This window comes from Lissotriton vulgaris, chromosome 9 (genome assembly GCF_964263255.1).
Source record: "Lissotriton vulgaris chromosome 9, aLisVul1.2, whole genome shotgun sequence".
Taxonomy (NCBI): Eukaryota; Metazoa; Chordata; class Amphibia; order Caudata; family Salamandridae; genus Lissotriton; species Lissotriton vulgaris.
The window spans coordinates 1,139,282,684-1,139,426,862 of record NC_141697.1 but is presented as its reverse complement, the minus strand read 5'-3'; positions in this window follow the sequence as shown (position 1 = coordinate 1,139,426,862).

Sequence of the window (144,179 nt, the reverse complement as noted above, 5' to 3'; positions counted from 1 at the left end):
GACTTGACTGCTAAACTGAGGTTAATTCACCAACAGGTTTACGACGCACTGCCGACGCAGACGGAGGGTCCAGGCCACCAGCTCCAGCCCGGAGACTGGGTGGTGACAAGGAACTTTTCACGCAAAAATAACCTGGACCCGAGGTTCACCGGACCCTACCAAGTGCTCCTGGCCACGAGGACTGCCGTTCGTCTTGAGGGACGTAAGAATTGGGTGCATGCCACGCACACCAAAAGAGTCCCCATCCCTTTGCCAGCAGACCCGTGGGTAAGGAGAGGCATTGCGTCATCTGAAACAGAAACATTGCCGGCGTTTGTGCCTTTTAGCGACGCACAGCTTGTTGAAGAACCCTCAGCGCAGCAGAAAGACACTGTTGAACGATTAGCATCAAAAGACTCAAGACCAGAACACTCAACTAATCAGCAGGACGCTGTCTCTTCAACGGATCCTTTGTTTGACGAGCAGACACGTCCTGGGAAAACCCGATACTTTTTGCGATCTCGCACTAAGGACAAATAAAAAGATCTTGCTTTGCTGTATTGACGATTGCATTACCCCGTTTTCCGTGATCAGTTTTTGAACCTTCGTGTTACTGTAATTATTTTGTATATATATTGAGCTTCATTCCTTGTATTTTTGCTTTTACAGCTGAGAGACTTTGTTTTTGCATATATACATACTGTGCATTGAAGGCCGTAGGGCCGCGCGCGTACTTCCTTCTGGATAGTAGGTCTTGACGCTAGGTTAAAGGCCGTCGGTTCCTGGGAACTCCTAGGGATTGACTATTGCTGCACAGAACGAAGTGCGTCAAGAAACGTTGCGGACGGTCGTAGGGAATGGCATTCTCGAAGCTGAATGATTTGGAGGGAGCTCAAGTCCACAGATTCAAGCTGCAGCAACTCAGTCGTACCAAATGTTTTATATTCCAACTGTTTGTATTGTTCTTGACTGCTTCTGCATTATTGGCGGGTGGGGTGTATTACACGATGTCTTACTTCTTACCTGCTACCCCTACTCCTACTTCTTACCCTAATCTTACCTCTACTGCTTCTCCTCATTCCTTTCATATGTTACCGGAACACGAACAGGCTAGACGTGTAGAATTCCGCAACAATTCCTTTATTCAGCTCCTCCATCAGCATCAGTTAGTGGTTAACACTACCAATTGTTGGGTGTGTGGGTTGATGCCACATACTACGGATAAGGGAATTCCATATCTGGTGTTACCGTATAGTTCCCAAGGGTCAGCTCGAGCATTTCAAACAATGTTTCGAAGCGCACTGGGTTTCCACCCCATTCGAGAACCACGTTCCCCCTACTCTGGTCCTACCTCGTATCAAAAACCTTTGTCGATGGCAATAGAGGATTTAGATAGTGATATCTATGATCCCTCGCTTATTCCCGAAGAAGAGGTACAAGCCTATAGAGTCCTAAGTAGAGGTGAATATAGTGCGTTCACTAGCGAAAAGCAGCTTAAAAGCTCACCTCCGATATGGGTCGTACCCCACACTGGTAATTTTTGTCTTATGGGTCGTGGCCGAAGATCGCAAGCCCGACTTGGAGCAAGTGCTTGCACTGAAAATTACATTCTGCCGATGTTCTCGTCCCCTGTGTTTCTGGCTGCCAAGGGTACATACTTTATCTGCTATGATCGTGCATACACATGGTTGCCCGCAGACTTTATGGGCTCATGTTTCATTGCAAATCTGTTGCCTCCGACGTTCACTGTAGATGCCGATTATCATAAGACTAGAGTTGTGCGAGGTGTAATTAGCGAAGAGGATACTGCCGGTCAAGAGGCAGGAGACTTTTTCAAGGGTTTCCTCCCGTTTTGGGGACCTATGGTCAATAGTAGGAACCTGAGACAGTTGACTCGAGTGGTAGAATCAACAGCTAATATTACTGCCAGTGCCCTTGGTAATATCACCACAGAACTTCAGGCGGAGAGACTTATGACGTTACAAAACCGTATGGTTTTAGATGTCATCTTAGCAGATCGAGGTGGGGTATGTAAGGTGATCCATTCGAGCTGCTGCATTTTCATTCCAGATAATGCTCCTACTGTCTATCAAGCCATCTCGAGGTTGCATAAGATCTCCGAATCCATACACGTGGATGTGGGGGATTGGACGCTACTTGGATGGTTTTGGGGCCTGATGTCGACTTGGGGTTGGAAGATTCTGATGATCATCGGAGTCGTTGTAGTGTTCCTGTTCACGTGTTGCCTTTGTGTGCAGTGTGGTCCTGCCTTATGTGGCCTCTGTGCTACAACGTGTATGAGACAACCATCTGTTACCAAGGGGACTCGGTTGGACAGAGCTATGCTACAGCAACATCTCGATGGTCTGATGAATATCGAATATGATTCCGACTAGTGCTTGCCTACATGAGGGCAAAAGGAGCGTCGGAGGTTCCGTGACAATTGTAAGTGGTGTTTTCGACTCGCACGAATATGGTCGAGTCTGGTATCTATGAACCGCAAATGACGAGTTTAGTAAGTGGGCGCAGTTTCGCTGTGCTAACTTAAACCGTTTGTTTGTTATGTGGGTTTTTCATCTGTACCCACGGGTTCCATCTTAGATACGGCATCCATTTTGTCTCTTGCCCTCAAGTAGCCAGCGAACGGACGATGTCCGCTTCGCGACCCTGGGACTCCCAAGATATTTGCGGAAGACACATGTTCTTTGTGAGTATCTTTATGACGAGGGGGATGCTACTGTAAGGCAGATGGCGCCGCTCGAGGCTCATCTTGCCGCACGGACTTATTGTCTCAGCCGTGCATCTCATTAGGCACGTCCCTTTGAGGCCTGTATATCGTGTTTCCTGATACCTCCCCTTTTACACCCTTTCCGATCTCCCCACTGTCTCCGTCTTCCTCTACACCTGTCCTTGTTCCTATTTCGATCTGTTTTACTGCTGATTGGAATTCACTAATGGTGGGAAGATGGTTTTTACAGTTGGGAACCGCCAAATGTTTCCGCACTTATGTTCCGGACCTCATGTGTTTCAAAGTGACCAAAGCGACCCCTCTGAGGGATAATGATGGGAACCGGGTTGTAAACTTTTGTGTTCAATGTAATCCTATGGGTAAAAACTGTATAAAAGGAGCGATCCACAGAACCAATTTGAAGCAGTCTCCCCAAGTTGCACGCTGTGTACTTGTCGTGATCTCTGTGTTCCCTGCAGCAAATAAACCTTGAATCTTTGACGTCGAAGGAAGTGTCCCGTATCTCTGTGATTCGTACGCCGGAGCAGGTTACCCACGAAGGTTTCAGGTGTTGTGCCCTGGCACCGCTGGGTCTTAAAGAACCCAGTCCTTCAATCCTGTTGCCTCCTACGTATACAGCTGCGGCAGATTAGCACAAAACGAGAGTTGTTAGAGGTGTCTTCAGTAAGGAAGATACTGCAGGACAAGAATTAGGAGATTTCCTGAAGGATTTTCTGCCGTTTTGGGGACCTATGGCTAACAGCAGGAACATTCGACAGCTGACGAGAGTGGTTGAGTCCACCATAGTTGAGACTGCCGGTGCCCTTGGTAACTTGACTGCTGAGCTCCAGTCGGATCGCCTTATGACTCTTCAGAACAGAGTTGCGTTAGATGTCATACTTGCAGATAGAGGAGGAGTATGCAAATTGATTCAATCGAGCTGCTGCGTTTTCATTCCAGACAACGCTCCAACAGTTTTCCAAGCTATTTCCAAGCTACATAAGATCTCCGAGTCTGTAGATGTGGACGAAGGAGATTGGTCATTAATGGTATGGTTTTGGAGATTGTTATCCACCTGGGGATGGAAGATTCTGATGGTTATTGGGATGATCTTAGCTATCCTTTTCCTGTTCTGTCTTTGCGTACAGTGTGCTCCTGCTATATGTGGCCTTTGTGCTACTTCGTGTGCAAGGAGATCTGTCCAGAGAGAGCTACTAAGTAATAGGATGATGGTACAGCAACATCTTGATGATCTGATGAATATAGACCTGGATTCAGACTGACATGAGTTTGGGTTTATTGCCTATGTAAGGGCAAAAGGAGGGTCTGAGGTTCCGCGATTCTGAACCCGTTCAATAAAGGTCGTCGTATCAAGACGATTTTGGTATAAGCGGACCGCAAATGACGAGTGCGGTATGTACAAGTGTTTTCGTCATGATCGATTGATGGATACACTGCATATTCAGGGATTTCGTTCGAACCTTCGGGTTCCATTTTGTGTACGGCAGCCATTTTGTGGTTGCCCTCACATAGGCCGATGACTGCGGGCGAACGAGTCTTTGGGACACGTACACCTTTAGCTGACTTCTAGATGACCTGAGCGAACTGACTCCATTGCCCGAAGCTGACCTTGTTGAGCCAGTTCCTTGTTAGGCAGCTGGTCAGATAGAGATCAAAGAACAGGACATTGCTGAGTTTATGGTACACGCATACACCCTTCTATCTTGCTTCTCATCTGTTTCTGTTCCTTCTTTTATGGCCTATTTATGGTTTGGGTTGAGGTCCTTTTATTATGGGTTTGTCCGGCCTGTCCGAGCAAGAATGTTGGATTTTGCCTTGTCATTTATGGTCGGCTGGACAACTGAAAGTGGGCTTGTCGTTATGTGATATTTTTTGAAATGTCACTGTGTGATTGGACAGTTCGTAAGTAATTGATGCTAGTCAGGAATGTGATTTTTGGCATAAAAGACCAATACGAAAATTGTACAGTCTCTGACGAACCACCCGTGTTGTGCTTCGTAGACCTCTGTTCCTGGTTGCAGCCAATAAATTTGGTCTTTGACGTCACCGAGAAGTATCCCGTGTCTCTGTATTCTAAGACAGGTGAACCCGAAGACTTTGGGCATGCCCCTGGCGCCGCTGGGTTCTAAAACCCGGTTCTTCACCATCACCATTCTTTAGCTCACTCAGCCACCTCAGTTCAGACACGGCCATATGCAAATCAGTCTGACCCTGTGCCTCATGGGAACAGTCCAGCCCGAACTGCCTAGCCATGTCTTCCCTGGAACGGAAACAAGCATCCTGGGACCGGTTTCGGATTCATAATCCTCATCAGCCAGGGTATCTTGAATCCAGTGGCCAAGTGAGCAAGGGACTCACGTCTGAGCATACCCTGCCAACTTAGGGCGAACAAAGCGAAACAAAAGGGGATGATGGACGGAGCGTTTGAGCAAATCAAACACTCACCCCCAGTCAACTGATCTGGGTTTAATCCATCACCATTCTTTAGCTCACTCAGCCACCTCAGTTCAGACATGGCCATATGCAAATCAGTCTGACCCTGTGCCTCATAGGAACACTCCAGCCCGAACTGCCAAGCCATGTCTTCCCTGGACCCGAAACAAGCATCCTGGGACCGGTTTCGAATCATAATCCTCATCAGCCAGGCTATCTTGAATCCAGTGGCCAAGTGAGCAAGGGACTCACGTCTGAGCATACCCTGCCAACTTAGAGCGAACAAAGTGAAACAAAAGGGGTTGATGGACGGGGCGTTTGAGCAAATCAAACACTCACCCCCAGTCAACTGATCTGGGTTTAATCCATCACCATTCTTTAGCTCACTCAGCCACCCCAGTTCAGACATGCCATATGCAAATCAGTCTGACCCTGTGCCTCATGGGAACAGTCCAGCCCAAACTGCCAAGCCATGTCTTCCCTGGACCGGAAACAAGCATCCTGGGACCGGTTTCGGATTCATAATCCTCATCAGCCAGGCTATCTTGAATCCAGTGGCCAAGTGAGCAAGGGACTCACGTCTGAGCATACCCAGCCAACTTAGAGCGAACAAAGCGAAACAAAAGGGGATGATGGACGGAGCGTTTGAGCAAATCAAACACTCACCCCCAGTCAACTGATCTGGGTTTAATCCATCACCATTCTTTAGCTCACTCAGCCACCCCAGTTCAGACATGGCCATTGCAAATCAGTCTGACCCTGTGCCTCATGGGAACAGTCCAGCCCGAACTGCCAAGCCATGTCTTCCCTGGACCGGAAACAAGCATCCTGGAACCGGTTTCGGATTCATAATCCTCATCAGCCAGGCTATCTTGAATCCAGTGGCCAAGTGAGCAAGGGACTCACGTCTGAGCATACCCTGCCAACTTAGGGAGAACAAAGCGAAACAAAAGGGGATGATGGACGCTTTCAAAGAAATCACCTGTTTATTTGTTGAGAATATAAACAGAATTTTTCCCATCGGCAGTATGAAACAGACCTCATTCTACCTCCTCTCCTATGATGTGACACCATGGGACACACCGGAAATGTCAATTTTCTTGCCACTTTCAACTATATTTTGACAAATAGGTTACATCTAAGTAAGCTTTAATGCCTAATAATAAGGCATTCAAAAGTAGGATATCTAAAGGTTTCATGTAAAACATGTCCGTACAGTGACACGCCCCTGAATGTTATTTTCACTGTATCAGGGTTATCTGTTCCATAGAAAAGGATCAGGGCTAATTATTAAAATTAAATAATGTTATCTCCATTTAGGAACCAGCTAAAAAGTTTTTACTTGTACTTTAAAAAAATATTTACTTCAAATCCCAGTCATTGGTAAAGTTGGTTATATAGTAACTATATTAGAAAGGATACTTTTAAAAAGTCACCTTTAGCATGTCTAAAGCATCTAGAGGCCCATTTACAAGAGTTTCCAACTGTCACCCAGGAGCAGAATATCTCCTTCAGGAGATGTGATGTTGCTTCCAGGGCTGAGACATAGGCTTTGATAAGGAGAGGTGTTCTTTTATTCTGACAGGATGACCATCTGGGCTGTGCTCAGGACCCTTATTATTTTCAAAGAGGCCTTAAGGTCAGTAGCTAACACCTGGGCTGACCCCCTCTTTTGTCCTGTTAGGAGCCAGGAACCAATCCCAGATGGAGCAGAGCTGTCCAGTACCAGATCTGAGTGACCAGAGAGGAGAGGATGCTCATTTCCTGGACACAGTGGTCATGGAAGCTTTGCACAAAGGAAGAAAGGTTCTGCCATCTTGGTATTAGGTGGGGGGGGGGGGCACTGTGGAACTGTTTGCAGTACAGCACACAGTAAATGCTGCAAAAGTTGGCAGCGTTACCTGTGGGAACTTTTTCCTTATTGGTTAGGGAGAGGCTTGGAGTCAACCCCTCCCACAGGATAGTTCAAAACCTAAATGTGACACTCTTGGGCACCCTCTTCAGATCACTGCTGGACCGGTGGAAGATAAAAGAAGAACTGCACCTGCAGTCCAAGGTAACTCTTTGACCGGGGCCAACCTAGTCATTGTATTCAACCGTGGTCAGCCTCAACCCTTACCCTTGTCCCGGTCCAGCGCAACCAGTTACCAGCAATTGTCGCTTTGTGTTTCTTTATTCTAGTTAAAACTTTTTTTTAATTCATATCTTCGGTTCCACTTATTGGACTTTTTCTGTTTTGGTGTCATTTGTTCATTAAAATATTCTCAAGTGTTATAAATTAGAGTGTGATTTTTATTGTGTTGTGTTTTTGACTTTTTAACTTTTATTTTGGTACTTTTACATTTTCTGCACAATTTCTTAAGTTAACCCTGCCTGCTCTGTGCCATTGCTACTGGGGGCATAGCTGAGGCTTAAATTACTGAACCCTTTACTGTACCTCACACAAATAGTGCTATTATACCTTGTGTACCTTGTGGTGGACTACCATCCACTCCAACTAATACCCACTTTCTCACACATGTCAATGTGTGATTACCTAGGCATTTATTGCGTAAACGATTAGCCACCCCCTACAAGAAAACAACAGCTTGTGGCTGCTTTGGTCTTACCTGAACAGGGTAAATGGAAGTAATCATAGGGTGATGAAACTTCTTGGTAGACATCAAGCGTACTTCACACCCTGAATTTACTCAGGAAAACTGTTTACAGTAATTAGGCACATGATGAATCATTAGCCTTCCATCGTAGAAGGTAGCCCCGTAGACGTAACACGTGGGTCTACGCCAGCCCTCAGCCAATGAGAATCACAGAAAACAATACCGAGACCTAAGACACTACATGACAATTTCCAGATGTTTTTGGTGAGTTCACTGTGCTGTAAAATAAGTTGTAGCCTGATGTAGGAGTGGCCTATTGATGTTGTACTTGAGGCCAGTAATATTTAGTGGTTGTATCTGAGTGTTCTTCTACTTATAGCTTTTGTTGGTAGTGGACTTTATGCAGTCTTAGATGTTCTGGTTGCATAGTAACTTAGATGATACATGTTCTCATGTACAATACTTATGGTGGAATTGAATTGCTTAAAATGAGTGAGGCTCATCCAGCTTCTCTACTGACCCCCTCTGACTAGTGGGATACTGTGATCGCCTACTCTTGCAGATGCAAGTGTTTATGGCCTGGTCACAGATGGACCAAAGGAGTATAAAGAAGTATCAGACTGCACTGTAGATTTCTGATGATCTTGGTGTCTTCTGCTCCCTGCTTGTCCGGCAATGTGCAATAAGAAGTGAGAGGCTTTTGCTTTGAAATGTCTTCCTGTTTTGAGGGAATCTAAGTTATCAAAACTCTAATTAAACATTTCCTGTGGCCAAATATGGTAGCATTGTATTTTTAAACATAGCTGGTAAGGAGCATTGAAAAAATGCGGCATCCATTGGAACACCATGGTGACATTTCGGCAATGATCTCACAGAGGCGCAACCTTATTAGCTTGTTCAGTGTCATTCTTTTCGACCTCTGTTGAAGTGCTCCTTTAACAGAGACCGTTGTGCCTGCCTGGCCTGAGGTTGCTGACTGTTCCCTTTGAAGAGACAGCGAAGCTCAATAGAAACCTCATAAATATGGCTGAGCAGTAGAAATCACCCATCCAATCTGACTGGCTGAGCTTCATCCACCATCAGATGCCACCAGCCTCCTTGAGTTGTTTCATCTTTGTTGTTGCTTGGTCACCGTGAAGGGCTAATAGCCTCAGGGAGTCTCCAGTGGATGAAGCTTTGGGACCCAATCCACTTGTGAAGTGTTTCTTTCGAATCAGAGATTATGTTAAAGGCACTTAATTAACGTAACTCACTCCCACATCTAGCTGTGCTACACTCTTGGGTCCAATTACTTCATATCAAGGTCCTGCTAAAATGATCTATAAAAATATTAGAGGCCCTCTTTAGAGCTGGGTGGTAATGGAAAACAGTTCAAGACTTGATGTATGTGCTGCTTTTTAAGAAAACACATGTTTAGAATGTAATCCACCTTAGACACCTATGACGGAGAAGATTCCACCTGCGGCTACTCTTCTAACAGAAGTCAAAATCACGGCTAATCCAACTCAATTAAATTGCTTTAGAGACTTCAGACAGATTAATGATGAGTAAATGTTTTAGACTTGAAGGTATGACCTTTTGGTTCAACACCTTCCAGTCCAGCTACACATTGACCTCTGTGGACCCCTGTTGAATCATGATTGGAACCTACGGACCCCCTCTGAATCATTATTGCAACTCGGGTTACCCCGGCTTAAGCAATTTCTATGATATGAACCTCAAAACAATACACAAATATACAAACAAGTATAAATCAAAGAAATGCACACATTTTGAAATACTTAAATTATTTCAAAACTAAATATAGTAAAATCGAAATTTTAATTTTAATGGGACGGTTGAAGCGTTTCTAATTTTTTTTATTTTTTATTTTTAAAGTCAGAGACATATCCTAAACTCTAGCATATCACTTTGTCTATTTTTCTCTTAATACATGTTCTCTTTTTGTCAGTTCTTCAATTAGGCCACCCATCATCAATACTATATCCAGTTTCTTGCGCCGCTCCAACAAATCAAGCTAAGTATACCAACTGAATTCTCAGCCTTCAATTTAAAATTCGTTCACATTTACAGAACATTTTAACATTTTCAGTTTTCACTTTGGCCTATTTATTTGTATAAAATTTCTTGTTTTTAATACTGTTTACATTTTGAAACAGTCAGGGACCCCTGAGTAGGCATCGCAGTTGCAGAAGATGTCGCTCCCTGTTTCTGTACATCAGATTTCCTATTCTTTCCTCAGATCCTGACATAGTTGTGACTCTGCAAACCCTGTTTTGATTTCAGCAAGTGATTCCCTGCTTGATCATGCAGCCGGCACTCTCTCAAGCTGGGAGAACAAGATGGCTGCAAAGGGGATCTACTCTAAGTATAATTGCAGGAATTAACACTAATTTTGTGATTATTTACGCATTCTTCCAAAGTATACGGTGCAGGAGCCTCATAGCATCTCGGTGGATGAGCAGGCCTGTCTGAAACAGACAAAAGGTCAAGTGAACCGAGCAGCTCTCTGCACCTCAAAGCCTCTCTCAGGGGGTGTTTAGACAATGATGTCTTCTGTGGGAGTCGAAGGCTCAACATGCTTTCAGGAGGGCTTACCTCCCTCAAGTGCAGGTTACTGGATTATGTATAAGACAGACAATTGGTGATGGCTGCTTCAGCACTGTTCATGATGCTCTGAAAGAATACAATTCCATAACTCTATTCTCCTTCTTTCCTAAAATGTTGTTTATTGTTTCTAAGGCCCTGCACAAACGATATTGTGTGCTGCTGTGGAGGTTTAAAAAAAATAGGAATTTGTCATTATTGTACATAGTTCGCAACCTGCTGCATAACTTGCAGATTTTATCTGAATAATACTTACTACTTTAAACAGATCAAAAGTTATTCATTTTGCTGTATACAGGTTGGGAACGACACCCAAACCACTTTGTGGATGATAATTGATCATTCGAGCTGTTGGATTTATTTCAGGCATATACAGAGGAGACGATGTTGACCTAACAGTGTAAACTATGATAAATTGGTCGACTAAGAGAAGGGCTTTTTGTCTGCAGCTTGAAAAAATCTGAAATATCAAAATCGTACTTGAAACAGGGAGGGAAAACATTATTTCTCCTTTGTCATGAATGTATCCACCACTCACACAAATTAATTTTTATATCACAGATGCAGTACTCGAAGTAGCAGCTCTTTCAAGAGGAGTCTCAGGTTTCAGAACAATTACAAGCATGTATATATTTACAAGATTGTGGGCCCGATTCACAGAACTAACTTAAGACAAAATCCTAAACTTACTACTTTTGGTATTCACAGAAGGCACTTAGTAGTAGTAAAGTTAGGATTTTGTCTTAAGTTTGACTTAAGACAAACTTAAGACAGATTTAAGACAGACTTAAGACAAATTTAAGACAGACTTAAGGCAGACTTAAGTTAGGATTTTGTCTTAAGTTTGTCTTAAGTTTGTTTTAATTCTGTCTTAAGTCTGCCTTAAGTTTGTCTTAAGTCTGCCTTAAGTCTGTCTTAAGTTTGTCTTATGTTTGTCTTAAGTCAAACGTAAGACAAAATCCTAACTTTACTACTACTAACTGCCTTCTGTGAACACCAAAAGTAGTAAGTTTAGTATTTTGTCTTAAGTTAGTTCTGTTAATTGGCCCCCTAGTGTCTTGAATTCTTACCTACCTCCTAGTGACAAACTTGTGTTGTATTTACAACATGTACTAGATTACACTCTGGGTTGTTTCTTATTTGAAAGTGCTGCTTTCTGAGGCCCTTGTGTGTATTCAGATATGGTAAATGGAAACTGAAGACAAGATTAACCCCTTTGCAGCAGGGGTAATTACCCCGCTGTGCTGGGGGGGCGCGCACAGCACCCCCTTGCTCATGACAAGCTCAGCTCAACATGAGGCACAGTGCTCGTGTGCTCATCATCATGACCACACCTGTTTCTGTGGAACGCTCAGCACAGCAGGGGAATTATCCCCACGTGTGAGCGTTCCACAGCTCACGACGAGCTGAGCTTGTCATGAGCACCGGAGCACCGTGTCTCATGACGAGCTGAGCTCGTCATGAGCATAGATGGAGTTAAGAACATAAATAGCATATGGTGAATTTATGAGACAAGGCGTCTAAAGGTATATGCTTGGTTTAGTTGACATTAATGCTGCATATGTTTACATTATCTCTTTTCCTTGGAGGGAGTAAATACAACAAAATGGTGAACCTGTGCTACCATTCAAGTCAAAAAAATTACATTTTAGTCAATAGTATTTTGTGTGGCATTTGCTGAATGCATACAGTTTGTTTTTCTAAAGAAACATATATTTCTATTGCTTTGGTATCTCTTTTATATCAGTGTGTTAAAATGTCAAACTATCTAGACATTAATGCCACACAACACATTAATTTGCCTCTTGTTTTATAATATGCACCAAAATGTCTGAATTACTTACCCACAGGGATTTAATTGGAGTTTGTCTTGCCGGTCCCATATTCAGCAGAAATTAAAAACTGATTTGAAATGGGTCCTTTTCGGGCCGTAAATTCATGTGCTTAACGGTCCAGGAAAAACACTGCTTGACTTCTTAACGATGACTGTTGCTTCGATTTTCATTTCTAAGAGTATATGCTTTACCTAGATGCTATGTTTCTTTTTTTTGTGTTCAAATCATTTTTATTGAAAAAATCGCACAGAAACAAAAGGAAAATACATACATTAAATAAAGAAAATTTGAAAACAAATGGGGAAGAAGGAAAATAGCAACACAGATGGTATCTCGGTACATAATACAAGACAATCATTGTATGCAAACTAGCCAAAAGATACAAGCTCACAAAATAGAATACGGACTATACAATACAATACAATACTAATAGATGCTATGTTTCTAATGTTTATCATGAAACTTATGACTCTTGAGTTGTGCATAATGCGAAATGAGACACCCGTTGGTGTCTGGGAGATTTCATGGTGTCAATGGGTCTTCATGATGCTTAGGAATTTTGGATTTATGGCTCATGGCAGTGTGAGTTTCTTACAGGGCCAATTAGGATATCATAAAGATGTTCAAACGTTGTGCTCATCCAATCCTTGGCCTCTGCACAGAGTGCACTGAGAGACGCACACATATGTGTCAACGTTAAGTGCCATTTTATGTGAGTGTGTGACGTTGGTACGCACATTTGTTGAAATATTGGCAATGCTAAGGGAGATGAAAATGCTGTTCTTCAAGTAAGGAGAGAGAGACTGCGTGTACACAGAATAAAAAGGCCTTGATGAAGAAGGAGGTGGCGTGTGTTAGATGCAGATGGAGGATTTCAGAAAGATGTGGAGATAAAGAAAGTGTAAGTGTCTAACAGACTGAGAGGCCGCAGAGTTAAGTGGAGTGAAGGGGTGATTGGAACACCCCAAAGAGTCTTAGCTCTTTAACTGACCTTAGCAATATTTAAATCACAGTCGCATATTTTCTGAATTGAAACTTTTTCGATTCTGGTTATTCACAACAAAATCAGTGTTACTAATTTATTTTATACTGCAAATACCATTGGCAAAGCCTGGAGGTCTGGCATGTTTTTGGTGTGTGCTCATTTTTGTGCCATATATTTAGATACAATTACAGAAATCTCACAGAGGTGCCCGCGTGATGGTGAAGCGGCATGCTGTGTGGCGCATGGGATTCTTGCTTCACATAGTTTAAGTCACCCTTTTAAATACATGATCCACACCTCTTGGAAAGGATTCCTGGTTTTGAATCCATGATCACGCCCCTTCCATAGACCTCCCTAACTTTTTCATCCCACTTAAACCACTGCATATTGATAATCTCCATTACCCCTGGGGTCGTCTTCCTCCTCCACTTCCTTACTGATGAGGTGAAGAAGGGAAGAGAAAGAGGTACCAGGAGATGACAGGAGATGACTTGGATCCTTCATCAATGCTCTTGGGCGATCTTTCTCAGCTCATCCCTTCAATTCAAAGCATAAGGAAGAAGACGAGGAAGTGGCCCCAGGGTGTAATTGGTCTTTTCCTGCCATTACCCGACACCTAACTTGGGCCACTTGTACAAATTCTGTGTAATTCCAGTGGTGCTGATATTTTGCACCGCCAGCACAAACATTTTTAAACTGGGGCAGTCTGGTGATGGGCTCTGCTGGTGCAGAGAACGGCTGAATTCCAGTATGAGGAGCCCGCAGTGTTTAACCCCTTCGATGCTTGTGGAAGGGCGAGATTTTGATCGATACCTTATCACTATTGATCTAAAACCCCGATCTGGTCGACTGAACCTTTGTTACCTGTCATTGAGGGAAGAAAGTGCATCTCTTACCAAGTTAGTTCACCCAATAAAGGACTCCGCTCCAAAAGATCACAAACAACTTCTAGCTTTCAAAGGTTTATTATAAGGTTAAGATAAGCTGCAAGTACAGGCATCTCAGGATGAGATTCACAAGATACACAGGCCCAACTACATACATGTGCTCTCTGAAAGCCCTCAGACGAGCAACGGAAACTACGAGTACAAGTTCTAAGAATAATAAAGCTATCAGCATTGACACGTACTGGGATCTCTCCGTCATTTAAGTTGGAGGAAAAACACAAGTTAGGCTGTCCCTACCCTGCTCTAGATGGTATCCCTACTTAACCAGGTCCCAACCTAACAAAAGGTGTCAGCGGTGAATGACCCCCAAGGGAAGTCACCCACTCTTAGTCCCTTGGTGAAAACCTATAGTTCTCCAGTCATGACCCCTCTCTGCCTACCCATCCGCTCTCTAAAGGGTCCTCAGGCATCTGCTCTAACTCCACCCAGGGGTGCTGTCCCTAATACAAAACACACAACAGCATTTGGGACGCCCCTCGTGAGACGCCCTTCACGTGGTGTAGCTTCTGGCTTTTTCCATGATGAGGCCTCGTGCGTTAGAGTTGACCTTGCTTCTCAGACTCTTCTCCGGCCCGCTGATACCCCTTAAAACATTCCGGAACCCTCCTCCATGTCTGGGCCGTCTCCTGAACAAACCTCTATTCATTCCATTTATAATTGGATCCCCCCTTTCTCTTGCAGACAGACACCTGCAGCCAAGATCCCAATTCTCATAGACTTCCAACAAAAGTTTGCAACATTTCTCGGCCCAGACCAATACGTGTAAATCAATGGCTAAAACATTTCAGGCCTACAGCATTTCTCATAATGATTATAGCACCCAACTCCTTCATTAATTAATAGCATGTTAGTACTCTTATTCTATTATTCGGTAAACACATCTATAAATCATGGCCCATTAACGTTATTACTAAAACATTAGTGCAATCCATGTCGTGAAATGAACCACCTTCCCCATCCCTTCCATCTCTGGCCCTGAGGCCTACCACGTTCTACGTTTAACCGTATGCCATCTTACATTTTAGCAGCTACACGACATGGATTCAGGAATAATCACGTCTAATAAAGTCATATAGTTTCACACATTTCTGCATTAGTTCCACTTCTACTTAAATCTCTACATTAACTACACATTTCAGAATATAGATGTAGGTACTATCAGCACTCATGGCATTTCTCTTCATGACTTGTGCTTACTACGTGTAAGTGTGGTGTACTTATACATTTAGGTCAGTTTGCGCTCTCTCAGTTCCCCCCTTTGATGACCTCTCGGGGTCATCACTAACATTTAAACTGCAGTGATTGCTAGCATAACTCGTTTCTGCGTTTCCAGAGCCCTCAGACTCCTGTACTGATTATCTTGTATGGCAGCCAATCTCTGCAGCTGTTCTCTCTGGGCCCTCTCTGACCTTCTTGCTCTGTACCATTTGAATACCCTCACCAATCCCCATAATATGATCCCACAGATCAATATTATGATGATAGGTTTTAGTATATACCACACAAAGCTTTTGCCTAAGGTGGTGAGCCAACCTCCAGCCTCACTCATTCCATGGCCCACCTTTTCCCAGACATTTTCTCTACTCAGGTCTTCGATCTCCTTGTGAATATCAGTTATGTTCCTAATAACTTTCTCAAGGGGCTTCGAATTGTCTGGAATGTAAGTGCAACATTCCTGGACCTTCAAAGCCTTACAGACTCCGCCCTCTTTTGCTAATAGGACGTCTAATGCAAGACGGTTCTGGAGAACCATAGCCCTTATCGATTGCATCTCTCCTTCTACCAGCATTAAGGACTGAGCAGTGCTGGCAGACAACCTGTCTACGACTGTTGCAGTCGTCTAATTTTTACATCAATAAGGATTAATCCCAAAAGAGGGAACACAGCTCCAAATACATCTCCAACCATTTCTGCATCTCCTATATCTCTCCTTCCTCTCGATGATGTCTTGCCCTCGATGATCTCTAAGTCTTGGGCATGATATATTTTGGGGAAGATAATTGCCAAGTAACATGATCCATACCAGTTGTCAGGTAGTCTCACGTAGGCATTTCTTCCACATACAAAATACACATTTGGAATCACTTGCATTCCCTTCAGGAAGTCCTTAGTGTAGTACTCTAGATTGAAAGCATGTTCACAGCTAACTTCTCCCACGTATACATTTTCATAATACGTTTTGGCTCTATGAAGACATAACTTTCCTCTCTGCGTTCTATCTAAAGCTATTGGACCACTACTACCCTTTCTCTTGTGTGCCTTCTCTTCCTCGGTCCAATCTGTTTTCCATTGTCCTGATTTTTTCAAAAACTTTTGTCTCCTGTTTCGATCATCCACCTGCCCTATGAACTTCTTCTCGACTTCTGACACCTTGCATGTCAAGTTATTTCTGCGGGCATGTGAAGTATCTAAGGTAATCCAAGGAATGAAGAACTTGGCCAATCTGTCTTCACTCTTCCAGTAGTCCCATTTGTTCATTTGCTTATAATTTGGGACCTCTGGCAGCACTGAATCGTAATTGGAGAAATAGTATTCCAAACTATCTCTCCCATAAAATATACTAAGCAACAAGCTACATGTAATGCCATATGTCAGCGGGAGGTGATGATATCGAATGCCTTCATCTACAGACGCCGGCAACTGCATGCAGACATAGCAGTCCTTAACCTCCATGGCATCCACGTATTCATATAAAAGTTTAGCATAAGCATTTGACCTAAAGTCGCCTTGGGACTCATCTACATGTAACCTGCGAGCTTCTGCAGCTAATAACGCTTTCTCTTGAGTGTTTTCCCCTTTCTCACCAGCAACGGTGGGTGTAAGCGTCTCTACATATTTCACATCGGTTACCTTTGCCTCTTCCTCACGTCCCTTTACATAAGAAACTGTTACTACTAAAGCTATTAATATTATCACTCCTACTATTAGTGTGCCTATTATACATTTAGCTCTGCGGTTCTGGGTGCCGGCTTCCATTTCGTCAGACAGTATGGCTCTCTCGTATCCCAACACAAAGTTCTCTCCTTCTCGTTCCTTTACAGTCTCTTTTGCTCCTTTTGTCCTTAGAACCACACACCTGGAAGCTGACAACCTTCTTCGCAAAAAGTCCTTTAACAGTTCAATACAGACAACCCTAGCCCTTCTCCATCAACTCAAGGGAAGGTCCCTAAGATTCTCTGCTTCCTGGGCGCTAGGTAATCTTCTTTTCTTCTCGCTTATTTACAAAGTCTTTTAAGCATCTACTATCAGGCTTGTGCCTGCAGCTTCGACAGCAAAGTTCAATATTTCCAAACGAAGATTGTGCTCTTCATGGTCTGTTATCCTTGTACCAAAATCGGGGAATTGCAATTCTGTGAGAAACATGTGCTTTAACTTGCTGAGGCGGGGAGGTCTGGGGAGCATGAAAGTTAGTGACCCTTCTTGTTCGACTCCGGGTACTAACAGTCGTATTTCCACTGTGACGATGGGCTCAGAACTGGACACCACCACCGCTCGGATCCTCCCTGTCTCCGGTTTCAAAGACATTTGTCGCCAGATATGTCCACTCAGGGGTGGAGTATCTTCTGCTAGGCACACGCACTCTTCTTGACCTCCTCAAGTCCGGTGCTTCAGCGCCCTGAGCACCTTCTTCCGGGTCTGAGTCCTCTGATATCGGAGGAAGGGTTCTCTCTGGAGTTGACCTCAGGCTAGAGCTCCTTCTTTGCGGCCAATTAGCTTCTCCACGTACCCTTCTACTCCTTCTCCTTCTTGTCGGTTCACACTCTCTGTCAGACCTGTCAGTGTCTGACTCGTACTCCCAGCTACTTTCTCCTTCAGTAGCGTCGTCTGTTTCGCTGTTGTACTGACCGTCCTCAGCTTGGTCAGACTCGTTCCCTGCTTCTGCTGGCACCTCTACAGCTTGGCTGGCCCCCTCTATGGCTTCTCGGTCCTCAGCGGGACGTCTATCCGAGAGAGGAGCTGTTTCTTCCAGAGGTGCTGGAACCCTCCGCGTATGTGACGCGTGGATCCAATTGGGCAGGCCACCCACCTTCACAGCCGTGTTCGTGATCAGGATGATCTGGAAGGGCCCACGCCAACGAACATCCAGGCAGCTTCTTCTCACGTGTTTTTTCACCAGGACCCAGTCCCCAGGATACAGGTCATGACACGGGCCCTGGCACGATGGAACCTCGGCAGCCTGCACCTGAAGGGACACAGAATGAATGGCGTCAGACAGCCCCTTACAATAGTCCAGGATCATATCATCTGTGATATTTAACAGTGCAGCAGTTGGGACAGACGGCAACCTCATTGCTCTCCCCATCAACACCTCATGTGGTGACAGCCCCGTTCTTCTGTCTGGGGTACTACGAAGGCTCATAAGGACCAATGGCAGAGCGTCAGGCCAACTCAGGGACGTTGATGAACACACTTTTGCAATTCTGGCCTTAATCGTGCTATTAATCTGCTCCACAATTCCTGAGGCTTCTGGTCGGTAACTGCAATGCAATTTCTGATCTATGTTCAGAGCCGCACAAATCATTTTCACAAGCGAGCTGTTGAAATGCGTTCCCCTATCTGATTCCAAAGAGGCCGGCACCCCGAAGCGCGGAATGAGCTCCCTAAGCAGTAACTTGGCTACTGTGAGGGTGTCGCACCTACGTGTAGGGTATGCCTCAACCCATCTGGAGAATACGCAAACAACCACCAGGATATAACGGAGGCAGTTGCACCTTGGCAGTTCGATGAAATCCAACTGCATGCGCTTAAAGGGACCCCCTGACCTCCCAATGTGGCTCAGTGCAACTGGTGTCTTTTTCCCTACATTCAACTGCTGACAAGTCACACAACGCTGGCACACTGCTTCGGCTGCTACTCTGAACTTAGGGTTGTACCAGGTCTGTCTAAACACTCTCAGCATGGCGTCTCTTCCTAAGTGTACGGGACCATGTATTTGTCTGGCCATTGGGCTCACCATCTCATTGGGCAACACTGCTCTGCCATCTGCTGAGATCCAGAAATGGGCCTCACCCACCACACATCCTGCCTTTTGCCATGTTTCTTTTTCAAAATCAGGAGCATTTTCTTGCATGCATTTCAGTTCGTCCCAAGTATCAACAGTTTCTAATATCATGGCTAATTCAGTCCTTACATTTATTCCACCCACTTCCACCTCTGTGAAAGAGTACCCTTGTTCCGCGCAATACCGCGCGACTTCGTCGGCATATCTATTGCCTTGTGACACGAAGTCCATATTTCTGGTATGTGCGGTGCACTTCACAACTGCGATACCTGCTGGACATTGCAACGCCTCTAACAACAGGCGCACAAACTCTCCATTGCGAATGGGGGAGCCTGAAGAGGTCATGAAACCTCTTTGAGACCACAACTGCCCGTAATCATGAACTACCCCGTAACCATATTGGCTATCGGTGTATATGGTGACTCGGATTTGATTGCTTGCCAGGCAGGCACGCGTCAGGGCAATAATCTCGGCTACCTGAGCGGAGTGTACTCCTTCCAGGCATCCAGCTTCTACAACTCCAGTGATTGTACAAACAGCGTAAGCTGCTCTCAACTGCCCAACTTCGTCTCTTACACATGAGCCATCGACAAAGAAAATTTCGTCTGGGTCAGTCAGTGGCTCATCTACGATGTCGGGTCTTGGTTTGGTGCATAGTTCAGTCACATCGAGGCAGTCATGGTCTGTACATTCATCATCATCCTCAATATCGTTTGGGAGTGGCATCAAGGTAGCAGGATTTAAAACAGAGCATCTCCTGAGGGTCACATTCTCTGCAGCAAGAATAACTTGCTCATAGCGCGTGAGCCTGCTGTTGGTCAGATGCTGTGTTTTGGTCCTGGTCATTAACAATTCAACAGAGTGGGGCACATGCACCTCTAACGGATGCCCCATGACAATATTCTCACACCTCTCAATGCTGACACCTGTTGCGGCAACGGATTTGAGACATCCGGGCAACGCTGCGGCTACTGGGTCCAAAGTAGCCGAGAAATAAGCGACTGGTCTACGGGCATTCCCATGAATTTGGACTAACACAGACAGCGCGCAACCCTCTCTCTCACAACAATAAAGCAAGAATGGTTTATCGTAATCCGGCATTCCCAAAGCCGGAGCACGACACAGGTCCTCTCTCAGCTGTAGGAACGCCATCAAACAGTCTTTGTCCCATGGTACCGGATCGCTCACCTCCTTGTGCGTCAGTTTTTGCAAGGGCTTTGCTTTCAGTGAAAAGTTTGCAATCCACTGTCGGCAATAACCCACCATCCCTAGAAACATCCTGACTTCTCTCTGTGTTTTAGGCGCATTCATCTTCATGATGGCCTCTATCCTGTCTGGTGACACTTTTCGTTTACCTTTCTCAATTCTGTGTCCCAAGTACTGCACTTCTGTCAGGCAGTACTGCAATTTTCCCGGGGACACCTTGTGCCCATTCTCAGCTAGATGATTTAACTAAGCAATAGAGTCCTCCCTGCAAGCTTCCTCTGTTTCTGACGCCACAAGGAGGTCGTCTATGTACTGGACCAGAACTGACCTCTGGGGCAGCGCTAGACTTTCAAGATTTTTCTTCAGAAGCTGGTTGAAGATCGATGGGCTCTCTGTATACCCCTGAGGAATACGACACCATGTTAGGACGCGACCTTCCAGCTTAAATGCGAAAAGAAAATGGCTCTCTTCGTCCAAAGGGATCGAAAAGAAAGCCTGGCAAAGATCAATCACAGTGAACCATTCTGCTTGGAACGGTATCTGAAACAGTATCACTGATGGATTCGGTACCACTGGACAACACGAAACGACTATATTATTAATCTTTCGGAGGTCCTGCACTATCCGGAATTTCCCATTTGGTTTCTGCAAACCCATACTCGGGGAGTTACATGGACTACCCACGATTTCTTTCAGTATTCCCTGCTTAATCATGGACTCGATCACGGGTTTTATGCCTGCAATCGTTTCTGGAGTCAATTTATATTGAGGTGTTCTTGGAAACTCAGCATGCGGTTTCACTACAATTTTCACTGGGTCCACCCCTTTCACCAACCCAATCTCTTCCCCAGTGAAATCCCACACTTCTGGAGCTACTGTCTCTCTCAGATCCCAGGGGAGCTCGTCTACTGTCAGAGTGGGATACAACTCCACACATATTCTGGAATTTGCGACTTTAAAGTCCGCATCATCGTCATTAGTCAATACCTCCACTCCCTGTGGTGTGCAGTATATGGTGCAATTTAGTTTGCACAAGAGGTCTCTTCCTAGCAGACATACAGGGCTAGAATCGCAAACCACAAACTGGTGCTCATCACTGTACTTCCCTATTTTCACCTGCACGGGCTCAGTCAGTGGGCTGGTCATTCTCCTGTTAGCGACCCCCACCACTTGTATGGTCTCTCCAGACATGGGCAGGCCTGGAACTGCGGCGGATCTGATCGTGGATCTAGTGGCTCCTGTGTCCACTAGAAATGTCGTGGGGAACCCTGCCACTTCGGCCTCTACATAGGGTCCCCTCTGGTCTACCTCCAAAGCTGCCCCGAGGGTGCAGTCTTCCCTTTCCACTCTCTGTCCAGTTAGTGGGTCCACATAATAGCATTCCTCTCCTCCGACAAACAGGGGCATCTGTCTATATGCCTTACCCATAGTCCCTACTCTGGGGGGCTGCGGGAACTGGGCTCGGGGAGGAGGGCCCCCCCCTTTGAGCACCTTTCCCTGGTATTGCGTTACCCCTCTTGTAGGCGCACTCTGGGTCTCTTCCTCCTCTACCTCTTGTTCTCCTATCTCAACATTATAGGGACACTCGCGTTTCCAATGCCCCACCTCGTTACACTGGTGGCACCTAGTCGTTTTCTTTAAGGCAGCTATATCTATCCTGGGTCTAAAGATGGAGTTCTCCTCATTGCCCTTGTTCTGACTGTACTGTTTCTTTCCTCCAGTACCTGTTCCTGGTTGCTGTTGCTGCTGTCCCCCCTTCCCAGCTGCCTGCATCTGTACCACCATCAGTTTCTCCTTTAGTTTCTTTGCCTTGGAGTCTATCTCATCACAGCAGTACCTGGCATATCTCAGTATTTCATCTAGGGGCTTATTTTGCCAACAAATCAAGTGTTGCTGAATCATTAAACTAATATCCGGTCTCAGGCCCAAGACGAATTTGGACACAAATTGCCCTATGTCTTTTGGATCCATTACATCCAGACCGCTATACTGTTTAAACGCCTTCAGCAATCTCTCGTAATATTCGTGAACTGTCTCTTTGGGTTCCTGTCTGGTTCGGTCTATTTTGACCCAATCTATGTCTTGCATTGGTACTTTATCTTTCAGCCAAGTCATCACTCTCTCGAATTTTGCCATCACAATCTCGGACGGCCCATTAGTCTTAGCATCTCTCTCCGGCTCAGTTGTGGGCCACTCAGCGCTAACCTTGCATGCGGTCCACAAATCTCCAGGCACTACAATGTCAAACAGCGTGTTCAGATCTATCCATAGGACCTTTGAGATTTTTACGAATCTCTCAACTTGCTTATACCACTCCACTGGGTTTTCCCGCAATTTGGGGAAGGAGGTGGTAAAAGCAGCTAAATCTCCCCTACTCCAAGGGACGTGGACATAGGTCCCATTTGCGACTTCACGCAAGGGGTATGCCTCTACTCCCTGCAGTCTTCCTGGTGTCATACCAAGTGTGCTTCTCCTGACGGTCCCTTTCTTGGACCACCTCTCTTCCCACTTATCTAGTGCCCTCCATGTCCTTATTCCAGTGATCAGTTCCCTTATGTGCGTTTTCAATCCGATCGTTCTCCTCTCATCTAGGTCTCGATCTGAGTAATGTAGCCTGTGGTTGCCCTGTAATGCTTTGGTCCTTGACAGGTCCACCATATATTTGCCTGCTAGTTCGACTAATTTCTCATGGATTGCTCTCGCCTTTCGAGTTACGTCCTTTGCCATGAACAGAATTTCATCCTGCTCATACATTTCCATTCTTTCTAAGGGCAGGGTACCATCTACCATGTCATCCAGATCTGACCTTAAGCTGGAGACATCGAGTCTCTTGGCTTTTATCTCAGCTCGCAATATCTCTTTCGAGGGAGGTTCACAGGTTTCTCTCCCATCCCAACTCCGAGCCCTACGTTTGGGTTCGGGAGAGTTGGGGAGTGTTCTCCCTTGCTCCCATCTCTCCAGGTCCCATGCTCGGCCATCCGATCTTGGAAGGTGATGGAACACGGGCCTGTTACCCCCTATCTTACTTTGTCCATTCTCTCTCTCTCCTCTCCTTTCACAGTAGGACTCTCTGCTATTCTCCCTTCGGTCTCCATTCTCTCTCGGCCTAGTATCACTCAATATCCGATATGATCCTTCCTGGTTCCCCATATTCCCTGGACTGCGCTCATGTCCATCATCGCAGGGACTGTGGTGCGACCTCTCGCAACTTCCATTCTGTTCTCTGTTGCCGGGCACACAGTGGATACACTTAAAGCTGTCTCTGTACTCCCGAGTCCTCCTGTCTTCTTCACTATGTATTGGGCGAGACACCCCCCCGCTCTCTGGGCCCCCGTTTTCCAGGTCTGATCTACCTCCACTCCGGGCCCAATGGGTGACTCCCCTACTATCCCTCTCCCTCCCGTCCCACTCCGGGCTACTCTCCTCAGCCCCGCAGTGAGTCCGGGCTCTGCTATCCTGATCCTGACTTTCTCTTCCAGCTTCCGCAGCTTTGATGCTCTTGTGAGCCTCTACTGCTTCATCCCACTTCTTCATGTACTCGTTTAACTCCTGAAAGGATTTTCGTCCTGATCCCCTCATATCCACTGGCCATCTATGGTCCCCCGGATCCCCTGCTGTGTGCACTGGGGTGCTCCACTCTCTTGGTATCGGCAACTGACTTGGGGAGTTAATCGTATCATTCCTCCTTGCCATCTCTGCTCTTTCCCTGTCCCTCCATACCCGTTCTTCCCCTCTAGCTCTCTCTGGGTCATATATCGATACTATAGGACCTATGGTAACAGGTACCTGTAGTGCATCTGGTAATGCGTAGGATGTGGCACACTCCGTTTCCGGCGCCCTTTGTACCACAAACCTCCCGACTACCTGCTGCACCTGACTAGGCTGGGACAGTTCTTTCTTCGCAGCGGGATCCCAATCGGAACTGGGAAGCGGCCCATGCTCTCCTGCATTGCCCCCCCCTTCTCCACTATGCTCTACATCCCCCCCTGCTCTGTTATACGGGGGTGGCCTATCTGTCAATAATCTGTTTATCAGGCTGTCCTCTGTCTCGCTCTCATCATCTTCTTCTAGGGGGCTTTTGTTCCCGGGCATCTCTAACACTGGATACAATTTATTTACTTCCATATTATGCACTCTCCATCTTTTAGCATCCGCATCCCACTTGGCATCCTGCACTGCCCTTACCGAACGTTTCACCCTTTCTTGTCGTCTGTTCATGTTCTTTTCGTGCGCTGCCCTAATCCACGCATTAAGGGCTTCAAACTGGGTCGGTCTAGGCAAGGGTCTCGTTGAGGTCATAACTGCTTTTAATCTGTGTAGCACCTCTAATCTGAACGTCCCGTATTTCGGGAATGTCAGTTCCTCATTTCCTTCTGTAATCTTACTCCACTCTGAGATCCACAAAATTGTATGCAGCCCAACATGTACCGCCATGTAACGAGCCGGCGTACCCTCCGGCGGGGCTTCTTCCCCTTCATACGATCCCCGCCGCTCTTTCCTAAACATCGCTCTCAACCATTTAAAACACTTCATGATTATGCGCACAATTTCCAGCCAGAATACTCTGTTTACTTCCTGATGACAATCCACCAATCCTAGCGCGGCTTTGCTAGCTGGCCTATCGCAGCGCGGTCTTTCTCCGGCCGGCCAATCCCAGCGCGGCACTTTCTGACGTCACTAGTCTCCGCTTCGCAGCAGCACCCCTCCTTTCTCAGCTCTCCTCGCGGTCATGCATGCGTCCCATTCATACCCTGAAAAATGACTACTTCCGACCAAGCGGTCACTTCCCTCGACTGTACGTCCACAGTCTATCTGTAATTGTCAACACAACTGACGAAATGTCTATCGTCTCTCTGATAGGTTCTTTACACACACAGTAACCTCCGACCAGCGTCCGTTACTCACGCACTCACTCTTACGTTCCCCCTATCTCGGTCTTTCGGGTGATCAATGGTACCTCATGACCCCCTTCACACTAGTTAACAATTACACTGGGTGTCCGATACACCCGAACCACTTAAGCTCTCCTTGAACTTAAGATTTCCACCGGTTGCGCGCGCTCACAACCTGTTCCACAGTCTCTCTACAGGCATTCAACTCCGCCAGACATTACAACATAGATACAACACAAAAACACCGCAATCTAGCACGCATGACCCTTTATACTCACTCTCGACCGATACTGCTGCTTTTTCTGTCTCACGTCATCCGGTCCTTCTTCGGCGGGCGGTTCTTCCGATCATCGATCTCTAGGGGCCTTGGGGTAATCTAACCTGGCCTAGATCACCTTCCTCAAGAAGGCAACCATCCTCTATAGCTACCAACTGGATGGGCGAGATTTTGATCGATACCTTATCACTATTGATCTAAAACCCCGATCTGGTCGACTGAACCTTTGTTACCTGTCATTGAGGGAAGAAAGTGCATCTCTTACCAAGTTAGTTCACCCAATAAAGGACTCCGCTCCAAAAGATCACAAACAACTTCTAGCTTTCAAAGGTTTATTATAAGGTTAAGATAAGCTGCAAGTACAGGCATCTCAGGATGAGATTCACAAGATACACAGGCCCAACTACATACATGTGCTCTCTGAAAGCCCTCAGACGAGCAACGGAAACTACGAGTACAAGTTCTAAGAATAATAAAGCTATCAGCATTGACACGTACTGGGATCTCTCCGTCATTTAAGTTGGAGGAAAAACACAAGTTAGGCTGTCCCTACCCTGCTCTAGATGGTATCCCTACTTAACCAGGTCCCAACCTAACAAAAGGTGTCAGCGGTGAATGACCCCCAAGGGAAGTCACCCACTCTTAGTCCCTTGGTGAAAACCTATAGTTCTCCAGTCATGACCCCTCTCTGCCTACCCATCCGCTCTCTAAAGGGTCCTCAGGCATCTGCTCTAACTCCACCCAGGCGTGCTGTCCCTAATACAAAACACACAACAGCATTTGGGACGCCCCTCGTGAGACGCCCCTCACGTGGTGTAGCTTCTGGCTTTTTCCATGATGAGGCCTCGTGCGTTAGAGTTGACCTTGCTTCTCAGACTCTTCTCCGGCCCGCTGATACCCCTTAAAACATTCCGGAACCCTCCTCCATGTCTGGGCCGTCTCCTGAACAAACCTCTATTCATTCCATTTATAATTGGATCCCCCCTTTCTCTTGCAGACAGACACCTGCAGCCAAGATCCCAATTCTCATAGACTTCCAACAAAAGTTTGCAACATTTCTCGGCCCAGACCAATACGTGTAAATCAATGGCTAAAACATTTCAGGCCTACAGCATTTCTCATAATGATTATAGCACCCAACTCCTTCATTAATTAATAGCATGTTAGTACTCTTATTCTATTATTCGGTAAACACATCTATAAATCATGGCCCCTTAACGTTATTACTAAAACATTAGTGCAATCCATGTCGTGAAATGAACCACCTTCCCCATCCCTTCCATCTCTGGCCCTGAGGCCTACCACGTTCTACGTTTAACCGTATGCCATCTTACATTTTAGCAGCTACACGACATGGATTCAGGAATAATCACGTCTAATAAAGTCATATAGTTTCACACATTTCTGCATTAGTTCCACTTCTACTTAAATCTCTACATTAACTACACATTTCAGAATATAGATGTAGGTACTATCAGCACTCATGGCATTTCTCTTCATGACTTGTGCTTACTACGTGTAAGTGTGGTGTACTTATACATTTAGGTCAGTTTGCGCTCTCTCACTTGTGACTGAACCATTCTGTCATGCCTCAGGGTTGAGCTGTGCGGATGACGGAATGGTTCGGTCACGACCACACCCGCGAATGGAATGTTCAGCACCGGGGGAGAATCGGCGCTGCACGCAAGGTGTTAAAGGGAATTCATAAAACTCAATATTTGTCAGAAGTAATGCTTTATTTTTGAACTCATAAACTGAAAGACGCAAACCACACTCACTTGTTGCCAAGCTGTATTATCTGGAAAAAAAAAACACTAACTCACTTTACGCACAGCAGGTGCAAAAGAAACAGGGGGCCTGATTCACAGAACTAACTTAAGACAAAATCCTAAGCTTACTACTTTTGGTATTCACAGAAGTTAGGATTTTGTCTTAAGTTTGTCTTTAAGACAGACTTAAGACAGATTTAAGACAAAATCCTAACTTAAGTCTGTCTTTATTCTGTCTTAAGTCTGTTTTAAGACAGATTTAAGACAAAATCCTAACTGTGAATACCAAAAGTAGTAAGTTTAGGATTTGGTCTTAAATTAGTTCTGTGAATCGGGCCCAGGCAATCTGCTCTGCAAGGTGCCTGTAAACCCATCATAATACGCAGGACCATTGTAATTTAGCCATTTTGCGGCTGCAACATTTTCTGCATTATTATGAATGTGCCACATATGCCACATGGTCCATCATCTGCTGCATAATCTGTTGATTTTAGCCAAAATAAATCCTACTAGCTAAAACAGATCAAAAGTTTTGAAAAACGAGGCAGTACGTATTTCCCCGCAGTTGAGGGCCCTTTGCAAAGGTTGACTGGTCCCCATTCTGTTGCTCTTTGCTGTATTTAGGTGTCAAACTGGTACTAATTAGGTAAAACCTTTGCCCAGAGAGCATTAACATGATAAAGTGACAAAATAATGAGGACATTCTATCACAAAGTGTGCCGCGCCTTGTCTCATAATTTTCCTTTTCGAGTTAAGTCAAACCTGGCGCATAATTTGGCCCTTTCCTGTCACATAATTCTAGTGGCCCTGGTGATAGGGCCCCGAAGAACTTCGAGAGTTTCCCTCCATATCAAATTGCGTACATTCCACAATAAATGCAGTTTCAGCTGGTTTGCAGCTACATGATTCAGTTTGAACCTGCAGCCGTCGAAGCACCAGCGTTTCTAGCTCCATCTGAGGTTTTACAATTGGGTTTATTGAATCTGAATTCAGCTCATCCGGCCCGCAGCGACCGAGGGAGATTCGCTGTTCCTGATATAAAACCGCAGGGGCTTTGTCTCTGTCAGTGCACCCCCTAGTGGAAGCAGGCGTTCCTGCACCGGGCGCATCGCGCCCTTCGGATGCACGCTGCTGTATGAGGACTATGTGGGAGGGCGCCATCCCTTTCAGGTGCATGCTTCCCGTCTTAAACTCTCGCAAACACGCACCTGATGCGACCGAGCCTCCTCAAACTCTAAGCCTATTTAAGTCTGTTTCCCCACCGGCGCGCGTTAATCATTAATGGCTCGTACATCGAAAGTGTAGCTATAAACAAAGGCTCAGAAAGATACTTACTATTCGTAGCCACTGATCCAAGGGATTGCAGTGAAACAATGTATCGGTAACTATAAACACACAGCAGCCTGGTGGCGATTGCCCAATGCACAGAATGAGCCGGGAGGCGCAGCCAGGGCCCCTCCCCGGCCGCGGAGGTTTGCAGCTTCCTCTTGGTTGGGTAAGAGGATTTCTGCGGATCTGAGCGACGGAGCCCCCATCCTTGTGGGCAACGTGACGCAACGTTTTACAAACATGCAAGCGTTTAGCTTAGCATTCCTATGCTGGGCTCAGCTGCGTCCGCTGTTAGAGTGAGCATTGCCACTTTAGGCGAAGTATCGACAAGGCCATTTTTTAATCTCAATTTCAATTTCAAATCAAAACACAGGGGCAACCCTAGCACAAGAGCCAGGGGTTATAATGATATTTGGCCAAACAATGGCTCTTGAGCAATACTCATACACAGATTAAATTAGGTACCCATAAATGTGCATCATGCATACAGAAAAAAATGAAAGAAAAAGAAACAGATAAAGAGAGGCCAAAGAAAACCATAATATCAAAAGAAATCATGTACAATGTATAACCCCTTCACTGCGGGGGTTATTCCCCTGCTGTGCTGGGGGGGGGGGTGGGGGGTAGGGGGGCGCGCACAGCGCCCCCCATGCTCATGACGAGCTCAGCTCGTCATGAGCTACGGCGCTCTGGTGCTCATGACGAGCTGAGCTCGTCACAGGTGTATTGACTCCTGTGGAATGCTTAGCACAGCAGGGGAATTCTCCCCGCACCTGAGCGTTCCACGGGCCATGACAAGCTCGTCATGAGCACCGGAGCGCCGTGGCTCATGACGAGCTCAGCTCGTCATGAGCGACGAAGGTGATAAAGAGTTTTAATCATACCCAAAAGTCATGAAAACAATTACACTCCTACACAATATAAAAAAAACAGGACATGTGAAAAAGATCATAAAACACACACAATGGCAGAGGAAAAGACTTATACGACAAACAACACAAAAAATAATCAAAGTATTGATGTCCTCAATGATTTAGGCCATGTTGGAGGCGTCCAGCATGGGCCACATCACTCACAGGGTTGGTAGAGTGCCCTCAAACACTACTGGCAGTGTTTACCCTTTTCAAGTGTTGGATAAAACACATACAATGGATATGATTGGGTGAGAGGGCTGTCAATCTTGCTCATGGCAAGTTAATGCTTAGATGACTTGCTGGCAGTTTTCATGACCCTGATTCTCATTCCTTGTCCTGGTTCTTACTGCACGAGGTGTGAGCTTAATTTGAGGTGGTGCTTTCCGGTGCTCGACACCAGCACTTAATTGTCAACATGGCACTTCTGACATTCTGCCACATGGTGGCGGTGTTGTCTAATACAGAGAAGAGTAGGATAACAGTTGTTTATTAATTTAATATACATTAAAATGACTAATACCTTCTGCCCAAGTCACTCTTATAGCTTTGGAAGTCTGAAATAGTCTGAATTGTCACTCTTGTAAAGATGGTTAGTAGTTGTGTTGGTTCTGTCATTGGCAGCGCTGGCAGGGACAATGGGTGGTGCAAGCTGCAGTGGCCTTCTGATGAGTGCCCTGGCACTTATTTTTTCCCATAAATTAAGCACTGTAGTGCTTAATTAGTAGAAAAAAAGGTGCAGGGGCCCAAATTTACTCTTAGGAGCCCTCCACTGGACTGCTGAATGCAGTGGTTGTGAATACCAAGGCTGCCTAGTTTCCATTGCACCTCATGCCTTGTTCTTCCGCCACCCTGCACTTCTCTTGTAACTTCTTTTTTATCCCTGTTTTCTGACTTTGTCACAGTTTTCCTATGTTTCTCCTTCTTCCTCTATTTGCCGTCTTTTTTCTCTCGGTGGCTCTGGGTCAAAATCTGATGAAAAAATTGAGTCCTGGTGACCAGAAATGAGTGCGCTTGCCCACCACCTGCAACCACCTGTGCAAATGAAGCCTTCCTCCTGATGGACACTGGGGGTACCTGGGGAAGGGCGTGCACTTCACTTTACTTTAGTACATGTTAGCTTTGGTCACGGAGGGTGGCAGTAAGAGATGCCCCCACCTTTCTTCTAACCCAGGATCTGGACAGAAAACCTCTTCGAGAGACGGTGGCTGGTAATGAGTGGGACGAGGAAGGAGAATTGGAGCAATGGAGACTGGTTGCAAAAAATGCAACCATTGCCTCTTTTTCACTGTACTTCTCCCAGCCCTCCCTTCTCGAGAATATAACAAGGCGGCTTGTTTATTGTCTCGATGGGCTTCATCCAACAAAAACCAGGCCACCAATCTAAAAGCATGCTCTAACCTCTAATGTCAAGCACACCATCGGTAAAGATAGGCCCTCTAAGTCATCAGAGAAGGAACACTGAGCGATCATCCTCTGAGGCTTCCTCTGCCATGTACCGTGATGCAGCAGTTGACTTCAATCGATGAAGCACACATGTCAAAGTCTCCGTATCCTGAGCTAATAGCAATGGTATTAATAGAGAATCCACCAACACACACATCACTCACCTTGAAAGTATGCAGGGCTAATTAGATCAAGATTCATACTAGCAAAATGAGGTTGTACGAGGTTTCAGACGAGCAGTACGCAAGTCCTGACATTGGCAGGGTATCGTGTTTACCCACTGAAGATTCAATAGGTAAAGTGATACCAGACAGATGAAGCGTCATCCTCCCAAACCATTTCCATCTATACCATGAGCAAACTACTAAACGTATACAACCCAGTCACCATAGTCACTACAATGCTGCACATGAGAGAGAATCCCAAAGCCTAGATAGAAATCAGAACTCAAGAATAGGGTCTTTATCCTGCCCCAGCTGATAGTCTGATTCGCATCCACGAGTGTCTGGGATATAAAAGACCACTGAGAACGCCTCTCTCGCCCCCCAACGCCCCAGTGTAAGTACACAATTAGCTCTCAAAACATCTGAAACAGCAGAAGAACATAGGTTTATAACAAGGATATTAAATGAGCTCTGAGCCCAGCAGGGGTCATCAGAACCGACCAGCCCTCTACCGCCAGGCAGAGAGGGCCCCAACGTTCTACTTAATTGCCAACTAATTCCAAAATTCACCTCCAACACTACCTTCTACAATTAAAGTCATCAAGGCAGGAGGAATATACAGAGGTCAGAAGCAAAGTCTATTGTCTGCCCCAAGCATGTTACCACTTTCCCAACACTGCTTTTACATAGCTTTGATATTCTTGTGAAAGTCAAGGAAAGCCCAATGTTATTATTGAATTTACCATGACTGGTCAATCTCACAGTCTACTCTCAGACATCTCACCACTAAATCCGTGTTGACCAACCTTCCGGCTATCTACCAGATGAAAGAGGAATGATGGGGCACCATTGTATGGCACCTACCAGAAATGGAGGGTGGAATCTAAGCAACAACATTTAGTCGTCTTTAAGGTTTATTAGTTTTAGCAAATAAGTACATGTTTGCTCAATTAATAACATGGTTTGAAGTAAGGAGTGACAATAGGAAGTAGATTAGGAATTACTTATGCAAATTAAAGATATAATGTATTCACAATTTAGAGGAAAATAGGTGAACAATTAATTGGGTCTGAACAGGTACTGGAGAAAGTGATCAAGAAAGCATAAGTATGCAGTGCTAAAATGTCACCAAACTGAGCACAGGATACATTAACATTGTGACATCTAGATTTAAAAAATGAACTTTGACTCCCTTCTCTATTGGAAACCCCAATAAACTTTAGTTCTTGCATTTTTGTCCTACGTTCTCCTCCTGTGAGAGATACTTATCCAGTTTTCTGTGGCATTAAAAATGAGCTAAAGGTATTATATATGTGTGTTTGAGCGTGCATACATGCGTGCATGTGTGTGTGTGTGCGTGTATAACAGCATTAACCAATCTAATCATTCCCTCACTCGCTCTTGATTCTAAGATTGAGGTCAGGAATCTTGGTTCAATGTAACCAAGATTGTCCATGAAAATGTAATTAACCCCTTCGCCGCGGGGCTAATTCCCCCGCAGTGCGGGAGGAGGGGGGCCGCATGCGGCGCCGCTGTGCTCGTGATGAGCTCGCCTCGTCATGCAGCATGGTGGCGCTGCTCCCATGACGAGCTGAGCTCGTTATGACCACGCCCGTTTCTTTAGAACGCTCAGCACAGCAGGGGAATAATCCCCGCGTGCGCTCCTGGGTGGTGGCACGGCGGTGTGAGGTCACAATATGCTTGGCGGGGCAGCTGCAGCCTCGCCAAGCGTATTATGAGTTTCCTCACTGCCAACTGTCTCATGGCGCTGTTCATGCCATGAAACTGCTGGCTGTTAGGAAACTAAGGAGCCCCTAGAGGGCACACTGTTGCCTCTGGCCATGGAGATACATGCAGGAGGCACATAGTGTGCTCCCTGTCTGCACGAATGCTGAGTTCCTGCATGGCATGGACTTAACAGTCCATGCCGTTCAGGAACTTGCTTTGGCTTTTCCATTGCAGTGCCAAAGGCACCGCTGTGGGAACTCCAAAGGACCGCCCGCCAAACAACGAGAATACTCGTAATCTGGCCGGCAGCAGCAGTGGAGTTTGGCAGTGTGGTTGGTGGTGTGCCACCCTGCTCCCGCACCGCCAAACTCGCAATCAGGCCCTTACTCTTGTAGTGCTCCTAACTTACTCTTGAATTCCAGGAGTAAGACACGAGTAAGGCTGAAGTACATCTTTACTCCTACTGATTTCCAGGTGTAAGCCAGTAGAACTACAAGAGTAAGTAATGTCAACTCATAAGGTAAATCTATTCACATCCACTATTTTTATTTTTATGAAAATTCAAGAGAGTAAGTGTTTTTGTAAGCTTGTGTAAACATGTTTTCTATAATGTATTTGTTCTATGTGTTGTGGCGACGTGATTTGCTGGAACTGTTTCTAATATGTAGATGTTAAATAAAAATATCTGAAAAAAATCGTGTTGATTATTGTTTTTTCATCAAATCGCTCACTCATTAATTGTGCCTGTCCGAGTTTCTTCTTGTGATGCTTAAAGGAGACAATTTTGAGCATGTCTGTAATTGTGACTAGAGATCATGCATAAGAAGTTGCTTTTATTTGTGGCCTAATTTGAGGGAGGATAACTGGTGCAATTTATTTCCTGCCCCTAAGCCTTTTGCTCCTTTTATTTATAATTAGAACACAAACCTTGGCATGCACACTTAAGCTTTTGTAAAATGTGCATGAAAATTTAATTATGTCCTCTGGCCTTTTTCCTTCTAACTTCAGCAGCTCCTGCAAAACTGACAGATCAAACTACATTACAATATTCACTCTGCCAATAACCACCTATCCCACATGCAGCCTGACTTCATGATCACCCCATACAACAGCAACTCACAGCAGCTCCCGTCATTAAAGTTCATATTTGCTCCATCATAATTAATTAATACATGTATTTATGTGTTTTTTATTTATAAGCTTGTAATGCTTGTCCCGGCCTTAAGTGGGTGACAGGGTGTAGGTGGCATAGAATTGCGTATATGTAGGTGATGTAAAATTCCCAAAAATGTGGTAAACATAATGGGGGCTATACACCAAGGTATATTCAACCATCAGCATAAGTTTATGTCAGAAAATACCTCTTTTATGAATGTCAGGAATTCATAAGGGGATTGCTAGAAGGCAATTACTACTGCAGATTTATCTGCCATAAATGAGAGGGGAAATCGTCAGTAATAAATCCCACTCGACCCTCGACCTTGTGAAGTGAGATGTGGGAACTTCCACAAACATCCATCTATCTATCTATCTATCTATCTATCTATCTATCTATCTATCTATCTATCTATCTATCTATCTATCTATCTATCTATCTATCTATCTATCTATCTATCTATCTATCTATCTATCTATCATCTATCTATCTATCTAGCTATCAAAAAACAGTGCTAGTATTCTTATAATGGAGAGGGGGAGCATGGCTCCCTCGTATAGCTTTGTAGAGGTACTGGAGACCCCATCTGCCGGGCCAGTGTATTTTTTTAGGAGAGGGAGGCATGGTGGGGCCTACCTACCTGAATATCTTCTCCGGGGACCCCATCCCCTAGGACACTGCAGTTCAGTGCCTGGGAGAATGTTGGCATACCCAGCCAGCATTCTCCCGAGAAAGGAGCACTAATTTGTCCCACCTAGGTGAGAGCAGAGAAAAAGGCTGCTCCCACAATGGGTACTGGCTGGGGAGCCGGTGCCCCCAACAAATAGAAGACATGTAGCTGTCCTGTGTTGGCACCTGAACACCCACTACAAGATAAATAGTGTCCAATTCTCGCCAGTGGAACTGACAGGGGCTGCGGGGGTCCTGGGCTCCCGTCAGAGCTCCCAAGAAATAGAAGCCATGTGGGTGCCTCGGGTGGGCACTGAGACACCTACTACCAAATAAAAGTTTGCAGGCACGCCCATGAGAGCTGGTAGGGGCTGTGTGGGCCCTGGGTATCCCCCTGTTTCCTTCAATGAATAGAAGGCATGTGGGTGCCCCCCGGTGTGAACTGATGATACCCACTACAAAATGACCAGGGTCCAGCTACTGCCACAGGAGCCGGTGGGGCTGTAGAGGACCATGGGGGGCTGTATTTCCCCTTCGTGGCCCCAAATGAATGGAAGGCATGTGGGTGTCCTGAGTGAGCACAGTGGTACCCACTACAAAACAGGTGGCCGTCTCCTATCATGGGTCCCAGCAGGGGCTGCCTTGACTGTGGGGCTCTTTCCAGGGCCCCCAATGAATTGAAGGCATGTGGGAGCTCTGAGTGGGCACTCGGGCAATATCTACTAAATAAAAAATAACCAGCTCCCACCACGGGAGCTGGCAAGGTCCACAGGGACACTGTGGCTCTCCCCATGGCCTCTAATGAATAGAATGCAAAAGAAGGCTGAGGAATCACCGCAGTCTTGATAGAGCACAGCAATGGACAAGAATGTCTTCATCAGTTTAAAACAAATGTATCCAATCTTTGTAAAAAATATTTCAACGCAATAATCACTAAATCATACGTTCTTTATATTTCAAAAAGAAACATTATCTGCATCCTTATGCACATTCTTGTATATGTCATCATGCTTTAAATGCATATGAAAAAGCAAACATCTACATAAGCAATATTACATCTGAAATTCATTATACATGTTTAAACAAACAAACAACGACATTCCCAATGCATTTCGGGTTCAGATCTGAACCCTTCGTCAGGGGATAGATGTATAGTCCGTTGTATGAAAGAATATAGATGATAGTGTGATCCTCCAGAGTCATTTATAACACAATCACAGATTTACACTGTAGTAAATTACAGAATTTGCACTCTAGGAGAAATTGCAAAAAAAAAAATTAGAGTGAAAGCTAGCCGAATCAGATGTGAGGTAATGGGAGCCCCCCTAGCCGAACACTTTAAGATCAACCTACACCCACCAGACAGCTTTAGGTGGGTCATCTTGGAGAAGGTCACATTAGGTCCCAGGGGTGGCAACCTTTCCAACATCCTTAACACCCGTGAGGCGAAATGGATGTTCCTTTTTGATTCTGTGAGGTCAGGACTCAACGAAACGGAAAGCACCTTTGCACAAATGGCCAATTTGTGAGTCCCACAATTTAGTTAAGAAAACACGTGTCTGGCATTTGTGACTATAGGGTAATTGATTCTCCATACGGCCTTTACCATCATGTCTGATAGGTACGCTGTTCTTTGCTTTTGGGGTATCCCTTTTAGTCTACTATTTGAACATGTATAAATATGTCACAATCTGTATCCCCTACGGCTTTTACCATCGTGTCTGATAGGTACGCCGTATTTGCCTCCCAATGTGGTTGAACATGTTTTTTAAGAACTGCTATGACCGACCCGTGATTGAGTTGTATATCACTGTTTGGAGCATCAATGTTGCAATAATGATTCTGTACTGGTCTTATTGAGGATTTACCCTCTCTTTATTGAAGTGTCCGGTATCAATTTAGACCTTTCACATAGACTTATGCCATCCAACGTCTGAAACAGGATATATTTCGATTTACTGGAGTATACTCGGGTGTCTAGCTGAACTCTAAGCGATTCGTTTTGAAAACGCATAAGGCTCCACTTCAGTGACCATCGGTATTTAAAAATCCAATGGTTTCCATGGCAGCACCATAACAATTGATTTGCCATCTATACACACCTCTGAAACTAGTCCGTTTTCTATTACTATGTCCCCGTGTAGATCACGTGACCGGGACGTTTCCCGGAACTTCTAACATAACAGTGTATGGCGTCTGCCCTCACTGAGGACTCCCGCTCTCAGCCACTTCATTTACTTTAGCACTAACAGGTACGTGCAGCGCGGCGTCCACACACCATCCTGGATCCTCCGTATACGTCTTTTGGAACCAAATTAATACTCATTGGTTCTTTCACAGACCCTTCCGCATTACGTCTGCCGATTCATTCCGCCACGGCAACGCTTTACTGCCAGTGACTCTTGCACCGGAACCCCACCCGATCAAGACGCCTGTTTATTTAATCCCAGGTATGTGCCTATGACCGGCATGTTTATTAGCGACAACTGTTATAGCATGCTTCTTTCTCAGGCGATCAGATATACCAATACCTGCTACTCCTTTTTTGTATAGTGTCCGACTGATCACCTTGGACATCTTGCCCAACTTCAGTGACACCTTACCAAGTGTGATAATACCGCGCCCAGGTATGTGCTGTGCCCATTTCTTTATCCAATCTTTCGCACTCCTTTGAACACTTGAGTACTTATAGGGCTATAATATATGTTTTACAGATTTCACTCTGTATGTTCCACTTCTGATCAGATCGACCATCTGTCGGCAGAGCAATTACTACACTGAACCCCACCTTATCAAGGTGTCCACCCGTGGACCACAGGTATGGGCCGCTATATACAGGGTGTACACCAAACGTACCTTGTGAATGTTTCGCTGACCAATGTATGTACGCCTCTCCGATGCAGTATACATATCTAGACTAGACTGCCTCTTTTAAAACTATAGACACAGCTTCGCCTCAAGGTATATATTTCCATTGTCTATATCCTTGTAGCGGTTGTGGTACCGCATGGTACGTTATTATGGTGGTTGTGTTTGATATTGCATAGACTTCTCCACCTCCATGTATTTGTATATGGCTTAGGACTCGACATCCACCTCTTCATGCATTGATGTGATATTCCATATCATTCTAGATGCAGTTACTTTCTGAATTCTGCTGAGAGTGCCTGCACCCTACCGTGCCTCTCTTTACAACTACAGGTAGGCACCTGTGTGGAAAATAAATACAAACTTGGTGAACATTATCGGCGCCATCTTGCCCCTTTTCCAAGCCCATTCGTGCGCGTAAGCGGCAGCCATTTTGAGCACCATGGCCTCCCTGCCCCTCGCTGATAGCCAGCGCGTCTCTCTCTCTCTCTTAACCTCGCAAGCATTCCCCCGCACGCTGACAACCCCCGCTCTCTCATGCCTTGGGTCATAAACCCCTCTTCAGCGCAGCTTCACCACGGAATCCCATCCTGTTCCCAGCGCGACACCTCCCCTCATTCCTTTCATGGCCTCAAACCCTTTTGATGCAAACCCCCTTTTCCTGTGTCCCCGTTTGTCTTCCTTGTTCCCAGGCCGCCACCTGGCCCTGCGGATACTGTTTATTACCCCGTACAGTAGGAAGTTTCCCCTCTCCATCAAAAGACCCCCGAACCGATCAAAGCCCCCACCCCATGAGATCCGATCAACCCCATGCATTCCGTGAATCGGCGGAATGCCCTGCTGTGCGACAACCATCACCTGTTGTGACCGGGGTGGGGAATCCAACTGTAAATGTATGTGGGAAAGGGTCTGAAGGGGAGATTCCGAGGATGTTCTTTCAAGTACTAAAGTATTGCGAGAATGTGTTATGTGCAATAAAGGTCATAAACCCTAGTATAAGAGGCCAGGCCTCAGAGATGTGGTTAGAGCACCTCGTGACGATACTTGCTGTCTGAATTGATGTGTTCTCCTCCGGAGAGAATAAAATCCTCGTTTCCTGCCTTCCAGTCTCCAGCGCCTGCTTCTTCATTGATTAATATTGGTGGGTCATAGAGGCGATACCGCCGGGCAACATAAAAGGGTCTTTGGTTACCGGTTGTCTTTGGAACCCTTTTTAACAATTGGCGTCCCAAACGTGGAGCCCATCAGCGACTCGTGGATCCAGTGGGAGAGGTCCCGACGACAGAGTGAACGACTGCAACGATCGGAAGGTACCCTGTCCGATAGACCCTCGTCTGACAGCCGATCATCCGAACTTCACTGGTTCCGAACAGACCTCTCTCGAGTGATCTGCGGTCCTGACTGGGAACCATCAGGAGTGCCACGAGAAGTACGAAGAGAAGAGGACGATCGGGCGCTGGATTCGGAAGACGAGAAACTGTCCATGCGGTCCGGGTAAGGTCGTGTAAACACGACGAATTGCGAAAGTGATAGATAATTGAAAGTAATTGATAATTGTTGAGAAAATACTAGTATTACTTTTTGTTAATTTATTGGAGATTCACTGTCTACAAACGGAGAAACAACAGGCTCTCCCTTTATAAACAGCGAAGGATAGGTACGCACCCGTCGGACCTATCTTTCTCCCCCATTGAACAATTGCCCCCTCCCCCTACATTGATTAACTGTTATAGATTGTTTTCTGGAGATTCTCTGTCTGCAAACAGGGAAGAATAGGTCCCCTCTTTGCAGATAGTGAAAGGGTAGGTGACGCGAACCTTTGCGAGCCTACTTATTCTCCCCATTGACCATATTGATTTTTTATTTTTGACCTAACGTTGATTGATTGCTCAGAATTGGTTCATGAGGTATTCACTACGTGCAAACAACGTAGAATAGAAATATTCTGTCTAGTCTTTGCGCGCAGTGATAAGATAGGTAGTGCTGACTATTATCCCATTGTGATCCGTCATGCCTGTCTTCTCCCCACTGGTTAGTAGCCTGTTTAACCCGGACCGCTTATTAGAGATGAACCATCCGGCTCCGCTGGAAGGCACCCCTAATAAGGACATGTTCATGAAGCATGGATTAATTGCTATAGCCTATAGTGAGCTGTGGCATAAATATACGAAAAAGGATCGAGAAAGACAGTGGCCACTGAGAGGATCCTTTGATCTTGACAAAATAGAAACGGTAGAAATAGCCCTTCGTAGGAATGAAACAACACCTATTATGCTCGATAGTCTCGGTATGTGGCGCAAAGAAGTCACGCAACGAAGGGAAGGCGACGAATTCAGAAAAGGTGAGGGGACACGACGGATAACCCTCCAAACGTCTAGTAGGCAAAGGGAAGGGCCAGCGATGGCACAGTCCCGAGGAGTAGACATGAAAAGCGAACGGTGTAAAGGGATGTGCCGACAAGCCAACCCCGGAACACAACGACCCGAAGGTAATCCCCCGACATTACGCACAGGACGGACAGATTTAAAACAAAACCAATGTGCTTTCTGTAAATGTCTTGGACACTGGAAAGCCCAATGCCCGACTCTGCAAAGCATAGGTAAGAATGGAGGGTTGACAGAAAGGACGGACCGACAGAAAGGAAAAAGACGTGAGATAAAAACCAATCAGACTAGTGCAGACAGAACAGACAGGACCACCCCGTTTGATTATGCTCGGTGGCACAGATTTCGTCAGACCAATTTTAACGACATGTTAGAGTTCTGGGACTGATTGCTCTCTGTTGCTCCCCCACTCTGAAAAACAAACACAACTGCAGGTCAGTGTAAACAACCCCCCGTTAGAGAAAAGACTCAAAAAAAGCCAAGCGTCTATTATATAACTTAGGATTTAATTACGGTAAAACACACAACCAACAGTAAATAGAATAACTAGTAGAACTCTCTAAAAAGCAAACTTGACTAATAGGAAAAATACAAAACATGTTATGCTCACTCCGGAAGTCCTCGGAATGTAACAGTTCGATGGTCCCGCCCATCCGAAACACATAGCACGTGTGGGGCGGGGCCTGCCAGCAGCCATGAGCCAAAAGGGATCGCCGGCGAGAAGGTCCTGGAGGCTCCGCCAAGCAGGCAATGAAATGGTCTTCCCATACTACCCTTCCAGGGATGGCGTCCCCCGGACCGCGAGTAGGGAGGGGACGGATGAAAATGACCCCCTCCCTTGTATCTCCTGGTCCGGCCATCACGAATTTCTCCATCGAACGGATGCAGGGTGGGCAGGGAGGAAGAGGCGACGCGGACGAGCCTCTTCCACCTCCACAGGTAGGAGGCTTCCCTGCCCTGGCCCGACGCCGATGTCCTCCAGCCGGGCGACGGCCATATACCTACGCTGCTCAGGAAATATAATGCCCGGCTGGTATATTTCCGCAACACAGGACATACAATGCCCGACTGGTATACTTTCTCAGAACAGGACATACAATGTCCGACGGGCATATTTGCGGAGCACCGGACGTACAATGGTCCCCCAAGAGTCGGAATCAGGGGTGTAGGGTGGTCATCATGTGCGCCCCTGATTCCAAGGGACGGTGTAGGATGCGCCGGGAGAGGGAGACGGCACGGGTGAGCCTCCCTCACCTCCCCAGATGAAGGCTCCACTGCTGCACCCTGGCGCCCCGAACCAAAATGTCCTGCTCCAGCAACATGATGCTCCGTCTTTCGCCATCACAAGAAGTTTCTTCCTCTCCTGATAGATACAACGAAGGGCGGTTGCTGCAGGGTCTCAAAATGGCGTCTGGGCCCTCGAAAGGCGGGTCTAGGCCGCTGGAGTAACTTTGTCCGAAATTGCAACTCGGGCACTTGCCCACCTGGGCGCAAGCCCCCACCATCGACAAACATCCCCTCGACTTTGAAGATTCTACCAAAGTCCCAAGAGCCCTCGGCCCCTTCAGGCTTCCGGTGAGGAACAGTTGCATTGATCTCAAATGAAATAACCACGGCACAGCAACAAGATGGCGGTGCTCTCGTGTCTGCATCAGCTTCCGTCTGAACCACCCAGGAACATTATGGGCTAACGAACCCGAGCAAGTTCCGGCTGAACATCAACATGACCCGGTAAGAGAGACTCTACCCCCTCCCTCTCTTGATTGACGGTCCACACCACCAGCCCCTCTGTTAGCACAGTTTTCTTTTGAACTGCCGAAAGGGACTCTGGTCCAACCGCCAATTGTCGGGGATATTTTGCCCCTGATGCTACTTCCGGACTAAACCGGCCTCGCCCAAAATGGCGCTGGTATCAATGGAAACTAAAGGATGCCTCGTGGTGTTCCTTAGCTAATGAAACTTGATGTACTAAGATATATATATATATATACGAACCATTGCGCACTCGATGTTAAAGGGAGGAGGGTTCACTTGGCGAACATTTAAGAAGGGTTCCGTAAAATGTTGATTTCAATGAACAATTTATTTTTGATATTTGTTGTAACTGATACATAACGTCGCTCATGATGCACACCCGCGGTTTACATCTAGGAAATGTGATTACGATGAGCTTGACTGTGTTTCCATTTATGAACTGAAATGCCCCTGATTCCTTCGTCACGCAATGAAATGTTTTTGGTTACTTGCAAATAATTAATTAGACCTTTTTACATGTTCTTGTGCTACAAAATAACCCCCTACTGTATGTGCTTCCATCGACGACATGTCAGGGCAAAATATGAATTGCGCTCTCACATTTCACGTACTGAATAATTCTACAAATAAAGGTCTTAAAAAGCTATGGATAGGCATCGCATACTTTTGTAAATGCGGGTATCGGTGGGAGGGTTTTTCTGTGCGCAACTGTTCTGCTCTTTTTTTAAGGTTATCCGAGAAATGGTTGTTCGGCCCTGGGTTGATGGTCGAATCAAAGGTATGATACGCTGCCTCCAAGATATGCGACTAAGCTCAGGAACTGACGTATGAAGAAGGACCTCGACTTCTGAGAATGGGTAAAGTAAAACGGTGTGATTGATAAAATGTTATGAAGATATGGTGATAGAAGGTACTAAGGTACAGGGTTGAACGAAGAACTGATATGCCTTAGAACATCACAGCTTTGGGAATGATTCAGGGATCCCGATGGCCGGATACATCTACAAAACCGGGTACCTCACGCTAGGCACCTCTGATTCCTCTTTTTAGCGTTTTCACTACACACGATCCTTAATGCCATCCTCGAACCTCCCCATGAACAACCTATCACATTGCCTGCCCCCATGACTTTAGGAAACCAGAACCCTAAGGGATTATATCCCGAAGAGATAAGTACGAGTATGTGGTAAGTAAAGGACTTTCGTGCCCATACATTTGATGTGTTCGAATGTTGTCCCCCTACCTCCCCTTTTTCCCCCTTTTTCCCTCTGCAGGTTACATTAGAATCCCGATTAGAGTATCATAAGGGATCTGAAACCACGTCACGCCCGATGCATGAAGACGGACTAGCGCTGCAAAACGGCACAACAAGGACGCTCTACCCAATGCATGACCTTTTTTACTAGATCTAATGCTTTTCTGTCCCAAAACTGCATGCTTTTTACATCCTAACACAGACCCGAAACGTCTAACGTTGGGTAACGCACTGAATAGCCCAAACAATACACGGTCATTCTCTATGTCCCATGTGTACTGTTTTGCCTATTCTCTCTCTCTCTCTCTCTCTCTCTCTCTCTCTCTCTCTTACTCTCTCTCTCTCTCTCTCTCTCTCTCTCTCTCTCTCTCTCTCTCACTCACTCTTCCACCCCTCCACACTTTCCCTCTTCCTAGCAACTGGCACCTAATTGGCGAACCTGGTGCACCTCCTGATTGGCCCCAAATACCACAAGTATTTGCACAAATTTGTCCTAAATAAAATTGTATCGGTACCACGTTACTACCTCTCCTTTTCTACTAAAATATGGATGAAATTTAAATTGGCCGATAGGAAAGGGACAGGTAAGACGACTAAGGTTCCCTAAATTTGACCCACTCTCAGGGAACTATTTGTCAGTGGCTTCTATGATAAAATGTGTCTGTGGTAATGCGACCATCCCCATTGAAAATTGTCTCCGTACCCCAAGCTGTAAGAAATGATCGAGACACCCCCATCTACCCAAAATGCCCCCAGTTTGGTATCAGCCGCCCTGAACGAGAACTTGAAAAACGCCCCTTGCTCCGATTCGCTGTGTTCCTAATCGTTTTTCATAAGATCCCACCTTCCCCGAGGATAAGTTTAATAATTATCGCAAACCACCCCCCCCCCGAGTTTTTGTAGTAACCAGGTTGCGAGGATTTATATAGAAAGTTAGAAAGATGTATGCAAAGTTAAAAATTAGATCGAAAATCGAAAGACCTTGTTGCTGTAAGCCTTGCTGAAAATAGGATGTTTTGATGTAATGAAGACTTGTTTAGCCTATGTTCATCCCTCAGAAGGATGCCTATCAGACCATGGTGAATAGCACGTTGCACTTTTTGTAAAATACAAGGCCCTGAAGACCAGCCTAGCCTTTCAAGACTCGTACTAGGGAAATGGGTCTCTGCCAGAAGAACTGACATCTACTATAATAGACATATGACAAATGAACGTAATAATCATCAAAGCGTCAAAGAATTAGCCAACAAAAGGAAGTTGTAAGGAATCCAGCAAATCCATCATCAATTGTTTATACGTTAGCCGCAAAGATCTCAAATGTAGCGAGTGCTTACCCCAGTTGCTTGGTGTTGGGAGAGAAAATAGATTTATGTAATTACCTTTTTCTGCAAGATCTCTAAAGACTGTCTTTTCAACACTCATTTAAGGGTATCACTGTCGGAGGGGAAAGAGACCGGATGTGGGAGCACGCGGCCTGACTGCGGATGGTGGAACATCAGCGACGGAGGCCGAGGCGAGACCACAGCAGTAAGGAGTCGCAGGACGGGGCACTGTTTCAAACAAAGCTAAGGAAAGGGCTGACCTGAAGCCCCTGCTCTATGATCAACGTGTGCCAAAAAGTCCCCGCTCTCTGAACATGGTTACGGACCCGCCTGTCGCAAACCCTCCGTCCCCCTGATCTGTTCCCGACTTGGCCTTGCTCCATCCCCTCCTCCTCCGACCTACCATAAGGACTGGTCACACCCGCACCTTTCCACCCGAACTCCCAAGTTCCTCCAAATCCTACTGAGCTACCCAGAGAAGAGTACTCCCTGCGTCAGAAGGGAGGGAGCTCCGACTAAGTAGACCACGAACTATGTTAAATCCCAGAACGGTGACCTAGAACTCCACCAAGGGTCGCCCCCGAAGAAAAGATAAACAAAGTCTGTGGTTCTGCCCGCTACCAAGCACCCTGAAGATGATGGAAGCAACAGGAAATGCCCACCACAGAGACTCAAGAAACGAACAGATCTCACAATTCTGGAACAATTGCATTTTCCATTGCAAAATCTATGCTCTGCATTACGGAAGAAGATGCACCTGCTCCAAAACCGTAACGCATTTCTCCTACGAGGTCTGACGAAAACCAAACAGAATGCACCCCTACCCGCAGACCCCCAACAACTCAATCCACATGAACATTTCTGTTGATAGGTAATCCAGGTGCTCAACAGTGCTGACAGAAGACGACAAAGGACAACGAGACCTCTGATATTTTTTTACTGTATCTCCTTTCTCTCCCAATCACCATTGGACTGACTATGCACCCGCCGTATACAAAAAGGACTTACTTATATGATAACTTACCAGTTCTTATTCTATGATCTGTACCCAACGCCCTCGCTACGTAATTCTAGTCTGATATTGCATTACGATGACTTTTTCTGCAACCAACTTAACGATGAACCCGCCTACTAAATGATGAGATTTTTCAATATGATGTTTATAATGTGATGTTTATGTACAGTTCTTTCGCCTAAGTCCCCTCTCCCTTACTTATGATCGCTGCATATAGGTGTAGATAGGAAATAGGCCAGCAAGATGTCTTGGAAATGTTAAAGGGAGGACTGTGGAAAATAAATACAAACTTGGTGAACATTATCGGCGCCATCTTGCCCCTTTTCCAAGCCCATTCGTGCGCGTAAGCGGCAGCCATTTTGAGCACCATGGCCTCCCTGCCCCTCGCTGATAGCCAGCGCGTCTCTCTCTCTCTCTTAACCTCGCAAGCATTCCCCCGCACGCTGACAACCCCCGCTCTCTCATGCCTTGGGTCATAAACCCCTCTTCAGCGCAGCTTCACCACGGAATCCCATCCTGTTCCCAGCGCGACACCTCCCCTCATTCCTTTCATGGCCTCAAACCCTTTTGATGCAAACCCCCTTTTCCTGTGTCCCCGTTTGTCTTCCTTGTTCCCAGGCCGCCACCTGGCCCTGCGGATACTGTTTATTACCCCGTACAGTAGGAAGTTTCCCCTCTCCATCAAAAGACCCCCGAACCGATCAAAGCCCCCACCCCATGAGATCCGATCAACCCCATGCATTCCGTGAATCGGCGGAATGCCCTGCTGTGCGACAACCATCACCTGTTGTGACCGGGGTGGGGAATCCAACTGTAAATGTATGTGGGAAAGGGTCTGAAGGGGAGATTCCGAGGATGTTCTTTCAAGTACTAAAGTATTGCGAGAATGTGTTATGTGCAATAAAGGTCATAAACCCTAGTATAAGAGGCCAGGCCTCAGAGATGTGGTTAGAGCACCTCGTGACGATACTTGCTGTCTGAATTGATGTGTTCTCCTCCGGAGAGAATAAAATCCTCGTTTCCTGCCTTCCAGTCTCCAGCGCCTGCTTCTTCATTGATTAATATTGGTGGGTCATAGAGGCGATACCGCCGGGCAACATAAAAGGGTCTTTGGTTACCGGTTGTCTTTGGAACCCTTTTTAACAATTGGACCTTTAGTATACATACGTATCAGCCTCTACTGAAGTGCCTATGTCAGCTTTTACATTGCACTCAGTTTTTCCAACGGCTTTGATGCCACTTGCTGTTTTACGTCCATTTTCAGCATATAACAGTACTCTGTTAGGGCTCCCATTATATGACCTTTTCTTGTGGTTGAGTCCCTCCTCCTCTCAATGTTACCGGACATGCCTTCTCTGTATTCCTCCAATGATAATATTTTGTAATCCCCCCCCCTCTCGTCCTTTTATAAACTTTAGAATCATTAGGGATCTCTAATGGACCCTCAATAACAATAATTTTATGAATTCTTTTTTTTTGCACAGTTTCCTTGCCCCATCCTCTTCGTTCCACCGTCCTGATGAAGACCCTCTAGCAAGGTCAAAATCACACCTGCATCCATTTGGGTCGAAACGTCGACATTCCCTCCTTTGTTCAGCCTCTTCCCAGATATATCATTTGTGATTTTAGTGTTTTTGAGGCATGTTCATTTAACTGACTGATGAATTTGTTGCTATTGTGTTCACCAATTATGATGTTTGGTTTATTTAGATCCAATTGACTTGTATTATAATTCCTATACCTTCACTATCCCACCACTACCCTTCCCTGTCCTACCCTCTAGGGGCATTGTATATGATTGAATTGTGTATCTACTTTTATGAACAATTTTATATGACACGTTGTGATTAAAAAACAATGTTGCTATAACTTTCATTGAATTCATTGAAGTAATTTTGCTTATCTTACTTTCTGGGACCATTTTGCGGGATTGTAATTGACATCGCCGCCATCAGCGAGTGAGCCGGTCTTCAGGCCACGCCCACTCTCTCGAGGCCACGCCCCGCCTACTTAACTGAGCTGACTGCAAGCTCACGCAGATCCTTTACTCCTGAGGCACAGCCGGGAGCTCTGTTAACGAATATCGCTCTTTTAAAAAATTGTGTGTTTGCTCTGATTTTAAAACCTACCACTCTCCCCTTGTCTGCACTCTGTTTGGGGCACTTATTTTCTCCTCATCACACCCGCGCAGCTGAGATAAACCCTGCCGCGGGATTGTAATTGACATCACCGCCATCAGCGAGTGAGCCGGTCTTCAGGCCACGCCCACTCGCTCGAGGCCACGCCCCTAACCACCTACAAAAAGATGTGCATTCCACGTACGCGCAGCGGACGGGTGCAGCGGGCGCGCCGTCTGCGCGCCGAAGGCGCGCCTAAGGCAAGCCCGTCTGGGCCCGTCTGGGCCCAGCTGGACCCAGGCCCAGTTACTCTGCCCGTTTCCCCCGATGACCGATTGGTCTATACGAGTGATAGGCTCCTAGCACTCAACCCGTCGAAAAATCCTGAGTGCAGCTACATCCACTCAGGTGGTAAACCCTTCATCAACTGTGGACTATGTAATCCGGACACCACCAGCCCAGGAAATCACGGCCTACAGCTGGGCCTCCTTAACTGTCGGTCCCTCCCTAAACACGCCCATGAAATTAACCTGCTGATTCAGGATCAAGATTTCGACGTTTTGTTTCTTACAGAAACTTGGCTTACTGCTTGGTCGGATTCTGATATCGTCAACGCTCTACCTCCAGGCTATCTAATTCAATCCCCTTGGCAGAGGAGGTGGCCTTGCGATAATTCATAGAGAACAATTCGCATGTAGATCTAGCGATGCCAATATTGAAGCCTGTGAAAGCTGCCACTTTTCTTTACAAATATCCCCCGCACACTCCCTCTCGGGGCTGCTGATATACCGCCCACCGGGAACCCCAGGGAAATTTTCAAGCGCTCTTGTTGACACTGTCACTCAGATAGCAACTTCCTCTCCCAACTTTCTTATCTTGGGAGACCTCAATCTTCATCTATCAGACTCCAAAGACCTAACTGCGTCCGAACTAAGCATGAGCGAATTTTGCGGATCTCGCGTTCGCGAATTTTGCGGATTTGCGGATTCGCAATCCGCAAAATCCGCGAATTCCCGCGAATTTGCGGATTTTTTTTTTTTTTGTGTTCGCCCGTGTTTCTGCCAGTTCGCGAGGGTTTTGTACACTTTCGCAAATTGCGAACTTACCTGTCGGGTCGCAAGTTTCGCGAACTTGTTGTTTCTACGTGTCCAGCCTGTTTGGGACACTCTTCTTCATCACTGCCACTCTCTGTCACCACTGCCACTCTCTGACTACTCATGCCACCCTCTGGCCCACCCATGCCACCCTCTGTTTCATCACCACACCCTCTGGTTGTCCAGTGTACATTATTTTCGGCAAAGCAAAGCACACCTTCCCTGCCTCAAGTGACCTGAATTAATTTGGGGCTGATTAATGTGTCACAGAATATTTTTTTAGCTGGCACCTGCTTCCTTAGTGCGCCCTGATTAGTGATCTTTTCCACTTGCTAAGTGCTTTCATTGTTGCAAAATTAGTTACAACACCTGCCCTGCCCCAACTGACAATAATGAATTAGGGGCTGATTAATGGATTTTAACTTCCAGCCTGGCTCCTGCTTGTCTCCCTTAGCTGTAATTCAGGACCTTTGTGGCATATGTGTAACTATTCTGAGGTTCAGTGCAGGGTCACATAATAGTTTCAACTGGCAACTGAACTCTGGAGGGGCCCCTCAGGAAGCACTACAGAAAATGGCTACAAATGATGAGCCTGAACTTTTGAACCTGGTAAGTAGTTACTTTCAGTTTTGCTAAGATCGTATTTCTGCAATTTTGCACTTATTCGCGGGGCGCGAACTCACGCGAACTCACGCGAACAGTGCGAGCAGTGCGAGCAAAATCCGCTGCTCGCGGATTTGCGGATTTTGCGGGAGATTCGCAAATCTCGCGGATTGCGGATTTCCCGAAAATCCGCAAAATCCGCGAGCGGAACGGATTTTCCGCCCATGCCTATCCTAGTCCGAACTTCTTCTTGACCTTACGTCTTTTGACATTCGGTTAGTTAATTCAGAACCTACTCACGACAAAGGACACCTTTTGGACCCCGTTTTTACCAACATCACGGACATCACCACTTGCACCCCCCTTCCCCTTCCTTGGACAGACCACTTTTTAATACCTATCTTTTGGCATCTTTTCATTCCACCCACCCAACAGACCAAAATCCGGGTCACTGACCGACGCTGGCACAAACTCGTGCCAGACGAATGGACCGCCATTCTCAGGGCCTCTCTCCCCCCCCATTCTCGGACCCAGCCAACGCCGATAATCAGTTTAACTCTTGGCTCACTACATCACTGGACAAACTTCTCCCAAAAACTACCACCCTCAGGCGAATCAAAAGAGTGAGCCCTGCCCCTTGGTACACTCCTGAGCTTAATCTCCTACGGAAGGAGTGTAAAAGAACGGAGCGCTCCTGTAGGAAGGATAAATCGATAGTCAAGAAAGACGCCTTCCGTACCTCCTTAAAAAACTACAAGCTAGCTCTTCGTAATACCAAAAGTACATTCTTTCAGGAAAGGATAGAAAACTCCTCCTGCTCCAGCAAGGAAACTTTCATCATTTTAAAAGAATTACTTAAAGCCCCAGACCCTGTACCAAAGATTCTGCCAGACTCCAAGGCAGCTGAAGAAAAATGCCTTAAATTGGCCAAATTCTTCGAGGAGAAGATTCAGAAAATCCTTGCTTCTCTTCCACCCATTAATTTCAGTGAGGAAGATGGCATTAATGCAAACCCCATCTCTCCCCGTCTAATCTCTCTGGGAGCAGTAACTGTTGAAGAGGTCTCAACCACGCTAGACACCATCAAAAGCGGATCCCCCAGGGACCCTGTCCCTCTACGCATCCTTAAGAAAGTGGCCCCTACCATCGTCCCTTCACTCACTCATCTCATAAACGCTTCACTGCTCCAGGGAAAAGTTCCCCCCAGCTGGAAGGCGGCCGTCGTCAAGGCGCTACTTAAAAAATCTTCTCTGGACCCCTCGGACTTAGCCAAGTACAGGCCAATCTCTCTCCTCCCCGGAACCAGTAAAATCGCTGAAAAGCTAGTGAACAAAAAACTCTCGCAGTATCTGGAGACCAACAATCTGCTCAGATGCTCGCAAACTGGATTCCGCCCAGGGCAGGGCACTGACATCGCCCTACTCGCAGCGGTGGAGGAGGCCAAAGCACTTTTGGACGCGGGAGGATCAGTGGCAGTGATCCTCCTGGACCTCAGTGCGGCCTTCGACACCGTCAACCATCGGGTCTTAATCCAGCGACTCAAGAACATCAGTGTTGAGGGCACTGCGCTGACCTCGTTCAAATCCTTCCTTGGCCAGCGCTCCTTTCAGGTCTGGGAGAATGACACCCGTTCTCCCGAAACCCCCCTCCAATGCGGCGTGCCCCAGGGCTCATCTCTAAGCCCGACATTATTTAATGTCTACATGTCCCCATTGGAGGAGGTTGTCAACCCGTTCGGAGTGAAAATCATCAGCTATGCTGATGACACTCAATTAGTGGTGTCTTTATCTCACCCAAACCAAGAACCATCGGATCTATATAACTGTCTGGCAGAAATACAAGGATGGATGAATAGCTCGTCACTGAAACTTAATGGTCCAAAGACAGATATTCTCCTCCTTGGCCAGAAGGGGCTTTCCCTCTCTCAGAACATCTGGCCCCCTTGCTTGGGTGAACCCCCTGCCCCTAAGTCTGAGATCAAGAGCCTGGGAATTTGGCTTGAAAAAGACCTGTCTTTCAAGACTCAAGCCAAAAAAATCGCTGGGACTTGTTTTGGGCTCCTCAAATCGATCAGGAAGATTTTGCCCTTACTTCCTCCTGCCTCCCAGAAACTGTTAATCCAAGGCCTTATTTTATCAAGGCTGGATTACAGCAATACCATCTATCTGGGTGCTCCCGAGGCAACCCTCAATAAACTGCAAAGGATCCAGAACGCTGCGGCCCGGATCCTCACTAATACCCCGGCTAGATCTTCGGCCAAACCAGCCCTGAAACACCTCCACTGGCTTCCAGTGAGAGAGCGAGTGAAGTTCAAAGCTCTCTGTCTGTCTCACAAACTCCTGCAGGATAAAGGCCCCCCCCCATCCTAAAAAAATTCATCAGGCCCTACAAAGCCTCAAGAATCAGATCCCTCCGATCTGATCATGAATACCTTATCACCATCCCCAGAGTGAAGAAGGTGCGCACGGGCGGACGGCGCTTCTCTGTCAACACAGCCCGCCTTTGGAATTCCCTCCCCCGTGATTTTAGGACGGAACCAGATTATCTCTGATTCAGGAAGCGGCTGAAAACGCACCTTTTCCCCTGATCTGCCTTTCCCCCTCCCCCCCCCCCTGTTACCCTTAGCTGTTTGGATCTTAGCGCTGGGATACTTACAGGTGACTACGCACTTTACAAAATCTAATAATAATAATAATAATAATAATAATAATAACACGGGTGGTTCGCTAGAGACTGCACAAATTCATAGAGCGGAGCATCGTCTTTTAAGCTAAAAATCACATTCCTGGCTAGCATCAATTACATACAAACTGACCAATTGGAGGGTGACATTTCAAACATATCGCATGACGACAATCCCACTTTCCGTTTGTCCAGCCCACCAGAAATGACCAAGCAAAATCCAACATTCCTGTTCGAACAGGCCGGACGGACCCATCATAAAGACCTCAACCCATATCAACAATTAAGCCATAAAGGAAGGAACAGAAGCAGATGAGAAGCAAGATAGAAGGGTGTGTGCATGTACCATAAACTCAGCAATGTCCTGCTCTTTGATCTCTATCTGACCAGCTGCTTAACAAGGAACTGGCTCAACGAGGTCAGCCTCGGGCAAAGGAGTCAGTTCGTTCAGGTCACTCAGAAGTCAGCTAAGGTGTACGTGTCCCAAAGACTTGTTCGGCCGTAGTCATCGGCCTATGTGAGGGCAGCCACACAAAATGGCTGCCGTACACAAAATGGAACCCGAGGGTTCGAACGAAATCCATGAATACATAGTGTTCTCATTGATCGGTTATTACTAAAACACTCGTGCATACCCCACTCGTCATTTGCGGTTTGCTGACACCAAAATCGTCTATATCCGACGACCTTCATTGAACGGGTTCAGAATCACGGAACCACAGAACCACAGAACCACAGAATCGCAGACCCTCCTTTTGCCCTTACATAGGCAACAAACCCAAACCCATGTCAGTCTGAATCCAGGTCTATATTCATCAGATCATCAAGATGTTGCTGTAGCATCATCCTAGTACTTAGCAACTCTCTCTGGACAGGTCTCCTCGCACACGAAGTAGCACAGAGGCCACATATAGCAGGAGCACACTGTACGCAAAGACAGAACAGGAAAAGGATAGCTAAGATCATCCCAATGACCATCAGAATCTTCCCTCCCCACGTGGATAACAATCCACAAAACCATCCCATCAACGACCAATCTCCCTCATCTATATGTACAGACTCGGAGATTCTATGTAGCTTGGAAATGGCCTGGAAAACTGTTGGAGCGTTGTCTGGAATGAAATCGCAGCAGGTCGATTGAATCAATTTACACACCCCACCTCTATCTGCAAGTATGACATCTAACGCAACTCTGTTCTGAAGAGTCATAAGTGGATCCGACTGGAGCTCAGCAGTCAAGTTACTAAGGGCACCGGCAGTTTCGACTATGGTGGACTCAACCACTCTCGTCAACTGTCAAATATTCCTGCTGTTAGCCATAGGTCCCCAGAACGGCAGAAAACCCTTAAAGAAATCTCCCAATTCTTGTCCTGCGGTATCTTCCTTACTGAAGACACCTCTAGCAACTCTCGTCTTATGGTAATCTGCCGCAGCTGTAAATGTGAGAGGCAACAGGAACGAAACAAAACATGTGCCCGAGAAGTCAGGGGGCAACCATGTGTACGCTTTATCATAACAGATGAAATAGGTACCCTTAGCTGCTAGGAACGCTGGGGAAGTCTGAGACGCAAATACATAAGTCTCAGTGCAAACGCTCTTCCCTAACTGAGCTCTCGGATTCGTGCCATTACCTTGCAGACAATAATGACCCTGATGGAGCACTATCCAAATCAGAGGGGAACTTTTCGCTCGCTGGTTAACACTCAGACTGACTCCATATCCAGTAACGTTCCAACCAATGTATGCGTGTGTCTCATCTCTCGGGATAGTCTCATAGGAACTAATTCCTCTAATCATGTCGACTATACCCTTGACCAGAGCACTAGTCTTCGGACTATCTTTCACGGAACGTTGGGGATAAACTCCATGAGCATAAATGAACATCGTTCTATATGCCCAAGTAGAACCATTGTAGCTGAAAGGCAAAACCAGGTAAGGAATACCTTTATCGGTAGTATGGGGCATAAGGCCACAAACCCAACAATTTGTCGTGTTCATTACTAACTGGTGTTGATGCAGGAGTTAAACAAAGGAATTATTAGCAAATTCCAATCTTCTAACAATTTCATGTTCAGGCAGAGGGTGAAAAGAATGTGAAGAAACAGTAGGAGGAGGAATAGGTTGTGTAATGGGCATGAACGTCACTTGAAAAGAGAATGTCACATATCCAATTAAAAACATCATTAATCTAAACAACATAAGCAAACACAATATTAAAAAACGTTTTCTGCTCATTAATTTACAGATCTTGCTCTTAAAGCTTATTCTTTCAACAGGTCTCTCCATCTCGAAAAACTCCATCCTCTCTAATTGCTGCTCGCGGCGGTAGGGTGTTCTGTGCTAGGGAATACGTCTGTCAGTCCAGGGCAACTCCCTTAGACCAACCAGAACCGTCGACCTAACGTCTTCGGCTTGTACTCCAAAGACTTGACACCGCAACCCTACAGCTGAACCCGGATGGCGGTTCGAAAAACAAAAATCAAAGTAGTTCCTCGGAGGAGAGCTAACCTTAAAAATCAGAAAAAGAAAGAATTCAGTGCTTTATTTGTCCAGCGACTCTCGGTCGCAAATTATAACGATCTTTGCCAGGCAATGTCTGTTCACGGAATAATAACTCAGGTTCAACAGTGTTCAAACGGTTCAACGGAGGCACAGCTTCTTGAAGAAGATCGTCACTTTCATGCTCAGTGTTCGTTCCAATCAAACGGGCATCGCTGAAAGGCTGGTCACTAGAACTGCTGTTAGAGTAGCTGGTAAAAAGAACTGGGTGCATGCCACCCATACGAAAAAAGTTCCTTTGCCTTTACCGTATGATCAGTGGGTGAGGGATGGTATAGCTGACACAGATTGCGAGAGAGTCCCCAAATTCATAATGCTCATTTGACATGGACACGGTCAGAACGCGAGGATGATGATGTTCTGCAAGCTGCTGTACCTCCTCATCTAAAGATTGACACCACCAATCCGGAACTTTTATTTAAGAATCCAACTGTACCTGATAAAGAACGCTACAATTGAGGCCAAGAAAGCCTGTTGCTATGGACAAATAAATATAATTTTTTATATAGTGAATTACACCTTGTCAGATCAAGAGACTTTTTTGCTTTTTCCTTTTTCGAGTCACCATCCGGACTCAGCTGCATGGTCACCGTAGGAAGTTCTTAAGGGGTGAGCCGCATATTGACACAAGGTCTGTGGTTCAGGGTCGTTAGTGCGATCTTGGCGCACACTTAAGTGAAGAAGGAAAATTGCTGTGAGCAGCACGTTAGAGGATGGAGTTTCTGGAATCTAATAAATGTGTTAGGAAAGTGGATTCTAAAGTCCAAATATGTATATTGATTCGTAGCAAATATTTTTTAATAATGTGTTTTCTTATGCTTGTGAATATTATGTTAGCTTGTGTGGGTTGGATTTTCTATGTCACACAATTGCCACTTACATCTACCTCCCAACCTACTCTTTCTTTTTCTACTGTTTCTCCACATGAGTTTCATACGTTACCTGAACATGAACAGACAAGAAGATCAGAATTTGTGAACAATACGTTTATATACAGATGTTGCATCAGCATCAGCTAGTCATAAATACCACGAATTGTTGGGTGTGTGGTCTTATGCCACATACTACAGATAAGGGAATGTCATATTTGGTTTTGCCTTTTTTCGCCTAACGGGTCAGTTTGGGCACTCCAGTCATTGTTTATCTATGCGAATGAAGCCTCTCCTGTACGTTCCGTCAAAGACAATGCAAGTAATAATGCCTTTATATGGGGAATAGTTGATATGATTAGAGATATCGATGCGTATAACGCTATCACTAGAAATGAGGTACGAGCATATGTCGGTTGGAATAAGACGACATATAGTGTTAGCTTGACGGAGAAAGAAAGGCAGCGAAGGTCTCCTCCTATTTGGATTATACCCCACCGAGGTCATCTTTGTTTGCAAGTTAATGGTCAGAATCCGAGAGCTCAGCTTGGTAAGAGTGTGTGTGTTCACACATACGTTTATACGTCCCAGAAATCTCCTCCATTCCTGCCAGCTAAAGGCACGTATTTTGTTTGTCACGATAGAGCATACACATGGTTACCATCTGATTTTTCCGGCACATGTTACATGGCATTTTTGCTTCCCCCTACATACACTGCTGTTTCCGATTACCATACAAGATTTGGTAGAGGTATAATCGATGCGAAAGATACTGTCGCACAAGAAGCTGGAGACTTCTTCAAGGGTTTCCTACCCTTTTGGGGTCCTATGGCTAATAGTAGGAATATTCGTCAGCTTACGAGAGTGGTTGAGGCCACTATAAATGAGACTGCAGGTGCCCTTAGTAATATTACAGCTGAGCTTCAAGCGGATCGCCTTATGACATTAGAGAACCGTTTTGTTTTAGATGTTATACTTGCAGATAGAGGTGGGGTATGCAAATTGCTGCGTTTTCATACCAGATAATGCCCCGACAGTGTACCAAGCCATCTCTAGACTACATAAGATCTCTGAGTCTATTCATGTGGACGAAGGTAACTGGTCGTTGATGGGATGGTAATGGGAATCGCTGTCCAAATGGGGATGGAAGATTCTGATGTTCCGTGGTATGGCGTTAGCTATCCTTTTCTCGTGTTGTTTATGCATCCAGTGTGGTCCCGCCATTTGTAGTCTTTGTGCTACGATCTTTGTGAGAAGACCGCTCCAGAGAGAAGTGAAGGATAATAAGATGATGTTACAGCAACACCTTGATGACCTGATGAGAATAGATATAGACCTAGATTCAGATTGACATGAATTTAGGTTATTGCCTACGTAATGGCAAAAGGAGGGGCTGTGGTTCTGTAATTCTCAAACCTGACTCCATTTTAGTCTTGCCCTCACGTAGGCCTGTGAAGTAGGCCCAACGAACAAGTGGCCTGGCCTTCTGAGTTCGTGCATATATTAACTTGGGTTTTTCTGACTCTGAATGAACTGCAGAGAGAGTGACCCTTTTCACCTGAAACTGACCTTTTGCAAAACCAGTTTCACTAGCTGATCGTTGTCTGAGTTTTTCAATCACTGTTCAGGACCTCGTTAACCTTTAGTTTTCTTGCATATATCTTATCCTAATCAATATCTAAATTGTTTCTTTCCTTACGACTTTTCATTACATGGGTAGTGCTTTCAATTATGGGTTTGTCCGGCTTGTGGAAATTGAATTTGGGACAGTCCTAATAATAAACTTTTGGGTTGGGTTACTGTAAATTGTCTTTTTTTTAATGTGACACTCAGTTGGAAAATGTGTCGTATTGGTCAGAATTTAGTGCAGTGGGTGTACATTTATAATGAGAATATTGTGTATAAAAGGTGATGTCCCTGGCGCCGCTGGGTATTTGACAACCCAGTTCTTCAAGTCTAGCTACAAACTTCAAGGGAAATCTCAAAAACGATAGTCTTGTGAATACACGAGTCCCTCAGCTTTTGGGGCCTGCAGGTACCAAATCAAAGAATCCCGATGGGATACCAAAACAAAAGTAAGGACTGGGAGACGCTCCACTCATACTTAACTGAAATGTCGATGGCGTCACCAGAAGACCCGTCTATCGTCTCACTCTACAAATCGTCTAATGGCTCTAAGACAGGGCGACAGTCAGGGCAGCAGTCCTTCGTAGCCGTCGGAAAGCGGGGAACCTCGCAGCAAAGACTTTCGGACCACGACGACATACAGGGGTCAATGAAGTGGCAGGCCTTCCTCCAGAATTTTCACACGAAGCTCCTCACGATCTTCAGGCTTGGACCGGTACCGCTGAAGTCGCCCGACGTTGGGCGCCAACGTAAGAACCGGGTTTTAGAACCCAGCGGCGCCAGGGAAAACGCCCGATGTCTTCGGATTCCCCTGCCTTGGCAAACAGAGACACTTCTTGATGACGTCAAAGACCAAATTTATTGGCTGCAACCAGGAACAGAGGTCTACGAAGCACAACACGGTTGGTTCGCTAGAGACTGCACAAATTCATAGAGCGGAGCATCGTCTTTTATGCTAAAAATCACATTCCTGGCTAGCATCAATTGCATACAAACTGACCAATTGGAGGGTGACATTTTAAACATATTGCATGCTGACAATCCCACTTTCCGTTTGTCCAGCCCACCAGAAATGACCAAGCAAAATCCAACATTCCTGTTCGAACAGGCCGGACGGACCCATCATAAAGACCTCAACCCATATCAATAATTAAGCCATAAAGGAAGGAACAGAAGCATATGAGAAGCAAGATAGAAGGGTGTGTGCATGTACCATAAACTCAGCAATGTCCTGCTCTTTGATCTCTATCTGACCAGCTGCTTAACAAGGAACTGGCTCAACAAGGTCAGCCTCGGGCAAAGGAGTCAGTTCGTTCAGGTCACTCAGAAGTCAGCTAAGGTGTACGTGTCCCAAAGACTTGTTCGGCCGTAGTCATCGGCCTATGTGAGGGCAACCACACAAAATGGCTGCCGTACACAAAATGGAACCCGAGAGTTCGAAAGAAAACCATGAATACGTAGTGTTCTCATTGATCGGTTGTTACGAAAACACTCGTGCATACCGCACTCGTCATTTGCGGTCCGGTGACACCAAAATCGTCTATATCCGACGACCTTCATTGAACGGGTTCAGAATCACGGAACCACAGAACCACAGAACCACAGTTACGAACGTGGTGAAAACTAAAAGAGAATATGTGAAGTATCAGTAAGCCATATCCCAACCAGCTGCATGAATTTTTACCGAAGCAAAGTAATCAAACCCTCACCTTTGTTCCCAATCTCTTTCCAACACTGCTCCATACTTCCCTAGGGCTTTTGGAATATATATTTGTTCATCCTGGTGGTGCCCCTAGAGGGGGCAGTGGTACCACAAGCCATTTGTTTATGTTGTGAGGGGCTGCAGGGGAGCAGCAGCCTCCCAGCAGCATAAAAAAACAACACAATAAGTCTCCTATGTCATTAAATCCATGACCCCAGGAGAGCTTTCATATTTTTTAAAGCACATCAAGCTGGAGCTGTATGGTCTCAGCTGGAGTGCAGGGATCCCTTGTGATGAGTTCAAGAGTTGCATTTTGTAACCTGAAAAATATTAAAAACGAGGCTAAAAAAATACGTTGATTTTTTTGGCAAGGATTTATTAAAAATATTGTATAGCAATTACTTTTATTAAACATTGCAATCGTGAATTTCTAAAATATACATTTGGCTACAATTATTGGTGACTTTTTTGACAAAGACAATAGGCATGCTTTAAATATGTTGATGTGCTGACCCCGTGATAAAGCCATTAGGCCTGCTTTTTATATTGAGTGTTTAGACCCTTTGTCAAAGTCAGTAGGTCTACTTTACTTCAAATGACACTCTTTAGGTCTGCCTTGCTTTAAATGACTTGTTCTGATTTGTTAGATTCCATGGTCAGAAGTGCATGTCTGTGAGGAGTAACTATAACTCCTGCCCTTAAGTAACTATAGCTCGCACATGCAACAATGTCTTGAGTAAGGTAATAAGGGAGGAAATTATCAGAGCATGGCAAGGGGACATTTTATCTATAACTGGTAAAGGTCAGTGCTTTTCTAGATTAAAATGTAATGTTACAACTGGCACTGTCACCAAACCACAGCATTCTTTTAACTTTGGGGGTTTAATCAGTGAATTTCCAAGGTTTTTTTTTAATAATGCTTTTTTAAATACCTAGCTGTAACTGTTACCTTAACCTTTGCTTTTTTCTGTGAATTTCTAGGTTTTTGTTTTTAAGTATGTCACTATCAATATACACAAAACAGGCCTATTTGTTTTGCCATGAGGTCATTACAATATATGTCAAAAATACTTTAATAAAGCATTTATAATCAAAATAATATTATTTAACTGTGAGACTTTCTTTTACACATTTCAAGCCACATAATGCAGCCATAACACAACTATAAAAAGTCCCTGCAATCCCAAGCTGAAGTACTAAAGTGCCAGCTTCAGAATGCTTAAAAAATGATTAATGTTTCCTGGGGTTATGTTATATAGACCCCAGGAAACACAATTTTAACCTTTTAACTATTTCTGATCCTGTGAATGCTCCGCAGAATCTTCAAATGGATCCCGATCGAAACTAGAAGAACAGTCAACCAGGCCCTCGTCACCAGCAGATTGGACTACGGAAACGCCTTCTAAGCAGGAACGTCGGCCAAACTACTGAGACGACTGCAAAGCATCCAGAACGGCTCGGCACGTCTGATCCTCGACATCCCCGCCGCAGCCACATCACACCCCACCTGAGAAACCTACACTGGCTCCCCATCAACAAGAGGATAACCTTAAAGCTCCTCATCCACGCACACAAAGCTCTCCACAACACCGGCCCAGTATACCTCAACAGATGACTAAGCTTCTACACCCCCACCCGCCATCTCCACTCTGCCGGCACCGCCCGCGCCACAGTCCCGCACATCCGAAGAACGACCGCCGGTGGAAGATCCTTCTCCCACCTCGCCGCCAAGACCTGGACCACCATCCCCACCAACCTACGGCAGACCCAAGACCTACAGGCCTTCAGAAGACTCCTCAAAACCTGGCTCTTCGATCAGTAACAGCACCTCCCTCTGCGCCTTGAGACCCTCATGGGTATGTAGTGGGCTTTATAAGTGTCCTGATTGATTGATTGATTGATTGATTGATTGATTGATTGATTGAAGGCTGCTGTACTCCCTGCAATCCCACTTGCCAGTGGTTGCTATGGCCAGATTAATTTACAAAAGGGGGTGGTGATGAACAGAGTGTCTGAATTGAGCAGACCACTCTTACCCAGTCCAAAGATCAGGGCTTGATCCATCACCGTTATTTATCTCACTGCCCCATCCCAGCTCAGAATCTGGCTATATGCAAATCAGTCTGTCCCTGGCCCAGTGCATCATGGGAACAGGGCAGACTAAACTACCAAGCCAATTCTTTACCAGAAAGGAGACAAGCTACCGGGGACCGGTTTCTGGCATTTCAGCCTCTTCGGCCCGGCTTGCTTGAATCCTGATGGAACAGTGAGAAAGGGACTCATGTCTGAGTATACCCTGCCACACCTATAGTGGCCAAAATCGATTTACAAAAGGGGGTGGTGATGAACAGAGTGTCTGAATTGAGCAGACCACTCTTACCCAGTCCAAAGATCAGGGCTTGATCCATCACCGTTATTTATCTCACTGCCCCATCCCAGCTCAGAATCTGGCTATATGCAAATCAGTCTGTCCCTGGCCCAGTGCATCATGGGAACAGGGCAGACTAAACTACCAAGCCAATTCTTTACCAGAAAGGAGACAAGCTACCGGGGACCGGTTTCTGGCATTTCAGCCTCTTCGGCCTGGCTTGCTTGAATCCTGATGGAGCAGTGAGAAAGGGACTCATGTCTGAGTATACCCTGCCACACCTATAGTGGCCAAAATCGATTTACAAAAGGGGGTGGTGATGAACAGAGTGTCTGAATTGAGCAGACCACTCTTACCCAGTCCAAAGATCAGGGCTTGATCCATCACCGTTATTTATCTCACTGCCCCATCCCAGCTCAGAATCTGGCTATATGCAAATCAGTCTGTCCCTGGCCCAGTGCATCATGGGAACAGGGCAGACTAAACTACCAAGCCAATTCTTTACCAGAAAGGAGACAAGCTACCGAGGACCGGTTTCTGGCATTTCAGCCTCTTCGGCCCGGCTTGCTTGAATCCTGATGGAGCAGTGAGAAAGGGACTCATGTCTGAGTATACCCTGCCACACCTATAGTGGCCAAAATCGATTTACAAAAGGGGGTGGTGATGAACAGAGTGTCTGAATTGAGCAGACCACTCTTACCCAGTCCAAAGATCAGGGCTTGATCCATCACCATTATTTATCTCACTGCCCCATCCCAGCTCAGAATCTGGCTATATGCAAATCAGTCTGTCCCTGGCCCAGTGCATCATGGGAACAGGGCAGACTAAACTACCAAGCCAATTCTTTACCAGAAAGGAGACAAGCTACCGGGGACCGGTTTCTGGCATTTCAGCCTCTTCGGCCCGGCTTGCTTGAATCCTGATGGAGCAGTGAGAAAGGGACTCATGTCTGAGTATACCCTGCCACACCTATAGTGGCCAAAATCGATTTACAAAAGGGGGTGGTGATGAACAGAGTGTCTGAATTGAGCAGACCACTCTTACCCAGTCCAAAGATCAGGGCTTGATCCATCACCGTTATTTATCTCACTGCCCCATCCCAGCTCAGAATCTGGCTATATGCAAATCAGTCTGTCCCTGGCCCAGTGCATCATGGGAACAGGGCAGACTAAACTACCAAGCCAATTCTTTACCAGAAAGGAGACAAGCTACCGGGGACCGGTTTCTGGCATTTCAGCCTCTTCGGCCCGGCTTGCTTGAATCCTGATGGAGCAGTGAGAAAGGGACTCATGTCTGAGTATACCCTGCCACACCTATAGTGGCCAAAATCGATTTACAAAAGGGGGTGGTGATGAACAGAGTGTCTGAATTGAGCAGACCACTCTTACCCAGTCCAAAGATCAGGGCTTGATCCATCACCGTTATTTATCTCACTGCCCCATCCCAGCTCAGAATCTGGCTATATGCAAATCAGTCTGTCCCTGGCCCAGTGCATCATGGGAACAGGGCAGACTAAACTACCAAGCCAATTCTTTACCAGAAAGGAGACAAGCTACCGGGGACCGGTTTCTGGCATTTCAGCCTCTTCGGCCCGGCTTGCTTGAATCCTGATGGAGCAGTGAGAAAGGGACTCATGTCTGAGTATACCCTGCCACACCTATAGTGGCCAAAATCGATTTACAAAAGGGGGTGGTGATGAACAGAGTGTCTGAATTGAGCAGACCACTCTTACCCAGTCCAAAGATCAGGGCTTGATCCATCACCGTTATTTATCTCACTGCCCCATCCCAGCTCAGAATCTGTCTATATGCAAATCAGTCTGTCCCTGGCCCAGTGCATCATGGGAACAGGGCAGACTAAACTACCAAGCCAATTCTTTACCAGAAAGGAGACAAGCTACCGGGGACCGGTTTCTGGCATTTCAGCCTCTTCGGCCCGGCTTGCTTGAATCCTGATGGAGCAGTGAGAAAGGGACTCATGTCTGAGTATACCCTGCCACACCTATAGTGGCCAAAATCGATTTACAAAAGGGGGTGGTGATGAACAGAGTGTCTGAATTGAGCAGACCACTCTTACCCAGTCCAAAGATCAGGGCTTGATCCATCACCGTTATTTATCTCACTGCCCCATCCCAGCTCAGAATCTGGCTATATGCAAATCAGTCTGTCCCTGGCCCAGTGCATCATGGGAACAGGGCAGACTAAACTACCAAGCCAATTCTTTACCAGAAAGGAGACAAGCTACCGGGGACCGGTTTCTGGCATTTCAGCCTCTTCGGCCCGGCCAGCTTTCCCAGTGTAAGAATTGGCTTTTGTAGTTTGGTTTGCCCTGTTCCCATCATGCACTGGGACAGGAACAGACTAATTTGCATACAGCCAGGTTCTGAAACTGGGATGGTGCAGTGAGCTAAAAAACGGTGTTGGATCTAGCCCTGATCTCTTGACTGGGTGAGAGCTTTCTGCTTAATTCAGAGACTCTGTCCCTCACCACCCCTTGTTGTAAATATGGCCAGATTAAGCCACCACAATACAATAAAATATATTTAATTAGCCCACGAAGGAAATAATGGGGTGCCACTTCGCGGAACAGTGAGCATGTGAGCAGTGAGCATGAGTAGCTCTGGCTACTAACTCACTATTCTACAGCCACTTGATATATTTTTATCCTTTTTTGTTGTTGTCCTGGTACCACCTAGGACATCCTCATCAGGTGGAAACTGTCCACTTGTTGGTGGGTTCCCCTGTACCCACCTGGGGCACCCACATGTCTACAACGCTTTGGGGGCTTCGGGGGAGCCCCAGTGACTCTGCAGCCTTTGCAGCTCCCCTGGTAGAAGCCAGCCATTTTGATTCTTGGTGGGTGCTCCGGTGCCCACCCAGGGCACCCACACATCTCGAATTAGTGATGGCCCACCCCAGGGTTCCTGTGGCCCCTGCCGGCGGGAGCCAGCCTCTATGATTATTGGTGGGTTCCCCGGAGCACCCACAATACCTCCACCATTAGGGGCCATGGGGGGAGGCCCAAGGTCTCCTCAGCACCCATTGTGGTGCTGCTGGGAGCCTGCTCACTAATGTTGCTCCCACACAGGTGGGAGCGCCATTTTCACTATTTGTTCTATTCCCTGCCTTTGAGAATTGTGGTCGGCACTGTACACCAGTGTCCTAGGGAATAGGGTCCCCTGAACACTGGAGCTGTGTCAGGCCCAAAGGAAAGGGGTCCTTGGGGCCAGTGCATGGCTTGGGAAAGAGGGCTGCAAACCCGCTTCCCAAAATGTAAGTCTTGGGCCCAGAGGATGGGGTTTTCAGGGCCTCAATGAGGCTGGGTAGGATGCTCACATGCCCCTCCTCTAATTATCAGGATCAACCCCAGAGGATGGAGTCCCTGGGGCCTCTGTATGGCCTGGGGAGGGCAGCTGCATGCCTCCTACCCTTTTATGGGAAGCAGCCCCAGGTGATGGTGTCTCCAGGGCCTGAAAATAACTCTGGGAGGACGGCTGCATGCCTAACACACCATAAAAAATACAGCAAACAACCCGTCCTCCCCAGGTCCTGGTCCAACCAGGGGGGCTAATTTTGAAAAGCCTGCGCTTTTTTTCTCATTGCTGCAGATCCTCCGGTGATTCGCAGACTCGAGAAACAAAAGTACTTTTTTGCTGCCTCCCCATCCATGCCTAGGGTGGAAGGGTATGCCTACCCTGCACCTGTTTATTTTTCTTTTTTTGAGGACTGGGGACTGAGTCCCCGAGTCCTAAAATGGCTGCCACCACATCTTTGTTGATGTTGTGGCTGTCAATCAGATCTTAGCTCATGACCTGTTGGCTCTGCAGATCCTACATGGCGTGAAATATGTATACATTTTTAGCTTAATATCTCAAAAACGACTGAATGGATTTACACCAAATCAGAAAAAGCACACTTTTTAGACCAAGAGCAAGCTTTCTGCTGGATTCGGTGTAATTCACTAAGCTGTTTCAGCTGGAGCTGTCTCTATTTTTCCGAAGGAAAAATTAATCGATGAAACGTATTTTGGGCAACCTCCTTTTTCTTGGCCTCTGCTTGATGGATTACACAAAACATTCCTGGAAGTAGCTGAGCTGGTTGAGACTTTTTTGGAAAGTTTTGTCAAGATTCATCAAATGGCATCAAAGTTATGAGTAACCCAAAAGATACATTTGCTATGGAAACATGGACCTAAAAATATCTACCCAGTGGTGCCCCCCTCTCTCTCTCTCTCTCTCTCTCTCTCTCTCTTTCTCTCTCTCTCTCTCTATCTCTCTTTCTCTTTCTCTCTCTCGCTCTCTCTTTCTCTTTCTCTCTCTCGCTCTCCATGTATATATATAACAATAATGCGCCCCCTCTCCAGGCACTGCTAATTACTTCACATATTACATCACTCATGAGATGTCCTATGATATCATTGATAACATCCCTGCAACACCTGAAATGACAAAATTTATAACAACACTGTGCATGGTGGGCGTGAGTTATAGTTACTTGAGATAACTCTAACTGGTCAATTTCAGTAGTTCTGTTTGTTTAAAACTGTATGTTTTAACTGTCAATCTCGCCTATCTATAATCGTTTTATCCTTTGTTTGTTTTATCTCACAATACCATCTTATACAACTATACAAATAACTTTATTTCATAATTATAATCACTGCATATAAAAAAAGAAAATTTCAATTTAGTTCTATTTCTGTTACTTTCATTTTACAGTCTGAATTTACATTAAAAAGTCTATCTAAATAATCTATTGGTAATCCACATTTGAAATAAATGCCAAAGCTAGATGTCCCCAGCATGATTCAGTTGTGAACAGCCGATGAAGACCTAAGCTTGAGGTCAACAATATGGTTCAATAGTTAGCAGCCAATAAATGTTTTGCTAGAACCCCCTGCTTCTTCAGGGCTGAAACAAATTTTCAACAAACCTACAAATATCAGTTTTCAATCTCAAAAACTGATCCTATTACATCAACTTTCATGCAACAGTTATTTTCCTTCCTTAAGGTACAAAACGTTCCCCATATTTCACTTTATACAATCCAACTGATGTGTATTTTCATACACGATTGGTCCTCCAGAGGAGGATTTGAATATGATCTTCCCATGAACATATAATGAACTATAGTTAAATGGATTCCAGTAGGATTTTCTGGTATTTTGAGTAGAATTTACAGAGGCAAAAACGTTGATTAAAATCCATTTTCCTTACTTATTCAACCCCCAAAAAAGATATATCTTTGTGGGCATTCACACACTTTGATCCAACCTCCTCCAACTCTGAAAATAGACAGAGAAATACTCCTGCCACGTCTTGGATTAAGTCCTCTTCGAGGAAGTAAATCAATAATAGCATTTTTAAAGCGCACTACTTACCCGTGAGGTCTCAAGGCGCCGGGGGGGGGGGGGGGGCAGAGGATGGGGGATGCTGCTACTTTTCAAAAAGCCAGATCTTGAGGAGCCTTCTGAAGGTCAGCAGGATGGGGAGGGTGGTCCAGGTCTTGGCAGCGAGGTGGGAGAATGATCTGCCGCCGGAGGTCTCTCTTCGGATGCGGGGTACTGTAAGGGAAGTAGAATTTATCTCCCCTAGTTTGGCTGAGGGTGAGGTATAAGTAAAATACTTTTTCCTTGGGGAAAAATGTTTTCCTCGCAAAGAAACAAAACATATATGTGCACAGAAGGCTCCATTCCTCCTTTGTAGAATTCTCCGCAATGTAAAATTCTGCACAGGTAGAACATGACTCCTTGGGACTTGTCACATAATATTCTCAATAGTGCGCCTAGTAAGTTGTGGCAGGTGAATCTTTCCAGACATACTACTGGGAATATTTCTGAAAAGGAAAAAAATATACACATGCTTTTAGGTGGAGACGTAAATCTTCACCTGCACTTTAAAAAAAAATCCTGAATGGGCCACATGAAATTAGGCACTTTTTCCCTAATATGCCTCTCTATTTTGGTTAGACTACTTTATTCATTAATGTGTATATTTTCGATTTATTTAAGCATTCATTTATTTGTATATTTACTTTTCGTAGCATAAGAACATTCTTCCGATGTTGCCCAGCACTATTAGAAGTCAATAAAAGTAAAAAGAAAAAGGGAACTTTCTCATTGAAAATGAATGCAGAAGAAGATTGTCAAATGTTTGCCTGTTGTTTGAAGTACATAAAAGCGCAAATTGATTTTGTATTTTCTGATCTCAGCTGATGGCTTGAGGTTCACTCACACTCTTATAGGTATGAAAATTATTTCAGCTCACTGAGTATAATTGCTTTATGGGCTAACTGGTCCAGTCAATGCCCCCTGCACATCACAACAATGTGCTGAAGAGCTCTGTGATGACTACTAGCCCTGACCATCTTTGGTCTTAAACAAAAGCGGGCACAAACATAACAACAAGCAGTTTTAATGGAAAAGTGCTTCCGTTCTGTGCTTTTGGTGATCATTTTCATTCACTTCTGTACATGACATAATGTTTTCTAACATAACCTTATGCTTTAATACATGATTTATCAAAAAAATCCCAAGTTCAGCAAATAACTCTCAATACCTGATCTTCTCCTTAACCACATGGCTGCTGGGCGTTCCCCCCCCCCCCCCCCCCTGTGCTGGAAAATGCCATTTTAGTGGCACCATGACGAGCTCAGCTCGTCATCAGCACACGACACCCGTGGGTGATGACGAGCTGAGCTCGTCATCAGCATCGAAAGGGTTAAAAGGAATAACACTGTAAGAAACCAACAGGAAGAATATGAGTGCGGTGGAAGGGAGAAGGTTGATATGATTCAATTGAACTCTCACAATGCCCAGATACAAACGCAGATGGGATAGCAGTTCTCCTGGAAGACCTTACATCAAGGACTCAAGTAACCTACAGCACATACCTGAGCAGCGCAAGGCTTCAAAATGCAAGCTAGCAAGCGCAAGCAAGAGTTGGTAGTGGAGTGGTGTGGCTCACTGGTTAGAGGCGGCAGACCCGGAAGCAGAGAACCGCCCGGGACCAGGGTTCAATTCCCGACGCGGCAGGGTCATGGACCAGGGTCAGCGGACTCGATAATTCTCGCCTCGGTGCCTACTCTAACCAGGGATTACACTCGGCAACTCTGGGCATTAGCTTGCCTCATCTCTACAACAGCTCCCACATTCGCCGGGGAAGCCTGGTTTCACCTTGGAGATACCCAGTAGGGACCATCTCACAGGGATAGCCAGGACGGGTTCCCCAGCGGTCTACAGCTCCAGGACCCTCAGGGCAGCAGTGGCTTTACAAGACACATACATTACATTACATTACATTACATTGGCATCCCCTAGAATGATTTACGGTCACTAGAAAGACTTCAGGTGAGATTTTATGAACCCTGGCGGTTGCAGTAAGAGGGCTGCTTCCTGAAAAGATTTTCCACTTGAGCTGCAGTAAAATAATTTCAAAAATAGTGTGGTGCCATTCGTGCTGTTTTTTCAGCACAGAACACAATCCAGGGGCTAAAATTGGAGTGGAAACAGCAGTGGCGTAACGAAAGTAGAGGGGGGCCCATGCAAGGTACATGGAGGGCCCCCGCTCCGGATTTAATCCAGAACTCTCAGGCCAGAGTACTGTGCTGAGGGGCCCTCTGCCTCTCGGGCCCCCCACACTGCGGCGGCTGCGGGGGCTTGTGTTACGCCACTGGGAAGCAGTGCAAGGTGCATTTTCCGGCTATTGGCTGAACTCCACTGGATCTCGCAGTGTTTTTAAGTAACTCCGCTCAGGCCTATTGAGAACAGTAAATAACCACTTGGTAAAAAAAACAAGCTATGAAATGAGATTAAGAAGGCTAAAGTTCAGGCAAAATGTTTGTAAAAAAATAAATTTTATCAATAAAAACACTAGGAAATTAAGATAATAAATAAATACAGAAAAACAGTCACTCTGATTGTTAGGTTGATAGCCATAGAAATTACCATTTTTTCAGTGTGATTCACAAAATATGCAATCTTCATTGGATTTCTCCAATTTTGCTAATTAGAAAGGCACATTTCTGCTGACATATTTCAGATTTCTTCTGTTGGTGAATCGCAAATTGTGGATTGTTCTGGTTTTTATATAGCACTACCTTGCCAGGCCTTAAGCAATTTGAATCCTGAACTTAAACATAAGATAAGTTCCAGAATTACACATTGTATCAGGTCCTTCATGGATTTCTATATCACCCTTAATGTGATTGAAGTGAGTGTTGCATTCATACTAGAATGAGTATCAAATTTGACTACTTTTCCATACACCGAAATTAATCTACACCATAAAGTGCACAGTTAGACTAAAATACAAATGCAACTGCAAGTAAAGAGTAGATGACATAAACATAAATTCTCCTTGGACACAAATGCCCAAAGATTCCAGGTTTTCAACACTCTCCAGAACATGTTGTAAGCTGGGAAGATAAGCAGGTAATGGGAGTGGTAAAAAATCCTTGCCACCCATCTGGCAGGAAACATTTGCATAAAACTCTAGCGAGAGGCCTTGATAAGTAAGGGCCCTAGTAGGAGTCTCAAAGAGTTTCAGTACTCCAAAATTATCAGTAAATGGTATTAAACGCTTTCAAAACCAATTAAACAAATGAATAAATAAAAAACAAACAGATAAATGAGGACTTAGAGGGACCACATGAAGATGGAGAGGACATGTTGGGAAAAGAAGGGATACACATACATCCTATTATATTAGAACATTTGAATGTCGGGATGCTCCAGGCTTCTAATGGCTGGTAACACACCAGAGCTTCAACACTCCAATATTTGATGTTCACAGCTATTGCTGTAATCAAAGGCCTCATGGAGCACAAGGGGTTTAAATTCCCTCAGACTCATTGAGACCTTTGTTTTATTTGTTAGAACATTTGGCCCTCTAGTGGCGGAGTGTTCTAGTAGCCTTATACGCCACTGAAGCTGGGCTATACTGGCATTAAAGGCCCACTCTTTTGTTAAAGGCCCTCGCCTTTGGCTCAGGTTTTTAATGCTATGGCGGGTGGAAGGCTATAGTAATATATACAAGCAAAACAAGAAATATCCATAATACACAGCAAAACTATTATTAATTTATGACACTCCAACAGAGCAGGGGCTGAAGGAGTCTGACACATCCTCTCTAAATAATGTTGTCTTTACTAGAATGCAGTTAATTATTATTTGAGATAGTAAAAGAGGTCATACCTAAATAAAAAGCTGTTTCTTAACCAGTCCTCAAAACAGGCGACAAAATAAGTTATTAGTTTAGGGGAAGTGTCTGTGTCATTCTTGTAGTCTGCAGTAAATCTTTTTTTATAAATGTACAGTTTCTTACTAAACGTCGTGTTTTGGTGCAATGTTACTTCATCACACTAGTTCGGGAAACAGGATATTTTGTAACATTTTCTTGGATAGGAACTCCATGTGAGGAGACCTGGGTCTCCAGTTCTTTGTTCATCATAGATTCTACTGTGAAACAGGTCATGGTGAATATATAATTCAAGTTCAAGAAAAAGTGGGGCACATTACGATGGCAGTCATAGCTGCAGAAGTGAAACCGGCTGACAAGTAGTCGGGGGACCGATTAGACCACCATCTATGTGGTCAGAAAATACACTTTTCTACTGTGGCTTGTGCTGCTGCCCGGGAAAGGGCTGCAGCACAAGCTGCACTAGAAAAAGGCATTTTCCAAACAAACATGCATGCTGTGTCAGGCACCATGTGATGTAAATGTAAAATGATACTTGTATAGTGCACTACTCACCCGCAAGGATCTCAAGGCGCTTGTACGAATACCGCTGTGGAACCCATCCTGGCTTTCCCTGTGTGGCGCCCACTCCTGGGCACCCCCAAGGTGGAGGCCAGGCATACTTAGCGTTGTGGGGGCCGTTGTGGAGATTAAGCAAGCTATTGCCCAAAGTTGCAGAGTGGGACTCCATGATTGGAATAGGCACCGAGGTGAGAATTATCAGGTCCGTGGAATTTTGAGCCCAAGACCCGCCGAGGCGGGGAATTGAACCCTGGTCCTGGGCTAGACCTCTGCATCAGGGTCTGCCGCTCTAACCATTGAGCCACACTTCTCCACTGCACATGGTGCATGGATGTGTGGGGGGCACCACATGTGCCCCCTGGCCACATACCAGTGGCACAAGGGGGATGTAAGCCCTGCTCAGGGCCCCCAAAGTCCCTTACCATCTGCCTATTCATGGAGGTAGGACCACAATGTTAAGGCATTCGGAAAGGGACATTGTGATCCTGATGGCACCGCCTCCACTAAGGATCACGATTCTGCCCGCCACCCCGACGGGATCAGTAGATCTCGTCGAAGGCAGCGGCCTCTCCCCCGAGATTTTAGGGTCCAACTGCCTGCATCGTAATGTGGTGGCCGGCCCAAAGGGCTGTATATAGTGGGACAACCACAGACGGTCTGTCAGTGGCGGTCTGTAGTATCCTAGTATCCTGTATACGTGTAAATGTAAATACTATTTTCACCTCTTGTTCTGCTAGTGGAATGTTGCAGTCATGATGTGCTTAGGAATGTTCAGAGTCTGAGTGGAAAGTCACAGTTGAGAGTGGCTGAGCAGTATACTGGCTGCTCCTGGTGGGGCTAGTTCTGAACTGATCTACAGAACATGTAACTAACTACAAAAAAAACTCCGGGATTACTACAACCAGCCTGGACCTCAGTACTACATTTATTTGGCAACGAGTTGAAGACATTCCCACGCTCCACAATTGATCAAAGAAGCTGAAGATGTCTTATACATTTTGTCAACATGTTGGGTTTAAGCAAAGAGTGTTACAAGTGCCGACAAAGCAAGGCAACAACTCTGAGCCACAAGAGGTCACACATACAACGTGTATTGTCTTCCAAGAGGTTGTTTTCAAAATAAGGAAGCCACAACAGAAACAAAGGAAACTGGAACAGCACGCTTCGCAGCCCCAACAGTGTCCTATACATCGGACAGCCCCAACCCAAGCGTGCTGTATTCAATCTCATGTGGACACATCTTTAAGTGCTGTACCTTCCAGGACGGTAAGCCTCTACATCTTTATCGTTCTACTATCTCTGATTTTATCGATGCAGCACACATTGACATTCATATAGTTACCAACCTGTCTACCTGCATTCTCATGCAAATGTGTGCACAAGAAGTGACAAGCATGTACAATGTGCACCTGACACATTTTGGGACCTCAAACCTTACATTGGGACTTTAAGTGATAACTTATCTTCCTGTGAAGAAAGTTTTGACGGCGTTGGCTTGGCACGTCTTGTTACTTGGAGTGCTTTTAGCCTTGTTTACAATTTGACATTATTTCGCCACATTTTGTGGGACATTGTAGGTGGGGGTTTGGTCGTCTTTTATTATTGGCCTTCCTTGAGCCATTTTTCTAACAGTGACAGTTTATCCCTTTGGTGCTGATTCAAAAAACTCTTGTTTGCCACTTAACTGGACATTTGGGCGTACAATACTAGAGTGCTACCATAGGTATTCGACTCGGGTGAGAGGTCGCTCACCGGCTTGATTAGTAGTGTTACACATTTTTATGGTAATTTATGTATTGCTTGTTTACAGAGCCTCTTTGCTCATGGTTATTGAAATCTATAAAGTATTTCCATTGTTTAGTGTTTAAGCTGCAGAAGTTCTACAGCACATATGTTTCACTGCTGCCACAGTTTTGGTTTCTTTTACAAGGATGGTCCTGGACTTTGGGTGGCCCTTATAGTTTATCCAGTTTTTTCTGTACACTCTCATCAACTAGGGATGGTCATGTGTTTGTGTTCTAGTCTCATTCCCACAGTCCATCACATAACCCCTACACAGTGGCAAGTTTATGGGTAGATGCTCCCTCTCACAAATGTTTGTGTCAGTAACCCTTACACGGGGTATGTTTTGGTTTTTATTTGTTTGCATTTTACATTATGTTCCATTCTCACATACGGTTGTGTGCGTTCTACTGTTCGTTCTTCCCTACATAGAGATGGCAATGGGTTCTAGTCCCATTTGCTCACAGTAAACTTGTCCTTTTAACTATTTATGGTTCTTACTTTCTGGGCATTTATGCATAGGTTTTAGTCCTATTTGCATCACTTGCACATCTCTATTCCTAGAGACAAGTCATGGGTTCACACCCATTTATACTAGTTAACAATAACATATTTCCTTTGAGTTGGAATAAGTCATGGGTTCAGACCCATATACTGTACAGTTAACCTCCTTCACTTTTCGGCGGAAGTCTTAGGTTCAGGTTCAGTATTCTATTGTACTATTACCCCACACAGGGTGTGTAGTAAGGGTTTTAGTCCCATTACTTCAGTGAACAGCATGTGACCTTTACAAGGTTGTCCTTATACTGACTTTTTATACTGTTACCCTACTACACATTTAATTTTACTAATAGCAATTTGACCACTTTGCAGACTCTGCAGTGGGGGGGGGGGGGGGCGTGGGGGTGGAACACTGTATATAAAAAACTAGAAACGGACTATCTTTGGATGTGCGGACTCTCTGCCACAAGTGTGTAGTCTGCATTGCCATAAAACTACTATTGATAAAATGAAACTTGTATTTGTGAATAGCAAAAGCTAGTGAACTTACACAAAAGGTTACCTTCGTGAATCAGGCCCTCTGTGTTTTACGTATAGTCTTTAAATAGGCCCACAGACTACTCTCCTGCTCTTATCTCTCTTCGCTCCTCCTGGTAGGTAGTATTTCTGGTGCTCTGCACTCTGCATCCAAGATTTTGCCTCTTCCTTTGTCACCTGTTGACCCACTCCCAATTTACATGCTTTGCTTTTGTGATTTCTAGACTGTGAAACGTCCTTCACATATGTGCTGCTCCTTCTTTGAATGTTTACCGGACTACCTAGCAATATTTTTGGCCCACAAGAGGGGGGGGGGGCAGCAAAGAACACAGACCAGCTTGTTGGTGTGACAAAGGCAGATTTATTGGAAATAGGTGCTTCTCACAAATAAATTCCTTTGGCCTGTGCCGTACAAAATGAAACCTCGCTAAATATATTCTTCCTAACATACCCCCTACCCCCACCCCTAAACATGGTTACCCCGCAACAATTATAAACACAAACTTGCAATTGCCAACTTTCCTACCTACCTAACTAGATAACTTCTTGATCTACCCCAACTGTAAACCAGACCTCCTAAAATCCTCCAGTACTTAGGAAAAGATGGCACCCCAAAGTACTGTACAAACACACCAGCACCTGTTACAGTGACAAACCCCAATACAAAGAACCTCCCTGAAGCACCAGTTCCCAACAAGACCACCTCACCATGCCGCAGCTCGCTAATTTCAACACTAGAAAAACCCCAATCAAAATAAACTAACAAGAAAGAGGGCAGGAGGGTGGGAAAATCAATAAGCCCCTAGGCCACCCACAACCGGCTGCTGGGTCACTACCAACAAAATGGTGGGTAGTAGCCTAAAATGGCCAGCTAAATATGATCCCAACCCAAAGCCAGCCCAAATATAGCCCACCCAGCCCAAAAATAGCCAACCAAACCCAACCAAGCCCAACTGAGGTGCCGGCTGCCCCCCGCCCCGGCCCAAAACCCCCCAGGAGGAGCAGGCCTCCCGCTGGTCGGCCGTCCCTCCCAAAGCCCTGATCTTTTCATGAGGCATTTCATGACATTTTTACTGTAGTCTTTTTCGTGCATACCTTCTTTGACTTCTCTGTGCACCTCTATTATACGTTTAATAAACTTCCTGCTTGCCTTATTACTTTCACTGATTACTTTCAGCAAGCTGCGCAGGTGAACCATAAAACTGAAATATAAAACATTGAATAAACAGATCATTCTCTGTAATTACAGAATGTTCTATACAGTGTCTCTAATGTTTCTTGTAGGGCATACCGTACTTCCTCATGTCAAGTCAATAGGCAGCATCCCATCAACCCATTGTACTGTGCCTCTACTGTTCAATGCTGCCAACCAGCTACAATTGAGTTTGTATTGTTTATTTCTTCAAGTTCTCCCTCTGTTTTACAGCCATGGGCTTCTTCATTTTTTGGGGAGAGGAGTTGGCCTAACGGCTAGGTCTGTCGACCTTGAATCTGGGTAAACGGGTTCGAGTCTCTGCAATGACGCTGAGCATCCTGCGATTCTGGGCAAATCACTTAATCTCCCGGTGCCTAACAAAAAAATTAATGTGTCCTCATGTAATGGAACTGGTGCTATGTAAAGCGCTCTGATACCCAATTCGGGTCAAGTTCGAGCTATATAAAACTCTGTATAATAAATAAAAATAATATTACTCCTACTTAGGCTTCAGAGGTTTGTTCTCTTGGTACTTTATTGATTCCTCACTATTTTTATATTAACATTTCCAACAAATTCCCGGCTGAGAAAGGTTAATGGCCTTATTTATATGATGGTGGAGAGGAACCCCTATTGTAAATATTCTGGCCTTCCATCTCACCAAGCTTGCAGTTGCCCTACATTTAGAGGTAGGGGAAGCGCCAGGTTTCTTGCTGGGAAGCCTCAGCTGGATCCCTTGCAGGATCTCTTCGACTGCTGACACTGCCACTACAGAGCCTTTAGAAAATATACATTAGTAGCCCTAGTTATGTCAGTGCTTCTGATATACATTTTCCCTGGTCGGGGATTGCCCAAAAAATGTATCCCTATTTGCTTGGAGAAAAGTCCCAAAGGCAGTAGCGCACTTTTTATTCTTTTTATTTTTTTTATTTAATGCGATTTTATATAGCGCGAACTTTACCCGAAGGTGTCAGAGTGATTTACATAAGAACCAGTTGCAAAACATAAGGATTTAGGATTACATGCGTTACATAAAAGATACAAACAGAAAAAATTGCAAATGTACAAGAAGTAAAGTCACAGAAGGAAGAGATACAAACAGAAAGAAAAATTGCAAATGTACAAGTAGTAAAGTAACTCAAGGAAGAGATACAAATGGATATACTCTAAGAGTCGCATAGGAATGGTAGAGAGTACAAAGGTCTACTGCATATACTAGTGATTAGAGTTCTCTCTATATACATAGGGAAGGGATACGAATGGATATACTTTAAGAGTCACATAGAAATGGTAGAGAGTACAATGGTCTACAGCATATACTAGTGATTAGAATTACCTCTATATACATAGGGAAGGGATACAAATGGATATACTCTAAGAGTCACATATGAATGGTAGAGAGTACAATGGTCTACAGCATATACTAGTGATTAGAGTTATCTCTATATACATATATATAAATAGTAGAATTGGGTGGGAGTAGGGAGGGTAGGAGGGATACTGGGGTATGTAAAAAAGGCAAATCAGAAACATTTGAGGATCGTCAAGGGGGAAACAAGGGAGAAGGGTAAAGGCCGAGGGAAAAGGCTGAGGGTTTATCAGAAACCCACTTCAGGATGTGTTTCTGATAAACCCAAACGTATGCATTCCAGTTGAAAAAAAAAGTTAAACAACTCAGTCTTTGGAAGTTCCCTTAACTATTGAGGTCCAATTCAGCTGTCAAGCTTAGCTTGAGTTAAGTTTGGCTACTTTCAGTTTTTTTTGCTGGTGCAAAGCCTTAGTACATTTGGTCCAAAAGCACAGACCTCGCACCGACAACATCTGATTTGGAAATGTAGCTCTGCTAAATCCCTAGGTATATAAGCAAAGTGCACACTGAGTACTATCCCTGGAGACCTCAATCATCTCTTCCTGGCACATGGGAGAGAGAGCCGTACCCATGCAACTTATAAAGCAGAGATAGCCAGCCTGAATTTGTTTAAACCTTCATAAGCAAGACATCTATTGCTTCGATGAATTGATCCCATTGTCTGCATAGTTTGCAATGGTGCAAATTGTGAACTTTATACTTCTCATTGATAATAGAGGCCTGCACCCAGGGCTGGCTTTGGCACTGGTGGCACCTGGTGTCTTAATAGTTTTCGGCTCTACCCTCTCCCATGACCTGCTCCTCGGATTCCCTCACTATTACGTGACAAACGTGCCCATCATCTCCCCTCTTTCATATACATTTCACTTGTTTTAAAGCCCTGGTAAAGGCTGACTTTACTAATCCACTCAGCTAGCCACATAAAATACAGATCTGTTCTTTGCAGCAGGCACATTAACCCTCTGCGCTATTTTATGGTGAGTCAAAGCTGCCACTAGACACAACTATCTGTCTAGCAGGAACATTAATAACAAGAGTTATCTTGACATTTTTATTGCTGCCTGAAAGCTGGATGGAACTCTGCAGCAGGTGCATTTAAATTGTAAGTTATTGCTAAACACAGCGCCCCTCCCGCAGGTCAGGGCCCCTCACCCCAAGGTCAGCGCCCAATGCGGCTGCACCGGTCCCACCGCCCTAAAGTCGGCCCTGCCATATAGCCATGCTCTGTAAGTGACACAGATGTCTCAGTCACAAAGTTAAACCCATGTAAAATACATGCCCAAGATAAATGTCTACAGTTCACATATTCAACGTAAACATGCTCCTGAATTGCTTTTTCCGTGGTTTTAAAGACCTCCAATTTTAGGTGACCTGTTTAGCCCGCGGCCTTTCACACCTGATTTTACATGCGGGCGCCCTACACTAAAAGACAACAACGAAAGACAATCAATCTAGGACATCCACTGTCAGCAGGCCTTCCTGGTAAACCATAAAAATCCCCAGAGACCTAAAACCACACTCATTTCTGACAATAGGCTCTGAGCTGGCACAGCTGCTTTCGAAGGGGGGTGTTTTTTCATCCGTGCTTCCGCCCCCACACACTTACATTCCCCAGGCAATACCTCACTGCTATCAAAGTGAATGTGTTATCTCATGTCTGCCCGAGATGCCCCCTACAACGTGTTCCACTTCCAAAGGATTATTTCAGCAGTTTTGTGTCTGACGACAGCAAGGGCGCGAGGCAGTTATTGCGCAGTATTGATGAACCGGAAGCATATACGAGGTCAAAAGCCACGAAAATCGGTTTCAGCAGTGACATTAAACACATCCTTTAGAAAGATAGTAACACTGTGGAGCAAACAGGCGGTATCAGAAGTGGGCAGTTACTGCGTTTCTCAAATATTTGAAACTCCTTTGTATGAAATAGTTTAACGGTCACGTGGTGCTTCAATTAGGAATGTTGTGCACCTTAAGCAAGGATCAGAGCAAGTAGCAAATGTTAAAATGCTATTAGAAGAAAATAACCAAGTCATAATATTATTAAAGGGGCCATCCAGGGAGTGACGTCACACACCAGATCTCAAAAATCTAGGTGATGTCATCAAAGAACATTATATAATACCTGTTGTCAATTATTGTTAGCTGTGCAGCACTGGGTACATAGAACTGTGTTTTTTCTCTACAGTGGGTTTCCCTTTTACCTTTACGTTTTTTTTCACGTATATTAAATCCAGTACAGTTGTGGTCTGTTAAATAGTTTGTGTACCCTCAAGAAGACTTCCTTAACTAATGTTATCACATAGCATGGGGCCAATGTAGACTGGCGCTCCAGCACCCCGCATAGGAGCAGTTCGCTCTATATAAATGTAGCAACACAATACAATATGTAGTTGGATTCTGTGTTGCATGCTACCATGTGTGTGTGGGAGATTATTAACTTTTCAAAACATGTTAGGTATAGACGTCAATTCACCAAAATGCCAGGGGTATCGGAAGTGACATCATATGTCATTTGACCCTAATTACATAACAGGATGTGATGTCAAATTACTTTTGACCCACATTCACCCAATATATAACTGTCTGTTTCTCATATGTCAGTATTTATCTCTTTCAAGTTGCTGTCTCTTTGTCACCCCTCCTGTCTACTCCCCTATCTCAACTGTCATTCTCACTGGTCTCCCCATAATATATCACGTCTTCCCTTTTCTCACCTGACTTTCTCACCTATTCTACTGTTTTTCACCTCTCTTTCACCTGTCCTATCACCCCCTTGCCTATCTCTTTTTCTTTTTCACCTACCTCTCTGTCTCAATATCACCACCATATCTCTCTGGATCTTATTTTGTTCATCCTCTCTGTCTTATCAACACTTTCACTCTCTCTCTCTGCTTCTCTTTGCCTCTCAGTTGTCTATCACCAGCTGTCTCTTTATCATTTTTGTCACACCTATGTCTCCCTCTCTTGCTATCTTCTCTATCTTTTTATTTATCTGTATCACACCTCTCATACAGCCATCCCCACTCACTGGTCATCTCCTCTCTCTGCCTCTCGCTATATCTTTCTCACCTGTCGATGTGCCTATCACCTGTCACTCTCACTTGTCTCACTGTCTTTCACACCTGTTCATATCTCCCACATGTCACCTCTCTCTGATGTCTCTTTCATCCCCATCAGTCTCGCTCTCACACACGCATTCACACACACCAGGGGCGGCTCTAGGCTCACGGCGGCCCTGGGCAGGGAGCGTAGGTAGGGGGCCCCGGAAGAGAGGGTCCGGGCGGGGCGGAGCACGGAGGCCAGTGAAGATGGGGGGGTCAGGTTGTTTGGAAGTGGAACAGAGCAGGAGGCCGCCAAATCCCTGCCAGGGGCCGCCACGCAAATATGTATCCATCCTCAGAGGATTATTATATTAAGGATATATATTGGTGTGGTGGCCCCTGGGGTTTGGAGGCCCTGTGCAGGTGCACAGCTTTCACATGCCTAAGGTCGCCCCTGCACACACGCACACACACAGACGGCTTTGTCTTCCTGCTCTTCCTTTCGTTATTTCCCCCTCCTAGCCCTTCCCCTCTACCCCACCCCCCACTCTCTTTCTCCTTTATTTTGTGCTACTATCACACTCTCAGGGGCTGCAGGAGACACCAAGATGCACCATGTAGCTGAAGGACATGGAAAGTAAACAAGGCTCATTAGAGCCTTGTTTAACTTCTGTTTCTGACACTGTCCTTACCACCTCTGAGGCCAAGGGTCTCTAGTACAGTGCCAGGGGTCGCAGCTGTGACCCCTGGCGACCCCTAAATGACGTCCATGCTGATAGGCATTGTACAGTATAAGAAATGGTTTGTAATTATATTTTATTCAAACCCGTATAACTAAGGTCCTAGAATAATTTATAAATACTCCTAGTATAGCATTGTTATCTATTATCTAGTTTCATGTTATGTTAAGAGTCAGACAGCCCACAAGGCTGCTATAGTTGCAGGCTTCTGCAGGCACAGGTCCTCAGGCCACGCTTTCTCAAAACAGATAGCAGAGTTATAGTGTGGGAGTGGTAGGTACCTATTGTCCATTCCCTGTCTAATGGTACAGACCCTTTAGTTAGGTAGTAGCTAGTGGTAAGAGGTTTTTTGACCACATCTGCAGTCAACATTGGCATTTTGTAGTGGTGACAGCAGAACAGGGAATCTGGTTACTAGGGGGCCTATTAGGATGGCGGGCGGATCGCCCCCGCCAGGCAAGCGGTAGCCACCGTCGGCCTGGCTGGGGCGATCCGCCCGCCATCCATGCCGGAATGACCCCCGCCATATGAGTATGGCTCGGGGGTCCGCGGCGGACGGTCTTTCTGTCCGCCTCTTTTCCGCCACAGTCGCCTTGCGACCGGGGCGGAAAAGGGTTTATATGGTGGCTGTGTCTATCAGACACCGCCAGCCATATTAGGATGGGTATTTAGCAATGCCTTTCCGTGGCGGCATTGCAGTCTGCTTTGGGGGTCCGTTGTGGGCCCCCAAAGCCTCTGGTACCCCCCAGCAGTTCCATGGACAACATGGCAGGCACCGCGCGGTGCCTGCCATGTTGTGCATGGAAGTGCACAGCATGCCTTCCTGCCATTGTGGTGGGCGGTGCTGAGTGCACCAACCGCCACAATGATAGGAATGCTGGATGCGCCCGCCACTGTGGAGGGCGCATCCTATGGTGGGCGGTCCCTTTTTCCGATGGGATCGCGGGTGGACAAAGTCCACCCGTCATCCTAATGGGGGCCTAAGTGTTTCATTAATAATTAATTCTTCAGGAACTTTAGGAAATCCAACTCAAAACATACAGCTAGCCCAAAGCACCAGCAAAGAGCGGAGGAGGAAATGCTGAGATAAAGAGCAAGAGAGAGTAGGGAGTAGTAATAACTCCCAACGGCCCTTCTCTCGGAGTATATCGCCCTCCGTGAGCATAACTTACCCCTCAAAATAAGCACAACATCCCACATTGCCTTCAATAGGGTCGCCTGCCCCTGCCCTGAAAAACACCAATAGAATTGCCCTCTAAAGCAACTCTAGCCCACCCTTGTTGAAGACTAACATGGTTGAGAGGTATGGGGTGTGGTAACTGCTACCCAAACCCTGTGCTAACAGCATTACTGACTTTAATGCAAGTAAACAGTAGTAGTTTTGAAGCAATATCTGTCTGGGAGACTTCCAACTATAATCTGAGGTAAACCATAGTCCACAATATTTCCATAGCGCCCGTCTGCCTAGCTCACGGTGTTCTAATGAAAAACTAGGGTGCTAACTTAGACTAGGGGATATGCTTCAGGACAAAACTGCTTTATAAACTTTCACTATTCGATGCAGACTTCATTGGTTATCTTATAGCCGCTAGCAGATGAAGAACATCTGCCAAAAATGGCATATAAACCACTGCTAACCATGTGGTTCCTCACACCCCACTAGAGGTGGAAGAATTGCTACTTTTTACTGGTGGCTCTCGGTGGTCCATCAGCCACTTGGTTGCTGGGTTACATTAGTAATAGCCCCTCCCTATTTAGGGTTGGAGTCTCGTCATTGGATGTCTTTTCTCAGGACTGGCATGCAACACGTGCCAGTCAAGGGCAGGGGAGACAGACAATGGCCCTGGTACACAGGAAGAAACCTCCCTGCAGGTCATAGCCTTTAACGTTTTGTTGTCCTCCACTTTGGGAGTTTTTTTCAGAATACAGCAACAAAAAAACAGATCAAGCAGCGTCATGTAGTTCCTAGGACCCCGACAGGACCTGCCTGTTTTTGATTACCTAAACTGACGGCTGGGTGTGCAGACAGACTCTGGACACCCCCACAGGATGAGTCAGCCGTTAGACCAGCTAGCTCTACAGTGCAGCTATCACCCCCTGTATTCTACAGAGGTGTTAGTAGTTTCTGGCAACCACTGAACATGCCAACCCTGATTCCTCAGGTATCGTGGAAACAATACGGTATCTTTCACTCAGTCACTCGTGCCTACTTTTTCTCAGAATACACATAGAATGATGATGATTGGTATAGTTTCAATAAGTATTTATTGGTCAAGCATCCATCTAGTGTGAAACATACTAAATGCGACGATCAAAAGACAAGAGCAGACAAATGTAGTTGCTAATACCAATATCCTTAAAAGTTGATAGATTTCGACCATAGTGCTAATAAGATGAATAAAAGCAGATCATATAAAACAATAGCATTGGCATACTCCTACTATGCATAGCCTACTTAGGTATACCTAACCTAGATATGTAGGTGAATCGTGTGTATGTAAATGTCAGGATAGATCCTAATGGAGCAGAGAGTTCCCCGGGGAAGTACTAACCCCTCACCTGATGGTTCTGAATGAAGGACCCAGTCTCTGCGTCGAGGATGGCACCCCGCAAGGGATGTCGGGTCTCTGCCTGTCGAAGGATCAGCCTGCATAGTCTCGGTCAAGCCTGGAAGGAATTCTCCTCTGTTCTGTAAGAGGGAGTGAGGGTCTTTTATACTAAAAGTGGTCCCTCCAGGGTTTTGCCAGAATCGCTATGTTATTAAAATAGTCACTAGTCCTTTGCTAATCCTTTTCTAAACAAAAGCATGTATGCACAGCTGGCTGTTGGCAACGGATAAAAAATGTGGTGCCCCTTATGCAAAATAAATCCACCGTGCCTGGGAACATGTTGATGTACGTCATCTACAGGGATTAAGATAGGATACCGGGATCCTGGTTGTCGAAGAGACAGAAGTAAGCTACTAGTTAAAAGGTCAACTGTGCTTAGGACCATTTTGGCGTGTGGATGGGACACAATATATGTAATCAGTATGTACATGATCGGACTATCCTAAAGAACATGACAGCAGAGCAAAAGGAATGACACTCATTTTGCATTTTGCTCTGCTTCTGTGAATCCATCAAATCGGTGGATGCACTAAAGAAATACAGTAAGTTATAAGTAAAGGTAGATACAGGAGAGCGTACCCTTCTCTTTTTAGATTACATTGTAAGGACATATTTCTGCTTGAGCACTGGAGCTTGATTTAAATTTGACAATATTAGGATTCTTCTCAACTATGCATCATTATCCAATAACCCAGTTGACAAAGAATGGTATTTATTTTAAAATATACTTATAGCTTATTTATATTTAATCTGGTAGGGAGAAACGTGTTGAACTGGAAATACCTATCAGTCCAGCCTACAGTAGAAAGCAATTTTCCGTAAGTGTTCTTTGACAGACCCTTTGGTGGACAGATCAAGGCATCACAGAAGATCTTAGAGATAAATATACAAGGTAATATGGTTTACAGCACAACCAGACGACAATTCAGATAAGAAATAAAGATCTTTAAGGTCCACACCAAGGTTAAGTAAAAAAGATAAAAGTGTAATAGAACAAAAGAAAGGGATGAAGGACGTCGTGCTGCTAGGACTTCGAAATTGGTAATGTAAAAATGAAACAATATCCATAAAATCAACAAGGGCCAATGGTTACCATTTGTAGACAAAATTAACACCATAGGCCCCTCCCCCCCTTTCTAATGTGGCTCACAAATCATCAAGGCAGCTGATGCAATCGTGTCATGAAATCTGAGACCAGGTGAGGGAGTCTCCTTGAAGCCATAGCTCAATGCTGGTTTGACAGAGAGCGCTAAAGGGAAAGAGCGAAGGACATAGTAAGAATGGAAGAAGAAAACTGCATCGCCTGCCAGGTTGCATTCCTTTTGTCCAGTGACACAGGTCACTGGTCCTCAGGTTGCAGAGATGGCCTCCGACCTATGGAAAGACAGGCCCCACCAACCAGGGGGACTTTGAATGTGCATATCCTTTTAATAGAGGACTAGCATGACACTTTGGAAGGTCTCTACATTGACAGTAGTAGTTGTCAACTATTGATACCCAAGACACTAGAAGTTGTCAGTAGTAGACTGGACATCTGAGTATATGAGTACTTAGGATAATGTGTCTGTAGAGTATGTAATATGTTCTCTGTAGTAAAACATGTCTCATCTGGTCCTTCTGAGCCACATATATAGCTTAGACTCTTTTGATTAGAGTTCTCTGACTCCTAAAATAAATGTCCATTAAAATTATAATCTCTCGAATATTAGTGGCTGCTATTATGAATTCAGGAAGAATAATAGATTCTGGGGCAAGCAGCTATACTCTGAAATCAGATTTCACTTATGTGAATCTTATAAAATGTTATCAGGGTATAATATTCTATACTTTATCCAACTAAGAATGATCAGGAACATAACTGCACACCTGGACTGTACTGGTAACCTTGCTTAGGAATAAAAGTGACAGTTTCTGTGACCCATCTGCATTCCCGGCTTCAAAAAATCTTTATGCAATTGAAAGAATAATGGGTAGAAATTCTGAGGAGTTTGCCTAGACCTGTTAAGCACCTTTCCTTCAGAAGAGCACTATTTGGACGGTGTGACTCCATGAACCCTACAGACCAAACAGTGGCGGCCTGTGCAGATAAGAACGGTGAGACAGAAGTGACAATTGTCAGAATAGGGAAAATAAAATAAATAAAATCAATTCCCTTGTGCTTTCCACATTGCCGAGTTGGCAATGCGGCGAGCGCAAGGTAAGTGGTTTTCTTTCTTTATTTTATTTTCCCTATTCCGTTGTTTGTCACTCACACACCCTCCCTCACTGCCCTACCGCACTTACCTGCACAAGCAGCCACTGCAGACCAACAAGTCTGTTGTTCAACAAGAAATAGTAAAATTCCTTTATCAAACCAGGGGATACGTTTTTTTTTCTCAAAATGCATTGCTGCTTTGAACAGGTTTTGACCAGTGGCACCTTTAGTCAATCCTCACAGGACAAGGATTACATCAGTTTGCTGTAAAATGTCGTGTGGGATTAGTGAGCAGCAGCTCATATTTGGCTTAGGAGCAGGCACTAATGGCACAGTAGCCTGTCCTCATGTCAAGCTCAGTTACGCCTATGTGCAGGATATGTGACTGCAGGAGGGCTTTGTCCCAGCTACCACAGCACGTGCCCGGAGAATGGCAAGCACCATTAATAGGTTGCCTCAGCAGGAAGCCAAAAGCTTCAGGTATCTCACAATAAATAAACCAATTGAGGGTTTATTTATTAAAACACACGAATCTAGTAGTTAGGAAGCTCTAAATATTCTTCCTTCTTATCTTCACCTAGCACTATTTTTGAATTATTTCCAAATGTGCCCCTGCATGAGGGAAACACATATAATCTGAACTGCTAGGGAAGGCTGATTGCAGAGCTGGCAGAAGGTACTAGTAATAAAGTCACATTTACTGCTCACATAATACCATTGAAAGTATCTATGTTGCAGCATAAGTTGAGATTTGTGAATGGAAAGTGTGAACCAACATAGACTCAGAAGCAACTCCACACCCAAGCCTTTTGTTTACTGTCTGGAGCAATTAACATAACACCACAGACGTTAGATGACACTGGACAACTTCCTAAAAGTATAATTTGTAAAATAGTGATATCAATTCTGAATTGACGATTAAGTTGGGTTTGAAATTATTATTAAAATGCTGCTCCCAAACTGAAGTTAGGAATTTTATGGTGTTTTAATGTAACCCATTTTTTCCTATGGGTGGGGGGGGGGAGGGGGCAGCCTTGCCACAGTGAAAAACACCTTTGTAGGTTTTTCACTGCCAGGACATGCAAAACGCCAAATATACATGTTGTACATTTTTAAAATCCTAGGCACCCTTCCCTATGTCATTTAATGCCTGCCTTTGGAGTGACTTATAGGTACTAAAAGGAAGGTTTAGACCTAGGAGAAGGTTTATTTTGCCAGGTCTAAGTGGGAGTTTAAAACTGCACACACAGGCAGACCTAGAGATATGTTTTACAACTACTACTTTAGTGTGTGGCACAATGAGTGCTGCAGCCCACATGTAGCAAATAATTTACTGGCCCTGGGTACATGTAGTACTATATATTCGAGACTTTAAGTAAATTAAATGTACCAATTAGGTGTATGCTACTTCTATCATGTTTAACAAGGAGAGCACAAGCACATTACCACTAGTTAGCAGGAGTAAAGTGCACGGTCCAATGGTCAACAAAAACAGTTTCAGTTAAAGAAGGAAAAAGTCTAGGGGAACACCATGCAAAAGATAGTCATTTTCAACATGTGTTAACTGTTGTCATGTGTCTATATCAATAAAAAGTATGTTAAAAAAAGCATTGCGAGTCATAGAACATAATGTAATGTATTGTTTCTGCACCTTATTGTCCAAGCGGATAGACTAGACACTGTGAAATGGTAACCACCATATTGCTAGAGGAATCTGTTTTGCACATTACCACTAATTAGGCTAGTGGTAATGTGCAAAACAGATTCCTTCAATTTCACTTTTACTTGCACACTATGCAACCAACCGGCCATTTGTTCCTTGTTATAAGTATAGGAGGCAAAAAAACAAATGGTGGTTATCTTCTCCAGTTTGGTCTGTATATTTATAGCAGTACCTAAATCGTTTAAGAAGTACGCTACTTATATTTGAAATGGTTTGAAGGTAACGTGCCAACGCTAAATTTGATATGTATATTATTTTGCTAACATAGATTTAATTCCATTCAGATACACTTAAAATGTAGGTGTGTATTTCTTTAACAAAAATGTGTAGGTTAATGAGGCCTCACATGCTTTTCTGTTCAAGTCATCTTGTAGCCATAACTATATTTTTTACCCTGTCTTTCATGCTAGCTGAAATGGAATTGGGCTGTACCATTACTTAGGCAATACTATTTTACTATTAAGCCCCTGAAAAAAGGAAATTCATCAGGAAAATATGCTAAGTGCTGAGCATGAACCACTTTGACTGCTTTTAGCTAATTATATGAAATCCCCTCAAAACTAGTTATGCTAGGTTCGGAGGAGTCCAGTCTCTGTTTTTGACTCCAAGCATGGCTTACTTTTTTATTCTTGTCTACAGGCTTGAAGATAGAGCACACTTACTTGCTTTCTGGCTTATGGAGTTCTTATACTTTACACAGCTTCTCATTTTCCTCATGCTGCAGGCACAACTGAAGACTTTGTTGTCTTCTTTGATGGCCATATTTCCTCTACGAGTGGGTTTTTCAAACTTCTCTGAGGGCAGTTCATTTTCTGGGCCATTCTCTATTTGTCTAGCTTGACTTACTAACGCTAAACCATAGAATTCACATGGATTTTGCCTAGCATCATGCTTCTCAAGTTTACACTTGTCCCCTCAACTACAGATGAATGGGGAGCTTTGCTTGTATTTGATAGATCACGTTCAAAAGTTGTTAGCTTGAGGGTTTCAATTAGAAATCTATTTCACTTTTCTATGACTGAACCCAGATTTTAGTAATTTTTCACCTTTCTCAGTATTAGCCAGTTTTATTGAAGAAAGGCTTATTTCTTCAATTATATCATCCAACCTCGTCAAAGACATGAGCATCTTGAGTTGTTCGGGTAATGAAGTAATGATTTTTGGCACATGTTCAAACACTACTTCCTTTCTATACAAGATGTCTATGTTCCTTTTAAGTAGAGATGGTGCCTAAAGATCTCGCTATTGCGTAAATTGCCTCTAGAACAATATACACCATCGGCAGGCTCTTTCTGAGGGCAGTTTCTACTGCTGTTAATTCCTCTAGGAAGCTCTGTGATTTACCAACAGCAAAATATGAAGGTGGAAGTGGTTCCAAACCTTCTGGAGACCCTCCCATGGGATCCTCTTGAATATTTTCCAATCTTTCAATGCCTCCTAGAGCTTCAATCGACTTTGTATTGTATTCCAACCTGTGACAACTACTTAACATGATTTCTTGCCTCCCAACTCTTATCTCGCCCATTAATAGAGTCTGAGCTGTTGTTATGCAGGGGGCTTTGCACAGCCTTGGCGGCAAGGCTAACTGGCAAGGGCACCTCCGTAGCCACAGGCATGCTATTCCTGCCCTATATATCATAGGAGTCAATAGTTTTCTGGATCATCATGTCTTTCTTAGGGTCATAGCTTGTTGCATCAATTTGTGCAGATACTGACATTGGCTTTGTGTTCTTCAGTCTTCTGGGTCTGTGTGTAGGATGACCTTTGCTTTGATGTTACTCATTTGTGTGAAGGTTGGAGTAATGTATGCGATCATAAAAGAGAAAAAGGCTCTATTTAATAGAATTCCAATGTTAGAGTCCTTCATCAGGCAAAACCAAATTAGAGCCTTAGTCTCTCTCTACTTTATTGAAGAATCATGGGGAGAACACAATTGCTGTCATTGTGGATTGTATTATGGACGTGTGCAAATAAGGTAGGAAATACTATATATAAGAAATAAGTCATATTAACAGATTCATCTGGATAAATGGCAGAGAGAGAAAGAAATTAACGGGGAAGGTAAAGGCTGAACATCAATGTTGGTGAAATCACAGAGTTTCATACAACAGCGAAATTAACAAAGTAACTGAATATTGAACACCTAATTTCTTCAGCTCCCTAAAATACAACAAAGAGTCTTTTAGACTGGGATTTGTGACGTGAAACATTGGGCCTGACTCACAAAGGTGATTCCAAAAATGGTAATTGGTGTGCCTTGTCTACTTCCACTGGACATATCACGCAGAACTTTTGGCTAGTCATTAAACTGTATTAGGAAACGTACGTGCAGCAATAGGTTGCCTTCTGTCAGCATAATTGTCTACCGTATTGGTGTGATATATTCAATGGGAAACATACCAGGAAGGTTTTAATGTAGGTTGGTACGAATAGTTTGACCCAAGAATGTGAAATATCTCCTTGAACTAGGTGTGGAAAGAGTAAAATGATGGAGTGCCACTGGAGAAGAATGCAAATCCACTGATATTCCTACAAAAGTGTAAGTCAGGCTGCAGGACGGGATATTCACAAAAAGAAACACAACTTCTCAAGTAAATCAACCAATCAGTCAGGGAGATTAAAGCGCACTACTCACCCGTGAAGGGCTGAAGGTGCTGGGGGCTGCGAGGGGTGCAGCTCCTAGTCAGCTGAAAAGCCAGGTCTTGAGGCTCTTCATGAAGGTGTGCAGAGTAGCGGAGCGTCTGATGTCGATCGGGAGCTCGTTCCAGTCCTTAGCTGCGATGTAGGAGAAGGCTCTTCCACCTGCTCTGGTTCAGCGGATGCGTGGAGTTTCTGCTAGGACGTGGTCGGCGGAGCAGAGGTTTCTTTTGGGTACGTGGAAGGAGATTCTTTTTGTTGAGGTCGTTGGATCCGGTGTTGTGGAGGGATTTGTAGGCGTGGGTGAGTAGCTTGAAGGGTTCTCTCTCCTAGACGGGGATCCAGTGGAGGTCTCGCAGGTATTGGGTGATGTGCTCATGTCGTGGTATGCCGAGGGCGAGTCTGGCCGCAGTGTTCTGGATGGTCTGGAGTTTGCATAACAGGGGTTTGTTGATTCCAGCACAAATGGCATTTCCGTGATCCAGTCTGCTTGTTATAAGTGCATGGGTGACTGTCTTTCTGGCTTCGGGGGATCCACTTGAAAGTCTTGCAGAGGATGTGCAGGGTGTTGAAGCAGGTGGAGGTTACGGCGTTGATCTGGTGGGTCATGGTGAGGGAGGAGTCGAATATGATGCCGAGGTACCGGCTGTGGTCTGTGGGGGGAGTTCAGAAGGCGGTGGGCCATCAGGTGTTGTCCCAAGCTGAAGGAGTGGGTTCAAGGACGAGGACTTCTCTCTTCTCAGAGCTGGCAAGGTGAATCAATCACATGGGACACTGCAAAGTGCGTTCGATGTGGGATAGTAAAGATTTTAAAACAATTAGATATGTGTGTCTCCACGGAGTTTGGGCTCTTCTCTCCATGTACCGGGTGTGACCACACCTGGTACACGGAGAGAAGAGCTGTGGTACAGATGCACCCGTCTGATGACCTAAGGCAGCTCCTTCTGAATGATTACCGATTCAACCTCATTGCCCAAACTCCGTGGAGACACACATATCTAATTGTTTAAAATCTGTACTATCCCACATCCAACGCGCTTTGGAGTGTCCCACGTGATTGATTCACCTTACCATAGTTCGCACTACGGATACAACACTTAATAGAATTCTCCAACCACCACCGTATTATCCAACAGTCCAGGACCCTGTCGGGTCGGAAATATCTCCGACGGAGCGACTCTCCCTACGACACTTCAATTTTCCTTAGCCCTGAGGAGTCGCAGGAAGACTGTCCCATAAGCGACGAAACTGTCACGGCTGTTGATCCTCAGGGTCGGAATGATGCTCTAATGGGGTCCACCTCCAGACGTCCCCGCACTCTAGCTAAAAACCTCAGAGTGCAAGGCAGTCAGGCGAGGGAAAAAATAGGTAGAAAACAGGAACATCCGGGACAGGGACCTGAAATGACAAGAGGTATACGTTAACTAAGTTCCCTGTTATTCTAATCCTAATCTCACTGTTGTGAACACGAACCCTCACCTGATAATGCTCAGGATACGACTCTTCCCCTGTTTGTATCCCTTCTTCAGCTAAAGGTAGAACAACAAAACAATGGTTATGGCTCTCTTGTAACCCTCTATGTTTTAGGTGTATGTACTCTGATAACCCAACACACATTCACTCACCAGTTGCCAAAGGAAGGGAAGTAGTAAGGAGATCACCGAAGGAATTAAGGAAAGAACAGGCTCTTCCCCCGCTCTTTATCGTTAGATGGAATCTCCGATGTTCCTGATTGAAATGATAGAATAACTAAACTGAAATGTAGCCAACCGGCTTTTCACTCTTAATAAGTTATACGGAAACAGTGTTCAACACGAACGAATTAGGAGGGGGCAATCCGGCGTCTCCTGTTCGCGGTACTTAATTTATCAATGAGCTCATAGTCCCGGCGTGTAGTGAAGGGGGAAATCCAAGCGTCTCCACATACACGCCCGGAAGAGTAGCAAGAACAACACAAAGGCGTGGAGGGGGCAATCCGGCGTCTCACACGCAAATAACAAACAAAGCACCAGCCGGTGCCGAGAACGCAGTTCTTGGCTACGAGCGTGAGCGACCCGAAGGGGGCAATCCGGCGTCTCCGGGTTACTCACTAAATAACAAGTACAGTTCCGCAAGTGAGCTGAGGGAGCAATCCGGCGTCTCACGCGCCTTGCGGATGACTCACGCAAGATCAGTCTTTACTCGTCTCGCTTCCAACTTGCTCTACAGCCGCAGAGCAAAAGACGAACCACACCTTCCCAGCAGATCCGCGGGGACAGGGCGTCCGCCAACAACAGCATACCATTGGACAAATCACGAGCACCTATTACAAGGTCCCACAAGACTTTATACACTCTGACAACAGCCCCCAAGGTGCAAAGCATTCTGGTAGGTGTAGTTCATCATCTAGGCAGGCACATTTGTCAGACCCTGACAGTATGCCCCCCTGCCCTGTGCCTCCTAGCACCTGGCTTCCTCGGATTACGGGCGTAGAATGAACGGATCAACCGAGGGGCATGAACTTCATGACTGGGCTCCCAAGAGTCATCCTCTGAGCCGTATCCCTTCCAGGCGACAAGGAACCACAGCTTCCCCTGACGGAGCCGCGCGTCCATGATGCGACGCACTTCGTACTCCAGTTGACCATCTCTCAACACCGGCGGGGCGGCCTTGCTCCTTATAGAACCAGCCGGCTTCAACAGGCTGCTGTGGAACACAGGATGTATCCTCATAGACATGGGCAATTTCAATTTGTAAGCCACGGGATTGATCCTTTTGATGACCACATACGGACCGATGAAACGGGGGTGGAATATGCTGCGATAACGGAATCGAATGTTCTTCGTGGACAACCAAACTCTGTCCCCAACCTCATACAGAGGACTCTCCTGTCGGTGCTTATCCGCCCATTTCTTGTAAGTGGTCTTTGCTCGGACAAGAGTTTTCTGTATCCGTTGATGTGACTCTAACAAGGCCTTCACATGGGCGGCCACCGTAGGGTGGTTCTGGATTTCCTCTGGTATGGTCAACGGAAGGGTGTTAGCATGAAAGCCTGTATTGGCCTTGAACGGTGTTTCCCCAGTTGAGCTATGCCATGCATTATTATAGGACAACTCAGCCAGCCAGAGAAGAGAGACCCAGGAACGGCTAGCCTCTTCTGAATAGCACCTCAAGTACTGTTTTAGTGTCTGATTTAGTCTTTCGGTCTGTCCATCCGTCTGAGGGTGGAAACTGGTGGATAGTGCGTCCTCCACCCTCAGAGCCTTGCACCACATACGCCAGAACCGCGCCACGAACTGTGGTCCCCTGTCCGAGATGATCACACGAGGAATCCCGTGAATCCGGACCACCTGTGTCAACAGTAATTGAGCAGTTTGACTGGCAGTAGGAAGATTTTTGCATGGAATAAAGTGTCCCATTTTTGTCAAACTGTCTACCACTACCATGATAGCGTTGTATCCTTGGTCCATTGGCAACCCCACGATGAAGTCCATGCTGATGGTGTGCCAAGGGCGGGACGGAGTGGGTAGTGGTCTGAGTTTCCCATGACTCATGGAATGATCCCCTTTTGCCCTTGCACAAGTATCACAGTGTCCTATCCACTTTTCTATATCTCTTGACATTGTCTCCCACCAGAAGTGTCGCTTTACCAGATGGATGGTTTTTGTCACCCCGGGATGCCCGGCCAGCACTTCCCCATGACACCAGTTGAATGCCTGAAGCCGTAGATCGTGAGAGGGAAGAAACAATTTCCCTCCATGCAAGGGAACCCCGTGTTGGAGACTTCGGAGGCGGTTCTGGCTCACCCACTTCTGCCATTGCACTTGGTTTCGTTCTTTCCGCACTTGTTCTATAAAGCGATCAGCTGTTATTAAACAAACCACTTTCTCGGGTGCGATGATCGCTTTTGTTTGTTCTTTTTCCGATATCTGGTCTCCCCCTAGTCTGGAGAGTGAGTCTGCTTTCTTGTTTTCGGTTCCAGGCCGAAAGGTGACGATGAAATTATATTCCGCGAAAAACAGCATCCACCTCATTTGCCGTTGCGATAAGTGACGAGCTGTTTTCATGAACAACAGATTCCTGTGGTCGGAATATACCGTTATGGTGTGTTGTGACCCCCACAGGTAATGTCTCCACTCTTGGAAGGCTTGTTTTATTGCCAACAGTTCTTTTTCGGATATTGAGTAGTTGCTTTCAGCGGAGTTCAATTTCCTGGACAGGAAGGCGACTGGATGTAACTGGCCTGTTTCTCTATCTCTTTGCGATAGGACAGCTCCTACTGCGACATCAGAGGCGTCCGCCTCCACTATGAAAGGTAAATCCAGTTGCGGATGTTTCAGGATAGGGGCAGAAACAAACGCTTCCTTCAGCAACTCGAACGCCCTCATGGCTTCGGTGTTCCACTGAAAGGGAACTCCTTTTCGTAACAACTTGGTGATGGGTGAAGCCAACAAGGAGAACTTTGAAATAAAACGTCTGTAATAATTGGCAAAGCCAAGAAAGCATTGCACCTCTTTCACGCTCTTTGGCACTGGCCATGCACTCACCGCATCAACCTTCCTCTCTGCCATGTGAAACCCTCTAGGTGTGAGTATAACCCCCAGAAATTCCACCTCCTCTACATCAAACTCGCATTTACTGAGCTTACAGTAGAGTCGGTATTCCAACAGCCTCTGTAACACCAGGAGAACATGACCGGTGTGCTGGTTACGTGAGTCAGAATAAACAAGGATGTCATCTATATATACGATGACGAACTGGTCCAGGTATTCCTTCAAAACATCATTAAGGAAGTACTGGAATGCCGCCGGAGCATTGCAAAGCCCGAACGGCATTACCAGGTACTCGAAAAGACCATATCTGGTCTTGAAGGCCGTCTTCCACTCATCACCACTACGGATCCTGACCAAGTGGTAGGCACCACCGCATCAACCTTCCTCTCTGCCATGTGAAACCCTCTAGGTGTGAGTATAACCCCCAGAAATTCCACCTCCTCTACATCAAACTCGCATTTACTGAGCTTACAGTAGAGTCGGTATTCCAACAGCCTCTGTAACACCAGGAGAACATGACCGGTGTGCTGGTTACGTGAGTCAGAATAAACAAGGATGTCATCTATATATACGATGACGAACTGGTCCAGGTATTCCTTCAAAACATCATTAAGGAAGTACTGGAATGCCGCCGGAGCATTGCAAAGCCCGAACGGCATTACCAGGTACTCGAAAAGACCATATCTGGTCTTGAAGGCCGTCTTCCACTCATCACCACTACGGATCCTGACCAAGTGGTAGGCACCACGGAGATCCAACTGTGTGTAGATCACTGCCTCTCTCACCTGGTCCAGTAGTACGGGGATGAGGGGAAGAGGGTACCGGTTCCTTATGGTCTGTTTATTTAACTGGCGATAGTCAATGAGGGTACGCAACTCCCCATTGGCCTTCGTCGTGAAAAACAAAGGAGACGCTGCTGGTGAGCGGGAAGGTCTAATGAACCCTATAGCACTGAAGTGTGTCAGGTATTCTTGTAGATGTTTGGACTCAGGCTCTGACAAGGCGTACACCCTGCAAGAGGGAACAACAGCGCCTTCCACCAAATCTATTCTACAATCGTACTCCCTATGGGGAGGGAGTACTTCAGCCTGTGCTTCACTAAACACCTCACTGTACTCGTGGTATTCCATAGGTAGGACGGTTACTTTTTCCACCGCAGTGGCTATGTGTGTTATCTGGGCCAAGGCTATCGTATGTGAGGATGGGGTACTCATACAAGTGTTCTAACACTTCTCCGACTGAAAGCTCACAGTCTTTTCTCTCCAGTCTATGGAAGGGTTGTGTTTTTCTAACCATGGGATACCCAGTATTAGCTCGTATTGTGGAGCCTCGATGATGTTCAAAATGATACTCTCAGTATGTTTGACAATGCTGTTCTCCAGAACCAATACCACCTCTTCGGTACGTTCAACGATAGGACCGGATTTCAGGGGGGTACCATCCACTGCCAACACGGTTTCTGGATTTTTTGTAGTCACTCTGCCCAGCCCCAAACGACGCACGAGGCCTTCGTCCACAAAATTCCCAGTAGCCCCTGAGTCTATCATGCTCCACACTGCATGTTCTTTGCCCTGGCTCAACAATAGGGAGGATAAGGCAACATGTGTTATAGGGGCCTTGCCTTCAAACGAGGCCAACGATGTCAGTCTCCATTCTTTTGTCTTCTGCCTTTCACTCACGGAAGGGCTCTCATCACTGGTATCGGGATCAACAGTGGTAAGAGCCACCTTCTTAGCCGAGTAAAAGGTTTTGGACCTTTTGGGTTTGGAGGGACACTCCTTAACCTAGTGTCCCTTCTTCATGCAATACATACATAGTCCCTGAGAGCGGCGGCTCTCTCTTTCGGCTTTAGTAAGAGGGGATCGGATGGCCCCGACATCCATTGGTTCTGTTGCACTGTCTCCAGCCCGTGGAACCGGCGGAAGTACGTGACCCACCGAATCAGAGGGCCTATCATGTTTCCTTCGGTCGCCTCCCCGCTCCCCTAATCTATGGTCCAGGCGCAGGGTGAGATTGATTAAATCAATACATGTTGTGGGTTGGGGATCAATCTGTACTATGATGTCTTTTAACTCATCGGACAGGCCCTGGTAATATAACGCCATCCTTTTGTCTTCTGGCCAGCCTGTCTCCGTCACAAGACGATTGAAAGTAGTCATGTATGACACTAAATCCTTCTTCCCTTGTCGGAGCGCCAATAATTCCCTATCTGCGCTTAGTGTTGTCGCTCTCCGATCAAACACTCGTTCAAACTCTCTACGGAACGCTGACCAGTCATTTAATATGGGATCATCGTTCTTAACAAAGGGAACAGCCCAATTCGCTGCATCCCCAGACAAGTACGAAATGGCGAACGCCACTCGGGACATATTATTGGGGAACGAAGCCGGCCTACACGAAAAATGAAGGGTGATTTGGGTTAGAAAGGCTTGAATTCTCTGAGGGTCACCAGAGTATCTCTCTGGACTGGCTAAAGGTATTGGAGGAGGCACCGTTACTTGAATGGTGCGACCTCCTGGTGCCGCGTCGAAAGGATTAGCCTGTTGCCGATCTAACCTCTCTTTTAAGGCAGTGGCCTCCAACTTGGACGCCGCCAGTTCCTGCTGTACTAACAACAGAGCCTGAAGCACGTCGTCCATAGTTGCCATAGCTTGAGCCTTCTTCCGACCAGGAGGTAATAACAACGTGGGCTCGTGATTCTGTCACGGCTGTTGATCCTCAGGGTCGGAATGATGCTCTAATGGGGTCCACCTCCAGACGTCCCCGCACTCTAGCTAAAAACCTCAGAGTGCAAGGCAGTCAGGCGAGGGAAAAAATAGGTAGAAAACAGGAACATCCGGGACAGGGACCTGAAATGACAAGAGGTATACGTTAACTAAGTTCCCTGTTATTCTAATCCTAATCTCACTGTTGTGAACACGAACCCTCACCTGATAATGCTCAGGATACGACTCTTCCCCTGTTTGTATCCCTTCTTCAGCTAAAGGTAGAACAACAAAACAATGGTTATGGCTCTCTTGTAACCCTCTATGTTTTAGGTGTATGTACTCTGATAACCCAACACACATTCACTCACCAGTTGCCAAAGGAAGGGAAGTAGTAAGGAGATCACCGAAGGAATTAAGGAAAGAACAGGCTCTTCCCCCGCTCTTTATCGTTAGATGGAATCTCCGATGTTCCTGATTGAAATGATAGAATAACTAAACTGAAATGTAGCCAACCGGCTTTTCACTCTTAATAAGTTATACGGAAACAGTGTTCAACAGGAACGAATTAGGAGGGGGCAATCCGGCGTCTCCTGTTCGCGGTACTTAATTTATCAATGAGCTCATAGTCCCGGCGTGTAGTGAAGGGGGAAATCCAAGCGTCTCCACATACACGCCCGGAAGAGTAGCAAGAACAACACAAAGGCGTGGAGGGGGCAATCCGGCGTCTCACACGCAAATAACAAACAAAGCACCAGCCGGTGCCGAGAACGCAGTTCTTGGCTACGAGCGTGAGCGACCCGAAGGGGGCAATCCGGCGTCTCCGGGTTACTCACTAAATAACAAGTACAGTTCCGCAAGTGCGCTGAGGGAGCAATCCGGCGTCTCACGCGCCTTGCGGATGACTCACGCAAGATCAGTCTTTACTCGTCTCGCTTCCAACTTGCTCTACAGCCGCAGAGCAAAAGACGAACCACACCTTCCCAGCAGATCCGCGGGGACAGGGCGTCCGCCAACAACAGCATACCATTGGACAAATCACGAGCACCTATTACAAGGTCCCACAAGACTTTATACACTCTGACAACAGCCCCCAAGGTGCAAAGCATTCTGGTAGGTGTAGTTCATCATCTAGGCAGGCACATTTGTCAGACCCTGACAGAAACATGTGTCGGCTAGTTCTCTTGAACAGACACCTTTTCCAACGTCTGACCCCAAAAAAAACAATTAATTGCGGTCACCAGGCTGATGGGCCTTCCTGAGCTAGGGTTGTGGGAGGAGTTGTAACTGGCAGCTGAATAGGGCTGTGTCTGTCCTCACACAAGCTGTCTCTACCCCCTGTTGTGTGTCTGGAGCCAGGTCAGGGAAAGGCAGGTTCTTGTGCACTATAAAGACTTTCCTTTAAAATGTGCCTATTTCACAGGCAGAAAGGGGTATAAGCATTGAAACTTTGGCATCCCAAATTCAGAACACTTCTGGACTAAGGACATTCTGCCAGGAAGAAGAGTTGGATGCTGTTTCTTACTTGTGCTGGCCTGCTGCTTCTGTACTGGGAGTAAAAGGACCGGACTTTGCTTTCTGTAACCTGCTTCCAAGGTTCTGCAAGGGCTTGTATGTGCTTGCCTCCTGTTACAAAGTCTCATGGCCATCAAAAACTTCCTGGTTTATCATCACGTGACCGTCGTCATCACCACGCGAGTGACTTATTCCTCACGGTTCTCCAACCGCTGTTTAAAATTGTTTTTCTCACTAAACTAATATTCCATTTGGTACATACAAGTCAGTAAGCCACCTCGCTAAGCGCCCTATGATTTAATGCACAATCAATTTCATTAACTTTCACGCGATTCTTACATCACGTGATCACCGTACAGAGCTATAACACTCACTCGTATTGGTCCTCAATACACTGATCGTTTCAGCGTTCCGACGCCGAGAGCACAGCGCGTTACTTCTCTGAGTAAGTTCTGTTCTAATATCGGGCACATTTTCGTTTGCTAATCGGTTTTACCCATGGAGACATTCTCCATAGCACGATTTCTTTCCCCATTGTTTTTATTTCCCCATTGCCAGTTTTTCGTAGCTGTCACTATGTAGTATGCCAACCACAAACCACATCATTCCTCACGGCAACATTAGTTTGTTCTACCATTGAATATGCACTCGGAATATTTTCCTTTTTGGTTATACCATCATGACTCAGGTTATACAATGTATGTAATGTATTGAATGTAGTAGTTGATAGCGCAATGAGATTGAATATGTTATGTTGTTTGAACTGAATATGGTGTGTTTACTGATCGCTAAGGTCCTGTATGTTTTCATTTGTTTTAGGCCCCTGACGAAGGGTTACTTAGTTAACCCGAAATGCATTGGGCAAGCATGAAGTAATGCAATTTACCTACTATTATGATTGATTGGAATGAATTCTTACCAACATTCTTGATCATTATGAATAAAAATATATGATGAGAACACAATGACAAGATTGGTTTAATTGCAACAATTAAGCAACGTTTAATGAGTGAAGAAACCTGATGTGTTTCATGTCAATTTACGCGTCCTTAGTGATATCCATATCACACATTCTCCTGATAATTTAAGGCACTGCCAGGCACAGTGCGTCAAGGATTGCGTTATACGAACTTTCTATACATTTTGGTTTCATATTAAGGAGCGCACGGAGATATCAGCAACTTCATCAAAAACATCACCTCACAGTCCGGGGCTCTTTTGCTGAGAACCCTGACTTGTCAAATGCTGCCAATTCCAGTTCTGGGCTCTTAGAAGTGTAATCTGCTGAGAAAATCCATGCATTGACTTTCAGCATCCGTTTTCTTTACGCAACACCACTGTGCAGCTGAAGAATCGATGCAGCACTGCAGTGTGGCTGAAGAATCGATGCAGCCCCTGCTTTGCGGCTTTGCGGCTAAAAAGTCACTGCAGCCCGAGTCCCAAGCACTGTGCAGTCGATGTCCGTTGCACCTGCTCCAACTCCAATGGAGAACCTGCTTTGCTGCTGAAGAACCAACGCATCGCCTGCTTCACTGCTGTGAAATCTACGCATCTCCTGCTTCTCCGTTGACGCTGCGCGTCTAGATTTTTAACGCATTGTCTCTTGACACCCCCTTTTTGTAGACGTTGCCTAGCAGTAAGGAACCAAGGCCAGGTGCCCAAAGATTGACACATTACCTCCCCTTCAACTAAGGAATTGACGCAGCACCTCCCCTGACAATAAGAAACCATGCATCACCTCCCTTGAGAGTGTGTGTGTGTGTGTACAAATGCTTTATATGTTGCCTCTGAGATAAGCCTGACTGCTACCAAGGGTGTGAGCAGGGGTTACCTTAGGAGTGTGACTCCTTTGCCATGACTACAGTGAGTGTCCCTACTTTGACAGGGTGCAATCCACTGCCAAAGAGAGAGACAATTTTTAAAAATAATCATCTGTAATATCACATCACTTAAATGTGGTATTAGCATGGGTGCAGAAACAGTCAGGTCAAGTAGTTTATTTGCATAGTTAATTAAAACTGTTGTAATACAAAAAATATGTTCAATTAAAACTAACACGTACATATATAAAACTCTTGTGTCTAAAATGCATGCTAAAAAAAATTCTTGTTTTGTGCAGTTATAGTAGCGTAAATAACTTGTCAGATTTATCAACTTGAATTATATGTTCAAAAAGTCCTCAGACCCCTTGCACGTTTCCATATGTTTTTTCTGGCTAGGTTCCTATTGTCTGCAATTTTGGCATTTTGCTACAGCTCAGTCTCAGATACTTTACTGTTCTGCAGTTCAATTGTGGATCACTGGGTGCAAAACATGTCGGCAGAGCTTGCCTCCTGGTGCAAATCCCTCATTGATTGAAGAGTTGTTTCAGAAATTTCTTTTGTGCTACTGTGAGTTCTTTGCAGGAGCATAGTAGATGCATTATGTCTTCCCGAGCCGATCCACATAAGCGGCACACAGAGCCGGCTTTGTCGCGAAGCCAGGTAGGGAGATGCTGGGCGCAAGGGAGCAGTCCAAATCTATATTTCATAAAAGCAAATTTTATGTTTTTATCATATCCCAAGTTGAAGTAGGCTTGGGCGCCCTGTCTCGTATATGTATTCAGGGACAGCCAACCGTGGGCTCTCTTTGAGAGTGCGTCCTTGTCATCCAGCCATGAGAAGAGTTTCACTGTCTTCCACGTTAATTTTTTGAGGTGGTTGTCTGTGTGTTTCCCAAAGTTGGTTAAGCCCCAATATATGTAGACTGCTATGTAGATATTACGGAGCTGGTAGTGTGGAGGGCAATTGTAACTCCTTCCACAGCTGTTCGTTTAGCGTACCCCGTTCGGCTTTTCGCACTTTGTCCCATGCAATAATAAAGGCCCCTAGTCTAGCAAATGATTGTTTCAAAACGCCGAATTCGAGTCTGATTTGTGTAGGTGAAGTGTATTTCGGCAGCCCAAAAATAACCCTATATGCTGTTGTTACTGTGGCATTGAGTGTTTTCGCGTCCCTGCCTTTCTGTGCCTCGCTGCCGTAGGTGGTTGTTGGCAGGAGTTTTGGCCGAACAACCTCAATGAGCGGCAGGATTGAAGGGCCAGTTAATTTAGATTTTAATGTTTTTAGGGAGATTGCTAGTGCTAGGCCTTTTTGTCTTATGCTGTTCTTCTGTGCCACAAAGTGGCCGCCTGTGTCCAACTTCACACCAAGATATTTGTATTCAATTGTGTCCTCTATTCTGGTCTCTCCCCAGAACCAGGCAGCGGTTTGTCGCCTTTTCTTCCCGACTGTCATTGTTCTCGTTTTGTCCAAGTTGATCATTAGATCGTTTGCTTGGGAGAAATCCCACATAGCCTTTAAGAGATGTTGTAGCCCTACTTTTGTTTTACAGATCAGGACTTTGTCATCTGCGTAGAGGAGACAGGGTAGCGAGATGTCTCCTAATTTCGGGGCATGTGAATTACAGATGGTTAGCAGCGGGATAAGATCAGTAATATACAGATTAAAAGGAGTGGGTGCTAAGACACAGCCCTGTTTCAACCCTTTTTCCCTGGGTATATGCCTCAACAGATGTGTGCCATTTCCCATCTTCATCTGTAGCCACGTATTCATAGGCAAGTTTATTATTAATTTGAGTAAGGGCTGGGGCAGCCCCCAGCTATGCGATTTGGACCAGAGTCTGATGCGGTTGATGTGATAAAAAGCGGCTTTATAATCAATGAAGCATAGATGTAGAGACGTCTGTGTGGTCTCAGCCTTGTCCATAGGCATAGCCTTATATGTTGGTCATTGTCCTGACTGATTTTCCGAAGCCGGTCTGGTGTAGGAGAATTGCGGATTTTTCTTCCGCCCATGCCTGGAGATCCTCCAGTAACAAGCCAGCAAAGAATTTAACTTTGTTATTTAATAGTGCCACTAATCGATAGTTTTGTGGCTCCGACTTCTCACCAGATTTATAGATTGGGGAAATTATTAAACCTCTCCATGAACTAGGGTGCAGAAACAGGATATCGAGAACAAAATATCCAGTTGCACAAATATAGAGCCATTATTATCGTGGGTCAGGAATATCGACTGCAAGAATATCGTGATCAAGAATATTGACTTAAGGTAAGTAATATCGATTTTAAAAATATCAAAGTGTTTAATATCGTTTGCAAAAATATAGTTGTTAAAAATATTGTTTTTAATTATGTTTTTGTATTTTAGTATACATTTTCTATGTATGAGATGTATGTTTTTTGTATAAGATTTGTTTGTATTTTTAATATATGTGTTACATTTTAGGCAGTTATTATTTTTTTTAAATTTGAATTTTGCACTTTTAGTCCTGTAGCAGGTTGTGGGTTTATAGGAGAATAGGGTGGGAAATAGTTTAATTATATTTAATGTATTGATTGATTTTTATTTAATAATATTTTTTTAATTGAGATGTTATAGTGTTAAATGTGTAAAGTAATTTATTATTAATTAATTAATAATTGGATGTTAATTAATTGGTAATTAAATATGGTGATTGTGTAATTTATTTTAGGTGTGTGTTGTGGTGTTTATAGGTGCAAATGGTGAGAAGGAATTTATTTGTAATTTATGAATTAATAATTGGTTGTTAATGAACTTTAATTAATTAATTTGTAATTAATTTTGGTAATTGTGTAATTAATTAAGTTTGTGTGTGGTAGTTTTTATAGGTCTAAAGGGTGGGAAGTAAATTATTTTTAATTGATAAATTCATAATTAGTTGTTAATTAATTTTTATTCAATTGGTAATTAATTATGGTAATTGTGTAATTATTTTTATGTGTGTGCTGTGGTGTTTATAGGAGTAAAGGATGGGAAGTAATTTGTGTTTAATTAATTAATATATAGTTGTTAATTAATGTTAATTATTTGATATTTATTTTGGGTAAAAGTTTTTTGTGTTTTAGTTTTACTTTTAAAGTGGTAAAGGGTGGGTATTAAATTACATTTTGTTATTTAATTATTAGCTGTTATTAGTAATAGTTTTTCTTTAAAAATAAATATATTATTGGGTGTTATTATTTTATAGTGTAATGTATGTGTGTGTTGTGGATATTAGAGTGTCAAAGCTTGTGTACTCAATTAATGTTCATTTATTTTTATAATAAGAAGTTTTTAAATTGATAATTAGTTATGATAATTATGGAAATAAATGTAATTAAAAATGTTGAAGTGTTTTGTTATTGGTGTGGTGTTATAGGGTATGAAATCAAATAAATAATGTTTGTGTTTGTTAATATTTACCACTTTTATATAATGATTTTTATAAATGTATGTATTTATTTATTTTACATATTTTCGTAGGTTTTTGCTATATGTAACTAATAATATGTGTTCTTTTTATAAGTATGATGTATTTAATTTATCGTTTTTTTAATATTGTTTTTTATTTTTTTTTATTTGGTTATATTTTTTGTTTTTTTTAACTGTTTAAGTGTTATTAGTTATTTTTGTTTATCTGCTATCCAACACTTTCCCTAATGTTGCACTCACTGTAGAGTGGATACATTTTTATTACCCCTCCGCTATCCAACACTTACCCTACTGTTGCATTCAGTGGAGTGGAAATAACCTTTCCACAAGTCAACACTTTGCCAACTGTTGCACTATTTGGAGTGGGAATAGTAAATTTTACCCCTCCGCTATCCAACATTTTCCCTACTATTGTACTCACTGGAGTTGGAATAGTAAAGTTAATCCCTCCGCTATGGAACGGTATGTAACTGTTACAACGAGATTTTTACCACGCATACTGTTACCACGCATACCATTACAACGCAGGATGCTTTACAACTCATACCTTTACAACGCATGACATTACATCGCAGATACTATTGCAACGCATGCCATTACACCATAAGTATAGGTATGTATATTATTTTATTTTACCTTTTTTTTAAATACCAAAATATTAAAAATGAATTAAATTAATTAATTAAAGTAATTTTATATATAGTTTGGGTTTTGGGGTACAGGGGTATTTTTAGGGTTTAGGGCTGGGTTTGGGTTTTGGGGTACAGGGGTATTTTTAGGGATCAGGGCTGGGTTTGGGTTTTGGGGCAAAGGGGTATTTTTAGGGTTCAGGGCTGGATTTGGGTTTTGGGGTACAGGGGTATTTTTAGGGTTCAGGGCTGGGTTTGGGTTACGGGGTACAGGGGTATTTTTAGGGTTCAGGGCTGGGTTTGGGTTTTGGGTGCAGGGGTATTTTTAGGGTTCAGGGCTGGGTTTGGGTTTTGGGGTACAGAGGTATTTTTAGGGTTCAGGGCTGGTTTGGGTTTTGGGGTACAGGGGTATTTTTAGGGTTCAGGGCTGGGTTTGGGTTTTGGGGTACAGGGGTATTTTTAGGGTTCAGGGCTGGGTTTGGGTTTTGGGGTACAGGGGTATTTTTAGGGTTCAGGGCTGGGTTTGGGTTATGGGGTACAGGGGTATTTTTAGGGTTCAGGGCTGGGTTTGGCTTTTGGGGAACAGGGGTATTTTAAGGGTTGTATTTTTAAATATTTAAATTTAATAAAATACATTTATTTTAGTTATTTTAATATTTATTTAAAAAAGTATATATATATATAATAAAAAATGTATTTAGTAATTAAAAATAATTAAATATTTATTAATTACATTAAAAAAAAATATATAATAATATTTAAAAATAATATACTTACCTATACTTACGTTGTAATGGCATGCGTTGTAATAGTATCTGCGATGTAATGTCATGCGTTGTAAAGGTATGCGTTGTAAAGGGTCCTGCGTTGTAAAAATTGCGTGGTAATGGTATGCGTGGTGAAAGTATGCGTTTTAACGTCATACATCCCTATGGAACACTTCCCCTACTTTTGCACTCACTGGAGTGGGAATAGTCATTTTTATCCCTCCGCTATCCAATACTTTCCCTACCGTTGCACTCTTTGGATTTGGGAATAGTAATTTTTGCCCCTCTGCTATCCCACACTTTCCCTACTTTTGCACTCACAGGAATGGGAATAGTAATTTTTACCCCTCCGCTATCCAACATTTTCCCTACTGTTGCACTCACTGGAGTTGGAATAGTAAATTTAGTTCCCCTACTATCCAACACTTACCCTACTTTTGCATTCACTGCAGTCGGAATAGTAATTTTTACCCCTCCGCTATACAACACTTGCCCTACTGTTGCACTCTTTGGAGTGGGAATAGTAATTTTACCCCTTCTCTATCCAACACTTTCCCTACTGTTGCAATCTTTGGAGTGGGAATAGTACGTTTTTTCCCCTCTGCTACCCAACACTTTCTCTACTGTTGCTATCACTGGAGTGGGAATAGTAATTTTTACCCCTCCGCTATCCAACACTTTCCCTACTGTTGCACCCTTTGGAGTGGGAAAAGTAATTGTTTCCCCTTTGCTATCCAACACTTTCCCTAGGGTTGCTATCCCTGGTGTGGGAATAGTAATTTTTACCCCTCCGCTATTCAACACTTCCCCTACTGTTGCACTCACTGGAGTTGGAACGGTAAATGCAATTATTCCGCTATCCAACACTTTCCTTACTGTTGCACTTCTTGTATTGGGATTTTTTTATTTTTTCATAGTTTAAAGTTTTATTTAACAATATCTTGTTTTTTTATTCGATTTTATGTTATAGGTGTATTTATAACTCAATATTTGTGTATGGGGATATTTTGTGGGTCGATATTCTATCAGTGAACCACTAGCATGTGTGTGAAGATAGTGTACAAAAGTGATTTGCAGAGAGGTTTCTATATCCACAAGCTATTGTCTTCCTCGTACTGGTCATGGCTATAGATTGGGACCAGTTTCATCACAGGCGGAAGACATTGCTAGTTGTTGGGTTTTTGTCTCTGATGTACCAGGGTGACAACAAGGGCCCTGAATAGTTGAAAGACCTCATTATGTCACCTGGTCTTCTTATGCCTCATCAATTCCAGTAGTTCCCTAGGCAACTTCAGTGTGCATCTCAGAAGCTTGTTTTAGTCCTTCAGCTGCTCCCTTTGTTCCCGAAATGTTGTGTTGAGGTTGCACATTTGTGTGTCCAAAGACTGCAAAGCTTGCTCCATGTTGGATTCTTACTGCTGAAAAGTGTGTTCAATTATGATCAGGTGTGGGTATTTTACAGTTCCTCCAATTCGTAATAGTGCACAGTGTGAGCTACTACTGCACAATATTCTTTGTAAAGTGCATGGAATGCTATAAACATTTTAAGGATCTGCAAGCTCATTTTTATGAGTTTAAAATGTATCTTTGGACTTTCAGGCATATTCAAATCAACCCATAATTTCAATAAGCAAAACACCTACCTACAATAGCACTACAATAAGAAAGAATAGTATGTGACCAACGGCCACATGCATCAAGGTATTTAGGAATCGCAAACCGTGCGAATCGGTAAAATTGGCCGTTTGCGATTCCTAAATACCTTTTTAGTATCCATCAATCATTTTTGGAAAAATCGCTATTTTTAGCGATTTCCAAAAATGCGATTGCTTCTAAGGAATCGCAAATTTGCGATTCCTTAAAAGCAATGCATGATTGTTTTTAAAATTGCGAATTCACAATTAGGGGGGGCAAATTACCACGAGGGTGAACCTCGTGGTAATTTGCGAAAAAGGTTTAAAATGCTCAAATTAGCATTTGAAACACTGTCATGTTACAGACACACATGTCCTTAGGACATGTGTGTGTGAAACATCCATTTTAAAATACATTTCAGGGGTGCAGGGGGGGTCCTTTGGACCCCCCCTTGCACCCATGGAATGCATTAACATTTTGCGAATTCCAATTTGCGAATTCGCAATTCCCATTGATTCCTATGGGCCTTTTGGCCCATAGGAATCAATGGGAATTGCGAAATCGCAAATTGGAATTCGCATAATATTTGCGATTTGGTAAAAATTGCGATTTTTACCGAATCGCAAATTTTATGCAATTTCAATCATGCATCCCGTTTTGCGATTCCTTATTTGCGATTCCCTAAAAATCGCAAATATGGAATCGCAAAAACGGACTTTGATGCATGTAGCCGTCTGTGCAAGCAGTATTCCATTCGGGCATTTCCCTTCGGCTCTCCTGTGCTTTGTCATTCCTCATGTGATATCATTTAACAGTAGGGACCTGATTTAGACTTTGGTAGTAATGGAAAACAGACAGATTCTCGAGGATATGTGTAATCAGGTGAGAATCAGCAGTGCAGTAAATATGGGGGCTCCAGCAGGATCCCAAATCCAGCAGCTCCCTTTGAGCTGGATCCGGGATCCCTACCGGCCCCAGTGACATATGCTCAATTTATTCCAGTGTAATTGACTGACACCAGGACACATTTAACAGGGCCAGCACATTGTCTTTTTTTCCGTTCTGATCAGTGACCTGTAGGTGGTGAGGGGGTCAGATTTAAAGGGCCATCAGCCCTCCTTTTGTACCATTATAATCCTGGCAAGGAGCTATCTGGAGCCAAAAACGCTCGAAAGCCATTCAATGGAAGGAATCAAAAGCACACAGCTCACTACCACTTCAGAAGTATTTAAGAGAAACTATGATTTGGAGGCAGATTTTTGACTTTCTTTGATATTTGATATTTGATATTTATTAGCTTTTATAAAGCGCTACTTTCGCTCCGGAGGGAGCATCTTGGCGCTGAGCACACAGAAGATCGACTGTGGGGAGCATGGATCAAATGGCTGCGAGAACTGAGGAGTCAGATTGAGAGTAAATCCAAGTCTTCAGGGATTTCCTGAAACGGCTTTCTGAGGGGGCATGCCTAAGATTGGGGGGGAGGCGATTCCATGCCTTAGCAGCGAGAAAAGAAAAGGTCTTTCCGCCCTTGGTTTTTAATTTTATTCGGGGTTCAGAGATGAAATTAGCGCCTGATGACCTCAAGTAGCGGGTTGGAATATAACGCTGAAAGCGCTTGATCAGGTAAGATGGGCCCGTACACCTGTTGGCTTTAAAGACAGTAACTAGAAGCTTGAATAAGATTCTCTTATGGAGGGGCAGCCAATGGAGTGCGTTAAGGGCTGCAGAGGCCGAAGACCTGCGGGGGAGTTTCAGGACAAGCCTAGCCGCTGCGTGTTGAACACTTTGTAATTTTTTAAGAGAGGACTTCTTAATGCCTGCTAGGAGGCCGTTACAATAATCCAGCCGGGAAAGGATGAGCGCAACCGCGACTGATTTCCTGGCTGAAATGGGCAAAAAATTAAAGAATTTCTTTAATTGCCTGATTAGACTGAAACAGCGCCCTGCGGTAATACGCACATGCTCATCGAAGCTGAGGGATGCGTCGAATTGAACTCCCAGATTGCGGGCTGAAACAACCGCGCTTGGTGGAGCTTCGGAGTTATGAGGCCACCACTCTTTAGGGGAAAAGAGTGTGCCTTTACCGAGGGGTATTATTTCGGTTTTGGCGCTGTTGCATTTTAGATGATTCAGGTTAAGCCAGGAAAAGACTTCTGACAGGCAGTTTTGAAATCTGATGGCAGCATCAGGGAGTCTTTTGTCAATAGTGACGACAAGCTGAGTGTCGTCGGCCTAGGATGTCACAAGAATCCCATGTGACTCAATCAACGTAAGGAGGGGGCCATGTATACATTAAAAAAGAGAGGGCTCAGGATGGAACCCTGGGGCACACCCGAGCTGGTGGAACGTTCGCCAGAAAGATAAGGGCCTAAGGAAACCGTTTGAGAGCGGTTGGACAGAAATGAAATTATCCAAGCAAGCGCGGAGCCCGAGACACCAATCTCACGCATTCTATTGATAAGAATAGCATGTGAGATGGTGTCGAAGGCCGCGGTTAAGTCGAGCAGGATGAGGACAGCCTGCCTGCCCTCATCCTGCAAGAACTTGATGGTGTCTGATAACTCAATCAGGGCGGTTTCTGTAGAATGGCCAGGGCGAAAGCCGGATTGCTGTGGGTGTAGGATGCGTTTATTTTCCACAAATTTTTTAAATTCCTCATGAACTAATTGCTCGGTGATTTTGCCTAGCGCCGGGAGAAGGGAAATTGGGCGCATATTAGACAAATCAGTAGGGGATTTATTTTGCTTTTTCATGAGGGGTTTGACTATTGCCTTCTTCCAGTCAGTGGGAACAATACCGGAGTTGAGAGATTGGTTCACAATAGCATTGATCAGAGGGTTGACGGCCTCGATAAGGTGGTGTAGGATGACTGGGGGGCAAGAGTCCGTAGGGGCACTGATTTACAGGCCAAAATAGCTTTTTGCGTTTGCTGTAGGGAGACTGTTGTGAATTGATTTAGTAAGGGAGTAGTTGTATCGGGTTCTTGGGTTGGAGTGAGTAAGGAGGGGAAGTCCTTATGAGTATTATTAATTTTCTCCTCAAAGAAATCAGCGATTTGATCGCAGAGAGTTTGTGAGGGGGGAATTTCAAGTGCCAGTGCCTTGGGATGAGTGAAAGATTTTACGATGTTGAAAATCGTTTGTTGTTTCTGTTTAGCTGAGTCTATTGCTAGAGTGAAGAATGCCATTTTTGCTTTTTTTATATTGGAAAGATATTGTTTTCTCTGGAGAATGTATATGGATCTGGCAGTAGGGTCGTAGGTTTTTCTCCATTTTCTCTCCATAAGCCTACACTTAAGGTGGCAGTCAGTGAGAGCCGGAGTATACCAGGGGGCATTGGGCTTCTTTTTACCTCGAACTGGTTTTTGAGTAGCAGATATTGAATTGGCAGAGACCATTCTGTCAATCCACAGATGAAAGTTTATGGAATCTAGTGATGCGTCTCCCATAATGGGAGGGGGGGGACAGCCGGTTGGGGACTGAGTTTGATGCACTCAGCTACCTTCTTCCAATTGACGGGGAAGGGGGTGTGAGAGTGTTTGATGGGGGGAGAGAGCAGGGTTTTGGTTTTGATGGAGAAAGGAATGAAACAGTGATCTGTCCATATTTGTGGTAGGGGGGGAGAGACATCTAAGGAGGCCAGGTTTGTGCAAATGCCGTCCAGAGTGTGCCCGGCACAATGGGTAGGATGAGAAACTGATTGGGAGAGACCAAAAATCTCGAGGGAGTGGCGGAAATTGAGAGTGTGTGGGTCAGTACAAGATTCCAAATGAAGATTGAAATCCCCTAGGAGGGTGAAGGTGGGGTAGTGGGTAAGAAGGGCTGCCAGAGTTTCATCAAGGGAGTCCAAGAATGAAGTGGCATTTCCAGGGGGGCGATAGACAAGTCCTCCTGAGAAAGCGGAGGAAGAGCTGATTTGGATAACAAACCCCAGGGACTCACAATCCTTGAAGGCGGCCAGGTCGAATGTATGGCACTTGAATGATTTCTTTACAATGATGGCCAGCCCGCCTCCCCGACCAATGGGTCTGTCCTGCCTAGGGATGGTGAAGTCAGGAGGGAGGGCGGTTGCAAGATCAGGGTTGGAGGCATCATGCAACCAGGATTCGGTGATGAATAGGGCATCAAGATCGGCTGATACAATAAGGTCATGGATGTCTTGTCCGTGACGTGCTAAGGATCTGGCGTTAATGAGGCCACTATTGAAGGAAGTTGTCTTGTGGCGAGGAGGAGAGGGAAGGGGAGGAATAGGGCTGACGGGGCAAGAGGATGACCAACCACATGAACGACAGAGGTGGTCTGAAAAGGAGTGAACATGACAAGAAGGACTAGGTAAGGTGGGGCGCATAGAAAGCAGCGCAGAAAAGTCGTACCTGAGGACTGGGAGTCTGGGAGCAGCATGGCCCGCGCCCGGCGCGATCCTGGCGCGGACGGGCGCAGACGGGCTTGGCTTAGGCGCGGCTTCGACACGCATCCGGCGCGCCCGCTGCGCCAGCCCGCTGCGCCGTCTGGCCGGCTTACACATCTTATGGAAAGAGAAATCCACACACACATGCACTGTATGAATGTCAGATGTATCTGTCTGTATGAGTAATTACAAAGAGAATGATTTAAATAGCTCTTACTAATTTATCACTTTACAGCATGCACACACATTATACAGAGACAAGTGTGTAAATCAATGTAAAGAAAATGTTAATAATACAATAAAGTTTACAAGATATAGGAATTAGATATCGTTCATACTGGTAGGCATTCTGTTTAGAATATATGGTCGGGAGAAGCACAAAGGGCCTGACTACGATGTCGGGTGGACCACCACCAACAGGCCGTCCAGGATATCGGTCCGAAGGCAAGATTACAATTTCGGTGGGTGGAGCAATTTTGAGAGAGGGAAACACCGCCGCCTCCGACAGGCTAAAGGAGCCTATTGGGGTGATGGTCGGAGTCTAATTCCTACAATGGAGGAGGTGCCTACAGAGGATCCGCCGAAGGGATTAGAATGTCAGTTTCCAACAAGCTTTTCATGGCAACCTCACCGCCATGAAAAGGCTCTTGGGAAGGGACTTTGGGGGTCCATAGGAGAGCCCCCGTGGGCCTACACTTTGCGGCTGGGGGACACATGTGATTCTCCCCCAAACATCCATGTACCGTGTGCCAGGTACCACATGGTGCCTGGCACAAGGTGCATTGATGTTTCAAAATGCTTTTTACTATTGCAGCGGCTGCACTAGCCGCAACAGTAAAAAGCATTTCACGACTTCGTGCACGGCGATTGTATTGTAAATGGGCTGTCGGGACCTCTGATTCATTGTCAGAAACGATGGCGGTCGGACATTTGTTCGACCACCACTGTAATGAGGCCCAAACTCAGGATTCAAAAAGTAACGCAATGGTTTGGGTTCTCTCTACTAATAAAGCTTTATTACTAGCCAAAGGAAGCCTTTTTAGCAACTTTAGAATAACAATATGATGAGAAAAATAAGAAAGTTCTAAACCCATGCCTTGCAGTTTGCATGTAGAGGCTTGATGCTGGTTCATAGCTTACTATGCCCTTTTACAAAAATAGCTACTTACGAACTGCAAGTTAAAAAAGGATCTCTATGTCAAAAGCAGTAACCCACGTACATATCGACATAAAATACAAATCTCTGATCTGAATACTCACGATGTGTTTTGCTGCAGGCACATTAACCCTCTATGCTACTTTATGAGTTGAAACTGTGACTAGATGAAATACAGTATAATCCAGTAATTGCATTAACTACCATAGATATCTTACCATTATTATTAAGTGCTGTAAATAGCTGGCCAGACAATGAGCTCCAGAGCATATGCCTTAACCCATTTATATATTTTAAACTACAGCTTCTTTGTGACCAATTAAGTAAGCAAGAACATATTTACTAACATGTTAGCCCTTGTTGCTAATTTCTTTAGGGCAGAGTTCTTAAAAACGAAGGGGCTGATTAGGATGGCAGGCGGACTTTAGTCCGCCCGTCATCCTTGTGTTGCAGGTACCGTCCGCCAGATGTGCGGCGTCCTGCACAGCTAATTATGATGCGACCGCCAACCTGGGGGTCGCATTCCGCATTGTTGGCATTGCTGCGGGTACTGCTGTAAGCAGCACCCGCTGCAATGTCAAAGTGCTATGCCATGCATTCCCATGCACAACGTGGCAGGCAGCGTGCTGTGCCTGCCACCTTGTGCATGGGAATGGAGGGGGGTACCATGGGTACCCCTCAAGTGCCCCCCCCCCCCCCCAGGGGCCCGCAACAGGCAACCATTGCAAACCCTGCCAACCTTTCCATGGCAGCCTCATCGCCATGGAAAGGCTAGTTTCCGCACACATCCTAATATGGATGGCAGTGCCTGGTAGGCACCGCCACCATTTTAGTGGCCAAGTCCGCCCAGCCGGCAATCGGAACGATTGCCGACCGGTGGAAAAGCGGTGGACGTACTTTGAATCTGCCACGATACCCCCGCCATAATATTATGGCGGGGGTAAATCAGGTTGGGATGGCGGGTGGATCGCCACCGCCAGGCCGGCGGTGGCGATACGCCCGCCATTCTAATGACCTCTAAATGTGTACGCTGACTGGCCAATTCTATTTTTAATGTCTTTGCCCCTTGTGACTCCTCCCTGCTCCTGCTGCCCCACCTTGACCCTCAATTTTTGGGTCCTGGAGTACAAAAATTAATATAGCATTAATTTATAATCACATTCATTTTAATTAGTACAACACAACATGTTTAATCATTTTAACTACATAATAAATATATCGTTTTACTTCAGGTGAGACTTCCTTTTGATTTAAAGTTCAAAAAAGTTAGCAGTGCAGCTTTATTATTTTATTTCTACATTTAAAATAAACATATACAATTACTTTACGATAATATTTAAACAAATATATTTTTACTCTTTTTTTTCAAGTTTAACCCCTTAAGTGCTTCGAACGTTCGGCGGCCGACGGCACCACTACCTCGGGAGTGCTGCCGTCGGCCATTGAACGTTCCAACTGCACCTGCGTAATGGAACGTCCAGCACTGGAGCTGGACGTTCCATAGCTGTTAAGGTGTTAATAAACATTTATACTTTTCTCTATACTTTACAATAGGGAGTCCTCCGCCAGCAGGAACTATAAACACAAGTTCCATTTGAACTGGTATGACACCTATAGTCCATAAATTAAGTCTGCTGACTATGAAATATGAAATTATTGCCTGATATGTTTCTCTGTTTCCTTTTTACAGCTAAAAGTGGCCTACAGGTGTCTCCTGCTAGACGAAACACTTATGATTGACATAAAGGAGTCTAACACAGGATGTCTAAAGCCACAGTGTACAAACATTTGGTGATATTTGAGACTGCCCATCTTTGTCCTAGTAGAAAAGTATCTAACTGCCCCATGACCTGATCATGGAAATACAGGTCTATTACACCCAACAAGTCACATATAGCCCATGGCAAAATGGAATCAATCTTTTGGGGCCCAGAATGGGCCGATCATCTCCTGATATCAGCCGGAAAGTAAGAAGTATGGTTGAGGGGCAGTGAAGTCAATCAAATCAAATTCGGATTTATAAAGCGCTGCAAATCACACATGTGGATCTTAAGGCCCTGGGGTTGCTAGTTGCTTTGCGCTGCTGTGTTCAATAGAACAGCCAGGTCTTTAGTCTTTTCCTGAAATCCCGCACTGTTGAGGTAGTTCTGAGGTGCAGGGAAAGGTTGTTTCAAGCTTTGGTCTGCAGGTGTGAGAAGGAGCATCCTCCACTGTTGCCTTGGAGGATCCGGGGGTGTCTGCGAGAAATAGGGAGGCAGATCGTAGGTGTCTGGTCGGTTGGTGGAAGATTATGCGATTCTGGATGTATGATGTTCCTTCGTTGTGCAAGGCTTTGTATGCTTGGATCAACATACTGAACTGGCATCTCTTCTGGACCAGGAGCCATTGTAGCTTCTTGAGTTGCAGTGTGATGTGGGTACGTCTGGGGAGGTTGAGGATGAGTCTTGCCGCTGAGTATTTTATTGTCTGTAGTCCAGGGCCGGACTGGGAACAGAAACAGGCACTGGCAAACTGCTCGGACGGCCCCATTGGGGAGGAGGGGGTGCGGCCAAGATGTTTGCTAGGGCCGGTTTTGGCCAATTTTGTTACAGGGGGACGATATTGCTGGCCCCCGGTAACAAAAACGACCCCCCAGAGCCCCAAAAACAGCCCCCTCCCTGGTGGCCCATCGGTGCCCGCTACGGCCAGTTCGGCCGTGCTGTAGTCTCTTGAGGAGGAGTGTGGTGATTGCAATGTAGAGTGTGTTCCCGTCGTCCAGCCTGCTGGTGATGAGGGGCAGCATGACAGTCATTCTGGTATTGACTGAGAGACACCTGAAGATCTTGAGGAGCATGGGTTGTGCGTGGAAGCATTTTCCTGTCGCTTCATAGATAGCTTGCTCTCCAGGATGATGCCGAGGTTGCTGGTGTGGTCTGTTGGGGCGGGGATAGGGTGAATTCAGCAGCCCACTATGCGTCGATCCATGGCGAAGTTTTGTTCCCAAAGATGAGGACTTCCGTCTTGTCGGAGTTGACTTTGAGAAAGTTGTTCTTCAACCAGTCGGCGATGTTCAATCATACATCTTTGGAAGTTGGATCTGGTGGTGGAGGGGTTGTCTGACAGTGAGAGGATGCATGAGCTGAATGTCATCAGTGTAGGAGATAATGTTGAATCTGTGTGAACTGATGGTGTAGGCCAGGGGGGGGTCATATATGTGTTGAAGAGGGTCTGGCTGAAAGATGAACCTTGAGAGAGGACGCAGATGATCTTCTTGGGTTCCGAGTTGAACAGTGGGACATGGATTCTCTTTTTTCAGTGAGGTAAGGGGGATCCATTTGAGGGTGTTTCCTTCAATTCCGTTGCAGGGGAGTCTGATGATCAAAATGTGATGGGAGATGGTATTGAAGACGGTATTGAAGTCGGCTGAAAAGTCCAGAAGGATGAGGGCTGCTGTTTTGCTGCAGTCCAGGAGGGCCCTGAAGTGTACAATAAGCAGAAAGCTAAAGCAAACCCCAAAAGTAATGTGCTGTACATCAATATTGGGTAAAGCCACAACTTTAAAAAGTGCTTGCAAAGCCAGTAAATTTCACCTGCAAAAAAGCTTACCTTCACCCAGGCGAAGGAGGTCCATGTGGTGCATGATTACAGCAGTACATCGAGCAAGTCTCTGCCACCGCATGTTTCTCATAGGAAGCGTGGGCGTTTTGGCTTCTGGGAATTGTTTGTGGATAGCCATACCCAGGCACCGGAGGGAAACTGGCTGCCTGATGGGGGAGCGGTACCTACTACTGCCCAGCGTAACTCTTTAGCCATGTCAGGAGCAACTACTTGGCACCTATGCCCAGGCAATCACTCCCCACCACCAGAGGCCACGCTCTTTAGAAGGTGGGTCAACTGTCAGCGAGGAGCTGCAGTTAATAATTGACATTTGGGGATGGCTCTCTCAAGTCCCTGGGCAAGAGCAGTACAACTTAACTAATTTCACCAATAGCTATTTTATTTGTCCTTTTGTTATGAATGCCATAAGCCCAACACTTGGAAAAGCTGGCAAAGGTTTTAGGTTACGCACTGAGAAACAATATGTACAGCATGTGGACATGTAGAATCACAACAACCAGGGCCGGACTGCCTTACCAGGCATCGGGCGTTTACTCTGGAAGCTGGAAGGGTAGGGGCTAGTTTTGCAGCGGTGGTGCATGGTTTTTCAGCGGTGGGGGCTGGTTTTGCAGCGGTGGGGGCTGGTTTTGCAGCAGGGGGGTCTGGTTTTGTTACTTTGGGCCAGATTTGCAGGGTCGGACTGGGAACCAAAACTGGCCCTGGAAGAATGCTCGATAGGCCCCCGGGTAGGGGGGGTTTGAGGTGCAGCAGAGAAATTTGCCAGGGCGGGTTTCTGCCAATTTTGTTACGGGCCGATATTGCAGCTATGCTGCAAAAACGGCCCTCTAACAAAAACGGCCCCTCAGTGGCCAAAAAACCGGCTCCCACCTCAACAGCCCATCAGGGAAATGCCCAGTGCCTGCTATGGCCAGTCCGGCCCTGAACAAAAGTGTTTCACACTTGCTCCCCCTTCTCCCCCATCTTTGGGAGCTGGGCCAACAGAATTGCCAGGGCTGCTTTCGGTTCCCAGTCCGGCCCTGACAACAACATGCACTGTAGTATGTATGTTACATTTTACAGCCACTCTTCCCTGTCCCTCCCACATTTACTACTAAAATGTCTGTGTACAAGTTAGCTATGCGGAGATCTACACACATTAAAGACAGGAGAGGTGCAGGTGTAGCCCTGTACACGTAGGTTAGTGAATTGCATTCTGTAGTAGGTGAGCAGTACTATTGTAGTACTACTAAACGTTCTACAAAATGCAGTTTGTGAATACATCCCGTAGCGTATAGTAGGAACCTGGTTACCGCATAGCTTGATGCAATAGTAACATCTGAGCATTGCAATCTCTGTGTTATTCCAATCTATTACACAAATGAATTTTAGGGCGACGATGTGTTCTGTATTCTTTCTACTTTTACAGTGGTTTCGGATTATAAGCGCTATACTCACCTGGGCCTGTGTTTTCATGGAAAAAATGTGACTAAGCCCAGGGCTAATTCCTATTTATGCCGTGTGTTGATGTCAACACTAATAAGTGTTTACCAAAAAATCTATTATGCTCTTTTTAAGGATTTGTACAGCATGACAGCTGTGCATTTTCAGGCAATAATTGCAGAGCAAGTTAATGAGAGGTGCCCAATGTGTATTTATATGTGACCGAGACTAATGATAAACAGGGCCTATATCAAGTCTTAACAGGCATGCTGTACCACTGGCTGTAAACATGCTGCAAAAATGCGGGCTGACGTCATGTACGTCACGTAACAGATCACCCAGCCTGCGATGCAGACAGACTTCTGAAGCAGAGGCTGGGCTCCTTGACAAGACGGCAGCAGTGAGAGGTCAGGGTTTAAGGACTGGGCTTGTCCAGGAGGATGTCGGGCATTGTCATGCGCTGTCAAGAACACGTTCCACGCCCCGTTGAGAGCACCGTCCCTTATCCAGGAAATTACTGTGGCATTGGGAATGACATTCTCAAGTGGGATGTGAAATGAAACGTAAGCTTTTAAAACTATTCTATTCTTTAGTTCTTGTAAAGCGCATGGCTACCCTGAGAAGCCTCGAACCGCTAGAACCAACACAACACTAGCCATACCGCAACCGGAAGAGAGGGATTATTTCCCAAACAGCCAGGTTTACTAAAGAAGCAATTGAAGAAGGGATGTAGGGGCATATTATCAAGGGGGTTTATCTCCGCTTTTTTGGCTTTAAAAGCCAAGAAAGGGGAGATAAAATTATCTCCCTATTACCAAGCTGTCGCTAACACCAGTTAGTGACAGCTAATAGGAGATAGCGACCATCTTGGGCCCCGCTTTGCATGTCAGTGATATTTATCACTAATGACATGCAAAGTGGGCGTGCCAAGATGTTAGCGACTGGAAACAGTCCCTAACATCGCTATCTCCTATTACCAACTTTTGGAGATATTCGCTCTAAGCGCGAATATCTCCAAAAGCTAACACCTGCCCTGAGCAGTTCTTAGCCATGTTATCCAATGGGAGGTGGATAACATGGCTAAGAGCATTTGCTCGATAATGCATGAATATCGCTGACTTTTCAGCGATATTCATGCATTGCGGCCGTTTTTTATCGCATTTGCGATAAACCTTGCTAATAGCAAGGTTTATCTGCGATAAAAATCGCCGATATGCGGCGATAATTTTTGTCGCTAAACAAGTTAGAGACAAAAATTATCGCTAGTTGTTGGTAATATGCCCCGTGGTTTTTATTATGTGTTGGGATCCGTTCCTCATTCACAGATAGTATTTGTGGGACTGTGGAGCCAGAAGGCGCTATTTCAGCTCTAATTCAGTTGCCTTTGACCCTATTGCTAGCATGCACGTCAATATTTCAGAAGGCTGCGTATACTCCTCAGGTGTGTCTGCAGTCAAACGATACATACAGTGGTAATTCCAGACCTTCACTTTCTAGCTCGCACATGTTAGCACCATTGCATTGCAATTAGAACTTGAAGTTGGTGGGAACTAATGGGAACGGCGTTCCTACACTTACTGCAACCAGCAGACTCCGTTCCGATACCTTTCTGATAAAATCACGTTGCAGGGCGGTGTTTTCACGGTTCAACAGTTCTACAAAGGATCATGTATTAAAAACTTGACATGGCCAAGCACCCTCTGGCCATGCCATCTTCCTTTGGGAGCTGTATCCGAAGTCCTTGAACATTCATCGTGGAGACAGCTCCTAACACACCGCAGCAGGGTCCCTTAGAAGCAGACAAGTGAAGGCCTTTTTATTTTTTTGAACAGTTGGGTAGTCGAATTGAGTGGCAACATAGAAGGAAGCAATAATTGGACACTAGCATACCCTCTTATCCTTCCCTCCTTTGGCTAGCTGTTCCCTTGTTCCTCTCGTTATTCACGCTCAGCAGCTGCAAATCTCGCCCTTTCTTCCTGACTTCTTAGTTCTCACTTACCAGATGTACATACCTGCCAACCAACAAAGTTGCATGGCTAGCTGCTTCTGTGCAGCTTTTCTTTACATTCTTCGACTTGCAGTCCTGTTTATCCCACAATAAATCCAGGACTAGTAGTTCCAGAATGTAACGAAAAAAACCTGGACGGGAGCAGCTAGTTATGCATGGACCTGGGAAACCTGGCATCTACTCATTAAATCATTCACTCATGTACCTCCATACTTTCTCACTAGCTGCAGGCTATGCTATTCCTCCTGTGTTCTCTACTTTCTTCCTCCTCTCTGCCCTCTTGTATTCATATCCCTCTCTCCTCCCACTAGCTGCAGCTCTCCCATCTCTACTCAAAGTATTCATGCTCCTTTCACCCATCATATGCTCAAGTTTATCTCTCTTTCCTGCCACTAGATGCGGATCCCTTGTCCCTCCTCTCTCCCCACTTTCATTATTGCACCTCTTCCCTTTACCTATATTCATCTATCACTCCCTTTCTTTCGCACCCTAAAGCTTTCTAGTGTCTCCCTGCTCTCCCCAGCTGGAGTCCTTCCATCATCTCTCTGCCTTCTTTTGTCATCTGGGACACCTTGCCTGTTGTTGCCCCTCTGCCCTCTCTTCTTCCTCACTTTTTTGTTGTAACCTTTTCCTCCTCTATTCCCACGTGTACTTTTGTCTGTCTTTCCTCTCATTTGGGGCATCTTGCCCATCCCTCCAGTTCATCACCTTCCTCCTCTCTTCCATCATGTATTCATGGCTCTCTCATGGAAGAGGTGTGGCGCAGCGGCCAGGGTGCCTGACTCTGGACCAAGGGGTTCACGGTTCAATCCCAGGCACCGGCGGCAGGTTAGCCCAGCACCATGTGACTCTGGGCAACAGCTCGCTTAATCTTCCCGAGGGCCCCCAGTGCTGGGACACCACTTCAGAGGTAGCAGTGCGCTTTACAAATACAGGTATCTCACCTTGCCCCCCCTTTTCTCTCTGCCTTTATCCTCTTCTATATCTTGATAATTTCCTGGTCCCTCCCACTCAAAAAAGAAAATGTGGCCAATCTTAGCATTACCAGTGTGGCCTTGCGGATGGATGGACCTAGAACAATCAATTAGGGCGGGAGGTGCACTTTATGCCCAAAATGTGTTATTAGACAGCAATAGCTGAAAAGCGTTTTCCCGGGAGAGTGCGTGGCAAAACAAGATGGCCGCCACTTGAGGAGCTCCGCTCGGTCGAGCCGAACTGCAGAAGAAGGGACCCTGTTCTGGAGGTGCAATCTCAAGCAAACAACGTTTTTTCAGCGTCGGAAGAGGCCAGGCACATCATGGCAAGTTTTCAGACTGATACGCGGTCTTTTTGTCATTTATGCGTTGAACTCATTTTTCTCAGTCAGCGGCCGCCATTTTACCTCCTTTCCTAAGCAGCGTTTCTCTCTCTCTGCTACAATTACACTTATTGAGCATTTATAATCTGCAATTTATTACTGGCAGAAAGGAGGCTCATCTTTCCGACTATGCTGTGCTGCAATGGTGTTTTTTTTCATTCACCTTCGTTTACTGCTCCTTGTCTTCCCTCAGTGCCTCGTTTGTATCTGCTGATAACATACCATCAAATGTACATGGAGAGAAGAGGTTAGAGTGCATTTGTCACATGACATCCTGAGTTTGCGCAAGCTATACAGTCCAATATTCTGTTATTTGGTCCTTTTAGCGCAGCTGCTGGTTTTCTTTTACCAACATCTTGCTGTTCCTCTGGTGTGCTCTTTCAATTCCTCATATTCCAACGCCCTTCATCGCTGTATTTTGTTGACAAATTGACTTTTCCTTTTCAACCAGAGTACTGGTATAGCTTCAAACTTTCTCTCAATACCTCTTCATTATTATTCAAACTATCTCTCCTGCTGCCTCCAAGTTTGTTCTGGTCTGCAATTTTTCTCTGGCAATATGTTCAATATGGACTCCCATTCAAATAAATGGGAACTCTTCAGGATGTCGTAAAGAGACAACTGTATCTTCTGGTAAACGTATCAAGAAGGATCCACCTTCACCGTCAAAATCACCATTTCTCACTCTGGAGGACATAATGGAGGAATTGCGCCTCATTCGTTCTTTCATGACAGACACTGCCGCTACTCTCCAGAGGTTAGATGACAAATGGTCAAGCCTTGATACGAGACTTTCTGGTGGAGAACAAAAGATTAGCGATCATCAAGATGTTGTCACCAGAGTTGATAGCCTCACCAAAGAGGTCAGCCAGCTCCAAAAAACCACGGAGGACTTGGAAAATCGTAACAGGCGCAACAACCTTCGTATATATGGTATTCCAGAAGGTTCTGAAGGGTCCGACATGATTCAATTCTTAAAAACCCAAGTCCTTCCAATTGTTGGCCTCCCAAAATCCTCAGATTTTAACATTCAACGACTCATCGTCTGGGGCCAAAGACTACATTTTCCACATCTAAACCTAGAGGAATAATTGCTTACTTTCTTCTATATTCAGACCTTATGATGATTCTCAATGCTGCTAAACAACACAAGCAGATGCTTTGTCTGGTCACAAAGTTTTTTTCACTCAAGATGTCTCTAAACCTACTGCTACTCTTTGGAAGGAATTTCTAGATCTCAGACCTGCGTTGAGATCCATGAATGCACGCTACGGTTGAAAGAGAGCAATAGCTGACCATATACGTTTTATAGAGTGGGAAGGGCAGCGCCAATGGGTGAGTAACCGCATGTCTTGATCAGTGGCTGTAACCGTGGAGGTCAACTGGCCTTCTGGGAAATGTAAAGATAATGGAGAGATGAATCCACAGTCCTGGGAAAGAGCATGGGTAGATTTGCCCACAGACATGGCTTGCCTTTTAGGTGATGGTGACAACTAATACAAAATTATGTGTTGGTGTTACCATGCATGGAAATGTCAGTGGCCCTGGCACAAAAACAGAAAATGGGTAGATACATGGCCACCTGCATGGACTCGCCTGTTAGGAGATGAGGTGTTTAACCTACAGGCCTGAACTGACCAAAAAAGGATGGACTGTAAAGGGAGAAAAGGGCACACAACTCTAGGTACACATTGGAGGCCTACAGATTCTTTTTTGTCCAACTCCAATTTTTTCTAGGCTTTTTTCCATTGTAATCGACTTGTTGCACTTGTTGCTACAATGATAAAATATATGATCCCTTTACCCATCAGTTTCAATCTTATGTGAACTTTGTCTTGCTGTATTTCTTCAGCATCTCAAACTCTCTCTGTGCAGCCGCAGTTGATGTTAGCTTTTTTTCCGAATTAGTTTGACATATGACACGTTTTTCTTTATTGAAGGAGTCCTCAGATTTTGTAGTTAGCTACACTCTGTCAGGAGGTAAAGATCCTCTGTTACTACCTGCTTCGCTCATGTTTACCAATTTGAATCAATGGAAAACCTGAAACAAAAACAATATTAAAATAAATTACCAATCTGATGGCTAGAAAAACATCCTTATAGAGCTGCCATTTTGGAAAATGGCAGAAAATTGCTGCAAGAAGTTATTTTTTCTTTCTTCTGACCCCCTGAAACCTATGTTTTGACACCAAATTGAAGAATATAGGTCACATGGTTGATGAAATATTACATCATTACTGCAACAAATCCACTATTTTCTTTTATTTATAGGCAACTTTATTGAAAGTTTTGCAGCAAGACACATATTAACAGACCTCCAACGTATATATTGTACAAGCACAACAGTACAAGAAGCCCAATCCTCAGTATCATACAACATTACATGGTCAAAGCGATAGCCCATAAAAGCGACACCATTTCCCCCATATTCGTCCGTGCTTCTGTGGGCAGCCACGAGCCTCAAAAATTGTTTTCTCCTGGAGCGCACTCCAGTCCATCATTCACACATTTCCTGTAAGGTGAGGCACGAGTTCTATAGGCGCTGCCAAGTGATGTATGTTGCATAATTAAATTGCACCATAGGCAGCCATGATGAGATTGCCAATTCTCTGGTCCCCAGACAGGCCTCCCTCTGTTCCTCTTCTTCCAGTGCTCCCACCCAGGCCTCCCATCTCTGCCTTGCCCGCCCGAGGCCATCTGAGGCATGGATTACCAACGAGCGATATATAATAGAGATTACCCCTTTACCCAAACACACAAAGAAAACCTTTGCCTCTAGGGGACTAAAGGCGGACAGACAATCGTCTAAGAGATGGTGAGCCTAAGGGGCATGACTTACCTGGAGGTAACGAAAGAACTGCAGATAGGCCAGTCAGTATCTGATCTGTCAGTCCTGAAATGTCAAAAGGCTACCTCCCCTCCAGATGTCCCCCAGATAGGAAATCCCAATTCGGTCCCAGATGATGAAACCCTCCAGGGCCGAGAGCTGACCAAGCCAAGTTCCCTGCCAAAGAGGGGTCATCTCAGTGAGATGGCTGTCCCAACCAATTAGTAGAAGAGCTGCCCTCCAGCAGGCAAGGGAAACTCACGTGCAAGAAGAAGGTGGTGTGGTGAGCAGCCGTGTCCCGTACAGTGAATCAGGCATACCATCTAGCGTCATTGAGTGAATCACCAGCTGGTATGACGGGTCATCCCACCCATAAACCAGTCGTTAATCGGCACCATGTGGGCTGCAAGGTAGTATAGGTAAATGTCCGACAAACCTAAGCATACTTCAAAGGGGAATTTGCGCAGGGATGGAAAGATTACCTTGTGCCCACCACCTGCCCATTTACAATTTGTGATCTTGGCAGTCAGGCAACAAAACCATTTGTATGGTATGGGGTGAGGGTAGTTGCCCAGAATGTACAAATAGCGGGCACACACTATTTTAAAGAGGGCTGTACACTCCATAGGATTCAGTGGCAGGGCCGCCCAGCGGCTCAGGTCGTGTTTGAGCCTAAGAACCAGTTCCCTCAATTTAAGAGCCTAGCCAAGGTCAGGAAGGGGGGACTTGTGAATCCCTAAGTACTTTAAGGAGTTGTGTCGGGTGGGAATGTTGGGACACCAACTCCACCCAAGGGCATCCCCCTTACCTCAACCAGTCAGTACTTGCCTTTATTAATCCAAAACTAGGACGTCTCGCCGTACACCTTAAGCAGGGTTAGACATCGTGGGCCAGAACGCTGCTGGTCCTTCAGAAACAGGAGGTGATCATCAGTGTATAATGCTACACGGTCCTCAAAACCACTTCCCCACTGCCGGACTCAAATCTCGGCGTTGCAGTGTATAAGTTGTGCAAGGGACTCTATCACCAAAGCAAATTGCAATGGGGACAGTGGAACATCTGGGGCATACCTCGTTCAATAGGAAATGTAGGGGACAGAACCCCCTTCACTAACCGGATCGGTGGGGGCCTGGTAGAGTAGACAGATTATGCAACAGAACCTCTTTTCCATACCCACTTGTTGCAAAACTCTTTCCGTAAAATTCAACAACACTGTATCAAAAATCTTGCTGAAATCCACTAACAGAAGGGCCAGGGTGGCTTCCAGATTGTGCGTCCGAGACAGCGCCACATGGACCCTCCTGATACAGTGATGCGTCCTGCGACCCAGCAAGAACCCACACTGATCTAGATGGACGAGGTGCAGCAACGCCCGTCCCAACGTGTTGCTAGAATTATTGCATAGATCTTAATGTCAATATTAATGAGGGAGATCGGGTGATACATTGATAACTCGTCTCTAGGGAGGCCCTCCTTGGGCAGGACAACAATTGTGGCACAACCTAACTCCGGAGGGAAGGACCCCTGCTGTAGTGCAGCAACATAAAAATTCAGAAGATGGGGGCATGGAATATCTCTGAATCTCTTGAAGTATTCAATAGGATACCCATCAGGGCCAGCCATCTTACCAGCTTGTAGTACTGACACTGTTGAGATCACCTCCTCCAGTGTGAGAATCTGGTTCAATTCTCGGGCTGGGTATGGAAGGCAATGGTATGCTTTCCAGAAGATGGTTCACGACCTTGGCTGGCAGAGGGAATGCCGTGAATACAATCCCTGGTAGAAATCAGCAAATATCTGAGCATTAGGTGGAAGTATCTCCTTTATGCCTCCAGTGGAATCCTGAATCACCGGGACCACCTGGTCAGAGATACCCTGAGTCGCCAGCCAATACAATAACTTGCCCAACTTATCCCAGGATACATATACAAAACTATGTTTGTCCTCTTCAAGGGAGACCTGTTGCAGCTCTCCCCGGGCTATGGCCAAATGACGACACATGCTCTTGGCGTCACATCAATGTAAGGTGGCCTCTAGGTGCAATACCTGAAATTCAACAGAGGTCACACGTGTCATGTTGAGCCTCAGCCCGGCGAACACAGCCTTTAAGGCAGCCCCTCAAGGAAGGTTTACTAGATGCTCAGAGTATCGCTGCCGATGAAACCGAGCCTTGATTAAGCTTAAAGAACTCCTGCAGTTCTTCTTCAACAAAATAAGCACACTCTGGACTTTGCAAGTGGCAGGCACTGAATCTCCAGGCAGGGTGACAGGTTGGGTTCCATAGGAAAGCAGAAGAGGAGCATGATCGTAAATGCCGCGAAGATGAATGCTTACAGATTGGACCACAAAGTTCCTCCACTGGTACAAGTCAATGTGGGACTACGCTGCGTGCAACGCTTAGTGGTGGGTGTAGGCACGGTGGACCAGATGCCAGGAGTGCCATACATTGCAGAGGCCGAGCATGTCAGCCAAGTAGGACAAACAGACAGACCAGGAACGTTTACCCGGGTATGGGGCATTTGAAGCATCCAGATCAGGATGAGGAACTGCATTAAAGTCTCCTCTAACCATAATAATGCTCTGAGGGGGAGTCATGAGAAAGGATTGCAGTGTCTGAAGGGAGGGCTGCAGCAAAGGCTGAGGATCGTAATAGGACACAAAATTGTAGTGCTGCACTTCCAGGCGACCAACAATACCCACGTAGCATCGTTGGGCTTCCGTATACAGCCCCGTGACCGCAAGGAGGAGGGATTCTGGCAGCAGAATGGTGACTTATCTGTAGCCCCGCTTAAAGATGGAATGGTAAACTCTGTCATAGCGGAAGCGGCCCAAGAGGGGTCATCTCATGCCAAGCAGGTGGGTCTCCTGCAAGAAGACAACCACTGGCATGTGTCACCTGATATACCGAAGTAGTGCAGCGTATTTAATTCGGTCCAGCAGGCTGTTTACATTCCAGGAGAGCACGTTAGTCTAGGGGGGTTATGTTGTATACTGAAAGTATATGGCTGTCCCCACCAGCAGGCTGGATCTAACATGAGAGCTTGGGGACCTGCAGTGCCATGCTATATATATATGATGGTAATGATGTGTGTGTTCGCCATAGACAACCTGAAAAGGAAACACCATTAGTACAAATAAAACAGTAAGAAGGCCGAAGGTCCCAAGTGTAACACCCCCCAACAACCCCCACCTCACACTTCAAACCAAAAAGCATCCGTCGCCCTCAAAGAACAACCAACAACAGATGAAATTGAGGGAATTGTCTGTGACCATATAAAAGGATCTAGTGCCTGACAGTGAACATTGGCATAGGAAGGTGAAACTGTTGAAAATGCACACAGCGGGCGATAGCCGTACGAGTTGGAGACAAGACCCACCCGATTGCCCGCCCACAGGAAGGCAGGCCAACCAGTGTCAGTCTCAACCCTCCACAGCCATCTCCGCTGCTGCTGGAGGCCGCAGGTCTGAGGGAATCCAACTCCATGCAAACTAGAGCCTTGTGGAAGTCTGGAGAAGGAAACCTTAGTCAGCTCCCGCCTACTCAAGAGTCATGGGAGAAAGTAAACATTAGTGGCAGCGTCTAGAGCCGGTCGCAGACGCTAAATCAAGAGCCACATCCGGAGAGAGGTGGAGCCGGCCTCTGGCCCAGCCATCCCCTCCCGTACAGAGAAGAAAAAAGGGAGGGAGAAACAAGGTATGAGAAGTGCAAGAATCAAAAAGTCAAGGCAATGAGGGGTGTTAGACGGAGACCCGGAGGGTCGGCCGAGTACAGGGGGGAGAGGGCTCCGGTGAGGGCCGTCTCCGGTGATCGTACAGACAAGTAACTTCCCCCCCACAGATGGACACCACACAAGGATGAGTTCAACACACTTTATATACGGATCTTGAGGCAAGGTGATAACGATACAGCGGAACCAAGATACGAGGGTCCTGTCAATTCTAGTCTCTGTAGGGAAGAGGGGGTAGCGGGACAGTCTTAGTACCGGGCCGGTACTGGAACGGCAAGAGATGGAGCTCACAATCCTCGAGCTGGAGGGTTCGCAACAGATGGGCCGCGGCAGCGCCAGCAGGCTATGAAGATGGTTCGAGGTGGTGAGGGCCGCGGCAGCGCCAGCAGGCTATGAAGATGGTTCGAGGTGGTGAGGGCCGCGGCAGCGCCAGCAGGCTCGGAAGGTGGTTCACGACGAAGATGGCCGCGGCAGCGCCAGCAGGCCTGGACGATGGTTCACGAGGGTTAGGGCCGCGGCAGCGCCAGCAGGCTTCGAAGGTGGTTCACAAGAAAGGGGCCGCGGCAGCGCCAGCAGGCCTTCAAGGATGAGTTTGTCTCGGGTCTCTCGACTCCAGGATACAACTGCCTTCCTGCTCTGGAGCTGCCCCAATTATAGGTCTGGGCTCCTTTGATGTCCGGACCCTCGCGCTTGGAGGTCGGGAGGTCCGGGATGAGGGAGTCCAGACACCCAGCAGGGGGGTGGAGCCAGCGCCCGGGGAGGCCGGCGGAGGGGAGCCATTGATACCCCTTCTCCCATTGGCCTGCCAAGTGGTCTCTTCACCTCCTGGGTGGATGGTGGTGCCTCGATGTCGGGGCCTGGCCTGGCCCAGGGTTGGGGTCGATCTGAGGCCACGCGGCCTTGTCGGGCAGTGCTTCAAAATGGCGGCTAGGTCGGGGCAGTGGTACTTGACGTGGGCCCGGGCCAGCCGATATCGGGGTCTTCAGGAGTTGGGGGTCCCGTTGTGGACGGGCAGGGGGTTGCCCCGGTGGGTTGCCGGGATGGTTCTTGTCTGGGATGCAGGGGAGCCAGGGTCCGGGCCCCGCCATGCGGGGAGGGAGCGGGCCGTCCACGAGGCCTGTCCAACATGCGTCCCCCCCAGCTGAAGGCAGGGAGAGTCACCCATCCTCTTGGGTACTCTCCTCGCCGAGGCGGAAGAAGCGTGACAGGCCGTCTGCGTTGGCGTGGTCTTGGCCTGGACGATGCTCCACAGTGAAGCCATCCCCTGCAGGGAGATGGACCAGCGCAACAGTTTTGGGTTTTCTCCCCGCATCTGCATCAGACATTGCAGGGGTCGGTGATCTGTTTGCACCCGGAAGTGGGTACTGAAGAGATAGGGCCGGAGCTTCTTGAGGGCCCACACTACGGCGAAGGCTTCCCGCTCGATGGTGCTCCAGCGTTGTTCTCGGGCCAGCAGGCGTCGGCTGATGAAGGCCACTGGCTGATCGACTCCCTCGGAGTTGAGCTGGGAGAGGACGGCCCCCACGCCATGATCTGAGGCGTCCGTCTGTACTATGAACTCCCGGCCGTAGTCGGGGGCCTGGAGCACCGGGGTGGTGCACATGGCGGACTTCAATTTCTCGAAGGCCGCCTGACATTCCGGAGTCCAGTTGACTATTTTGGGGGTTTTCTTGGATGTGAGTTCTGTGAGGGGCCCCACAATGCTGCCATAGTCTTTTACAAACCGCTGGTAGTACCCGGTGAGCCCCAAGATGGCTCGGACCTCTGTTTGGGTGACTGGAGGTTCCCAGGCCTGAATGGCAGCGATCTTGAGCTGGAGGGGGCCACCAGACCGCTCCCCACTTGGTGTCCCAGGTAGGTCACGGACCCTTGGCCGATCTGACATTTGCTGGCTTTGATGGTGAGCCCGGCCTGCCGGAGGGCGTTCAGGAACTCCCGGAGGTATTGGAGGTGTTCTGCCTAGTGGCGACTGTACACAGCGATATTGTCCAGATAGGCGGCGCTGAATTCCTCGCGGCCCGCCAGTACCTGGTTCACGAGTCTCTGGAAGGTAGCTGGGGCGTTTTTCATGCCAAATGGCATCACCTTGAAGTGGTAGTGGCCATCCGGGGTAGAGAAGGTGGATCGCTCTTGGGCCCCGGGGGTGAGGCCGATCTGCCAGTAGCCCGCCGTTAGATCGAAGATGCTCAGGTAGCGGGCAGCCCCCATGCGGTCAACCAGCTCATCTGCCCGGGGGATGGGGTGAGCGTCGGTTCTGGTAACGGCGTTCAGACCCCGGTAGTCTACACAGAACCTGAGCTCAGGGGCGACGCCCGGGGCGGCAGCCTTGGGGACCAGCACGACTGGGCTGGCCCAGGGGCTGTCAGAGGGCTCGATCACTCCCAGAGCCAGCATTTTGGAGACTTCGGTCTGAATGCAAGCGCGTACTCGATCCGGCACTCGGTACGCCCTGTGTCGAATAGGGGGGCTATCCCCGGTATCTACGTCGTGAAGGCACCAGGGGGTGACCCCGGGGATGAGGGAGAACAGGTCGGCGAATTGGAGTAGAAGGTTTTGACAGTCTTGGCGTTGCTCTGAGGATAAGGCATCGGAGAGTCTGACCCCTTCCACGGAACTGTCTTTTTGGAGCGTTCTCAGCAGGTCGGGAAGGGGCTCGGAGTCTCCTTCTGTCCCACTATCGGTAGCCATCAGGAGGCTGAGTTTCGAGCGCACAAAGTGGGGTTTGAGTCTGTTGGCGTGGAGGACCCGAAGGGGGTTCCGGGGTGACTCCATGTCGATCAGGTAGGTGACTGGACCCTTGCGCTCTACCACCTTGAAGGGTCCCGTCCATTTGTCCTGTTGTGCGCAGGGTTCAACCGGGGACATCACCCAGACCTGTTGTCCCGGCTCGAACTCGATGGAGGAGGCATGCTGGTCATACCATCGCTTCATGTCTTCTTGACTGGCTTCCAGGTTGGCCTTGGCGAGTTCCCTGAACCGCCGGGTCTGGTTACGGAGGGTCAAGAGATACTTGTATACATCCGGAGGAGTCCTCTGAGGGGCCACCTCCCATCCCTCTCTGACTAGGCTGAGGGGGACCCGGACGGGGTGTCCATACAGTAGCTCGAATGGGCTGAAGCCCAGGGATTTCTGGGGGACTTCTCGGTAGGCGAACAGGAGGCACGGGAGCAGCACATCCCATTGGCGACGTAGGGGTTCTTCCAAGCCCATGATCATCCCCTTGAGGGTGCGGTCAAACCGCTCGCCCAGTCCATTTCCTTGTGGGTGATAGGGGGTCGTGAATTTGTAGGTGACCCCGCACTGTTGCCAGAGGGACTTCATGTATTTAGAGATAAAGTTTGTGACCCTGTCGCTGACGACTTCCCGGGGGAAGCCCGCTCGTGAGAAGATCCCCATCAGGGCTCGGCCCACCACGGGCGCCGTCACAGTTCGAAGAGGAATGGCCTCGGGATAGCGGGTGGCGTGGTCCACCAGGACCAGGATGAACCGGTGTCCTTGTGCTGTTCTGGGCTCTAGGGGCCCCACAATGTCTATTCCTACCCGTTCGAACGGGGTGGTGACGATGGGGAAAGGTTGCAAGGGTGCTTTGAGTTTTCGGCCACTCTTCCCGCTGGCCTGGCAGGTTGGGCAGGCCCGGCAGTGGTTTGTTACATCATTCCGCATCTTGGGCCAGTAGAAGTGGGTCACCAGGCGGCTGTACGTTTTGTCTTGCCCCAGATGCCCGGCAAGAGGCACATCGTGTGCTAGGTTCAAGAGGAAGTCTCTGAATCGGAGGGGGACCACCAACACCCGACTGGCCCCTAGCTCGGCAATCTTTTGCTCACTGTAGAGCAGTTCATTGTCCCAATAAATCCAGTGGGCCCCCGAGGTGTCTCCTGTGTTCTGGGCGAGGGCTTGCTGTCGGAGTCCCTCGAGGGAGGGACATGTTCTCTGTTCCTGTCGAAATTGTTCCTGAGTGGGGCCACCCTCTTGGCGCCACTAGGCCAGTTCGGGAAGGTCCCGGAGCCGATCAAGTCCTTCTTCGCTGGACTCCGGGGAACTGGTTTCCAGGGTTGCTCCTTCTTGGACGATCGGTGGAGGGGGTTCCGGCCATTCTGGTTCTTCGGGACTGGGGATGGCGCGGGCGGCCATGGACCGGGTCGTCACGCAGACCCATTCCGGGAGGCCCAGCATCCCCAGGTGTTCTCTTCTCTCAACGGCTGCCCAGGGAGAACTTTCCAGGTCGTTTCCCAGGAGGCAGTCTATGGGGGCATTGTCGCGGACAGTCACTTTTAGCATGCCGGATACCCCTCCCCACTTGAAGGGGACGTAGGCCATCCGACACAGGCTCTCGGAGTTATCGGCCGACCGTACTGGGCAGAGGATGTTCGTAAGATCTGGTCCGGGGACACCAGGTGGCAGCGGACTGCGGTCACACTGGCCCCGGTGTCGCGGAGGGCTTCAGCCCGGTGCCCGTTAATGTTGACCCACTGGCTGTACTTCTGCGTGTTGGCGGGAAGGGGTGCCCGCGGAATCAGGTCTCTTTCCCCTAGGCAGAGCAGGGACATGGCGGCTGGTTCCCACTCGGGCTGGTCTGGCTCGTACTCTTCGGTGTCTTCGTGGTTTTGTTCTTCTCCCAGGGCGGCGGCAGCGACCTGGCGGGGCATGGGGCTCTGGTTTTTCGGGCAGTTGGGATCATTGGCGTAGTGGCCGGGTCGTTGGCATCGGTGGCGGGTAACGTTGGCGCGGAACCCTGGTCGCGTCGGAGGGCTTCCCCTTCCAGCCGGGGCCGGGGTGTTGCTGGTGGGAGCCACCGGGACGGCGTCTCGGCCCCGACCCTGGCCTCCTCCTCCCCCTCGAGGGCGATAGTGCCCTTGGGAGGTTCGGTTCTGTTCGCTGGGCCAGTTTCGGGAAACTCGGGTGCTCTCCCATCGGTCTGCCTCGATGGCGAGTTGCTGAGGTTCCGTCAGTTTACTGTCAAGGAGGTGCTGCCTGAGCTTGACGAAGCAGTTATTAGAGAGGTGCTCCCATACAATGAGGTCAAAGAGCTGCTCGTAAGTGGTTACCTTGCTGCCCTTGATCCACCCCTCGAAGGCTCGGCTAAAGAAGTTCACGTACTCCACCCAAGTCGTTCCCGGGATCCGTTTGCAGTCGCGGAACCTCTGGCGGTACATCTCGGGCGTGAGTCCGTATCGAGCGAGGAGGGCGGCTTTCATGTGGTCGTAGGACGTCATCTGGTGGTCGGGGAGTTGCAGCAGGGCGTCTCGCCCTTCGTTGACAAACCTCCCCCATAACCCGGCTCCCCAGCCGCTCCGTGGGATCCGGTGGGAGGTCATGGCTACTTCGTAGGCCTTGAACCATTGCTGGATATCATCGTTCCGGTAGTATTCTCTGACGACATCCTTGGGGATGTGGACCTTGGGGTCCGTAGTGACAGGGGGTCTTGGGTGCCCGGGGACCCCGAGATCTTTGTTCTGCCTCCGAATCTCTAGTTCCTTCAAGTTGCGCTCATGCTCGTAGGCTAGTTTCTTCTCTTCCAGCTCTTTCTGCCTCTGTTTCTCTTCTCGCTCCTCTCGGAGCCGTAAGTGTTCTAAAGTTATTTTTTGTTCCGCCAATTTGAGTTCTCCATCTAAGCGAAGTCGAGCCAGTTCCAATTCGTGGAGCCGGCTCTTCTCCCGTTCTCGTGCCTCCTCCGGTGAGAGTCCCGGTCTTCTTTCTTCTGTAGGAGCGGTGCTCGTTTCGGTGGTGTTGAGGCTGTGGTCTTGGGGTACGGCCGTACCCGTCTCCGCCCATGATTCCAAGGCGTGTTTGAAGTCATCTTTCGTGCTCAGTCCTGTGGTAGCAATGCCCAGTTCTATGCAGAATTGTTTTAGTTCTCTGTGGCTGTATTCTTCTAGTTTTTCCATCAGGAATTTTTCCGTTGTTCCACTCTCTTTTGTCGTCATGGTGGTTGTGTGTCGTGGGGTGAGTTACTCTCTGAACGATTATGCGTCGGCTCGGATCGCGCCGCTGGCCACCAATGTTAGACGGAGACCCGGAGGGTCGGCCGAGTACAGGGGGGAGAGGGCTCCGGTGAGGGCCGTCTCCGGTGATCGTACAGACAAGTAACTTCCCCCCCACAGATGGACACCACACAAGGATGAGTTCAACACACTTTATATACGGATCTTGAGGCAAGGTGATAACGATACAGCGGAACCAGGATACGAGGGTCCTGTCAATTCTAGTCTCTGTAGGGAAGAGGGAGTAGCGGGACAGTCTTAGTACCGGGCCGGTACTGGAACGGCAAGAGATGGAGCTCACAATCCTCGAGCTGGAGGGTTCGCAACAGATGGGCCGCGGCAGCGCTAGCAGGCTATGAAGATGTTTCGAGGTGGTGAGGGCCGCGGCAGCGCCAGCAGGCTATGAAGATGGTTCGAGGTGATGAGGGCCGCGGCAGCGCCAGCAGGCTCGGAAGGTGGTTCACGACGAAGAGGGCCGCGGCAGCGCCAGCAGGCCTGGACGATGGTTCACGAGGGTTAGGGCCGCGGCAGCGCCAGCAGGCTTCGAAGGTGGTTCACAAGAAAGGGGCCGCGGCAGCGCCAGCAGGCCTTCAAGTATGAGTTCGTCTCGGGTCTCTCGACTCCAGGATACAACTGCCTTCCTGCTCTGGAGCTGCCCCAATTATAGGTCTGGGCTCCTTTGATGTCCGGGCCCTCGCGCTTGGAGGTCTTGAGGTCCGGGATGAGGGAGTCCAGACACCCAGCAGGGGGGTGGAGCCAGCGCCCGGGGATGCCAGGGGCGATCGACACCTGGCGGAGGGGAGCCATTGACACCCCTTCTCCCATTGACCTGCCAAGTGGTCTCTTCACCTCCTGGGTGGATGGTGGTGCCTCGATGTCGGGGCCTGGCCTGGCCCAGGGTTGGGGTCGATCTGAAGCCACGCGGCCTTGTCGGGCAGTGTTTCAAAATGGCGGCTGGGTCGGGGCAGTGGTACTTGATGTGGGCCTGGGCCAGCCGATATCGGGGTGTTCAGGAGTTGGGGGTCCCGTTGTGGACAGTCCGGGGGTTGCCCCGGTGGGTTGCCGGGATGGTTCTTGTCTTGGATGCAGGGGAGCCAGGGTCTGGGCCCCGCCATGCGGGGAGGGAGCGGGCCGTCCACGAGGCCTGTCCAACAAGGGGAGACTAGAAGGCATACTCCATCCAGCCCAGGTTGACTGAAATATTACAGGAGTACCTGACAAGTGCCCGTCTGACAATGGGTAGCCAGATGGAGAGGCATCCCCCGTGGGGGCAGATCCCGGGCCCTCCTTGAACCCTGGCTGCTCGGCCCGGGAACTGTGATATCGAGAGCTGCTACCCAGCCCCCTCTGACAGGACCATGTACGAGTGCACTCCACTGGATCCTCGGGGCAGCATAGATCAGGGAAAGGTTGTTTCAGTAGCCTTTATACCATTGCCCAGTTCTAGGCCTGATCTGGAGAGTCAAAGAAGAGAGTTTTCGACTGAAAGAAAACTTTAAGGTGGGCCGGAAACAGAAGCATGTAACTTAGATCCGGGGCACAGAGCTTTTGTTTCACCTCTGCAAAGGAGCATCCCAGCTGCTGCACCACCGTGGTGTGGTCTAGTAAAATGAGAATATTAGAGTTGGAGAGCCTAAGATCTGGCTTTGAATGGGCCTCCTGTAGGATCACTTCCCTGTATTTGAAGATAAGCATCCGCAAGATCACGGGCTGAGGGGAACTCTGTGCCAGAGAGCGGTGGGCCTGCTCTATAACAAAGAAAGATATAAGTCTGTTTTCAGGGACTCAAGATCTAAACCAGCTTTCCAGTGAGCCTGCTATACCTCGTTGCCCAGCTTATTCTGGGCGGCCATTGAGCCAAACATTATTGTGCCTCAACCTGTTTTCCGCGTCTTCAGACCTGTCAGTGAGGGTGAACACCACAGCGGTAACCTGGACATCTGCCTCTGGAGAGCCCCTGTCTCTACCTCGGTTGTCCCGTCTACCACAGTCCACAGGTCCTGGTGCAGCAGTAAGAGATCCACCCAAAGGTCATCCATCTTGGATTCCACAGTGTCGCTAGAGTCCCGTATGGCTTTAAGGATTGTCCCCATATCAGCCACCATCTGCTTTGCAAATGTGGGTGTCTGGCCCGCCAGGGTCAACTCCTCCTCCCGGTGATCATCTGATGGGATTGCGTATTAGTTCATTATAGTTTGGAATGCTGTCGGCGGGGGATTCTTCTGACATCCCATCTTCCAGGAGTCCGTGGCCCATCCACTCCCCAGCAGGGAGGGCTGGGGTAGGTCACGAGGCAGCAGACCAGACACGATCCCCAGAGATTCGATTTACTGAGGTCTGCCCTCCAGATGTATCATCAGTTGTGGAGAGTCAACTAAGGGTTGGCAAAGCCCGTGTTACCTGGGGTCAACCAGCCATCACCATTGCACCAACATTCTGGTCAACAATCCAATCGCCAGTGTAATAGGGGAACCACAGCGCTGGGGAAGAGAAAGAGGGTCCCCTGGGGTCCTCACTTGGAGAACCTGGCACAGGATGTCGCTCATGCTGGCCACCATCCCCTTCACACATGCCTCAGGTTCCCAGACTGCACAGTATGTACAACTAGAGAGGTGGCCCCTCTACCAAAGGGAACAGGGCACTACTAAAGAGTAAGCTTATTGAAACATGGACGCGAACGCGCCAGTCTGAGATGTGAGAATTGGAACGAATGTTAACCACATATTCCACTGTGTGAAACTGAAACAAGGGAGCATAGTCCCTCAGCTGCAGGAATATCAGGAGAACTAGTTTCCCTGGAAGTTTTTAAGATATTTTTTAACACTGACGAGGAACCTATAAAACAATAACTCTCCTATATGAGAGTAATCATGCAATAATGGTCCAAGAGTAGACAACAAGTGAAAGCTGGGGGTGTCAAAGAAACCACAGCTTGACCATTGTTATCTAAAACGTGACACTACACCAAGAGTGATTACTGTTTAATTGGTTGAAGGAGCTACAGTTCCCCTGATATTGAGTCCTAAAGAAGGTGGCTTCAAATAAAATTAACGTACCACCGAAACGCGTCGACAACAGTTTTAATTTTGAAATCAACCACAAGAATTTAGGGAAGGAAGTGACTGCAACACTTACTTGATGCTTTGTGTTGGATCAATAGATACAACAGGCAAATCTTTTGCAACTGTGTAGATAGGGTCTCCTGCATTTTACATTTTTTTGTATTACTGTGTGATGTCTATAAATTCGGCCCGGATTAGCAATGTATACCCAAGCAAAATGACTTCTTTAATGATACAAAAACACAAATCAAAAAATGAAAATCTCTGGACAGCACTTATTCCACGGAGGTATATTAAGGGGCATCTCAGCAGCAGTTTGTTTACTTTCCTTGCTGGAATGTCTTGGCAGAGATGCCAAAAGTTTATGGAGTATGGAGTACTCCCTTAAGTGGAAAGGTATAGGTTCTAAATCCAGCTTTAACAATGTCGATCATCAGAGGAGTGTTCAGCTGGGCCAACCAAATATTTTTTTCTAAAGAATTAGTTGTCCCTGAAAAACTAGAACTATATTAAAATCCAGGATAGTGTGCTCTTTCTACCCATTCTGAAGACCCCACATCACTGACCCAACGCCAGGTTTCACCCCCACCCCCACAATTGTATTTCCTAGATTACAGATGTCATACTTTATTTGTTGCACTTCGATCACTGACTGAAATACTATAATATTTGGTGGCCTACAACAGGGCACTGCTCTTGTGTACCAGCAGTGCTTGCAGTGTCGGAAATAGTGTGCTCTGTGAACAGCAGAACAGCAGAAATAAATTCACATGCTGTCTCAGTACATGACAGCAATCAGTCCTCAAGGAACGAAAAACAGTACATTTAAAGCTGTGAATCGTCTGTTTCTGGGGCTCATCTCCTTTCTCTGCTCCTTCGGGTTATTTGGATTGGTGATGCTATCAGGCACCTTTCCATTCTTTAAGTCAACAATCTTTTTTGGCGAGGACACATGCTGCATTCTAACTCACACAATCCTGGTTCGCTTTGAGGTGAAGGCAAGACAAGACAGTAAGTAGATGAAAGTGGGAAGGCTGTCATGGAAAGACCACACTTATCCAAAACTTTTTCCTTTTATAGGCGCTATATTGTGAAAAAAAGCTAACAGTCTTGCTTTTTAGGTCGAAGCCTAGAGCTGCGCACATGTGCAGTCTCACTGATGAGATTTAGTGTTATGAGGAGGTTTCACTGGCGGGCTTTAAGCCCGCCCCTCTTTCCCATTGGCTGGCGTCACCGTTTATATTAAACGGTGGCCGGCCATTGGGAAAGAGCACTTGGTGACGTACAGTTTTCTCTATTTCTGCCGTCCCACTTGGACGGACTGCCCTGACTTCCTGCTGGCGTAAAAAGTTTGTTATCTTTATGGGGCCAAAACACATGGCCCCATAAAGAAGATAATAAACATTTTACGCCAGCAGGAAATCAGGTTGAGTCCGTCCAAGTGGGACGGCAGAAATAGAGAAAACTCAACATCGTGGCGAGCACTTGTTCTTCCTAGGTACTAATGCGGTCATGTGTCTGAACTTATAGTGATCACCCCAGGTTATAGTGAGCACCCCAGGTAACACATCCACCCCACATTTGCTACGCTCTCTTGACCAGGACGTAGCTGTTTTCGGTTACTAACCAGATGCGTAGACTTTGCGCCCTCGCCTCACTCACCGTCAGTCCGGTGCCCAGCACGATCACGTCGTACTCCTCATTCATGGCTGTCGAGTATGAAGGCGCAGGTCTTCCGGTGTTATTTTTGGTCTTGGCTTGCTCCTGTATGTCACTGACTGTCGCGGTTCCCGCGGGCGGTGGGAGAAAGAAAATGGAGCTTGGAATAGGGCAGGGGAGAAGGAAACGCAGAGTCGGTCGTGAGTGCTCTCACGGCTTCAGTACGGACTGGTTCTGCGGATTACAGTGAGACAGATGGGTGGGGCACCATGAACATTGACAAGAGTAACTCTTTTGTGGAAATAAGCAAAAGACACATTGACTAGTCTATACAGCACATTGTTCCCTATAGCTTCTCAACAACTCCATTACCAACCCCCGTTGTGGGAGTGAAATGTGGCGACTTCCCTTGATCAGTGTTGGTCTGCAGTCAGACTAGTTAATTAATCCGTCCTTTATTGTCAGTTTGGCGTAAAGCGCTTCAGTGCCTAGTCGAGGGTGGTAAGCATGATATAAATGCTAATTAAAAAAAATCCAAGCGAACATATTTATGCGCAATTGACTCGTGTATAAGAACTGCGCTCTATTTTTCGAGAGGGCGGAATGGGTAGGTAAAGCACGGTTGCATTCAGTCCTCCGGGGGCACTGCAGAGCGAATATAGTTGTACAGTGGTCTTTACTTCGCGAGAGGTGGAACGTTGCTGGCATTTTTTCTGGAACAAAATCACGTCTACATGTTCAGATATCCTGGAACCAACTCATTAAATATAAACGGTGTGGTGACCATTTTTGTTGGGTATACGGTCTTAACGGAGGCAAAACGTAGCCTTCGTTTTGGAATTATGTGTCGCTGGCCTCTTTTTTGGTTCCTATTTCTATTTGACCAAAATAAACATTTCTGGTAATCCGACCTGACTACTTTCATGTTAGAATACTGATAGTGGCCATCTTGGATTGGAGCATTTTTTATTATGTTAAAAGCCGTACTTGCGCCCATTTTTTTTTATTGTAACATTTTCTCAATTAGTCTGACATCTCTTTCTATGCTGTCAGTATCTCGTAGAGGTTTGTGGACAATGTCCCAAGCGGAGAATGACCACACAACGAGTGCTAGCTTCCCTGATGGCCAGACTCAGCAACGTGATCTTACCAATGTGCTTTGCTGTTAGCTGGAGTGTTGGCAGTGTGGGCTTTCTATTACTTCAGAGCTGAGAGGGAGAACTTCTCCAGCACCACCAAGAGCATAAAAGAGAACCAGGTCACCCAGGCTACCACCTATGACTTAGGACTTTCCTTCTCTGATGGGAGGCTGGGGGGCAGCAACATCGATGGAAGTCATACCCCGTCCAAGAGCAAGGGTCTGGACACCATCAACAGAGGCATGGTCACGGATTACCATCTGCTTATGGTGTTCACCAAGGTGGAGAGAAACCAGGGCCTCAGGGAGAAGTTTCAGGTGGCTATCAGCTCACTGGTTAAATATGCCAAATTCGAAGCCAGTGAAGTGCTGACCGACTCTAAGCCACAGCACCCTGCTTACTCCCTGCCTCTACTTTTGGCCCCACTCTCACCCCGTGCTTCCGGTGCCCTCTGCCTGTCGCTCTAAGCCACAGCACCCTGCTTACTCCCTGTCTCTACTCTTTGCCCCGCTCTCACCCCCTGCTTCCGGTGCCCTATGCATGTCCGGCTCTATGCCACAGCACCCTGTCTCTAGTCTCTGCCCCCTGCCCCTGCTCTCACCCCGTACTTCTGGTGCCCTCTGCCTGTCTGGCTCTATGCCACAGCACCCTGCACCCTGTATCTACTCTCTGCCCCCCTTCCCACCGCTCTCACCCTGTGTTTCCAGTACCTTCTGCCTGCTTAGCTCTATGCCACAGCACCCTACCTCTACTCTTTGCGCCCCCTCTCACTTTTTAGTTATGTTTAGGTTGAAGCCTAGAGCTGCGCACATGCGCAGTCTCGCTGGCGAGATTTAGTGTTTTTAAGTGACTTTGAGTATCGGGCTTTAAGCCGGCCCCTCTTTCCCATTGGCCGGCGTCACCGTTTATGCTAAACGGTGGCCAGCCATTGGGAAAGAGCTCTTTGTGACGTACTGTTTTCTCTTTTTGAGCCGTCCCACTTGGACTGGCTCTCCTGCTTTCCTTCTGCCGTGAAAGGATTCTTATCTTTGGCCCCATAAAGACAAGAATGCTTTTGCGACGCACACGGAAGGCAGACCAGCACGTCCAGGTGGGACGACTCAAAAACAAAAAAGAACAATGGCTGTTTTTATTAGAAGAAGAGCCGGGGGCACAGCAGACGTGTGTAGGAAACAGCAACATACTAGCCAAACATCTAATTTCCACTCAAGTATACTAGCAGTTTATAAACATATTTAATTAAAGCGTAACTGCTTTTTTAAATAAATGTACTTTTCGCCTTATTATTATGTTTACTGTTTTCTTTAACAAATTAACATGTTATCTTCGGGAAGCTCGTTAATCCAAGATGGCGGCCACTTGAATAGTCATTTTAGTCCTTTGCCTCTGTCTATGACAGAAGCCGTCGCTCTCATCTCCCAGCATGCGCTGCTCTCTTCCTTCTTTTTCCCTTCATCTTGGAAACCGGTTGTGGTGAGTGTGAGCATTCGTGGGCATTAATACCTTTGTTTTTGCAGGTCAGGCGGGTATAGGTTGGACATTTTGAGTGTTGTGATTTAGTGGGTTCCCCAGGGATCCAGGAAATCTGCAGCCGGGTTCGGGGAGCGCAGGATGGTGGGGATATTGAGTGGATGAGAAGTGGGACCCTGCCGCGGATCTGCATAGCCTTCTATGCTCTGTTTGCAGAGGTGTGGATTGCATTGGGTTGCCACGCGAGGGACCTGCTGCAAGTCGCTGCATGTGTTGGTAGCGTCTGTTAGCGAGCCTTTGCTGCTGGCAGTCTGTTATGTCCTGTGCCCGAAGTTAATTCCTGAAGTGGTTGCCCTATGACAGCCACGTCATGTAGTAGACAGAAATGTCTCTTCCAAGACGCTTTTAAAGTGTTTGTGCAAGACGGCATATGAACCATAAGAAACATTGGACTTTGAGCCCGCCCCTTCCTTACTATTGGATATATTTGTTTCCCCAACTTTCTTGCCGAATTCTAGATGCCCTTAATTGCTCTTACTGTGTTTCTTCCACCCATGGAGTATATTTTCTTTGCTCATCCTTTTGATCTGATAACCTGTATTGACCTTCTACTTACGTCCAGGAAAATATTTTCTTTTGCTTTCAACGCTCCCTCATAATGCATGTTCTCGTTACCTCTGTTACTTTGGTCTTTTCCCCCTGCTCTTTTCTTTGTTGATCCCTCAACTACACCCCACCCTATCCTGGCTTTTTCCCCTTCATGAGTAGGTCCTGGACTTGTCCTGTGACCTAGAGAAGTGTGCCGAGTATGTCCTCACCACTGTTCCTACTGACACTTTCAACTTTACCATGTCTGTCTGCATCATTGACAACACACCCACTGTTGTGACTTCATCCTTCCCGACTTGCCCCACGGACAAATGGTCTGTACTATACCCTTATTCACTTAACCTCATGTCCTGTGTAACAATAGCTGCCCACCTCTTGTTTGTCTAAATTAGCCCTTACTTAACATGTTCCATCCATGCAGTTTCCGAACCCATGGCTGATCTGCTATCAACATCTGACTATGTTCCTTGGTGTCTACAAGGCTTTGACAACCACCTAATAAGAACATTCGGACCTAGAGCATTGTACATTACTCCAAAACCTTATGTCTCACAGCTCTGCAGTCCCTTCATCCAAAAATTGATACAATACCACAACATCTAAACTGTCTTTGACTCTGATAATGAAAGTGTTTCTCAGTGCATTCTGAAACTGCTTGCTGCACCAGTGGTGTGACTTGTGGTCAGAGTTTGATTCAGTTTTGACTCCCCGCTTGTAGTCCTTAAGTGGCTACTACTCGCTCTCTACTACTAGCTCTCTACTACTCACTCTCTACTACTAACTCTCTACTACTCACTTACTGCTGACTCTCTACTCGCTCTCTACTCACTCTCTACTCACTCTACCACTCACTCTACTACTCTCCACTACTCACTATCTACTACTCTACTACTCACTCTCTAGTACTCTCTAATACACACTCTCTACTACTCTCTTCTACTCACTCTCTACTACTCTCTACTATTCTCTACTACTCACTCTACTACTCACTCTCTACTACTCACTCTCTACTACTCTCTACTACTCACTCTCTACTACTCTACTGCTCTACTCTTTCTCTACTACTCACTCTCTACTACTCTCTACTACTCACTCTCTACTACTCATTCCCTGCAACTTACTCTCTACAACTCACTCTCTACTACTCATTCTCTACTACTCTCTACCTACTACTCTCTACTACTCTACTCTACTACTCTACTCTACTACTCACTCTCTACTACTCTACTACTCTACTCTTTCTCTACTACTCACTCTCTACTACTCTCTACTACTCACTCTCTACTACGCACTCTCTACAACTTACTCTCTACAACTCACTCTCTACAACTCACTCTCTACTACTCTCTACCTACTACTCTCTACTACTCTAATCTACTACTCTACTCTACTACTCACTCTCTACTACTCTACTACTCACTCTCTACCCACTCTACTACTGACTCTACTACTTTCTACTACTCATACTCTACTACTCACTCTCTACTCGCTCTCTACTACTCACTCTCTACTCGCTCTCTACTACTCACTCTACTACTCTCTACTACTCTCTACTACTCACTCTCTACCTCTCTACCTCTTACCTCTCTACCTCTCGCGCTACCTCTCGCTCTACCTCTTTCTGCCTCTCTCTACTACTCTCTGCTCTCTACCTCTACCTCTCTGTACATGAACGTTTGAAAGACACTAATAAAAGCAAAGCTAAAAAGCCACCTAATTACAAACAGAATTGCTTTAACTTAAAGGAGAGAAAGAACTATTGCATATTCAATGCTTGTTGAATTGGAAATCTAAGTGTTGCTTTTGTAGTTGGTAAGTGTGTTATGTATTGGGCTGTTAAGGGGCTGAATGTGAGAATGAGTCAATGGGTGGATGAATGGCTGATGGGAGAGTGAGTGCATAGATTGATAAATATGTGAGTGTCTAGGTGGAAGGATGGATGGATGGATGGATGGATAGATGGATGGTTGAGTGATTAGGTATATGAAGAGATAAATGGATGAGTGAGTGACTGAGTGAGCAGCGGCAGGGGGAGGTAAACATATCTTCTTACCACCAATAGGGATATAGCAGTCCCCAGTAGCCTACTCTCGACTATCCATGCGCTAACTCACCTTACCCACCAATTGATGCCGAAATTCATAACTCACTGACCTGTACATGCACCCACTTCTTCATCAATCCATGTACTTATCTGCTCAACGAGCGAGCCAACCAGATATTCTCTCACCTATTCACCGATGCACCTACTCAGTCACAATCCTCCATCCATGTATTTCATCATTCAAGCATTCATTAATCCATGCCCGCAATCATCCATCCATTCAGCCTTTGATTCTATCTTACGTTCACCCAGGTGCTGATCTGCTCATCTCACACACAGACACATACATAGACGTAATCACCAACCAAAAATGAAGCGGCTTGTTTAAAATTGGCAGACCTCTTTATTGGCTTGTGATTGACGGTCGTACTATCATTTTCTGAAATCAAATGTCGTCACTGAATGAATTAATTCAGTTGTAACTTCAGCCATTTTTGATCTCAATAATATAAAGTATCACTTGAAATCATTCTTTTGTCATACAGAAATTACTCATTGTGTTCTTGTTTCAGAGAGGCTGATTACACGTTTTATTGAGCATTTACAGCCTTTGTCACAGCAATTGTCTTTACCCAACAGAACCACCATTGTATTTAACCACGATTACCCAGGTTCTGAGGGACACAGGGTCACCCCTTTTTATTTAACCGTACTTACAGTTTGGTCAGGACCAGCTCTCTGGATGACCTACCCTCGTGCGCCGACTTGGAAGTGTCAGCGCACGAGTGAGTTGGGAGTATTTCACCTGTTCCTGCTGGATTAACAAGGACCAGTTGTTGCCTGTATTGGACCTGCACTGCATAGAACCGTTAGAGCAGGGATTTATATATGCTGGTTTCATCTTTTATTTATCTCCATTGGGAGGAAAAGGTTGCTTACGTGGGGGCCATCTTAACACCATAATTAAACCAATCAGCAATATCCATATTGGACTAAAGCTTCTACTTATTAACCATTACCAACAGTTGGTGTTAAGAGCATATTCTCAATTAATAAGTCTAAGTTGTGCCTGGCAGGAATCCCACTGGTCTTGGAACTGTAGTGAATTAAAATTGTTAAAATTATCGTTGATGAGGAACGGCCTCTATGTGTGTTTTTTCAGCTCTCTATCCGTATTATGCTATGTCATCCTGGAAGTAACATGATATTTACAGGATATCAGGAGTATTAAGAGGAGGATTAGCTTTGTATGATCAGGCAGTTCCGTTCAGCAGTGTGGAAATCGGTCTTGCTATCGGAACAAACACCTCTGGGGCCCCCAACATTGGCCACCAGAAAAGGGCTTTGTCTTGGATGACTCATTATCCATGCGGCACCAAGTAGTCAGAGTGGCAGCCACCTGTTTCTCCATCTTCGGGTGGCTTCGCAAAATCCTCTGGATGCTCCCGGACTCGACAAGGCGCACGGTAGTCCAGGCTTTAGTCGTCTCGCGTCTGGACTACGGTAATGTACTTTACCTTGGAGTCACCGCGGAGACACAGAGGAAACTCCAGCTTGTTCAGAACTCTGCCGCCCGCCTACTTTGTAAAGTTCCCTGGAGATCCTCCATTTCCCCTTATCTCAAAGATGTACATTGGCTCCGCATTGAAAACAGAATTAAATTTAAGGCCCTCTGCTTTATGCATAAGATCAA